Consider the following 144179-nt stretch of genomic DNA (forward strand, 5'->3'; position numbering starts at 1 on the left):
TTTTGTGCAAACTTTTCTGGACGTTGAATGATGGTTATTACATTGCTTTCTATGGGAGATTAAAAACTTCTCGGATTTCATCAAAAATATCTTATCTTGTGTTCCAAAGATGAGCGAAGGTCTTACGGGTGTGGAACGACATGAGGGTGAGTAATAAATGACAGAAAATGAATTTAAAATCAACTTTAGGTTAGTTGTCGCTGCTTTTCATTAGTTACCCCAAATACTGCATCCTGCTGATGTACACCCAATAAGGTGATTCAAAAACTCAAATTATGTTTTTGTATATATATATATATATATTTGTATACAGACAAAGAAATCTAGAACCTGCCAGAAGAGGTGCAGGGGAAAAAAAGCCCTCAAGTGGTTAAATCAACAAAAGCCTTCTGTATAGCGAGGAAAACATGTCCCTGTCATAAAGCACAGGAAAGATTCCAGAAGTGCGTGTTACAAGTCTTGGAAGTAACCCAGTCATTCTGGCTGGAAGACTCCATCTCCTGCTTGGAGATGAGGTCAGTGAAATCAGTCTGCGTGTACAAGTGTGAAGACATTTAGACACTGAAATATGATATTCACACTGCACACTGAAGAATTCTGATTGTTAATCTGTTTATTACCAGGATTGTTCTCTTAATCAGAACTAAAAGCTGTTTGAATAAATGTTTATTCATTTTAGTGCATTTCATCCCCAAAGTCATTAATTACTCACCCTTATGTTGTCCAAAACTGTAAGAACTTTGTTAATCTTCAGAACACAAATTAAGATATTTTTGATGAAATCTGTGAGCTTTCTGGCCTCAGATAGACTGCAACACAAGTACCACTTTCAAGGCCCAGAAAGGTAGTAAAAAAAAGAATAACAACTTTATTCAACAATTTCTCGAACCCAGAAGCGCTGCACTGTGTTTACTATGTTTTTTTGCGCGCAGAAAGTATTCTTGTGGATTATCATAATATTAAGGCTGAACCACTGTAGTCACATGGACTATTTTAACAATGTCTTTACTACTTTCTGGGTCTTGAAAGTTTTAATTGTGTTGGTCTATCGAAGGCCAAACAATATCAAAAATATCTTAATTTGTGTTCCGAAGATGAAAGAAGGTCTTACAAGTTTAGAACGACATGAGGGTGAGTAATAAATGACTAATTTAATTTCATCATACCTCAATAAATGCCTTTTGATTTTAAATAGAAGTTTTTTTGGCACATGAAACCTAAAAGCAAATAAAAAGTATTTAAGATTGAAAGTGCCATTTGACACTAAACTCAAATTCATGTTTTTCTTTTAAACTTTGGACACTTTTATGTCCCAGGGTTGATTTTTTTTTTTCTTTTCTTTTTTTTTTGAAAGATTTCATTTTTTTTTTTTAAGGTCAAATTAAGTTCTAAAGCTTTCATTTCTATTAGGTTTTATCAAATGTAGCTTATGTGTACTTGGTAACCAAGGAGACAGTGTCAGTCAAGAACTTGTTAAAAGAAAATATAAATTTTAATTGTGAAAAGTAATTTTATTTTGTCTGTTTTGGTAGCCCTTAACCCGTTTCCCATGTTTATGTACTGGCATGTGGCAAAACTGAACATACAGCGCCATCTTATGGACGTTCAACACAAACAATCATAGTTCATTGTCTTCACATGAGCAGGAAGTTACCATATTGAACTTGTGCGATGTAAATTAGTTTTGTGGCTAAGTAGGCTAAATTTACTTCAATACCAGAAAGTGAAAGTCTTCGTTTTTACACCACACAAACCCATACAGACTTCCTGCATACGCATAAGTGTACTTAACACACAGTCACAGTAGGCCTATGCAAAAAGAATATCAGATAATTAAGAGTTTTAGTTTTGATATTGACCTATTGCTTCCAGCGATATTCTGCCATGTGACTATGGGAGCTAGAAGGCATCAGAATCGAAAGAAAATAATAATAATAATAATAATAATAATAATAAGAAAAAAAAAAATATCGGTTTATCATGAGGTAGCCTACCAAAAAAGTTGTTGCTCATAGTTTAAGTGTACTTGTTTTTGGTGGTTGTTGTTATAGATCAAAGAATATCCGGATCAATAGACAATGCCAAGATGGTGGATTTAGTATGGAAACAAATGGAAAGTATTCATTCTACACACCTGCAGACATAAAGAACACTTTATTAAGTAAGTTCTTTGTCGAATACTCTGGAATTATGATGCTGTCCATGTCTTACACAACACAAATATATACACAGACTCCTGACAAATACAGATGTGTACCTTCACAAACATTCAGATAAAAGTCTAACAATAAAACAAATTACCGCAAAACCAAACATGCCATGAGACTCAATGCCATTATTTGTCCTCTAGTGCTCTCTAGTGTCCATAAAGAGCACAGCTTTTGAAATTAAATTCATAACTGATGGTGGGTCTGATGGTATGTAATGTAACAGTGCGGACACGTGATTCTGAACGAACAGCTTTAGCAGGCCTAAGTTTCCCCTGACTTGATTACATCGGTAGGTGTGCAGAACATGCAGAACCGGTTGTTTGGTCGGTTGTGTTGAATGGAGAAGTAATAAGCTCTTTTGTTCTTAAGGAGTTTTGAAGCTAAAACAAAATAGGAGAAGGAAATTCAATCTTTTGTGGGACGCCACTGGCACACTTCTGACGAGGAAAACAAGGCAAATATGATTTAAGGGGCTAAATATACATACTGCTGCTATATTCCTTCCACTGTGAATGTATTTTCGTCTTTTGCTCTTTTATATATAAAAAAGTGCTTATTAAAAAAATAAATAAATAAATAAAGCACATTTTGCGTTTAAAAGTTTGGTTTCAGTAAGAAGTATCTTATGCTCACCAAGGCTGCATTATTGATAAAACATAAAAATGACAGTTAAAGGGTTAGTTCACCCAAAAATGAAAATAATGTCATTTATTACTCATCCCCATGTCGCTCTACACCCCTAAGACCTTCGTTCATCTTCGGAACACAAATTAAGATATTGTTGATGAAATCCGATGGCTCAGTGAGGCCTCCATTGAGAGCAAAGCCACCTCGAGATCCATAAAGGTAGTAAAAACATATTTGAAACAGTTCATGTGAGTTCAGTGGTTCTGTCTTAATATTATAAAGCGACGAGAATACTTTTTGTGCAGCAAAAAAAAAAAACGACTTTTCAACAATATCTCGTGATGGCCGATTTCAAAACACTGCTTCAGAGCTTTACGAATCGAATCAATGATTCGGATCTCCTATCAAACAGCTAAACTGCTGAAATCACGTGACTTTGGCGCTCGCATCCGCTGATTCGATTCATAAAGCTCTGAAGCAGTGTTTTGAAATCGTCCATCACAAGATGGACATTATTTAGGGTTTTTTTAGCGCACAAAAAGTATTCTCGTTGCTTTATAATAGAACCACTGAACTCACATGAACTGTTTTAAATATGTTTTTATTATACCTTTATGGATCTTGAGATTTACAATGGCATTGCTCTCAATAGAGACCTCACTGAGCCATCAGATTTCATCAACAATATCTTAATTTGTGTTCTGAAGATGAACAAAGGTCTTACAGGTGTAGAACGACATGAGGGTGAGTAATAAATGACAGAATTTTCATTTTTGGGTGAACTAACCCTTTAAACAGTAAGATTATTAAATATTATTACAATTTAAAATAGCTTTCTTATTTAAATATAGGTTGGTAAAGCTATTTTCATTTATTTTCATTACTCCAGTCTTCAGTGTCACATGATCCTTCAGAAATCATTCTAATATGCTGATTTGTGGCTCAAGAAACATTTCTTATCAATGAAAACAGTTGTGCTGCTTATTTTTGTGGAGACTATTCTTAAGGATTTTTATGATGATGTTCAAAAGAATTGCATTTATTTGAAATAGTATATTTTATATATATATATATATATATATATATATATATATATATATATATATATATATATATATATATATATATAAAATTTTAAGTCTTTACTGTCACTTTTGATCAATTTAATACAGCCTTGCTGAATAAAAGTAGGCCTAATTTCCATTAAAAAAGTCTTACTTACCCTAAACTTTTGAATTTCATATATTCAGCATTGTCATTACCTGACATGTTAAATGTACAACATTCAATTTTAAACCATTTTAAGTAAAAATAAATATTAAAAAAATGAAACGAAGTATGTGAAGACAAATATATTACATCCATGCTGTATTTCTAACAATAGTGTATGATTAATAATGTAACAAATGAGGAAGCTCTGAGTAAATAAGCAGATACTCTATTGTTAGTCAAAACAAAAACATCTTCAAACTGTATAATGAAGGAGGTGCTTTATTAGAGACATCAATCATGTGACACAAAAACATGTCAGACATTTACCTACATATACTGAAATACACAAATAATTCCTTTACCTGATAAACATATGCGCTACCACTGTCACTGTCATTTTTATAATATCCATTCCTGAGATCATACAGTAGTTTTGTGTCAAGATTTGGCAATTTTATATTGGGCATCAAGTGGAGACCCAACACATACCTGCAATAATATAATGATATATCCTTTTAAAAGATAAGATTGTATACTACTATTCTAAATTCTTAATTACTTTATTTGTTATATTGTACTAACATTTTGCCTTTCACTTAGTCCACTATACTGCCTGCCCTTTAATGGACTTATGCAAGAAAGAAGTGATGAAACTGTGACAGCAGCAATCAGAACAAGTTGTCCATGTTGGTCTTTTGTTTCCCACACGGCACAAAAGCCAATCCCACCGGTCACACAAAGAACAATATAAACAACAGTGAGGTAAGTGGCCGTCCCTGAGCATCTGCTGGGCTGGATCACTGTGGTAACAGCAGTGCAGTGTCATCAGCATCTCAGTGCAGAGGTGAGAGAGGAAGCTCTCAGAGGAACTGATGAGGATTTCAGCTCCACCCTCAGGGGAAGAGAAACTGTGACTGGTTCGGCCCCAGAGGAAAAAAAGAGCTCATTGAAGTGATTTTGGCCTGGTTGGATCTAATAAGAAATTTCGCTTGGAGAGACAAAGAAATGAGTGGTATTCATATTCTCAAACTTAAAAACAAATAGATATTGTAACATGACTGACGATTCTGTTATTAATTACTCACCCTCATGCCGTTCCACAACCGTAAGACCTTCATTCATCTTCCGAACACAAATTAAGATATTTTTGATATAATCTGATGGCTCCATTGACAGCAAGATAACACTTTCAATGCCCAGAAAGCTACTAAAGTCATATTTAAAACAGTTCATGTGACTACAGTGGTTCAACCTTAATGTTATGAAGCGATAAGAATACTTTTTGTGCGCCAAAAAAACAAAATAGCGACTTTATACAACAATCAAAACACAGCTTCATGAAGCTTTACGAATCTTTTGTTTCAAATCAGTGTTTCAGAGCGTGAAAGTCACGTGATTTCAGTAAACGAGGCTTCGTTACATCATAAGAGTTTCAAAAATTCAATGGTTCACGTGACTTTGGCAGTTTGATACACGTTCCGAACCACTGATTCGAAACAAAAGATTCATAAAGTTTCATGAAGCAGTGGTTTGAAATCGCCCATCACTAGATATTGTTGAATAAAGTCATTATTTTGTTTTTTTGGCGCACAAAAAGTATTCTCGTCGCTTCATAATAATATGGTTGAAACACTGTAGTTACATGAACTGTTTTAAATACATCTTTAGTAGCTTTCTGGGCATCTGAAAGTGTTAATTATCTTGCTGTCAATGCAGGCCTCACTGAGCCATCGGATTTTATCAAAAATTATCTTATTTTTTGTTTGGAAGATGAACAAAGGTCTTATGGGTGTGAAATGATATGAGAGTGAGTAATTAATGACAGAATTCTATTTTTTGAGTGAACTAACTCTTTAATGAAAATTAATTTTTCATGACTCTTGCTTGAATTTCTCTTGAGGGTGTCTCTGAAATCTGTTGAGTCAGGCAAAAAGTGACAAAATTGTCTTCCACAGGAAATGTGCAAGTCATAACATGGTTGACACAGACACACACACCCTTCAAAAGATAATTAACACTTGGGAGAGCTGCTGATTAACTCAAACAGAAACACGTTTGTTTTTAAGACACTGAGCGGAAACCTGTGACTGTTCCAACACTTTCACACAGAGTTGTTGGGTTTCCTGAGATTAAAGTGTTTTAAGGGAAACATTGAAGAGCATTCAGGTTGTAAACTGAATGTCATTAAAAGGATATAATGTTAATATTCCAGAATTAGTAATATTTCAGAATTAAAATGTTTTGCTACTGTACATAAGAGCACATTGTTATCCACACAAAGACATACGAAAGAGGATTAGGGCCAAGCAATAATAAAAAAATAAAACCATCTCGAGATTAAAGTTGTTAAATTTCGAGAAAAAACTTGTTAAATTTCGAGAAAAAAGTCTAAATAAAATGTTGAATAAACTTGTTAAATTACGAGAAAAAAGTTGAGATAAAATGTTGAGAATAAAGTCATTAAATTATGAGAAAAAAAGTCATTAAATTACTAGAACAAATTCATTAAATTATGAGAAAAATGTCGTTAAATTACGAGAAAAAGGTCAAGATAAAATGTTGAGAATAAACTCGTTAAATTACGAGAAAAACTCGAGATAAAATGTTGAGAATAAAGTCATTAAATTACGAGAAAAAAGTTGTTAAATTACTAGAACATATTCGTTAAATTATGAGGAAAATGTCGTTAAATTACGAGAAAAAGGTCGGGATAAAATGTTGAGAATAAACATTAAATTATGAGAAAAAAGTCGTTAAATTACTAGAACAAATTTGTGAAATTATGAGAAAAATGTCGTTAAATTACGAGAAAAAGGTCAAGATAAAATGTTGAGAATAAACTCGTTAAATTACGAGAAAAACTCGATAAAATGTTGAGAATAAAGTCATTAAATTACGAGAAAAAAGTCGTTAAATTACTAGAACAAATTCGTTAAATTATGAGGAAAATGACGTTAAATTACGAGAAAAAGGTCGAGATAAAATGTTGAGAATAGACTCATTAAATTATGAGAAAAAAGTCGTTAAATTACTAGAACAAATTCGTGAAATTATGAGGAAAATGTCGTTAAATTACGAGAAAAAGGTTGAGATAAAATGTTGAGAATAAATTGATTAAATTATGAGAAAAAAGTCGTTAAATTACGAGAACAAATTCGTTAAATTATGAATTTGTTCTCATAATTTAACAACTTTTTTCTCGTAATTTAACGGCTTTTTTCTCGTAATTTAATGAGTTTATTCTCAACATTTTATTTAGACTTTGCATTGATTATAAGGTGATTCGTATATGAAAAAAACATAGTATACAGTCTATTTATTTTAAACATTCCAAAAAAAAAAAAATGCTATACAAAAAAATAAAAAAAGCACAACTGTTTTCAATGTTGAAAAATGTTTCGTTTACAGCAAATCAGCATATTAGGTTGATTTCTGTCCTTTAAAGCTACTGTGCTCTTTAGAGAAAAGAAAAAAGACCACGACATTAAAGTATAAAAGGACTCAACACGACAGTGTCATTAAAAATGGGAAATATCTTTTTTATTGGTACCTTTAAAGATCCAGGTGTCATGAATAACAGAAATACTCACAGTAATGATCATATTGGAAAACAAACTCGCAAACTCAAGACACCTCAAATTAGCTTGCTCTCTCTCTCTCTCTCTCTCTCTCACACACACACACACACACACACACACACACACACACACACACACACACACACACACACACACACACACACACACACACACACACACACACACACACAATATATATATATACACACTTGTACACTATGCATACACACACTCAAAGCAATGGTCACATTTTCCTCACCAATCTCTTGGTTTCACCAATCAGGATTGTTCTCCATATCCTGATTGATACATACAGACAGAACATAAGATCCATTTCTTCACTCTTTTTCCATTAGCATTTTTACATGGATCTTCAATAGCAGTCTATTTATTTTGAGTTTCAGCTGGAAGGAAGTGCGAAGATGGGAGTTAAGGAGTTTCCGAAGACACAGAGCCAAACGAAAACTATCTGTGAGGGATGTCAAGCCTCAACACGTTCAGTGCAAGTTCAATTAACATGTTTTACATGTGCGTGAACTCAACAATTAACAAGGGCAAGTGATGATGTGAATCCTGATTGGAAAAGGTTCACTTGGTTCATTTAAAGTGTGTGATTCACAATGCAAAATGTGGGCATACTGCACTGGATTATGGGTAAAAGGATCACAGCAAATGTGAAAAAAACACGCATACAGTGCATACTGTATAAATTAGCACATGCTTAAACAAAAAAACAAAACAGTGCATGATGGCGTAATTGTTTTTTTAGGTATCAGAAATGACTGAACTGCAGTTGGATACATCTGACTGTCAGGAATGGCTTTTCAACACAATCTCAAGGGCTTATGGGAATCTGTTCAACACTCAAAATGGGGGAAAAATGATAAAACACTCATGGAAAAAGGGACTCTTCTGTGTTATATATATTAAGATCTATAAAATCATACTCACTCACAACACCTGTTAGTAATTCTCCACCTCTTGACTGGCTCCATCCATTTCACACCAAGTTTAAAAAAAAAAGGCAATCTAAGATTTACACATATTTTATATTTATGTATATAAAAAACAAACAATCTTTTAACAATCAATAGATTTTTAGATATTCATGTGAACCAGGTATTGAAATACCTATGCGTTCATTTCAGTCACTCTTTCTCTGAAACACTGCAGCACTGAGGTCAAGAAAAAATGGTTTGTGGCACAAACAAAAAAAATTGATAATTTAATATTAATGTTATGCCAGAACTTTTGTTTAAAAAAGGCCTTTGAGATGCTGCACTAAGCGAAATGCTCCAAGAAACATTTCTAGAACGTTTTCTGTTCCTGTATTCCTGACCAAAGAATGGAACATTGAACTCTCCAGCCTGGGAACGGGTATTACACTCGGGTCCGTTTATTCCCCCTCTCCTCGTTACTGTGTCTCTTTTTCTGTCTCTCTGGAGAGGGGTGGGCGGTTACCATCCATTAATGATGTGGTTCATGTAGTCCTCGGTTGGCAGACGTGCCACACCCTCTCCCCCGACTCCATCCTCTCGGAACGGGCTGTGGAAAGACGCCTGTCCTCTCAGTAGTCTCTGCTCCCGCCGGTCCAACATGTGCTTATACTGGTAGCGCTGCTGAAACAGGTCTTTGGCGTAGTCATACAGCTTCATATCCAGATCATTGAGCTCCTCGATGCGCTGTATCGTGTCGTTATCCAGGTCCACGCCAGCCGCCCGCGTGCTGTTGTACTGCATGAACGGCCGGATGAACTTAAGGTGGAAGGTGCGCTCGAACAAGTACTGCGTCTTCCGCTGGAACTCCGTCAGGCCATAGAAAGCCATGTCTCGAAGGTTTTTCTTGGCCGATTCGAGTAGGAGCTGTGAGCGCCTCTTCTCGGGGACCGTTGAGAGGTTGTAGCAGCCCACCAGGCTAAGGTCGGCCAGCATGCGCACTTGGCGGTTATTGGCTAGGTTGTAGGGGCAGTCCATGAACTGCTGCAAAGTGCACCCTGACCAGTCTGTGCCCTCGTAGCAGGGCGGCAACTCTTCGGGTGTAGGGGTCCGTCCGTCGCACATGTGCAGGGACGTCTTCCACGTGGCCCCGCGCTGGACGTGCCTCCATTCACTAAGATAGCGGGAAACAGGGTCCCTCAGTAGAGTGATGTAGTAGAACTTCCTGCAGAAAACAGGACGAGAACTCCATTAGTCACAAATCAAACCAATAATATACAAGTTTATGATTATATTTATATTTAAAATGTCCCCCCCCTGTAGTAGTCAATCATTTCATACTCATCTTTGATCAGTAAAATGCCATATTTAAAAAAAAAATCCTGTGAAAAATATTTCTTTATGCCTTAAAATAGCTTGAATGTGACTCTACACCCTTGCTTCATTTAGTATACGTGGATCTATGAATATGCTAATTAGCCCCGCCTCCAGTCACTCACGCCAGCTCAGAGATCCACTCGGTCAACTTACTGAGGAAAACACTGCACAATGGTGTCGCTTTTGACAACGTCGGACACATAACGATAATAATATGATTAGCTTTTTGCTATCAAAAAGCTGCTAATAATGTGTTGCTAATGTTACACAAACCATGTTTCCGTTTTCCATCTGTGTCTGCCTTCTAAATATCAGTAGTAGTTTGTGACGTCACAAACACCAGCAATTTTAAACCGCGTTTTTTTAAATGTCTTTAGATCACTGCAGTTTTAAACAGAAAATACTTAGCAATGGTGTCGACTTATGAATTTGTACATGGTTTGTCTTAAAGCATATTAAAAACACCAAAAACACATATAAACAACATTAAAAACTTGATTTTATATGCATTCCCTTGGAACTGAATGACCTTGACATTGCTAGTGCCATGCTTTACTGTTTAAGCTACAAGAATATGCTAATATCATCAACAAAAACATGCACAGAAGAACAAAAGAAAATGATCACACAATGCAACCTGTATTCTGCCGTATTATATTTATCCTACAATTAATACTTTGTTTTAGAAGACAGGATGTAACAGGTGTAAACCATGACTCAATAAATGCCTTTGCTCAGAGTCTTCCCAGCATGCCCTGGGGCACCAATGTCTAAATCCTTTCCCACCACTTTACATCCTGCCTGCTTAGATTCTCTTGTGATTGATGGACCTTGAATCATCACTGTAGATGAAAAAAAAAAAGGACTAGGAACATTACTGGTCTGAACGTTATCAAGGAAACTTGTGGATGACGATATATGGCATATTTACAATATATGTGGTGTGGCATTATGTATTAAAACAAGTATGTAATTTAAAATTCAATATAATTATATAAATCATCGTAATATTATAATACAAGCTTTACAGATTACTATTTTGTGCCTACTAAATAAATAAATGTAAGTAGCAAAATGGCAGAGCTGGTAAGTTTCAATTCATTTCAGTGAATGTTAATGAATTGATTCAAAACACATATTCATTGATTGTTTTATGTTATCACTGAAACTTTCTCCATACACACTACAAAATCATGTATGCCCATGCACACTCCCTATTCAACAAAAGATTAAAAAATCCTTATACCCATACATCTGCAAACATCTTTAACCATCATTATATGGAGCTGAACTAAGTGCAAAAACAGGCATGGCGTAGAGTCTTTTAGTGAAAGGCCGTTTTGAAGTTAGAACAGTCAGATAACGATGGTGATGAAACCACCTCAAGAAAAGACCGGAGTTCTTACACTGCTTACAAGCACACTATAGGGACCTTTCCTGAAAAACATCCAAAAATATTTTACCAGAGCGTTCTGCCACTCTAAGAATGCTACAGGGACACAGGCCACAGGGAAAAACAAGTTTCGGCGGAACCATGCAAAGGATTTGTGGAGTGGGTGGAAGACCAAGCACTGCCAACAACCTCGCAGGTGGTTTTCAACAGATTAATCTCAACCAAACTGACGACGGAGAGATTTAGCTCTCAGTTACTGATTCAACACCCCCCTGTCACCACCCACTCCAGCTGTGCTTCACCCTACATTACCTCTTCACACCCCTGTGACCAAATGTGCCAAGGTAACGGATTCCACCCAAAGTGCCCGAGAGCTGGTTACACATTCGGAAACAGCATGAAATCTCTGATTAGACAAGAACAGAGGGCAATGCTGAAATTCATTGCTGGTGACCCAAATGGCACTTAAAGGTATCACTGGGTGCTGAGATATACTGAGCAATCATCTTGCCTCTGGCCAAGAGGCAGCAATCCAGCCAACACTGTGCACTCAAATGCTCTTAGACTGTGCATGCAGTGCCCTTACTGAGCACATGGTGGCAGTGTGCATGTATTAACCCGGCCCTAACATAAAGCATAGAATGGTTCTGCACACTTCAATACCTTCCCTGTCAAAGCAAGTAGACACAAACATGCAAGATCCTTGTTAAAAAGGACTGTCTGACTTCTTCAGACTTTTGTTGATCTTTTTCTCTTTTCTCCTAAATCAGTAGAATCATTTGTTTGACTCTATGTATTTTCAGGATCTTCAAATCTCTTTTTTGCTCATTCCCTTTCTTTCTCACTATTTGGTGACAAAGCAGCATGCTTATAATCATTAGCGAGCCTGAGAGACATCCGAGATCCCGCTGCAGTGCCAAGGCTTCCTGTTTTAATAACTCTCATGTTTCCACAGCGATTAAACTCTGGGCCCCATCAACACACACGGCAGATCCAAATCCCAGCCAATAACTGGCTGCCTGCTCTGTGCAAGGCCAGTCAATACTAATAACACACAGTGAAACAGCCACATTATTAATGAGAATGGATCCAGCACTGAGACTTGGGGCACCTCACAAAGTAACCGAGGGTCATACTATGAAGCTTGGACTGTTGCAGTGTGCAGACTCATAAATTAAGCTATTGAACACAAGTCTCTTTTATAAAAGTGTTTCATAATTGAATTAAGACCAAGCTGAGGCCAGCTCGGGTGGATTTCGGCATGTGTGTGCTTGTGTGCAAGGCTGCTCTGGCAAAGTCAACAGGAAGTGTAGTAATCTGGTGGCTGTTGTTTTAAGTATTTGTTTAATCCTCTTGTACTACAAAACCTCAATGTCAGCAAGAGTATGAATGTGTTAAACTGACTGGTGGGTTGCCTAAATGACTAGCTGACTAATCCTAAGATCCTGTAAAATTACAGATCCGACCTTGATTGGATGAGTTTTCTTTCTTTCAAACAATGTTTCTTGCAACTTGACATGGCAGCTCAGAAAAACACTGTTTAGGGATGCAGTGTTATAAAGAAAAACTAAATCAAAAATTCTTTAAATGAAATACAAAACATAACCTTTGAAAAACTAGATAAACTTGAATACATTTTCATGTATACGAAGCAAATTACAATGGGACTATTGTGACCCATACCTAAACTAGAGTCAACTTGTCAACTACAGTAACAAAAACCCGGTACCGAGAATGAAACCACTCCCTAAAGTGTGATAGTTGAAGATCCGTGATTTACTAATCTGATAACAACGTGATTTACTAAAGTCTGAGGTGGTTCATTCCAAAAATCATCTCAATCCACGCTTTCCATCACTGTTCAATCAAACACACTTAACAAAAACATTAAAACAATCCAAGCCTTCATTAAAAATCCCATTATTGAGGTTACAACCCTGCTCTCTCCCACTGAGACATGGGAAAGGAAACGTGGCTCTTGAGAGAGACGGAATGAACAGCCTGCTGGAGAGTCTGGAGTCCAAGGTCAGAGCTGAAGACAGAGCATGCTGGAAGACTCCTCCTCGGGCTGACAGCTCACAGTGGAGCCGTCACAACCCTCCGTCTGACACGACTCCACATGCAAATCAGCCTCTCAAATATATGATGACTGCACAAAGACCAGTCACCCATTCTGACAGACCCGACACAAAACAGCTGTGGGGGCACTTTTTCCTCTTTCAGACACACACACAGCGGAAGTGGCAAAAAATAGAGACTTCTAGTCGTTGGTTTGGATCAGTGTGTTAACCCTGATGATGTTTGTTGGGGCCAAGAGGTTTTTGTTCTTCCACATACACACCCAGAAAGCCATTCATCTCTATGTGTTGGCTTCTTAGGATGTTTCACTCCCAGTGCTCCCTCCCAATGGTGCATTTAAACTAGAGAAGTGAAGCATTGCTGCATTATTGATGCAGTACCTACGCTGACTCTTGCCACAGGGTTCCCTCACCTCGCCAGAGCCTCCAACCTCTACCGATTTAACATGCTAGTACCTCTGAAAACCATCTCAAGATGACACGATGCATTTTAAACTGGTTTAATTTCATCTGTGTGTGTGCGGTCTCTTTGTTCGCTGCTTCTGAGTGCAGACTGGGAAATGGAAGTTTCTTATTTTTTTGTCAGCAAAAAGCACCAGACTGTGCAAAATGACTCTAGTCTGTCATCCTGGAGATGGTCCACTTGAAAATCCATTTCTCTGTAAGAGCTGAGAAAGAATTGGACAAAGAAAAGCAATGACAATTCAGTGTGGACACTTGTGTTCACACAAAACTCTGTCTCACACACAACTGAACATTACCTCTTTTTTTGACCACACAAGGATGATTACACACTGACATATCAATGACACCAGGATGGTTATTTTTAAGATTACAAGCATTTGATCCTTCAAATTTTGATGCAAGGCTCCACAACACAGTTCGTTTTGAACTGGCCCACCATAGGAGTAGTTATATGATTACACCTTTCACAGATGATGCAATTCTACTGACATGTTCTTCAGGGGTTGGTGGGCCTTGTTGTTTCACATTGAGAAACAAAATTGCTTTCCAGAACCATCATCCTCTCTGTTCCTCTGTGGGAAACCTCCACATGATCCGCTGAGACCATCACAACTGTTAAGAAACGGTTTAGGACAACAACTTAAAGGGTTAGTTCACCCAAAAATGAAAATAATGTCATTTATTACTCACCCTCATGTCGTTCTACACCCGTAAGACCTTCGTTCATCTTCAGAACACAAATTAAGATATAGTTGATGACATCCAATGGCTCAGTGAGGCCTCCATTGAGAGCAAAGCCACTGAAACTCTCAAGATCCATAAAGGTACTAAAAACATATTTGAAACAGTTCATGCGAGTTCGGTGGTTCTATCTTAATATTATAAAGCAACAAGAATACTTTTTGTGTGGCAAAAAAACAAAAAAAACGAGTTTTCAACAATAGTGATGAGCCGATTTCACAACACTGCTTCAGAGCTTTACGAATCGGATCCGTGGATCGGAGTGCCAAAATCACGTGATTTCAGCAGTTTAGCCATTTGATAGGAGATCCGAATCACTAATTTGAAACAAAAGATTCATAAAGCTCAGAAGCTTAATGAAGCAGTGTTTTGAAATCGGCCCATATAGATAAGGTTGAAAAGTTTTTTTTTTTGTTTTTTTTTTGGCGCACAAAAAGCATTCTTGTCGCTTTATAATATTAAGAACCACTGAACTCACATGAACTGTTTCAAATATGTTTTTAGTACCTTTATGGATCTTGAGAGTTTCAATGGCTTTGCTCTCAATAGAGGCCTCACTGAGCCATCGGATTTCATCAACAATATATTAATTTCTGTTCCGAATGTTGAACGAAACCTTTAACTATAACCATAAAATTGTACTTTTTTTAAATAGCAAAGTAATTCATATATATATATATAAATCTTGATGCATAAAAAGTGAATTCTGGGTTACTACATTGAGTATTTATTTTACTAATACACATAAATTATATGGGAGTGAGAATTTTCAGCCATTGCTCCATTCTGGCTTCTAAAATTATTCAGTGATCAATGTTCAAAACAGTTATGCTGCTTAATATTTTTGTGGAAACCATGCTACTTTTTTCAGGATTCTTTGATGAATAGAAAGTTCAAAAGGGCATTTAGAATTTTTTTGTAACAATATAAAAAACTTCAGTCACTTTTGATCAATCTATCTAGCTTAAAAAAAAAAAAAAAGTATTAATTTCTTAAAAAAAAAACTTACAAACACAAGACTTCTGAACAGTAGTGCACATAATGCAACGCTCATGCTAACATTAAGCAGGCTAAAATATGCAATGAAGTCGGTAGAATTTCACATTCATTTCACATAACACTACGTTTTACACATTTAAAATATAATCAAATTCCATGAAAAGCCAGACATCTGATAAATGATGCTTTACACAATCCTTCGAAACAAGAAAACAAGCTATTTTCACTCTGATCTGTGAATATATCTTACTTCTGGTTCCCATCTTGTTTGTGTATAACCAGAGAAGGAAAGAAGATCTCCCTAAGTTTTGAAATCTGCCTGGAGCTCAGAGGTGAGCAGTAGGTGGAAATTTCACCCTTAACAGCATCAAAACTGTTAAATTACGGGTAGGGTGGTGGATTTCAGCTAGATTTCTCTGACCATCAAAGGCACAACAACTGCTTTTACCAGGATGAATGTAAATTCCACCTTATTCCTGGCACTCGCTGTCGCACGCTAGCTGTAACAGCTGAGGGAGCGTGACTAACAAGAGAGCGGCGATTCTTTCGTCTTGGGATGTGGGAGGAAGAGACACAGATAAAGATGGCGGTGTGTGCATGAGAGAGGAAGAAAGGAGAAAAAGGATGATGAATGCCACAAATAAATGAGGAACTGCAAGAGGAACGACACATAAAATGGAGAACGTCTTGGAAATGTGGTAAATAAGTCAGTAAGGATGTGTCGACCCCCTGCAGGTTCTACCTGGGGTCTCGTAAAGCAGCTATCTTAAACCCGCACAGGTGTTCCTCTTCAGAGCAGGTGATAAATTACATGTTGAGATGCTAGCAGGCGGAAAGTCTCCTGGCAGTTTTAAGATCTGCCAAATGTGCAAGGACAGATCAAGCACTAAACCAACACACTGAAGGAACCCTGCCTGACCTCTTGGGTGTCATTAAAAAGCTGTCATGATGTGAATTGTGACTGGTATCATGGGGCATTAGTGGTCTGAAGATTATTTGAGCAGTGTGGAAGCAGAGCTATGATTTCATCTGAAATAAGGAGCAGGAACATCTGTTTTCTCACACTCCAAAATGAGCATCACATGCTCAGTTTTGACCAAACATATGCAGAGTAATTTAAAAAGCCATGTATTAAGGAAAACATACTGAACATTGCAGTTGAACTCTAGATAAAAAAAGAGAGTTCTGGGTGGAGAGACAGACAGCAGCGACACAGCTGATAAAGATGGAGCAGAGGCTTTAATAAAGCTAGAGTTTATTGTTGCATGCAGTTCTTCATGTTTATGTATGACTGAAGATTCAGGAGGGACTAAGGCAAGACGGGAGACTAGAGAGGGAATAATGCAGGATTTCATAAATCCTTCTCATAATATGATGCCCTCCTGAGAGAATCTAGGATGACCTGGCCTTTAACCTCCGACCCTGAATATTTACTCCTCACTGATGTGCTATGGGAATGGTAAAGAAATGCTTTTTTTCCAAGTTTTCAATGACAATTTTTGAGTGATAACAAAAACAAAAGTAGAACCAAAAAGCAAAGGAAAACAAAACAATACAATAAAAAAGCCTGCCAGTCTTTAAAGGGGACCTATAATGCCCCTTTTACAAGATGTCTCTGGTGTCCCCAGAATGTGCCTGTGAAGTTTCAGCTCAAAATACCCCACAGCTCATTTATTATAGCTTGTCAAATTTGCCCCTATTTAGGTGTGAGCAAAAACATGCTGTTTTTGTGTGTCCCTTTAAATGCAAATGAGCTGCTGCTCCACGCCCCCTTTCAAGAAGAGGGCGGAGCTTTAACAGTTCACACTTTGGTTGCTCAACAACAACAAAGCTGGAGAATCTCACGCAGCCAAAATGTCGATTGTCAGTAACGGTATTCAGCCTTACATTGTTCAAACTGGTGTCAGACACTGATGGAAAGACTCAGGAAGAAGTTACAACTTTTAAGGCCCCGATATACTTCAAACGAAATCAAAGAACGTATTGATGTGATGTCATTTCGAACAAAATCAGGCCAAATGAAGTTCGTTTTGGAAGTTCAAAATGGCTTGCCAAAGCGAACTTTCAGGAAAAGTTTGCTCCAGCTGCAAAACACCTTCTTACTACCATTGGTCAGTGACGATAACGTAATAGGAGGAGTTCGCCGAGGCTCCGCCTTCTGCCTTCTGTTCGACTCATGTTTGAGTTTGTTGAGGTAAGATCTCCGCAGGTGAAAACATGAACACACTGGATAGCTGCTTTATAGTACAAAATGAAGTTGTGCGTTTGATAAAATGACAGTTTTTCATGTTTGATACTGTAAAACTGCATGATTTTAAGCAATGTATTGAATAAAGTGCTATATAAATAAACGTGACTGGAGTGCTAATTTGCAGAGCTTGTGCTAACATACCCATGTTGTTATGATCAGACGCTTTTCTTATGCTTTCTATAAAAATGCTTGCTGTTTTCTTATTTTTGTTGTGTTTATTTCATTACTGAGAATGTGTACAGCACATATTTACATATTCATCTAACCGTGGCTCTCATCAGTGTGGGCGGCGTCAGATGTTCGTATATCGCAGCTCACGCATTTCGAACTTTGTTTTAGCCCTAAACGAAGAACGAAAAAGAACTTTGTTTGAAGTATATCGGGGCCTTTAGATGTTTCTGAATGGTTAGTGGATAAATGTATGTAGTTGCTGTGGAGTTGATTCAACTCATCGACTAGCATGTGCCGTCATGTTAATCTTTTGTGCAAATCCAGCATTGAATTGACCCTCGTTTGTGAAGCAGTCCGGTGTAAAAATGACAGTATGGCAACAACACTCTACTGCAACGACTCTTCCTCTTCTTCTAAAGCAGCCCAACATGGCCGCACCCAATTTGTTGCGTGTTCTCAGGGGCAGGGTTTATGTAAATGTTGTGGTTAGTGATGTCACCAACCTAGGAAGAAGCTCATTGTAGTCCCTTCCAGCCGTTTATTGTAGTTCTTAAAAAGCAATTTCTGTAAAAGAAAATATCTCCCTTTGCATTAAACTTTGAGCGTCGTAACTTTGCAGATGTTGTTTATGCTCTAACAGCAACATTACACACTAACTAAAATTAAAAAAGTGAAATCATAATCAAGGACCCCTTTAAGAAAGCAGGTGGCCAATAAAAATATATAAATGTTACATTTTTTATATGCAACATACTAATACAACGATGATTACTACTCCTACCACTATTACTACTACTAATGATGATATATAATAATTAATAAATTAATATTATTATTATGTAATAAATGTAATATTTATATTTTTGTGAATAACATTTTATTAGGTTTTTATTTAAAACAACAGAATTACATCAAATAATTTCTGAGACCAAAATCAGATATGCCCTTGAAAAAAAAACAAAATAGTAGCGTGTGAGAAAGACCAGCACCCACGTAAGACTCTAAAAGCACAATAAAAGAGCTCTCCACCAGGAACTTCTATGGTTCTGATCCAATTAGAAGCAGGAATGTGAGCAATGTTTATAGCGAAGAGACCCCCTAACAGCCTGAGGGAGAGATCCCTCCGTTTCACCTTCACTGACTTCTCACGGACACACAATTCCAATTCTGTTGCAATTCCAACATAACCCATTCCAACACAACCCACGATTCCTATAGAACTGCTTGGAATAAGATGGAAACACAATGTCTTTGATCCTGGGTATTTAATATATACAGTCCAGACTAAAATTCAATTATTTTCATGTTATGTTTAACAAACTAATCTTATTTCTTTTTTTTCAGTATTTTTTTTTTTAGAACAAAGGTGTCTGTTTTAGTGTTGGATTCCTGGGTTAACAAGGTTACAGTTTAAACAGTGAGTATCTCTGGAAGATGAGAACGGAATGTGTTTAACCCCAGGCATGTTTAGACCACTAGTCTTACCAGACAGACAAAGAGATCTTACAGAAAGAGAGAGTGAGAGACAGAGAGGCTTGGAAGTGAAAGACACAAGACCTTTGTTCTAGACCATTTCTCTGAAATAATCCCTCTCACTTTCAGCTTGAGCGTGCTTTTATTGCATGATACATCAAGTTCAATTTGTGCAGACAAAATGTCTTTAAAAATGTGACATAAAATATAAATAATAACAAAAATGTATTCCCTGATAATTTACTCACCCCCATGTCATCCAAGATGTTGATGTATTTCATAAAAATTATGTTTTTTTGAGGAAAACATTCTAGGATTTTTTTCCATATAGTGGACTTCAACAGGGTTCAATGGGCTGAAGGTCTAAATTGCAGTTTCAGTGCAGCTTCAAAGGGCTCTAAAGGATCCCAGTCGAGGAATAAGGGTCTTGTCTAGTGAAACGGGTCATTTTTTATAAAAAATAAAAATTGTATACTTTATAACTACAAATGCTCGCCTTGCACTAGCTCTGCGATGCGCCATGCATAAAGTAATCACCTTGGAAAGTAATGTAGGCAGAGGTATCGCAGTAGGGCGAAAAACTCATTTTCTCCTCCAACTTCAAAATCATCCAACATCGTTGTTTTACTTAGTCTTTGCACGTTCGCTTTGTAAATACTTGATTGGTACTTCCGCCTACATCACGCATGACCTTTCCAACATGATTATGTAATGTGTGGCGCATCGCAGAGCTAGTGCAAGACAAGCATTTGTGGTTAAAAAAAAGAGTGTATAATTTTTTAATTTTTTAAAGAAAATGATCAATTGTTTCGCTACATAAGACCCTTATTCCTCGTCTGGGATCATGTAGAGTCATTTGAAGCTGCATTGAAACTGCAATTTGAACCTTCAACCCATTGGTCCCTGCTGAAGTCCACTATATGGAGAAAAATCCTGGAATGTTTTCCTCAAAAACCTTAATTTCTTTTCAACAGAAGAAAGAAAGACAAACATCTTGGATGACATGGGGGGTGAGTAAATTATCAAGAAATTTTAATTCTTAAGTGAACTATTCCTTTAAAGACAAATATTATATTGATAAAACACTTACAAAATGAAAAAAGTAAAATATAAAGACAAATATCATATTAATAAAAGTAAAATAAGTATGGGTTGATAAGTAAAAATTATAAATAAAAGGAAAAAATACAAAAAGAGTTTCAAGAGACAAAAACATTATTTTATAATACTATGAAATAATAAGAAAGCATTTCTAAATATGGTTAAAGGTTCTGATGCTGACAGGTAAAGACAGACCCTCTCTCTCTCTCTTCTCAAATCACCCCAGCTGAAGCGTTCTTTCTGCAGTCTCATTCTAATCTTCCCAGCTGAACTGTTTTTGAGCTCCTGTCTTTGGTGTCTCTAACCAACCCCTGCCTACATCCTATTGGCCTTCTAATTAGGTTGCTATGGCGACACACAGACAGGTGTACTCACAGTCACTGGCATCCAGAATTTTTTCCCTCCGCTTGTTTTTTTAAAACTACTGAGGCGCGAAGCAGATGCTGTTCCTCTCTCTGCTCCCTCCTCATCCTCTCTCTCTCTCTCCGGCTCCTCTTTTTCAGGCTGTTTGGAAGGAGGCCAGGGGCTTTTCCCCTTTTCTCCTGGCTAATGCACATCACTGCTGGTGTTGAACATCCATCCTTTAAGGCTAAACTGTCTATTTATTGTGCTTTACTTTATTGTACCATGTACTACCATTTATTCATTTATACTAGAATGTATGCATTCATTTTACTGCCATGCCCTATAGTTAGGGTTGGTTTATGCTAGTCAGAACATACTGTATGCTGGTATTTTCAGCTGTGAAATAACCAATTAGATTGAGTAGCTTGTTATCCATTTTATATTTCAACTACCAATAGTTCACATAGTAGAAAAGCAAGAGTTAAACATGTGTACACATTATCCTGTGCAAATAAACAAAGAATGTCTTATTTAGTATTCCTAGCTGCCATTGAACAAATACAACAGATACACAAGGAAGACATGATACACACTCACACAGTTTGATGTTAATAAGTGTTTTTGACCTCCCCAGGATGCCTGTCACACATCAGATACTCCTTGATAATTGCAGAATCTATTTTCTCTCTATTCAATGAAGATCCTGCTAATGGAGACATTTGTGAATTCTTTCAACACTTCTGTCATTTTAGCATAGAGAGGATTTTTATCATGGTGATGCTGAGAGAAACCAGCAGAAAGATAATAAAAAAAAAAAAAAAAAAAGAAAAAAACGAAGGCTCAACTGAAACATTGGCCTTGCTATAATGCATCGAGGGTCCTTGGTAGGAGGTCAGACAGAGACCTTCATATGCCTGTAGGTTGATAAAAGCAGACGGGCCTCAGAGACCCTTCAGGGCAGTTGCTGATCTCCCACACACACACACACACACACACACGAAAAAGGATCATAACTCCTGACAAGATTACAAGTTGTGTATAATATTAATTAATGAAGAATATATTAACTCTCAATGTATAATGTTGTCAAAGGAAGAAAGGAGGAAAGAAAGAACAAATTCATCCAAGTTAGCGATTCGGTCTGGTCTGTTCTTTCAGTGATCTGAATTGCAAGGAAAGAAAGACTGAAAAGAAACAAAAATCCACAAATGAAATATAGCTGCAAGCAGCAATTACAGGGCCAAGCACAAAAGCGGCACAACAAGCCGGCCAAAACGGCCGTGAGCATCAGACCAACTGCAACAGTGAGCAATTAAAAGACCTATTAAGATCATTTTAGGCAAAAGAGCTGAAAAATGATCAAAAAAGAGGATTTACTGGTTCATCACTTTCTACCAATAGGTGGCGCTGTGACCAAATTAATGTGGTATGGTCAGAGTGAGGTGACAATGACACTTGCAAAGTTTTGTGTCAATATGTCAAAGCATTGCAGAGTCGTTTTTGCATCCTGCCTCAAATTCTTTGCTCCGGTATACGAAAACAGTTTGACGTAATCCATAACTTTTTGTCAGCATGGTCTGAAGATGATACAGTTCGATTTTGGTGAAAATCGGAGCAACGGTCTAGGAGGAGTTCTAAAAAGTAGGTTTTTAAAGAAAAACAATACGGCGGACAGGAAGTTTGGCCAACTATGGCAAATTTGATATCTATGTTCTCAGCATGACCCAAGGAATCTTTCATTACAATTGGTTAATTTAGTCAAAAGATATTAGCATTTTCGTACATTTTTTTATAACTTTTTGAGTATTGTAAGGGCATGGTGTCAAAGACCCATACAGAGTTTCGTAACGATACGCTAATGCGTTCGTAAAATACAGCATTTTAGAACAAAATTCAAAATGGCCGACGGTCAAAATGTCCGATATGGGAAAACGTCTTGGGTTACGAGTGTAACCCTTGTTCCCTGAGTAAGGGAACGAGACGCTACGTCGTTGACGTGATGGGAATCCTCTGTGTTTTTGTGTTCGTGAAGCACCACTGTATCCAACCAATGAGAGAGAGAACGTGACGTCATAGGCGGGCGACGTCGCGGACTATAAAGCACGCCCAAAAACAGAGAACGCTAGCTTCTGTGATATGTCTGAAGGAAGCGCTCCAGGCATGCAGGAGGTACGGCAACATGACGTAGCGTCTCGTTCCCTTACTCAGGGAACAAGGGTTACACTCGTAACCCAAGACGTTCCCTTTCGTGGGAACTATCGACGCTACGTCGTTGACGTGATGGGAACGCTGTCCCAACTATGCCGTGCCTCCGAGTGCCTGGCTGCCATCTTGTAGCACCAAAGCACCCGGAGTAATACTAACATTTAGGTCATAAAACCTAACAAAAGTATGCTGGGATGACCACCCCGCAGCACCACAAATATCAGCCAGGGAAACACCCGACCTGTGAGCTGTTGATGCCGCCATACCTCTTGTTGAGTGCGCCCTAATGTTCAAAGGACACGGGAGCCCTAAGGCTCTATAAGAAAGTGTGATGGCCTCAACCACCCACTTACTCATTCTTTGTTTGGAGGCTGGGCCCCCCGATTCGGGGACCCATAACATACAAAAAGCTGGTCAGATTTTCTCCACAGGGCAGCTCTGTGGACGTAAGTATCCAGCGCCCTCACTGGGCACAGCAGGTTAAGTCTCCCCTGATCCGGTGTAGTAAACGGAGGGGGATAAAAAGCCTCCAGAACAATGGGACCTGGGACCCTGGTGGGGACTTTGGGTATGTAACCAGGCCTTGTATGCAGGAAGGCCTTAACCATACCTGGTGCAAACTCTAAACATGATGGTAACACCGAAAGAGCTTGAAGGTCACCTATTCTTTTCAATGAAGAAATGGCTAATAAGAACACAGTCTTCAATGTTAGCATTTTGTCCGACACATCTTCCAAAGGTTCAAAGGGCGCCTCAGCCAACCCTTGTAACACAATGGCCAAGTCCCAGGTCGGAGATTTTGGGCGCACTGAGGGCCTCAACCTCAGTGCGCCACGAAGGAAGTGTACAACTAAGGGGTCTCGACTTACCGAGACACCCTCCATAGAAATGTGGTAAGCCGAAATAGCAGCAACATACACTTTTAGTGTGGAGTACGTTAGACCCTCTGACAGTTTTCCTTGAAGGAATTGAAGCACATGGCTAATAGAAGAATGGACCGGGTCCACTCTGAGATGACTACACCATGTAGAAAACACATTCCATTTATACATGTAAAGCTTCCTTGTAGATGGAGCCCTGGACTGAAGGATGGTTTCCACCACCTCCGTTGGGAGACCAGAATCTATGAGTCTTGCCCCCTCAGAGGCCAGGCCCACAGTTTCCACATTTCTGGACGGGGATGAAAGATCGTGCCGCCCGCTTGGGACAGGAGATCCTGTCTGAACGGAAGCTCCAGAGGAGAGCCGTAAAGGAGAGAAACTAGGTCCGCAAACCAAATTCTCGTTGGCCAGCAAGGAGCCACCAATATTAGATGCACCCCTTCCTGGCGTACTTTGTCCAGAACTCCCGGGAGCAGAGAGACTGGGGGAAACGCATACAGGCGTCGCCTCGGCCACGTCTGTATCATGGCATCCAACCCCAGAGGAGCTGGGTGCCTCAGAGAATACCACAGAGGGCAATGGGTTGACTCCTCTGTGGCAAAGAGATCGACTTCCGCTCGACCGAACACTTTCCATATGAGCTCCACTACCTCGGAGTGGAGCTTCCATTCCCCCGGACTCGCGCCTTGCCTCGACAGGGCGTCCGCCCCCATATTCAGATACCCTGGGATATACGCCGCTTTCAACGAGAGTAACTTCCCCTGGGTCCAAAGGAGGATACGGCTGACTAGCTCGCACAGTGGACGAGACCGCAGCCCCCCTTGGTGATTTATATAAGAGACCACCGTAGTGTTGTCTGTCTGGATCAACACATGGTGGCCCCTCAGGTCGGATAGGAAGTGTTTCAGAGCCTGAAACACTGCCAGCATCTCCAGCCGATTTATGTGCCAGGAGGCCTGGTGTATATCCCACCGACCTTGAGCTGAGCGACCACTCATGATCGCTCCCCAGCCCGTGAGGGACGCATCTGTCGTAAGCATTACGCGACGACATGAAGTTCCCAACACGGGTCCCTGGGACAGGAACCAAGGCTTTTTCCACATGACCAGAGCACGAAGGCATCGCCGCGTGACTTTGATCATGCGAAAAGGATTTCCCCTCGGGGAAAACCCCTTGGTCCTGAGCCACCACTGTAAGGGTCTCATGTGCAGAAGGCCAAAAGTAATAACGTTGGACGCAGCTGCCATCAGACCCAACAGTCTCTGAAACTGTTTTACAGTGAGTGACTGGCCTAACTTCACCCCTTTCACGGCCCCGAGGATGGAATCCACACGAGCAGGGGACAATTGCGCCTGCATCGTGGTGGAATCCCAGATTACACCTAGGTAGTTTGCAACCTGCCTCGGGACCAGCACACTCTTTTTGGCATTGAGCCTCAACCCAAGCCTTTTCATGTGCGACAGAACCACATCTCGATGTAGAACTGCCTGACGTTCCGTTTGAGCTAATATCAACCAATCGTCGATATAGTTCAGTACACGGATGCCCCGGAGTCTCAGCGGAGCCAAGGCTGCATCCATGCACTTCGTGAACGTGCGGGGTGACAGTGATAGGCCGAAGGGAAGAACCTTGTATTGGTATGCTTCGCCCCCGAAAGCAAACCTGAGGAACTTCCTGTGAGAAGGATGGATGGATATGTGAAAATACGCGTCCTTCAGATCTATCGCCACAAACCAGTCCTCGGATCTGATCTGTGGAATAATCTGTCTGAGTGTAAGCATCTTGAACTTCAACTTCTTTACAGATCGATTTAGTATGCGTAAATCTAGAATCGGACGCAACCCTCCATCCTTCTTTGGAACAATGAAGTAGCGGCTGTAAAAGCCCGACATTTTGCTGGGAGGAGAAACCCTTTCTATAGCTCCTTTTTGCAAAAGCGTCGCAACTTCTTGTTCCATAACCAGAGACTGCTCTGGAGCAACCACAGTGTGAATCACTCCACTGAACTTGGGGGGAAGAGAACCGAACTGAATTCTGTACCCCCGTTCTACTATGAACAGCACCCATTTCGAAACATTCGGAAGACATTTCCACTCCTCTGAATGATCTACTAAGGGTACCAGCCTCTCGAGACTGGTCTCTGGTGTTTTTTGAGCACTTGGCTCGTTTATCTGACGCGGCGCACCGGCAGATAAACGAATCACGTGCTGGCCGAACCTCCTCGGAGGATCGACAGGGACTGCTGCGCCCTGTCGCACACTGGGTGGCAGGGTTGGCAGAACAGTCCCTTGAGGGCGCCGAAGGGGAACGATAGAAATTAATCGTCGAACCCCTTCGGAGGGGCTGCCCTCAGAAACCCTGGCCCACGAGCGTCAGGATTTCTTTTGGGAAGCCTTCCGGGAAATAATGACGGTCCTCAGATCCGCCCTACCCCCGGAAGGCTTCGGCTGTGCAGCACGCTCCGGTCCCCAAGCTTTCCGCGGGGGAGCACGGGCGGCCACACTGGCCTTTTGTTGGGGTCTGTGCCCCGAGGAGCCGGCTGTCGGCTGAGGCTGCCCCCGCCCGGCAGCCTCAGGGGGATGAGTTTTTCGAGGGAGGAACCTTTGAAACGCCGCCTTCTGCTTCTTTGCCTCCTCGAACCTGTCGACGACAGTATTAACTGCGTCACCGAACAGGCCCTCGGAGGAAAGCGGCGCATCCATGAGGACATATTTATCTTTGTCCTTTATGTCAGCTAGATTGAGCCACAGATGTCTCTCCGTGCCCACCAGTGCTGCCATGGAGCGGCCCACTGACTTGGCCGTCTCCTTGGTGGCACGGAGAGCTAAATCCGTGGCTCTCCTCAGCTCTTGGATTGTCTCAAAGGTTACCTCCCCACTTTCATCAATTTCCCCCAGCAGATCAGCTTGGTATGCCTGCAGTATACTCATCGTGTGCAGACACGCCGCAGCCTGACCCGCTGCCGAGTAAGCCTTGCCCACCAGATTTGATGTTTGCTTTAATGGTCTGGTGGGCAATGTCGGGATTTCAGGGACGATGCAGACTCGGGCGAGAGATAGCTCGCAAGCGTCTCTTCAACCCGAGGCATCGCCCCATAACCGTGTTGTTTCAGCCCGTTAATATTGCTGTACATGGATGTTTGCGGGCTGAAGACACGGTACTGCACGGGTCTGTTCCACGACCTCGACACCTCGGCGTGGAGGTCGGGAAAGAACGGCAGTCCCCGACGCTGAGGCAATGACCTGGCTGGAAGAAAGCGTTCGTCCAGTTTGCTCTTTATTTTGGGAACGCTTTCCTCCACGGGCCAGTTTATATTCAACTTTTTTACTGCCCGGGCCATAACCTCAGCAAGCTCCTCATGGGCTGGAGATGAGGATGACGGTCCCTCATCTCCACCCTCGATACCTTCAATATCAACCTCCTCGGAGGAAGATATATTCAGTATCGGTGTCTCTCTTCGGGGGAAGAAACCGCAGCGCGTGCTTCCACCACCAAAGAAGAGACACTAGATCTAGCAGGTAAGGGGAGCGATAAGGCAAAGCCCGTCTCTCCCCCTCTGCTAGATCCATTTGTGAACCCCACGAGTGCAGCCTTCGCTGTGCCTCGGCAGCAGCGGGACCAGACCCGCGGGGAACACTCGCCGCGGCGCCCTCCTCAAAGAGCGCCCGGCGTGAGCGCAGCGCCCTGAGAGTGAGCCGCTCACAGTGCACACAGACAGCCCCCTCAAGAGCTGCCTGTGCGTGCTCAACTCCCAGGCATTTCACACACATCTCGTGTGTATCTCCCTCCACGATGAATCGCGGACAAGGAGGTGCACACTTAGTGAAACGCTGGCTTTTCTCCGTCATTTTATATATATATATGTCTTTTTTATGTGTCTATTTCACTTGTTAGAAACTCTTGTCCTCAGACAAAGAGATCACTTTCTGGCGAGATGGTAGACAGACAACAGTAAATAAGACAGACAAGATACAGATAGCGCTTACTGAAGACAACAGAAGCTAGCGTTCTCTGTTTTTGGGCGTGCTTTATAGTCCGCGACGTCGCCCGCCTATGACGTCACGTTCTCTCTCTCATTGGTTGGATACAGTGGTGCTTCACGAACACAAAAACACAGAGGATTCCCATCACGTCAACGACGTAGCGTCGATAGTTCCCACGAAAGGGAACTGAATATCATTCGACTCGGCATGATGCCCCGAATCTAACAAAAAAAATTTATGACTTTTTGGACAAACCCATCAGAAGTTATAAGCAAAAACAGCCATTTTTCATATTTCAAGACCCAGTAGGTGGCTGCATGATGCTGCATGATGCCTCAGGTCATGCTTGTGATATGTACGAAGTTTGGTCTGAATACGATAAAGCCTTGCGGAGATACAGCGTTATGTCTATTTTCGCAAGCACTTCGTACAATTCGTTCGCGCGTTTTACGAAAACAGTTTGAGGAATCGACTTGAATTCCATAACTTTTTGTCGGCATAGTCTGAAGATGATCTGGTTCAATTTTCATGAAAATTGGAGTAATGGCCGAGGAGGAGTTCGAAAAAGCATGTTTTTCTGAAAATTCAAAATGGCGGAAACATTTTCATGATGGAAAATTACGTCATAGGGTGCATTCGAATGGGCTTGACCCAAGGAATCAGAGGGAAAAAATTTGTTTCTAGCCCTTACGGTTCAAAAGTTATTAGCATAAACATGGACAGCTGGTGGCGCTAGAGGGATTGAGTTAGAGACTCCAAATTTGCTATGGACAAAGGTCAGACTGTCCTCTAACTGTGTGCCAAATTTCACAACTTTCCCGCAAGCGGTTCTATGGGCTGTCAAAGACTTCAAGAGCGGAAGAAGAAGAAGAAGAAGAAGAAGAAGAAGAAGAAGAAGAAGAAGAAGAAGAAGAAGAAGAAGAAGAAGAAGAAGAAGAAGAAGAAGAAGAAGAAGAAGAAGAAGAATCGAAAATAAAAATAAAAACTCTGCACGAAGGAGGGAAAAGGGAATAATTATTTCATCCTTTTTACTACAATCACAAACCAGGTTATCACACACGGAGAGAGTCGCTGTGGTGTTCAGACTGTTGATCAGTAAATGAACTTGATTTCTGCACAACTCTAGCAGAACAAATGCCTATTAAGGCAGTTTAATCAGCCCAATGATCCACCATGCTGACCTATCCGCGGTTGATCTGCAGAGGGACCGATCTAGACATACGGTCCTCATTGATCAATATGGATCTGTCTGCAGGGATCAGACAGTACGTGATGGGGGCATACATGGAGCTTGGAATGGGAATGGCAACACCTTCACATCTCATTAATATTTAAACACTTTTCTATGCCACACCTGCTCGTCAAAAATGCAATAATGATTTTCTTCAACAACAACAAATAAAAGCGTGCCAGATTTGCTGTTATTTTATCTAACAAATGAGGAACTCACACATTTTGCTAGCTTTTCAGAGTGCTTTATACAGCTTATTATTTGTCACAGAGATTGAGCTAATCCAGAATACATATTTACTCTTATGATGAGGTCACATTGTTCTTGGTACATAAATGGGTTTAGTGTGTTTAAGAGAAAAATGTACATCAGAAATACTTCTGTAAATTAATACTTCAACTTAGAGGTTTTCTCAGAACTTTCTAATAACTTTTCCTATGACAAACTGTAAAAAGCAAAACAACTGCATTGAATGTTATGTGATTCACAAAAGTTCTTTTGAGTCAACTGAATCTATCAGACCACAATTGTTTTATTCACAGATTAATCTGAATAATTCATTTGCTAAAAAGACAATCAAAATCAAGCATTTTTATCTGATTCAACAAACTCTCTCACTCACTGGAACAGCTCTTAAATGAACAACTGTGTTGTATCCTAACAAACTGTAGCGCTCCACCTCCCACCATTCATCTATTTTTTAGGCTCAAGTATGACTACTGGCTATTATATACAACACTTTTTCAGATTTTCTTCAGATAAAGGAATGAGTCCGTTTCTAATGAAGATATCAGAGAAGCTCTCGGTTCTGCTTTTCATCCAAGTTAATCATTTTAAACCTTTCCAAGAAATCAGTCTGTGTAATATGAGCATAATCTAACACCTGAGATACCAGATCCTGGAGTGCGCGAGTAAGATAGAGAGAGAGTGTGTGTGTGTCTGGATCGAAATAAGAGCAGAGTCATCAGCGGCCAGATGACACCGTCACCTCAGTCCCTCAAAATGACAATGTACCTGCTCACAGAAAAAGCACATCACATTCTTTGGATGCTAATATATTTTCAAGACGCATAAAGCAATTCATTCAGCGTCATCAATTTTAGGGCTGTCAAGCAATTAATCCAAAATAAAAGTTTGTGTTTACATAATAAAAATACACACATTTATTATGTGTAAGTACACGCGCATATATATATATATATATATATATATATATATATATATATATATATATATATATATATATATATATATATATATATATATATATATATATATATATATATATATATATATATATATATATATATATATATATATATATATATATTTATATATATATAATAAAAAATATAATAATATATATACAAATATAATACATTGTTGTTAAATATATACATTCACGTGTGTGTACTTATATACATCATAAAAATACACAGTACACGTTTATTATGTAAACAAACTTTTATTTCAGATATGATTAATCACGATTAATCGTTTGACGGCCCTAAATTTTATATATTACTTGCAAATAATTAAAGTTGTCAAAAGTACCAACTTCAGTACTGAAATTTAAAAATGTGATGCTTTGAGCGTTGTTGAGCGGATTCGTAAATGCCTGCAATTGGCCACTGTGATCACACTTGGTGAAGAGCATCACTGATGTCTGTTTACAATGTTTTTGAAGCGTTGATCATTGAAGCCAATCACAGATTTATCTTATGAGCGTGAGAACACAATGGCCAATCAGAGGCGTTTAAGAATCCACTCAACAGCGCTCAAAGCGTCACATTTTTAAACGTGCCCTAGAATCAAAAATTGAATTTACCTCGGCATATTTGAATAACAAGAGTTCAGTACATGGAAATGACATACAGTGAGTCTCAAACACCATTGTTTCCTCCTTCTTATATAAATCTCTTCGTTTAAAAGACCTCCGAAGAACAGGCGAATCTCAACATAACTTATGCAACAGTCGGGATCATTAATATGTACGCCCCCAATATTTGCATATGCCAGCTCATGTTCAAGGCATTACACAAGGGCAGCCACAGTTGAATCCTCAGACTAGGTAAGCAAGCAAGAACAATAGCGAAAAATGGCAGATGGAGTAATAATAACTGACATGATCCATGATTACATGATATTTTTAGTGATATTTGTAAATTGTCTTTCTAAATGTTTCGTTAGCATGTTGCTAATGTACTGTTAAATGTGGTTAAAGTTACCATCGTTTCTTACTGTATTCACGGAGACAAGAGAGCCGTTGCTATTTTCATTTTTAAACACTTGCAGTCTGTTTAATGCATTACACATCAATGTGTAATGTTAGCTTTAGCCACGGAGCACCATCAAACTCATTCACAATCAAAATGTAAACATCCAAATAAATATTATACTGACATGATCCAATGTATGCATGCAGCATGCACGACGAACATCTTGTAAAGATCCATTTGAGGGTTATATTAGCTGTGTGAACTTTGTTTACGCACTGTATTATAGTAGAGAGCTCGGGGGGCAGGGAGCGTGCGATTTAAAGGGGCCGCAGCCTGAATTGGTGCATAGTTAATGATCCCCCAAAATAGGCAGTTAATAAAAATTAATTTAAAAAAAATCTATGGGGTATTTTGAGCTGAAACTTCACAGACCCATTCAGGGCACACCTTAGACTTATATTAAATCTTGTAAAAACTGGTTCTAGGGCACATTTAAAATTTCTGTACCGAAGTCAGTACTTTTGACAACACTAAAAATAAATCTATGAGATTGGAAACTTGGTGAGGTGAGGACATTGAGACACACTCCATATCTATTATGTTAGCAATTCGTGATTGAAGAGCAGCAGGTTTTGGGGCCAAAAGAGGAAGTGGACTCAATTAACAATGTGATCAAGTTTCATCTGCATCACATCACCATACACACTAGTTAAGTTCCTCACTTCCACCTGTGTGAGTACAAGTGCACCATTCAAGCACTCCAGCTTTCACCCCGACAGTTGTTCAGCACCAAGGACAGCGGTCAAACACACGTAAATGTCTTGGAAGTGAAGAACAGAAATTCGGCACTCTTAGCAGCCCGCAGGCGAGACACGACCGCAGCCACTCAGCGGAGATAAGATATATCGTCAAAGCACTCAAGAAACATCACGGACATGCACCGATACACAAACACACAGTATGGGTAGGCACCGTGCACACTGTCTCTGCCTCAGCGGGTTTGATAGCCTGTCGGGTTTTCAGGTGAACTGACAGGTGACACGTGGCCTGCTCAGCGTTTTCTTCAAATCACAACACCTTGGAGAAGCAAATGACATGTGAAGTGTGTTTGGTCCTCCTTGTGATCCATCAAAACAGCCACTGGGTTTTAAAGTGGATCTGAAATCACGACACACAGCTCTTCGTTGGTTACAACGTCGATACAACAAAAAGTGTCAAACAGGAGAAGGTAACCGCCTCTTTAATGCATATATTCAATTTATAGAGCTGAAAAACAGGGTTGAATAATATGGCTATTCTGTTTATACATTCATGGCATGATTTAAAAAAGAAACAATATAGTCATTTCTCACATAGACAGCTTTGCGGTTATGCAACATATAAAACATCATTGCGTGAAAGAAGATTTAGGTCATGCCACCCACCCTGTAATCAAAGGTTTGGTGGAAAATACTAAATAAACCAAATTTACTGCTATACACAAAGAGTAAACCTGCTCTGCTGATTTCATATGAACGATTACAGATAAACAACAAAAGCCAAAACATAATGAAGCCAAAGACACTAGATATATCGCACAGCTAATGACTCATTCCCATGAAATAAAAGAGTAATGATACTATTAAAACTGAGTCATGATTTCAGCAAGAGCTCTTGGCATCACACAATAAAAGGTAATCAAATTATATTCTCATTGGCTCTGCGGTAGAGAAGAGCACACCACAAGAGCACAAATAGCATCCCTTTAAATGATAATAAACAAATGTGTTAGTGTTTATCACCCTTTCTGACAATTAAACAAGCCCTAGTGTCAGAACCATAAGTTTCTAGAATAATAAAAAAGTTTGATAATAGAAAATCAGTAAGACTTTACATAAGGTTTTATTTGTAACAAAAATGGTGTAACGATACCCCTTCATGTCATGATTCGATATACATCACATCGCAATAATGAATATTTAAAAAAAGGACAGCTGAAAATTCGCCATCACAAATTCTAATAATATCTCACAATATTTTTTACAGTATTTTGATCAAATAAATGCAGCCTTGGTGAGCTTAATAGACTTCTTTCTAAAACACTAAAGTAAAAAGTTAAAGCAAATCTACTAAATAGAGATCAGATGGCTAAAATGTTAATCTGTTTTTGAGTTTTATCTATTTCTGCTTTTGACAAAGGTCACAGGAAATCTAGTGCTAGACACTCATACATACAAATTTATACAGTGATGATTCATGGTGATCACAGGTTTGAGTGCGAACATCTGTGAATCCGAGCCTTGCTTGAAATCATAATGCAATTTCCCCCTCACCAACATAAAAAATAATCTTAGCCTAAGACAGCACACCCACAGAGCATCCACAAACCGTTCAATGACTCTTCACACACTGCACACAAAAATGGCAAGTGCTCGCTGAAAAACTGAAGTGCCATTGTCACTGGCACACCTGACACAACTTTCTAGAGTCAACACAGCATTTTTTTCAATTTAGCTTGATGTTAATTTAGAATTATTGTTAAGAAATATTGTTGAAACTATTGTTCATTCATGTTGATTCGTAGTACGTAATACAACTTAATGTTAAAAATGTCAAAAATATTTGAATATTTGTGCTCATAAAAAATGAATATTCAACTATTCGTTTATTTATATGAAGTTTAACGAAAACAATATTTTTTAATCATTAAATTTTTGTCACCATTTCTGAACAAAGTTATGATTAGGCAATATACACAAGCTTATATTATATCTTGAAGTTTTCTTTTAGTTGACAACATTAAACAAAGGGTCTCATTCATGAAACCTGAGCAGAACGAATTTTGGTGTAAATCGCGTGTAAAGTGGTTCTGGCGTAAATTTTCGGATTTGTTAATATATTTGTATTTTCCTAATGTTAGTTGGTACGAAAGAAATTTACACCTGCTCCCAGCCACGCGTAAATAGTGCGTTTAACATCCGAACTTTTTGCTCATTAATAAGGCTGCATTTTAATTCACCTTAATAAGGTACATATTTACACAGCATTTTGAAAAAAATATTATATATAGTAATTACATACGTTTTTTCTTTTTACTTTTATTGTGAGACCCAGTAATAGCATCTGCAAATGGAGTACTTTAATCAAATAATTAATTGATTTCAATAGGGCTGGGCAAACTAATGGCCCCTTAATTGTTATGGAAATTGTTTCCTATAAAATGGCTAAAATCTTTCGTTTGGTGTCATAATATGACGCCCATATATAGTTGTCAGTCGGATTTAATGGGCGGGATTTATGGTAATTGAGAATGAGCGTGCACGCGCGTCCCATTTACAACTGATTGGAATTCATTAACACACATTTCACTATCACTTCTGACGTTTACGAACTATTTGTGAATCAGGAGAAGAGTTTTCGGGAAGGTCTCGGGAATCACTCACATATTTACTCGTATATTTACAAATGTTTCATGAATGAGACCCATTGTGTGTAAACAAAAAATATACTGTAAAAAGCATTTAAGCTCAGAGCAAATGGGAAAAAAACAAACAAACAAACGCTAATAAAGCAGACTGTGCCAATTATCGTACGTAAACACTCTCGAGCATATGGTTATTTAATTATAATTATTGTTTCACATGTTCATGTTGAGAAAAACAAGAATATTCACATGCTCGGGTGAACGGTGGCCTGATAACAATAAGGCCGGGTGCAGAGAAAATGACCTCTGCCGCCACAGATGTTGATGGGAAACAAAGATAACAGAGTGTGTTAAGCGAACACTGCACAAATATTTATGATTTGTTATCACAACATTTTTTCTTTTTTCAAATCAACTTTAATAATATAATGTGGTTCAGATAACATAATATTTTGAGTTTCTGTTGATTAAACCAATCGTGTTCATTGTATTAATTTGAATTTTTAATTTCAATGAACTCAAAATTTTAAGGCAACCAGGTAACTTACTTTTTTTTAAGTTAAACTAACAATTCTTTTTACAGCAAAGTTCCTCTTAAACCAGTTTCCCTTGATGAAGCATATGTCTCAAAATCATTTTGCTATCAGACAAGTTATCTTCTCGGCTCACTCAGGATTTGTTTGGATTTCATGTGATTTCTCATTGTGGTGGTGATATTATGATAAATCAGCTTCATCTGACAATATTTACATGCTGATTCATTTGAGAAAAGTAATTCTATTTTGTGAGATCATTTAGTAAGAGAGGCATTCTGTGATCAAATACAATACAATCTTGTTACACACTCCACAGCGCCACCCATTGCATTTACTTATAAGTTTAGTTTGCACACTTAGGATTTATCATGGATTCACTACATGTATGGCCAGCAACACAACATGAGAAAAAAAAAATTAATAGTATTTTTATTTTTCAAATAATTATTACAGATTGAATATTTGACTATTTGTGCACACCTCTAAGCACTACATGTGAAAACTTTAGAATAATTAAGATTTTTTATTGTTTTTGAAAGAAGTGCATTTATTTTGATTAAAAAAAAATGCAGTAAAAACAATAATACTGTAAAATATTATTACAATTTAAAAGGCCTATTTTCTATTTAAATATATATTAAAAAGTAATCTATTCCTGTGACGGCAAAGCTGAACTTTCAGCAGCTGATTTGGTGCTCAATTCCAATCAATTATTATTGATGCTTAATTATTAAAAATGGTTATTTTTACCATTAAAATAATCAAAAGTCTGGTTTACAAGAGACTACAGAAAGAAAAAAGGAGTCTCCTTTACAAAATATTGCACCATTGTGCATCATATCAAACGATACCATTCGCTTTCTTTCATCTCTCTCTCCCCTTCACCCTCTCTTAATGTGAGAGATATTACAGCTAGGCTTCTGATTTTGAAGAATCATGCAGCAAAACATAGTCTCTGTCAAATCTCAGTAAGCCTGTCGCACTTGCCTCAAAGACACAAACATCTCCTGTCCTTGAACAACTCTCCTCCTCTACTTCCTGCTCCATTGTGCTGGTGTTTCTAATCTCACGCTCGGTGAGGATTAAAAAAGTCCAAACGCTGTAATCTCGCCCACTTCAGAGCAGAGACAAAAACATCTGAGTCTGAAGTGCTTCTATACACCCCGAGTCAACATGAAGAGGAGACTGCTCTAAACTTCAAAGTCTGTCACCGGATCAGCCCTGCCAGTGAGCGAGAGGAAACTGCCCTTCACCTATCATTTTCACGGCAGTAACGCGCTCCACTAGTCTTATTTCCCTGCCATTCATCCATTGTGGAAAAAGACTGGAGCGGGCTGATCAAAGCGACGGAGCAGAGGGAAAAGTGGTTTTATTTCGGCGGCGTTAGAAAGAATATTCAGCAAAGCCAGACTGACACTGCTCCTCAGCTAAACTCCGTTAACAAGAGCACAGAAGCTCTCGCTCACAAACTGATGGGAGCACCTCCTCGTCCTTCCCTGGCTCTCTTTCATTCTCTCATCTTCTTCCCGTCTTCCATCTCTCTCCTTCTTTAGTATGATAATGAGTCTCATTATTCCATTTTACCTCCCTCTAAGGCTCTGACACAATTACCTCCCTTCGCTAATGTTAGACTCGCCTGTGTGTGTGAGAAAGACGGTGCAAGTGGAGGATATTAATAAAGATCGTGGTTTCTGCGTTTTAAAAAACTGTGTCACTTTATGATTTAAAAAATGCATAGTTTTCGAGCTTATTTATTCATAGTGGAAGTAGACACATGACAAGAAACAATGGGGAAAAGAGAGGGGAATGTAAAAAGAAGCTGGTCAAAATAATTATATATATATATATATATATATATATATATATTTTTTTTTTTTTTTTGGCATTTTTGCCTTTTTTACATTGAGAGTGTTTTTTTTTTTTAGGTATTTTATTTGTGGCAAAAGTACAGTGGATATATATTAGGGTTGTCGATTTGACATGTTAATTTAATTAATTAGATATGGACAAATGTAAGGTGTTCAAATTATGAATGCATAAATTATGAACAGGCAAATGCGATATGGATTTTATACAACAGTTAAAGTAACAATAAAGTTAATATTGTGTTAGTTTAGACACAATATTGTCTGTTTTTGCTCAACTTTGCTAAACAAAATTATTACCTATAAGCCAGAGCAGAACTGTTGTGGTTCTCTGAGCAACACACAGCGGTACATCCGCGTTTTGAATGAATCAATCCTCTTGACTCATTCATTCATTCGATTCGTTCAAACATCTGATTCATTCAGGAATTAAGTAAATGGCTCTCTTTTTGAATAGGCCACTGAATTGTTGGTTCACGTTGGTTTTTTGAAAGAATCAATCGGGTGATCCAATGATTCAATGAATCATTCATAAAAAGACCCATTTACTTAATTCCTGAATGAATCAGAGGTTTGAATGAATCAAATGAATGAATGACTCAAGAGGACTTACTCATTAAGACATTTAATGCCACCTACTGGCAGTTTTAGTTTCTTATTTAGAGTATCATTTCAATACAAAAAAAAAAAAAAAAAATCATATTTTCACATTTCACCCAAAAAATGAAAATTCTGTCATCATTTACTCACGATCATGGCCTTATGGTCATTGCAGCCTTAAAGTTCATGTGTAATAAATTCTGTTGAATCAAATAAAACATTTCTTTCTACAGCTACTTTTTGTAATGTTTATTTGATGCTACATTCATTTAACACAATAATGACTTTAAATTATCTTTCAGGGGTAATTTCTCAGCCAAATTTGACATGTGATTAATTAATCGCTACATCGTGTAATTAATTAGATTAAAAATTTTAATCGCTTGACAGCCCTAATATATATACATAGTATGTAAAATGTTGCTTTTTTTACATTTCGACAGCTAAGTAAATGCATCAAAGATCATATGGAAGAAACAAATTCTCCATCTGGCACACGTGAGGGATAGTCCAATTAACCACACAATTTCTATTGATCTGACAGTCGCCTGTGTTCATTTGTAGGACTACTTTCAGAAAATGATTCAATAGAAATCCTCAGAAAGATAACCTTGGCCTTTAACAACCCAATTATTCTCAGACTATCTGTTTTTTGATTTATAGGTATGTGTAGGAAGAGGAAGGAAAATGTGAAAGGGGGGATTACAATAGTGGACCAAGTAAAGCACATCTGGAAAAGTCTCGCACAGTGATCGCACAATAACTCGAATCTCTTGGATTTCTCTCCATGAGATGAGAAAAAAACTAATAGTGGCTGAATCTCACAGGGAACACCTGAAAACATCTGACAAATCTGTTCAAATATAAACAAAAATAGGCAGGAAAAATTCAAACAAAATGTATCATAAATAAATAAAAACAAAAAAATATCGAATAGTGATGGATATTAAATATATATATATATATATATATATATATATATATATATATATATTATATTACATATATATATATATATATATATATATTTTTTTTTTTTTAATTATTAAACATTATCTTGTAATTTTTTACATTTATTTATACTCACTGATATCCCAAGAGCTATGGCTAGATCTGACAAAACCTCTCTTGATAAAGACCTCAAAAGAATAAGTTGTTTCAAAATGTTTTTTTTTTTTTTTAATCTTATAAATCTAATAATAAATAAATAAATAAATAAATGAATTTAGCAAGCAAATTCAATCAAGCTTATTTTTTGAAGTAGCTTTAGTCTGTTGTAATTATCTTAACTAATTAGCTTAACTATTTCCCGACACTGACAGAATTTTCCATCATTTATGACAGTTCCCCGCCATCGACGGAAATTCCAGCAATCCATGTGTTCACTCTTATACAGTAGGGGGTGCTATTACGCATCTTCTGAAAGAGCACATAATCTCCAGATCAAAACACAGAAGGAAAAAGAAGCAGAAACAAGTGATTAAAAGTATTGTTTATGCACATGCAGAAGCGATCATCAAATTGAACAGCATATAAAATCAAAACTGCCCAACGATATCAAATTAAATGTTGACCCAGGATGAGTTATAGGACTGTGCAAGCTTTGAGGGTGTTGATGGATGTCATCAACTCCATCTATGTTTTGATAATCATCCTAAATCTGATCCGTATATAGTCTCTTAAAAAAAAAAAAAAGTGATTTTATCAGCTTTTTACAAAAGACGATTAGGGCCAAGCAATAATAAAAAAATAAAACCATCTCGAGATTAAAGTTGTTAAATTTCGAGAAAAAAAAGCGAACACTGCACAAATATTTATGATTTGTTATCACAACATTTTTTCTTTTTTCAAATCAACTTCAATAATATAATGTGGTTCAGATAACATAATATTTTGAGTTTCTGTTGATTAAACCAATCATGTTCATTGTATTAACTCAAATTTTTAATTTCAATGAACTCAAAATTAAGGCAACCAGGTAACTTACTTTTTTTTTAAAGTTAAACTAACAATTCTTTTTACAGCAAAGTTCCACTTAAACCAGTTTCCCTCGATGAAGCATATGTCTCAAAATCATTTTGCTATCAGACAGAAAAAGGTCGACATAAAATGTTGAAAATAAACTCGTTAAAGTATGAGAAAAATTGTAAATTTCGAGAAAAAAGTCGAGATAAAATGTTGGGAATAAATTCATTAAATGACGAGAAAAAAGTTGTTAAATTACAAGAATAAATTTGTTAAATTACAAATTTGTTCGCATAATTTAACGACTTTTTTCTCAAAATTTATCGACTTTTTTCCTCAGTTTAACGAATTTGTTCTCATAATCTAACGACTTTTTTCTCATAATTTAATGACTTTATTCTCAACATTTTATCTCAACTTTTTTCTAGAAATTTAACAAGTTTTTTCTCGTAATTTAATGACTTTATTCTCAACATTTTATTTCAACTTTTTTCTAGAAATTTAACAACTTTAATCTCGAGATGGTTTTATTTTTTATTATTGCTTAATCCTCTTCCGTAGCTTTTTTGTTTAAAATGTTGCTTTTTTCCACCCATCAATCTTACCCACATTTAAGTGTTGATAAAAAAGAATGCATGAAGCTAGAATAAAATGGATTTTGTTTAATTAAAAGCAGAGGCTTTAAAAATAAATAAATAAATAAAAATGGTGGCAACTTTTTTCAAAAAAGCTGGCAAGGAAATAGTTAATTTAAAAACAATAGAAGTCCCTGTTTAGATACCCATATGAATAAGCACATATGTGTCATTTGGTCTCAATGAGGGTATCAGGAAGCATTCAGTGTTTACATCTGGAGAGTCGTTCTCCTTTATCAGATGATTAAAAGAATGAACAGGTCATTATGCAGCACTCATCCCTAAATCCTCTTGAGCTGTATTCTGGGACTGAACCACACCACCCCGGCAACTCCATTATAGAAAAAAAGGGGTGGTCTTACTCCTTTATTCGGTTTAAAAAGAGTGCAGCGTCTATGAGGCGGCTCACAAGCATACTTTGTGAATTTCTCAGGAGCTTGTGCTCTGTTTCTGTCTCTAAAGACCCAGAAGGGCGGGGGGAACAGGGCTGGAGCACTATGGCATGTCGCGCTCCGGGGCTCTGGGCGGGTTAGATCCCTGCGTGCCAGTCTGTCTGTGAGGAGCGGATGACAGCTGAGAATGAAAAACATTTGCTGGGGCCACAGAGCAGCTCTGGGGTGGAGATCCTGCCACAGTCAGACCCCTCACCTCATGTCAGCCCATCACCTCCACTAAAAGAGCTCACCAATCAGGCCTGGAGCTGATAAACAGGCCCCTGGTGCATTAACACCTTCAATCATGCTCACACACACACACACACACACACACACACACACACACACACACACACACACACACACACACACACACACACACACACACACACACACACACACACACACACACACACACACACACACACACACACACACACACACACATAACTCGACTTTCTTTAAGTCCCATGAGGCACGTCAACAAATTATTGTGCTGGCGGGAACACCCTCCTCATCAAACATACACTTTTGCTAGCGAGATAAAGCGTTGAGGTCTGTTCAAACCAAGCCTGAAACTTCAGCACAGGATTTTAAAATTAAACTGTGCATCCCTGTGAACCACTTTAAAGTTTTAAGGGATTTTAAAAGCTGTAGAGCAAAACAAAACAAGCTAAACTACATGCAAATACTTTCAGAGAGGGCAGAGAATTTACAAAGGACTAGTTTTGGTGAGGAAGATCACTTTATTTTTGTTATATTGTGTAAGTTTATTGGTGTGAACAGGCCTTGAGAGAGAGAGAGAGAGAGAGAGAGAGAGAGAGAGAGAGAGAGAGAGAGAGAGAGAGAGAGAGAGAGAGAGAGAGAGAGAGAGAGAGAGAGAGAATGATAAAACGAAGATGAGTCAGAGAGACAAAAACAGAGATACAATGACAGAGACAGATGTGCAGACGCAGTCATGCTCCTGAGCTAATAGGCTCTGCACTGCTGCGTGCAACACAAGTGATTGTCGCCAAACAGAAGAACTTATTGTTGCCAAAACTAATTAAAGAAATAGTTCACTCACAAATTAAAACTGTCATTATATACTTTCTTCAATTAAACATAACAGGTGGTTTTAAAAGAATGTTTGTGTTCAGTTTTTAATTTTCATTCACATTTACACATATTAGAGTCCTGCACAGGTCCTGTTCGGTAAAGTTTGGACGCTGTGGACACTTATTCCAGTGATAGAAAATCTGGAAAGTTTTCAGGGTCACATAATGAAAATGAAAATTACGCAGATTTGTGATTTATTGTCAATATTGAAAACAGCTGTATTGCCTTAAAGGGTTAGTTAACCCAAAAATGAAAACTCTGTTATCAATTACTCACCCTCATGTCATTCCACACCTGTAAGAATTTTAAAAAATGAAGATCTTTTTGATGAAATCAGAACTTTCTGTGCCTCCATAGACAGCTACGCACTCCATAGACACTTTGACGCTTCAAAAAGTTCATAAAGAGATCGTAAAACTAATCCATACAAACTTAACTGTTTTAATTTTCTGAAGAGACACGATCGCTTTATACACTGAACAGATTGAATTTAGGCTTTTATTCACATAAACATTCATCAGCTCACTCATCAGTTGTGGTAAACAGAAGTTCAAGCATGTTTGCTTGACGTGTGAGAACCAATGAGGTTCATTCTCGTGTGTTACGCAGCAGGTTTGAGCTTCCGCAAGAGGTTTGTTCTCACGTGTCAAGCAGGTTCGGTTGAGCTTCTGTTTATGTTAATTGATCAATGTTTATATGTGAATAAAAGCCTAAATTCAATCTGTTCATCATATAAACTGATCGTGTCTCTTCAGAAAATTTGGACTAAACCACTCAATTCTTATGGATTAGTTTTACAATTTCTTAAAGGTGCCATAGAGCATCTTTTTAAAAGATGTAATATAAGTCTAAGGTGTCCCCTGAATGTGTCTGTGAAGTTTCAGCTCAAAATATCCCACAGATTTTTTTTTTATTCATTTTTTTAACTGCCTATTTTGGGTTTTTCAAAGTTCACACAGCTAATATAACCCTCAAAATGGATCTTTACAAAGTGTTCGTCATGCAACATGTCTAATCGCTTAAGTATAGTATTTATTTGGATGTTTACATTTGATTCTGAATGAGTTTGATGGTGCTCCGTGGCTAAAGCTAACATTACACACTGTTGGAGAGATTTATAAAGAATGAAGTTGTGTTATGCATTATACAGACTGCAAGTGTTTAAAAAATGAAAATAATTGTCTTGTCTCCGTGAAAACAGTAAGAAACGATGGTAACTTTAACCACATTTAATAGTACATTAGCAACATGCTAACGAAACATTTAGAAAGATAATTTACAAATATCACTAAAAATATCATGATATCATGGATCTGCCATTTTTCGCTATTGTTCTTGCTTGCTTACCTAGTCTGATGATTCAGCTGTGCACAGATCCAGACGATAATACTGGCTGCCCTTGTCTAATGCCTTGAACATGTGCTGGCATATTCAAATATTGGGGTCATACATATTAATGATCCCGACTGTTACGTAACAGTCGGTGTTATGTTGGGATTCGCCTGTTCGTCGGAGGTCAAATGAGATTTATATAAGAAGGAAGAAACAATGGTGTTTGAGACTCACTGTATGTCATTTCCATGTACTGAACTCTTGTTATTTAACTATGCCAAGATAAATTCAATTTTTAATTCTAGGGCACCTTTTATGAACTTTTTGAAACGTCAAAGTGTCAGTTGCATAGCTGTCAATGGAGGGACAGAAAGCTCTCAGATTTCATCAAAAATATCTTAATTTGTTTTTTCCGAAGATGAATGAAAGTCTTATGGGTTTGGAACAACATGAGGGTGAGTAATTAATGACAGAATTTTCCTTTTTGGTTGAACGAACCCTTTAATATTTTTGTGGAAATTGTGATAATTTTTGTCAGGACTCTTTGATGAATAGAAAGTTTCATTTTTTAGTTATAAAAATTTATTTATAACAGAATAACCTAACCATTCTCATACATTCACTACTACTTGGCAGGACGACAGCATTGTGTGTGTTTGGCATATGCTGCATGTTAAACATTTATGAGCAGTTAGCACATGAGGGAATTGGAGGTTCCTCTGCTTGAGTTGTGTGGGAGGATCGAAGTGTACGAGCTTCCTCCCATACTGGGGTCACAGAGTCACACAAGGTTCAATTCCGGCAGCACCGCAGGCTTCAAAGATCGGTGCTTCTGTTGTCTCGTTTGAGGAATGAGGTGCCACATTCCCTCGGGTCAAACACACATACACACAGCTGAACGTGACTTTTCACAGGCCGCCGTGACAGACTTATTAGTGCCATGGGCTGCAGGGACGGATAATGGCACACATGAATGGACAGAAGGAAAACTCCCTACACAAAGGCATGGTGCGAATGCAGTCTCGGTGTCAATCATCTTGACTGACAGCTCTCTTCAGGCTACTCAAAAAACTTGACAGTAAAAGGTAAGTCACCAGAGGGAAAAAAGTATCCACACAAAGAGAGGAAAGTCCTCCGAGAAGGACATGGTACTTATGAAAGCCAATGATCTGATCAAAGAGACGCTATTTCACCAGTAGAAAACACTCGGAGTAAACATCTTCCTGGGATTGAGTCAACTGACTGAAATGTCTTTACTGCAGACTGATTCTTCTCTGAGAACACAGGAGACATAATTTCTCTGAATCAGTCGTGTAAAAATAGTAATATAGTAAATAAGTCATACTAACAAATATATCCACTCAAATAGCACAACAAAAAGAGACAAAAGATGGTCAGATAACAAAAATTAAAAGCCTGATTTGTAAGATTCCTTTTTTGATTCCCACAAACCTTAAAATGATAGTTCACCCCAATAAATATCTTAAAAAATAAAAGTTCTCTCATCATTTACTCACCCTTATTTTGCTCCAAATCCGTTAGACTTTCTTATGTAGAACACAAAAGACGTTCTTACAAAAGAAAATATCCTGGTCTTTCTTTTTGATATAATGAAAGTGAATAAGGACCGGGGCTGTCAAGCTCCAAAGTCACTGTGAAAGTGTCATAAAAGTTGTCCATATGACTTGTATTCCAATTTTTCTGAAACAATAAATGTGTTTTGTGTGAGTAAAACTTGAACATTAAACATTGAAAATCTTTACATTTGCTCTAACTCTCCTTAGTGTACATGAGAGAAGAAGAAATGTCAGATTCGTGAATGAATCGCCTTTTTTTTTTTAATCAAATCTCACAAAACCATTTGAATCCTTTTGGAAGCATTAAAGCTTCAGTTCATTGTAATTTCATGGAAAAATAATGAAAACAGTAACTTTAAGTTGTCTTATTTTGTGTTCTTCTGTAGAAAGAAACTAATATGGGTTTGGAACAACATGAGGGTGAGTAAATAATGTCTGAATTTTGTCATTATTTTGTGTTCTTCAGTAGAAAGAAACCAATACAGGTTTGGAACAACATGAGGGTGAGTAAATAATGTCTGAATTTTCATTTTGTGAAAAGTTACAGCTGGTACAGAGCCTCACACTTTGCAATTACCAGATTTCATATCTTCATGCAGAGAAAAAGGCAAAAAACAACCAAAGTGAGAGCATGAGAGACACACGGATGGCGAGTCGGATAAAAGGATGAATAGATGAAAATTGAGCAAAAGTAAAGAGGAACCCCTGAATTCTTTCCTCAAATGCTCGCTTTCGATCTTTCAGTCTCATCTTTAGCCTCTGTGATCCTGAGACAAAAGTGCCGGTGCTTTGATCCCTCAGTGAAAAGACTGTCTCTTGGTAGAGATACGGTGTTGTAACTCTGGTGTAACTTTACTGATTTCAGGAAAAGGAAAGAGAGTGTAAAAGAATAAAGTCCACTTCTAAGAAGAGCACCTCCTCGCTTGCAGAACTTTTACTTGCATAAGAAAGTTTTAAGAAATCAGAAAACAGCAAATAGACCTTATTTCACTTGTCCAAAATGATGGACAACTGCACTGTCCAATGAGGAGAGCAGTAGCCTACAAGCTTCACTGGATGCAACTCAAACATTCAATCCACTGTTTTTTGGTTTATTTATGGCTTGTTTTGCATGAACCAAATATGCATTTGCATAGCAACAGAAACCTTTGCTGTAAGTCAAACCCTTCCACAATCCTCCACCATTTGTGGACTGTAAAGGGAAGGGCGAGCTGGAATGCAACAGAAGAGTTTAGAGCGCTGGGTGGAGATATCCATCCAAATGACAGATGTACCCTTGGATCAACCGTGATATGCAATGAAATCATCTGCTCTAATAATAGTAAACTGTAAATAATTGTAAATATTCTGAACTAAGCAGTCTTTCAATAGCTTAAATTCACTACCAGTGCTGCCATGACTAACATATAAAAAGTTTCTAGCCCCCCCAAAAAATGTTTTAGTTTAAAAATCACAGGCAGTCAGAGCATTATTTGATATACAGTTATGCAGTCGTACAATTATATTTCACTGTGCGAATGGGGCTATGCAGAAACACCACAGCGACACTGTAAACCCTAATACTCAATTAATTGGTTTGAGTAGGGCAAACTCAAATTAAACAAATTAGTTCAATCAAATCAACGTTTATAAATATTTAGAACTTTCTTTTTCTTTTGAGTTTACGAAACTGACACATTTTACGTAATCTGACTTGAATCTTGACCTGAAACTGAGCTGTGATTTCCATTTCCCACATTGACTTGGCACTTGAAAGAGAGAATAAATGCTAAAACTAAGTGTTATATAATGTTTTTTGTGCATGATTAATGTTAAGTGGGAGATTTAATATTATTTAATGCTTTGCTATGCTAAATTAGCATTTGCTGGATTAGCTGGTTATAACTAGCTAAATTCTGAAGAGTTTCAATTATGTGGTTTTTTTGGGGGGGGTGGGGTAACCATAATGGTGATAAGTGGAAAAATATTTGTTGAGATGATAATTTTAAGATAAATGTATGAATTAATTTACTAAAAAACTTAAGCAATTAAAATGTATGAATACAAAATTGAAATCTGTCAGTTCTGCTTACTTAAATCTTGAATTTCTTAACTTAAAAATTTTGATTTAACTGGTTACCTCTTTTTTTTTTTGCGTTTTGACAACTTATTAAAGTTTACAGTGAAGTTTACAATGTAATTTTTTTGTGAAAAGATTACTTAAAAGGTTTTTATAGATTTCAAAATATATTTTGAACGGTACAGTAAATAAAAATGATTTGGAAAAAAAAAATCAAAAGAAAAAACAAAGGAAATGGCTAAAAAAAAGAGCTTGTATAACCCTGTGCATGTTCATCCGCAGTCGTCCATATCAAAGAGAGCTGGATAATCTTAGTCTTTGATGACAGACAAATGCACAGGCAGTAAACGAGAGACCCAGATGGTCTCAAGGCAGGACCACTGACACAGAAGGACCCTGGATCCCATGAGGCTGCATTATTGGCAACACGATCAGAGATACCTGAAATACCTCGCACTGAGACACCACACTATGAAAGAGAATGAAGCTAAGAAAAACAAAATGTCCTTACCTTGAATAGAGATGCAGAGATGGTCAGCATGGGAAACAAAAAGAGAGAGAAACAGAGAGAAGTTAGTCTTAAACAGGCACTTTTACTATTGCTCAATCTTAAGGTAAAAGATTTGAATAAAACCTAGCACTAAACCAAGCACTAAACCAGCACGTAAATGGAATGAAAGATGGTCTTTTCTACAGAGATAAAAAGAGACAAAAGTAGAGCAAGATCCGTACACTTTCTAATTTGTGAAATCTGCTAGTCTGTGCCTTTTACAAGCAAACGCTGCAAAACAGTGACAGGTTCATTTCAGATCTTTTCTTCTCAAATCTGGGAGATAAACAGCGAGACGCAGACAAAAGGAGAAAACACGAAAGATTAACGCGCGCTGCAGAAAAATAATAACATCTGATGAGGTCAAATGAAATCTTTTTTTCCTCCTCTCTATCGCAGCTGTGATCTCATGAGCAGGTGGCCGTGTGGATTTGAATATGAGATGTGTGCTGCATGTTTCTGGCTCAGATTAGCAGTGTGAACATCACACTAACAGGATCCACAGGGATAATCTGAGAACTGAGGGACATCAAACGCACAGACCTATGAACTTCGGATTACCAGCAGTATGGAGTTAAATGTCATCGTCCCCAGTTCATCAAAGTCCTATTAGTCTCGCATTGACAGACTTCACCTACATGGTTCACAATGCAGGTTATTCTGTCCAAGAAACAACCACTTAGACAGGAAGATCTGATCAGAGGTTTACCTTCCCCTTTACTTGCCATAAAATGACAACAATAATATTCAGAATTTTAAATAGCACTTTATGAAAGCTACCTTTAAAGGTGCTAAAAATAAAGATTATTATTTTAAATTTTTATTAATATTCATATATTATTACTACTGATGTATGTATTAATAAATAATAATAATAATAATAATATTTTATTGAAAATTGCATTTTCTGTAGTAATGCTTTGGCATATTGTGAAAAAGAGGTTTACCTGCTGCTTTACTTGTCATAAAATTATAATATAATAAATAATATAACAATAATAATAAAAATAGTGCCTTATTAATGCTACTGTTAAAGGTGCTAAAATAAAATTAAATAATTATTATTTTTAATATTATTATCAGTTATTAAATAATAATAAAATTTATTTTTGATTAAAATTTGCATTTTCTCTAATATTTCTTAAATATTTAATATTTTAATGCTGTCCTGATTTACATCTGTTAAAGTCCATTCCATTTCAAATCTTGCTCTTTTTGATATAATTAGTGTGCCTTACATAAATTGAATAATAAAAATAATAACTATAAAGAACAAAGAAAAAACACAAGATATAAAGGAAAAAAATAAAGGAAAATCATAAAATACACTAGTTAGATTTTAGTTGTTCATTTATTTAGATAAAATAATAATTTTAATACCTGCCATTCATCAGTTATCAGCCATAACATAGAAATAATTACTGTTTTGTGACTATGATATGAACCATAATTTTAATATCAGTGCAATATGAATATAACCCATCAAATGGTTTGCTAACAGTCAGTAAGGATGCCATCTGAAGCTGAGACTTCTTCCTATATGTAACATGTCAACATAGACGGGGTTCACCGTTATTAACAGGAAAAAAGCGACAGACACATTTTGGGGTTAGTCAAACACACCTAGAATTCCTTGTGAACCGCATGACATTCAGCCAGACAGAGAAAGGAATTCTCAGTATCTGTTGTTTTTCACAAGACCGTGTCTGCCCTTTTCCTCTCTGCCCACTCAAGCACTTTCAACCAGTGTTGTTTTTTTATATTAAGAAAAAGAAAAAGAAAAACAGGTGATGAACCAGTGGCTTTTGGGTAATTCAACCATATGGTGCCCCCAGCCACGATGAACCTCAGCCAGCAGCCACGATGAAAAATGAACAGATGCGTGAACCTTTCTGCTAGATTAAAAACTGAGTTTATGAAAAGGGGCACCAACCCAACACTGCCATTTACCATAACACAGACACTATCAATCAACCTAATGGGCTTTAAATGGCAAAGCTCATCTCAGAAAAGCTGAATACAAGAAAAAAAAAAAAAAAAAAAAAAAGTGTGTAAGGCGGCATCTCTACAAATATCTCCAGCAAACTAACTCAACATTTCTGCTTTGTAGAAACCAAAATCTGTTTTTTTTTTTCTTTAGTAGTCGATCCATTTTTTAACCCACCAGTGATTTACAAAGTTGATTTTTTTTTCTGAATCCAAAAGCTTTTAAATTATATTTTGCTACATATAAAGGTATTTTAAAGATTTTGAAGTATCAAAAGGTCATTCAGTTTAACCGTCCAAAGGTCAATATAGCCATTTTGTTTGTACATTTTAAGATATATTATTCTGGCATGATTTTATAACATCATATATCAACAATATATGCAAAATAGTGTTAAAATTATGTGAAGTCGTTGTTTTGTTATAAAAAAAGAATATCCGGAAAAATGAATTTCATTTATGATTTTAAAACTGAAATTCTGGTTAAACCAAATTACCTTTTTGGTAACAAATTTGTAAAAAAGCAGCGTTAATTGATTATAAAAACCACATAATCTTATTGTTAACACTTAATGAAACTTCAAAATAATTTTTTACACTTTTAAAAACCTTATTCGTCAATGACCCAAATATATATTATATTATATAACATGTAAATATTATAATGTCGTTTTTGAATTAATGACTTGTCTTAATTCGACAAAGATTTAAATACAGTGTTGCTGAAAAATTGAGATGCATCAGGAATCACTTTGGAATTGTGTCACTGAACCAAAATCAAATAAATTATTTTGTACCTAAAGATTCCCACCCCTACCCATGGTGACCTAGATACTTCTGCTTCCGGCCAATCAGGCTTGATGTCCAGTCTGGAAAAAAAGCAATGGGATCATTCTGACAAGAGGGTGGCATACCATAAAATAAGATCTTTGCTTTTATCCCCCTATATGGACTAACCCCATGTCTGACCTTTGACCTCTATGCCTAATGTTAATGGCGGTAACCACTCTAGCTCACATGCAGGTTCAGATTCCTGCTGACCACTGACCTTTAAACGGAAGAAAAAGAGATAGAAGACAAGAGTGAGTGGATCCAGATGGCCCTAAAACAACTAATGTAGGAACTCACAGAGAGAACCAGTGGAATAACGTAATAATGGACAAAAGAGTCTCTCTGGGCCATGGTGCCACCTGCCACTGTCAGCCCTGCCTGACTTTAAAAAACACCATGTCTATACATCATGTCATCATAACCACCGTTATCATAATGTTCAGCTACAGATCATGACACAGTGATTTGTTAAATCCAGAGTCTCGGCTGTCATGCTTCGTACCCAACCCACACCACAGACCACAAACAGCTGCTCGTTGAAACGCTTTCTAGTTAATTACATCCTTACAGTTAGGGGCGTATGACGAGCATGTAATTAAGAGAAACCAAGAATAAGACACAGCTAAACCAAGCCAGGCCCTGCTACAAAAACAAAGAAGAAAGAGAAACGCTTTCCAGGACAACAAGACAACAAACTTATATTGACTTTCTAAATAAATGTTCCTGGTCTTGTTGCGTATGATTCATGAATGCACATTATTCTAAAGAACAAAGTTTTTTTTTTTTTTAATCTTTCATCTAAATGTCATTTTCTCCACCACTGAAAAAGAAATATAACATCAAACAAACATATTATAGCTAAATGAGCCAATCAAATCCAGTATTACAATATTTCAAGTTGAATAGACTACAAAAACAGTTCTGAACCTAAAATAAATTTATATTGCTTTAAAGGATGTTTCAATATTTTTCCTGGAAAACAATAGCATTAGCCAAGATCATGGGTCATACAGGAAAGCACAAAAATACACACCATGAACGGATTTCATTTTAAGTTACTTTGGATGAAAAGCATCTGCCAAAATGTAAATGTATCACTTACACTTGTTTCACAAGTTAAATGCATTGTAAATGCTGTTTCTTGCCTTTAATCCTATAAAACTTAAAAGGGGCAAATGTAAACAAACCATTAAAAGGTTACTAGCATTCCTTGACCAATGGAAAAATCACTCAGCATGTGTCTACTAATTGACCACATGACGGTAAAGTGCTTTCCATTGACTTTCTGTCTTTCACAGGCCCATTTCCAAACAGTGTTTGATTATTGGCAGAGCTATGAGGGGAAGACCCTGCAGCCATCATTGCATTTTAATTGTTTAAAAAATAACCCCGTCCCTTGATGTTTCTTAACATGACAGCTATAATCGATATCCTATCCATTGGTTTGTTCTGACCTCTTCTCACAGAGCCAAACGGTCTGGATAGAGGACAATCAAATTTCACGAAACAACAACATTGCTGCAATAACATTATATTAATATGATATTATACAATTGTTTCATAGCAAGTTTGCCAAAAAAACAGGCAAATAGAAATGTCTTCTGTTCTTCCTGAGAAGGACCCTCTGTAAATCCTATTTGACCCAAAACCTTTAGGAAGAATCCCAGATGAGCTGTTTTCCCTCTCTCAATGCTTTGAAAGGCTATTTCTTCCCTAAAAGATGCTTAAATATGATTCTGGCTCTATTCAGTCCATTCTCAGCTGCTTTTAAAAGCTCTGGTCAGAGGGTTTAATGAAACTGAAGGTAAAAGGAAAAGAGGCTTTGGCTCATTCTTCCATTAAACACCTGCTAAAGGAGGCTAAAGCCATCATTCAAAGACTCACAGGGTTTGCTGACCTTAGTAAATGATGACAGGATGCAGCTGCCAGCATTAGGATCAGCACACACATATGTGCAAACTCTTCTGTGCGCATGTACACAACAAAACTCACTAAGAGGACCAATATAAGCAAAATGCCTGGTGACATGGCACAAAATGCCAAATAAAAGCTTTGCAACCATCTCCAAATATTATTTGTCAGAGTTTTATGAACATTTCATTCTTGATGTGTGCAATAGCATGACGAACATCTCATTTTAAAAGGCATGTATGCGCATATAGATTTCTGAAATGACTCCCTTTAAATGTGTAATTTACACCTCTTAACGACAAGACCATCTGGGCAACAGCTACTTGGGATACAGAAGGTGATAACTGACACAATAAATCACAGATCACCTCGTGTTTCACTAGCACAGAGGGACCCAGACCACTGCATCCTGTACTGAACTCCACATACACACACACACACACGTCATTTTTAGTGGATCCGTGAAGTCAGTTCTGAAAGTTTGCACAGGTGTTCTTACTGTCCTAGCAGAATAACCACACTAAAATTTCCTGGGTTATTTTTTTACCCAGACTGCTGGGTTTTGCCTGTTGGGTCATGTTGGGTAGTTTTGTGTCTAACCCACAGATGGGTTAAGTGTCACTGACAGTAGAAATTGTTGAAATGAAATGAAACCAACGGCTGGTTTGTCAAACCGGTTTAAACAGGATTCTCTCCTGGTCTAAGGGGAAACTGCCTGAGGTGATCTTCCTGAATAACTTTAAGGTTTGTATGCACTTGTATCAAATAATTACTGTACAGAAAAAAATGCTTTGTACACTGTAAAAAACATTTGTTGGTTTAACTCTAAAAATTAAGTTACCTATTTGCCTTCACATTTTTAATTCATTGAAATCATAAAATTGAGTTATTACAATGAAGGCGATTGGTTTAATCAACAGAAACTCAAAATATTATGTTATCTGAACCACATTCATTATCTAAGTTGATTTGACAAAACAAAAACAAAAAAATGTTGTGATAAATCATGAAAATAATTTACAGTGTAGTGGTGTTGTCAAAAGTACCGACTTCGGTAACAAGTCGGTACTGAAATTTTAAAAATGTGATAATACCAGCATTTCCCCCTAGCATTTTGAGCGGATCAGTGTTGCCAGATTGGAAATGTCCAAGTATCGTACCAGAAACTTAAAAAAAAGGTGACTTGATGAGCCAAATGTACAGAATACAGATATTTATCTTCTAGACCAACAACTTTTTGACATAACCTGCAAATTACCACAATATATAAATAACTAGTACCTTAGTGGGAAACAACAACTGGCCTAAGCGCCGTGGCAGGAATGTTAACTTGTGCACGTGAAAGAGAGAGAGAGTCATTCTCCATCATGATTGGCTGAGAAGACTTAAAGGTGCCCTAGAACTTTTTTTAAAAAGATGTAATATAAGTCTAGGGTGTCCCCTGAATGTGTCTGTGAAGTTTCAGCTCAAAATACCCCATAGATTTTTTTTAATTAATTTTTTTAACTGCCCATTTTGGGGCATCATTATAAATGAGCCGATTCACAGGTGTGTGTCCCTTTAATTGCTCGTGCTCCCCGCCCACCGAGCTCGCGCTTGCCTTAAACAACATTAAAAAGGTTCAAACAGCTAATATAACCCTCAAAATGGATCTTTACAAAGTGTTCGTCATGCAGCATGTCTAATCGCGTAAGTACATTGTTTATTTGAAAGTTTACATTTGATTCTGAATGAGTTTGATAGTGCTCCGTGGCTAATGGCTAATGCTACACTGTTGGAGAGATTTATAAAGAATGAAGATTATACAGACTGCAAGTGTTTAATAATGAAAATAGCGACGACTCTGGTCTCCGTGAATACAGTAAGAAACAATGGTAACTTTAACCACATTTAACAGTACATTAGCAACATGCTAACGAAACATTTAGAAAGACAATTTACAAATATCACTAAAAATATCATGATATCATGAATCATGTCAGTTATTATTGCTCCATCTTCCATTTTTCGCTGTTGTTCTTGCTTGCTTACCTAGTCTGATGATTCGGCTTTGCTGCACCAGACGTTAATGCCCTTGTCTAATGCCTTTCATAATGTTGGGAACATGGGCTGGAATATGCAAATATTGGGGGCGTACACCCCGACTGTTACGTAACAGTCGGTGTTCCGACTGTTACGTAACAGTCGGTGTTGAGATTCGCCTGTTCTTCAGGAAACAATGAAGTTTGAGACTCACTGTATGTCATTTCCATGTACTGAACTCTTGTTATTTAACTATGCCGAGGTAAATTCAATTTTTGAATCAAGGGCACCTTTAAGGTGAGATTATATTGAAGGCATGCCACAACGTTCATGTTCTACTTATAATCATGGCATAGAGGATCCACAGCTAGATCAATAAGTATAGAAGTCCTATGATTACAACGACCATCATTTGAAGTGTCACAAAATTCTGAAATTATCGTACATTATGGGATTTTTCATTATTGATCGTGCATCTTACAGAGGTCAAAATTATCATACAAATACGATAATTATCGTACATCTGGCAACACTGGAGCTGATTCTAAAAAACGCTTCTGATAGGCAAATGTGTTCATGCACTCAATAGATATGCATGCGACTGGTACAATGATCAATGCTTCAAAAACATGTTGTAAATAGACATCTTTGATGCTCTACATGGAGCGCTTACACAGATACACACGAGAGCGTTTGAAAGCAGGCGTCTATCAGCGAATCCCTAATATATCCTGATAGACGCCTGCTTTCAAATGCTCCCATGTGTCCCGTTAAGTGTGTCATAATATCCAAAATTAGCCCAGCGTTTAGTCAATATGAGCAGAAGTTAGGTTCAAGTGTGCAACCCAAATTTTACCCAGTGCTGGGTTGCCAATTGGGTTGTTTTAAACCCAGCTATTTTTAGAGTGCACTTTTGAATCACCACAAATATATTTGAATGAGCATCATTTCATTCAGTCGACCTTCCTCAGGCTAAAATCAATCCTTTTAAATGAATTTAGCAATCACAAAATTATAATGTATAATATGAAAAATATACATTATTTTTGAGATTTGCTAAAGATTACATTTAACAGTGTTTTTAAATTAATGTTTTAAAGTTTGATAACTGTTATGGTGCCAATATATTGTGCATCCCTAGGTTTAATATTTTGTTACTGAAGGCAATTACATTTTTAAGCAGTTGAGTAAACACTTTGAGACAAGCATATAACTAAAAAGCAAAGTACTGTGCCATGTTGGGGATGTATGAATGCTTAAATGCACTTGAAAAAGAAACAAAACCAGACCAAGCTTCACATATCACACAGTAGTACCATAAAAAAAAAAAGAAGTCAACCCAGCTACTCAAGAAAGACATGATTCTTTTACAGTTCTCACTGTCGCAATCCTGTTTCACTGGCAGAGATCAGCACTTTTTATTAGTGGTGAGCTGCGTCATCAATTATAATTCTTTGGAAAAATCCGAACACTCTATGACAAAAAAATCCCCTGGTCACAGTCACCACGCTTCAACTGGGCTGCCAAACTCTATGCAACACTGGCGAAAAAAAAAAAAAAAGTGATGATGGAGCAGAGTTCCTTCGAAATGACGTAAGAGGCAGCAGAGTAAATCAAGTTCTTTCACTCACATCCTATAAATCACATCCAGTTTCCTCCACCGGTGGCCATTAAAACAGTCTGAAATAGTGTGTGAGATATAAACCAATGTCTTTGAAGTGTGAGGCCTACAACATGTACTTCACCTACTAACATATTCAAACCCCAGTGCTGAGCCAAGGAAAACACTGTGCACTGGGGGGATAAGCAACTTGTATCATTTGATCTTCTATAAAGCCTGCATGTTTACAGCTTTCAATCATGTCATCATACAGCAAAGGCCTGTACATAGCCACGTTTGCTGCGCTTCAAAAGGAAAATCACCTTCAGCACTTTTTTCAATGAACAAACTTTCCAAAGCACCTACTCAGGAGTTTTAGGGGGAACGGGTGGCTTGGTGAGGTGAAGACATGCTCGGCTGATGAGAATGATGGATGGTTGAATTTACTCGTGTTCGCCCAACTAGAACCTCGCTCGAACAAATACAAACAAGTCTTATAAGTGAAACATTCAAAGAGCTAACTTAAAGGGATAGTGAGATTTATCCACTTTAAAGCTACATTGTAAAAAAAAGAATTGTTGGTCTAACTTAAAAAAATTAAGTTACCTGGTTGCCTTAACATTTTAAGTTCATTGAAATTAAAAATTTGAGTTAATACAATGAAGGCGTTTGATTTAATCAACAGAAACTCAAAATATTATGTTATCTATACCACATTAATTATCCAAGATAATTATATAAATATATATATTTATAAATAATTATAAATCATAAAGATAATTATAAATCATGAAAATATTTTTTTACAGTGTAATATTTAAACACTATTAAAATGCAATCTCTTGCAAATCTAAAAATGAATATCCATTTTCATACTGTATGAAAGATTTATAAAGAATGAAGTTGTGTTTATGAATTATACAGACTGCAAGCGTTTAAAAATGAAAATAGCGACCGCTGTTGTCTCCGTGAATACAGTAATAAACGATGGTAACTTTAACCACATTTAACAGTACATTAGCAGCATGCCAACGAAACATTTAGAAAGACAATTTACAAATATCACTAAAAATATCATGTTATCATGAATCATGTCAGTTATTATTGTTCCATCTGCCATTTTTTGCTATTGTCCTTGCTATGCAAATATTGGGGGCGTACACCCCAACTGTTACGTAACAGTCGTTGTTATGTTGAGATTCGCCTGTTCTTCGAAGGTCTTTTAAACAAATGAGATTTATATAAGAAGGAGGAAACAATGGAGTTTGAGACTCACTGTATGTCATTTCCATGTACTGAAGTCTTGTTATTTAACTATGCCGAGGTAAATGCAATTTTTGAATCTAGGGCACCTTTAAGGGTTCTCAGTCATAACATGAAAACACCAAGTCGACTTTTCAATTTCAATATCAATGTATTCCTAGTAAAAAAAAAAAAACTATTGAAAAAGAAAGAGTGAATGAGAGAAAGGAGAGAAAAGATTGACAGACATGATAGGTCTTAACTTCTTTTAGTTCAGAGAGAAAAGACTGAAAAGTTTGCAAAGATTCAAAGCGTCTTTGTCTACTTGAATATAGCAATGATTACCCACAATTCCCCACACATGCTCACAGCTTCCACAGGTGGGTCTTCTTTTTCTTGCAGTGGTTATTGTCTGCAGAATACCATTGAAATGGATTTGCATTTCCAACAATTCAATTATCATGCTCGTCGAACAGGCCAGCGTACTTCACAAGCCTCCATACTGCAAGATTCCTGCACAGCCTAAATCTATTAAGTTCCCAAGTTTAAACTCATTATAGCAACGCAGGACAACAGCTCAGAACATTTAATAAAAGAAAACTGGATATTATTGTATTGGGAATGTTTGTTCCCTCAGTTTCTTTTCATTTTGTTCCGAGGAACAACTTCAATAGCGGTTTGATCATGAAGAGAAATGCGTCAGTTCATGGGAACTCTCTTCCTCTGAGGAACAGCTGTGAGGTGACGAATCTGTGACAGTTTTTTCTCAAGTGAAGCAGTACCGGGATATGTGGGTGGGCGCCCTGACCCATCGGCAGCACAAAGGAAAAAATTAATATTGCAATGGCATTTCATCATCTATTCCACAAATTTAATCTACTTGTCAATTTAGACTGTAGTTCACAAAAGCTCCAGCCTTCCCAATGGCAATAAAAATCCAGACATATTAAAAACCCACACTCAGGGCCACACCAAGAAATTTCAACAAACACACACCACTAAACAACAACTCTCAAGCTTAAAGGGATAGTTCATCAAAAATGAACCTTACATCATCATTTACTCAACTTCATGTCATTCCAAACGTGTATGACATCCTTTTTATACAAAAATCCTGGCCACACTTTAAGGTAACAGGACTGACAAGCCCAAAAATGACAAAAAACACCATAAAGTTATTTACAATACATAAAAAACTCAAGTAAAATACAATACAACTTTAGCACTATATTACAAGTCTTTTGGAGTCATAGCTTTGAAATTTAAGTCGTTATTTACAGGAAAATCCTTGACATTGTGAGCATTCTTTTAAGACATCAACAACAAAACAATTGATCCAGAGCACAAAAAACAAGAATGTGAAAGATTCGTAAACAAATCAGACTGATCTGATTCTTGAGATCCAATCACATGGGTTATTATTGACAATAAGAAGTCAATCATTTATATTTCAGTCTGTTTCTCACACAAAGCTATCTTGGAATATAGTGCATAAGACATATGAGCTACTCTTGTGCATTTTTTGGTCATTTTGGAACTTTGACGGTCCTGATTCACTTTCATTACACAGAAAAGAGAGCCCAAAATATTCTCCAGAAAATGCGTTCTACAGAGAAAAGTCAGTCATACAGCTTTGGAATGACGTGAGGGTGAGTAAATAATGACAGATTGTGTTCCCACTATATATTAGGTGGCCTTAACTACTATGTACTTACATCAAAAAAATAAGTACAATGTACTTATTGTGTTCATATTGTATTGCAAAACACATTTGCAGCTATTGAGGTGGAATACAGGTAAGGTTAGGGACAAGTTTGGTGGTATGGGTAGGTTTAGGGGTGGGGTAAGGTTAGGTTTGTTGCGATAGTCAGTGTCACCGGTGATACACGGTGTTTAACCCACCTACCGGGCACTTGAACACCGGCACCGTCCCCATTGTGTTGAAGTTTTAGCCTATAGCAATAAAGCACTTAATTCAGTTAGTGACTACGTGCTTTCGTAATTTAGCATAAGCGGAACGAGTGCCACAGTAAAGCAGCAGCCGGTGTCCGATTTCATTTATCATTTGAGGAGAGTGAGGCGAGCTAACTGGCAAAGGATGGCGTAAGATCTGGTTTCAAAGCGAAATGCAAAAGCACCTATTTGGAAATATTTTGGATTCAAACCAAATGTCAACAGGGAAAGAAGTTTTTGATGTTCGTTCGTTTCATATTCGATGGTTGTGCGGTGTTTTTGTTTTGTTTGTTTTTTTGCTGAAAAAGGCAGGCACTTATTTAACGAATAGTGAATTTTTTTATATAATTTCTTGTTTGATACTTGCACGATGTGTGCGGTGGTTCGTTTTGTTAATAAATGCACTTTAAAGGTGTTTCATAAGTGCTTTTGTTTAGTTTTTGCATGGTGTGTTAAGTTATTATTCATTTTGCAATAAAGATGTGTGTAATACAAGCGAGTGTCTTATTGTTTTGTGTATTTTTATTAAGAATAAAATAAATTAACCCATGATTAATTCAAACAAATGCTACTGAATTGCCGCTAATTAAAGTGAAAGTAAATTGAGACGTGTGCATGTCTGCACGACCGCATTTTCGGCCACGCAACCCCGGTGACACCGGGATTACCGTTTTTTTTACACGTCGATTAACCAGTGGAAAAAATCCGTCACCGCAACATCCCTAGTTAAGGTGTAAGGGATGGGACAACAGTGTAATTATAAATGTAATTACAGAAATTAATTACAGATGTAATTACATGCAGGTATTTAAAAAAAAAAAAAATGTACACTTTATTTTAAAGGAACACTCCACTTTTTTTGAAAATAGGCTCATTTTCCAACTCCATTTTCAATCCATTCAGCCGATCTCCGGGTCTGGCGGTACCACTTTTAGCATAGCTTAGCATAGTTCATTGAATCTGATTAGACCGTTAGCATCTCGCTCAAAAATGACCAAAGAGTTTTGATATTTTTTCTTTTTTTAAAACTTGACTCTTCTGTAGTATCATGTATTAAGACCAATGGAAAATGAAAAGTTGCGCTTTTCTAGGCCAATATGGCTAACAAAGTTCGTTGATTATTACGCCGGAATGAGAGTATAGTTCCTAGCCATATCGCCCTAGAAAATCGCAAAATCAGTTTGGCTGATGGTTAGTTGCATGTAATTATGCATAATTTACTGTTATTACTATGGTAAGTAAATGTAATATATGTAACAATGACACTAAAATAAAGTGTTGCCAAAAAAAATAAAGTACAATGTATCATGATGACATGATCATCACACAAAACATCATGTATGTACACAATAACTGCATTGTATCAAATGATTCATTTAAAAGTACATAGTAGTTAAGGCCACCTAATATAAAGTGGGACCCAGATTTATATTTCTTGGTCCCAATCCCTTTAACATCTAGGTAAAACTTGCTCATAATCTCTTCTATGATCATTTGGAGATTGTTATTCTAAAAAGAACAGATAATAAAGCAAAATCTGAATCCTTTAGCAGCTTTGGAGACCAGCGGCCCAATGCTATGTTTAGTTACTAATTGAAAACGGCTGAATAATGCAGAACAGAGGAGAAGATGAAGTAGAAGACATGGTATTCCATCATCCCTCGAGTATGATGTACAGTGCGCAGTCTTGTAAATTACCGGTCTTTCAGATGTTCTTTTAAATTTATTTATGTTTGTGACACGAAGCAAAACTCCATAGAATGACTCTCCAATGAATGACTTGATACTTTTTTCAATCCCTGCCAAGTTTATATTTGAAACATGAAATATATATAGCACGACCACATATAGCATATAAGATTTCCCGTTGACGTTTCTGCCATGACAGATAGACAGATAGACAGACAGACAGACAGAGACAGATAGACAGACAGATAGACAGACAGATAGACAGATAGACAGACAGATAGACAGATAGACAGACAGATAGACAGATAGACAGACAGATAGACAGATAGACTTGCACCCAATCCCTTTTTGTGATTTTGAAGGGAGGCAGCAGACCATTAATCTTTTCCCACAATTACTCTTCACAGACAGTTTTGGAGGTCAATGTAAATCTTTTCATCAACATGGCTAGATTTATCTCTTTCTCCCTCCTCTCGCTCTTTTCCCCCTTCAATTTCAACACCAACAACAACCCCTGGGCACGCTCTCACAGCTCAAATCTAACCCCTGGTCCAAACCACTGAAAGCCTGTATGGCCTGTTGCCTTTCTGATCCATGTCCAGGTAAGCACATAAACCAAAACCCACCCACATCCCTCAACTCCGGTGCTCTCACTGCCTCCTCCACCATGCTGGATATGCGCAGAAAATCGGCTGTTACTGACCTCCATCATAGTATTAATAAATAAAACATGTTCAGGAGAATGTAAACCAGCCTCCAGCAATCTCAACATATATGACCTCACTTCCCCTCAGTGCTCTGCAGACCCAGCGGAGGTATAAATAGTACCACAAATGGGTAATAATATCTCCAGTGATGTGTGCGTTGGTTTTTCCTCCCTTCCAATCCCGCTAGGTGGGAACCTTCAAAATACGAGTTTAAGCTTTTGTTTTCCCAGCATATGCTCCATCTCCATCAATCTCTCAAGTTCCTTCTAGCGTTTAGTTGTTTCTGCTTTCTCAACGGTGGGAGCAAGAGGCGAAATATTTGCTGGTTTAAAGCCCTCAACTGCTGCACAGCCAAATATCAGGCAACAGCATCCAGATGTCTAATAATACAATGCCAGCCCAAATTTCACAGAATCCAATTCTCACTGGCTGAAGACATCTGCTCAGCAACAACAAAGGGGGAAAAAAACCCAAACCCTTTAAATTCAAGCCAAAAGATTGCTTTTCCACAAGCTTAGCCTTTCTTTTTCTTTATTTAAGGTCTTTGGGGATAACAGATGCGGTTTGTGCTGAGAATCGGTTGTGTCACAGGTTGGTTAGGATGCCCCGCTGTTGGGGTAATGAAGAGGCATCTCTCCCAGCTCAGTTCTCAGGGCATTATCAGAGGTGTGGGAAGATTTACGGCATGCAAAAGGAATCAATCTGGTGCAGTGTTGCGGGATCTGTGTCCAGGACTTGCAGTAAAGCCAGAAAGCAGCCGGAGGGAGCCTGATATTACTATGCGTGTTGTTGACGGGCTGAGCGTATTAGAGGCAGTGGGAGGTGAATGTCTGCAAAAGAGTGAATCCAATGAATCAGAGCCAACCGTGCTGCTCTATAACAACTATACGGGAACTCTGCGACAACCTTGTTCTTCTCCTACATAGCACATTATCCTGGCTCTTCCCCACTGCAGACGGCACACCTTGAACATAAGGGGTCCCTTGCTTCTTCTCGCCACCTTTACAACACTCTCTTCCTTCAGTTGGTCGGCCTGCATGAACTAGTGAATCAGAAGTAGTGACACATATACTGGTCAATTATTTTAGTACTATTATAATATTTATTAAACTTTTTGAATTATTTTTCAGTTCTCATTTTAAGTTTTAGTCATTTTGTTATGTGCTTTTGTTGTTTTTTTTTTTTTTTTTTTTTTAATTATTTATATTTAACTTTAGTTCATTTTTATTTCAGATTTAGTTTTTGTAATTTTAGTATTTAAACATTTTATTTCAGACAGTTAAACAACCCTTAAAAGAAAACGTTGCTAAGTTTTTCCATCTTATATTTATATTTTTATCTTATTTCAGTTTTACTTCAACTGACAAAAAAAATGTATAGTTTTAGTTAAGATAAAAACAGTCAACTGACTTTTTTTTCCCCTCACAATTGCAAGTTTATCTCTCATAATTATTACTTTTTTCTCAGAATTGCGAGATATAAACTCACAGTTGCAAGTTATAAAGTCAGAATTGCATGATATGAAGTGAGAATTGTGAGTTATAAAGTAAGAACTGCGAGATATAATTGTGAATTATAAATTCAGAATTGCGTGATATGAAGTCAGAATTGCGAGTTATAAAGTCAGAATTGTGTGATCAGTCAGAATTGTGAGTTATATAGTCAGAATTGTGAGATATAATTGTGAATTATAAATTCAGAATTGCGAGTTACAAAGTCAGAATTGCGAGTTATAAAGTCAGAATTGTGTGATCAGTCAGAATTGTGAGTTATATAGTCAGAATTGCAAGATAAAAACTCACAACTGTGTGTTATAATGTCCAATTGTGAGGAGGGGGGGAATATTTCTCAGAATTGACAGTTTATATCTAACAATTCTGACTTTATAACTCATAATTGCATGTTATAAACTCACAAGTCTGAGAAAAAAATTCTGAGACTTTATAAGACACAATTGCGAGTTTATGTCATGCAATTCTGAGAAAAAGAGTAAGAATTCCGACTTTATGTCACGCAATTCTGACTGTATATCTCACAATTCCGACTTTATAACTCACAATTGCAAGGGAAAAAAAGGTCAGAATTGTGAGATAAAAAGGTGCAATTACCTTTTATTTTTTATTATTTAGTGGCGGAAACAAGCTTCCATATTAGGGCTGGGCGATACATCGAATGCTTTTGTCACGCGCATTTCGTCAGTAATGCTGGTTCCCTGATTACCGCTAAATCGCCATCACCTGCTTTCAAATGGAGCGGCATTTAATAGACAGAGCTGTAGTTCACTAACAAGCCACGCAATATCACGTTCAATATCGATATGATGTCAGTGAACTACGGCTCTGTCTATTAAATGGTGCTCCATTTGAAAGCAGGTGATGGTGATTTAGCGGTAATCAGGGAACCGGCTTTACTGACGAAATGCGCGTGACAAAAGCATTCGATATATAGCCCAGCCCTATTCCATATATTATACCCAAATATATAACTCAAATATACCCAAATGATAGCAATATAATGTGAATCAGAATCAAATTGAATCAGGAAATATAGTGGTGCTCATAAATGATGCTTGTTTGACTATGGTACACATCCTTTGCACAACCCAGTTTCCTCTCAATATTACGTCTTCTCACTGAAGCAGCAAAATGTGGGGGAAAAGTGTGCAGATTCTGTGCAAGCACAATTATGAGTAACACAGCTTGTGCTGCCCAGTGTCACCAATGACGTCTAAATGTAGCCAAAAAAAAAAAAAACTCCTACACAAACCACTACGTGTGCATGTGCAAATATGTTGACATGTGCTTGACAATTCGATAATGAAATCCCACTGGGAACCACCATTTGGTCACAGCTTTGATTCTGTCATCGTTCCCGCACAAACTGCTCTCCTTCATCACCCGTTTTCACATGTTTTATTAAGAGCATGTTTTAATGAGGGTATCTCAGCTAGCATGAGCTGAATCTCTGCAGTCTGCTTGCGCCCTGCCGTCCGTTCAGTAGAAATAGACAGATTGCACGTCATTGTCATAATAGGCCTCTGGGCTATTATTAGTCTGCCTTGAAATGGGCCTCCAGATTTGGAATCGACTAAAAATACAGGAGAAAGTGCGAGACGGTGACCAGTCGCTACTTGAGACATCCAGACACACACAAACAGGCACACAATAATCCATAGTTGTCCTTCAGACTCTCGCGCGACCATCAGGCTATAATTAAAGAGTGACTCCAGCAAACCGCTCATTACCTTGTAATTTGCCCTTGTAGAGCATCAATCTAGTGCAAGACGACAGGACGGCCCATTTCCTGAGCGCACCGGTATAGATCTGAAGACGTGCTAAGTGAGATGTCATTCAACTGCAGACATCTCACACAACGAGACAAAGGAGGCCTAGGAAATCAAAGTTCATGGCAATATGATTGAATCAAAAATGAAAAAGCACAACTGTTATTAATCTCCAACACAACAATTCCTCATCCCCCTCATGTCCTTGATGCTAAATGAGGACGACAGGCACAACGATCATGAGAAACTCTTCTAATCACTTTTATTTGAAAGATCGATCGGTGAGTTTTCATATACTTCCTGTGTGGTTAAGTCCGTATACGTTTCCTTCGGTTTAAGCCTGCTTTTCCCGAAGGGAGTAACTGATAACATTTCTCTCCCTAGAAGAACACAATGATCAGCTACTAAATCCCCATCTTGCGGTCTTCGCTTTCCCTGAATTCAATTTCATACAGCACTGAGTCCCGGCATATGATGTGAACATCAGTCATCTAGTCACTGAGGCAGCACAGGGCGTATTCGAGCAGGACGTTTTGCCATTAAAAGTGTGACGCATTTGTAAGCATCAATTTCAACTTTCATGCTGAATAAGAAATAAAACTATTGCTTGGTTTGGTACAGACAAGAGTTTCACATTAAAGAAAAGACTTTCAAGTTTCAAGTCAAACCGAGGCCCGATTAAGCTTTTTCAGCAACACTGCAGGCATCGAAATTGTAAAGAATTTAATGGCTCTGGTTCCAATTTGATTCTGTTTTTTAACACTTCCAGGAATGATTCTTGGAATTCTTGGTTTCGTAGTGATTGTCGGAAATAAACATTGGGGAAAAAATGCCAAATGATCATTTAAAAACAAAAAACAAAACAGAACATAACCAAAAAGAACTTGTTCCGGGGGAGCAAGTGCTGACCAACACCAACAGTTCTGTTCAATGTGAATTAGCCTTACGACGTAGCATGATCCAAAAACATGCTACATCATTATGGATGTTCTCTTTTGTTTGAAACTACCCCATGTCAAACACACAAACCAACTTGTCTGTCTCCATCTCATGAGAGACGCTCTGGCCCCAGTACACATCGCTAAAGAGATTAGCATAACTCCATGGTCTTCTTTAGAGACAACGGCCTCTAATCCCCCGCTGATCTGATTGGATTAACACACTAAGGCTGTCCCAGCTCATGGCTGTATGCTATGCTATCATACAATGTGCAGCCACTGACACAGCTAACGTCCCAAAGTTCAGGTGCATCCCCTGACCAAATGACCATGCTGAGCAACCCACAAGCATTTCTTTGAACTTTGCAAGCACCACAGCCAATTCAATGTGCAATTGATGGAGAGCCATCGATTATGTTTTTCAAAACTAAAACAGGCTCGGCAGCATTTTCAAAAGTCTCAGCTTTCGGGGGTCAACTGTTTGGTTGTTGGAATGAATAAGCTCCAATGTGGACTTCAAAATTCAACATGAAACTTCAAGACCATAAGTCCCAAAAGTGGGTCTGAAAATGTGATATCTGTGTAACATCAGACAAATATCAGCTCTACACCTGTACAGTATATCTTAAGATAAAAATCAACGAAAGAACAAGTGAGGTTGAACAGAAAAGTCCTCCAATTACCTCAAAAGTGTGTCTGAGTGGCTCTCACTGAACCGTGAGCCATCACAGCCTGACAACATCTGATTCAATTTAGAGATGAACCTCCTGCTTCTCATCGCACTACAGACCACTGCACATCCAGTTTCATGCCTACTACAGGAAATCCATCTCTTAAAGTGCTCCAGACTTCTGCATTAAAATCACATGCCAGGTAACCACAATTTATATACTTTTCCCTAGAGTGCAGGCGTCATTTTACTACGCAAGCAACACAAAAAGAAGATGGTCGTAATTGTGCAGTGTTACATTAAAGAAGACATTTCAGTCATGTTCGCAGAGAAGAATGGGGAGAGAAAGCTATGCAGTGGAAAGAAAGAGGAGTAGATACAGCAAGGGAGGCAATGAGCACAACACAAAAACAAGAGTAGGGGAAAGTCTGAGAGAATTTGGCCCTCATTTGTCTCTGCGGACAGGTAGTTAGTGGCTTACCACTGGCCTGTTCCCTCACAGGCTGCTGTCCTGTCTCTCTGGCTCACAGTAAATCACATCCTGCAGCCAGCACCACTATTATTACCAGTCCGCACACTTTCTTCAAGATTACACCAGTGCGGCAAAGAGGATTCACCCATTGTGAGTCTATTTATAACCTTTGATCCTATGGTTTCTTGACCCCCTCGGTCTAATTGCTCATTGTTTTAAATCTTGGCTGGTTATGTTCAGCAGTGGTAGCATCATTACAACATTTTTTGCATATAAACTGCAAAACAATTCATGATTTTTTGGAATAATATTTTATATTATATCATAAATATCTCTTTGTATTAAGGTTGTCAAAAGTACCTATTTTGGTACCAAGTTGTGTGTATCTGTGTAAGTGCTCAGGGAGGAGCATCAAAGATGTCTATTCACAACATGTTTTTGAAGCATTGATCCTTGAAACTAATGAATGAAGACTTGTTTCGTCCAGACTTGTTTTGAACGAATCTCTATCAAGTACATTTTTTAAAAAGTCACTGGTCGCCACCTACTGGCATAATGTAATAAAAACTAAATTTGAAGCATAACATTAGTTTCAAAGGTCATTAACTCATTTTAATTGCTGCTGCAAAATCAGTATTTATATCTGACTTAGGTCTGCTAAAATATGGCAGATCATTGTAGCGAGGTGTTGTGTTTTTTGGGTCTGTGCTATTCCCTTCAAAGCAAACAAACCAGCACGTCTTTATTTGTTGCGTAGTGATGGTAGTGTTTAAGTAAGCCAGAAATGCGCAGGTGCTGCTCAATTCGATTATATTTAATATTCATACTTACTTATGAGTTGAGTGTGTGCGCTAAATCTGTGCAGATTACATAAACTTAGCCAGCAAATTGAGTGAACATAAATTGTGAAATATAACCTGATTTTTACCTGGTATTCATTTCAAACACTATTATTATAAAATTGCACAGAACGTCTTGTGAGTGTAAAAGCAATCTGTGGAATTACGTTATGACAATATAGTATAGTAGAGCTCAACTAAAGTTGTATACGTTAGTAATGTTAGGAGCTTTATACAAGTTGTATTTGGAATAAAAAGTATGTTCGATTCAGTGGAAGAAACACTAGCAACGTTAAAATCAAAACAAGTCAGCCATGTCAAGCTTATTAACAGTCCCAAGTTTTACATATTGATACTTATGCCAATTAAATGAAGGTTATCATAACGCTACTTTATGAGATTCTTACGGTTAAGGCATGCGGGCAGACATAACGGAGATGACTCATCTGTCGTGCACTCTTCCCAGGAGCACTGCACGTGGTGGTCGGGGGTTGTTTTTTGTTTTTGGACTACTGAGAAGGCTTGATTCTCATGATTTCGTTCACCGTGACCCTGTCCTAAGACTGTCCTCAAAAAAAAAAAAAAAAAAAAAAAAAAAACACTTTCTCACCGGAGTTTGCATCTAAAAGAGCCACACTGTTCTATTCATGCATAGTTATTCACTCCTTAATGCTTCTTTGATATGGATAATGAGACCATATATGAATTTAGTTTTCCTTTGTTTTAAGTTTGCTTAACGCCCTATATCGTACTATACAAGTTACCGCGAGCTCAATAAACTTTGACTTTTGATTGAACAGCACATCCTGTGTTCGTGTCATTCTTTTGCCCCTGGTACCAGAATTCTACACTGTTCTACAAGACAACAACTGACTTTATTGCTGAGTAGGGCCCTATAATGAATCCATTCATAAAAACGGAATTTACTATATAATGCGGAATGTCATGGAATTTGTCAAATTTTTGATGAATGAATTAAAAGCAGGTCAGTACACTTAAATTAAATCGCGATATAGACTAGTGTCTGTGAATATTAAACCGCAAAAAGACTATTTAAACATGAATCCTGCATGCCTGTGTGACTCTGAAATGAATGAGGCGGAAGCGCAGTTTCATTTACCTCACACCGCCTCACACACACACACACACTCGCGCGGGGGCGCACGCACGCTGAAGCACGTGCGACGCTCGCGGTGTTTTCGTCCTCTGTCGCCTCACTATATGAACGAACAAATTCATCTCCAGAGCTGCTCTGAAAGTCACTTCATTAGCATTTAACCGCTTCGTTTGAGAAAACTACCATCATAAACACAGAGAAACTCAAAGTTCTCGGCAAACTGTCAAAATAAAAGTTCGATTTGACTTGACAGAAACATATTACTGTTGTACAGTAGAATTTAGATAAATTAATTTAACAATAAATTATTAAAATATATTTTTAAACAATAATCTCAGTGTTTCTTCCATGTTTTAATTTTAACAGTAAAGCTCTGTTGTGCAGCACATTGTTAGAAAAAAAAAATTTAATTTCATGATTAAAAGATAAATTAAAAGGGGTATGCGTTCATTTGATTGCCAGAAAAATTTAAATACACAACAGAAATAAAAAAATAAAAAAATGTAATCAATAAATATTGTTGTTTTTAAGAATTCAATTAATTAGACATGCTTTTTGATTATTAAAATGGAATTAAACCATTAAAATGGAATCCAGAAAACAGAATATGGTAAAAAATAAAATTTGAGGGGAAAGAATAAAACGTTTATCATAGGGCCCTAAAATTTTTTATTTTTTTATTAAACTTTTATAAAATTGTTGGTAAATTAGACATGCTTTTTGATTACAAAAATTTATTTAACCATTAAAATGGAGTCAAAAAATAAATAAAATGAAAAAAAAAACAAAACGGAATCCAGAAAAATTAAAACGGAAAAAATGGAATTTGGGAAAAAATAAAACGGATTTCATAGGGACCTAGCTGAGGTCCATAATTCAATCTAACAGTTATTTTAATTTGTAATTTTTTACTGTATCTTAGATCAAATATATGAAGCCTTGGTGAGCATAAAATACTTTCAAAAACAGTATAAAAAAAAAAAATCCAAACTTACTCCAATAAATAAATAACCCCCCAAAAAGCTAATAAATAAATATAAACTATTCGTTTTAGGTTCATAGAATTAGTAACTATTCATAGAATAGTTATTAATATTGAATAGTTACTAAACTATAACAGTTTAGTAACTATATAACATCCTTGACTGAAAGCTATTAGTCAGTGAAAGTCTTGCAGAAATAGCCATTTGACTCTACTGGGCTAAATATTTATCCCAAAACATCACCATGCACCATGAATACTCAAAAGCAGTTCATAATCAACCCATGCTGCGCATTAGTTTCATAATAGCTGTGGTGGAAAATCAGGCTGAAGATCTGCTGTACTGATTATCAGCATTTATGTCCAGAACAAATCCTCTTATAATCATTCAAGCTACAAAGAGACCTTACCTAGACATAATATCCCTGAACAGTTCCCAGTGGAGCCCGAGACCCAAATTTAGCACAAAAGCAGCTCTGTCTAAATCTATGTCACCATCCCGCCTGATCCAGATCTATGACAGCCAGCGTTTCATCACATCTCCACTTTGAACTGCACATCAGCCCAGAGAGTAGAGAGGTGGTGCTACTGAAGTAACGTATAGATTAATAAATAACATTACTGCAACAATCTAATTATCTGATAATGGTAAAGTTTATGGATGCTGTCCCTGCATTTTAACAGCAGTTTCCTACAATTATAGTTAAGATAAGCAACTCTCATGACATTCAGACGATGTAAACAGTCTGTTGCCAAGGGCCACAGACAGATTGAACTTAAAGCTGTCAATAATTGTTTGCTAAGGTGAAAACTAACACGGTGTGTGGGTGACGGGTTAAGCATAGGGCAGAATACAGAGTCTTCTTCAACACGCTTAGTAGCAATGACCACAGTTTGTGCTATTGACATGATTAATACCCCAAAAATCTGACTATTCGTCTTTGATCAGATTTACAAATTTCCTTCAGACCAATCAAGGGGGGAAAAAAAGCAAATTCAAGCACAAACCAGAATGTTATAGAGACCAGCAGACGGCTCTTTTGACTTGGACTAATAAGAAACCATCCAAAACACCTTAGCAAACAACCTGTCACCAACCTTGCATTGTGGTGGCTACTCATTCACCTTACATTTTCCTCAGAAAATGAACAATTTTGTTCTTTACAGACACATTGTGAAATCTGCTGAGTTTGCAGGAGCTGTAATGCTTAAACTAACTTGTACGTGCATATCCTGTATTACTAACACAAGATATACAAAGAATGCATCGATGCTAACAAAGGCAATTCAAATGAGTCAGTATGAAACTAAACCTCTTGATCTGTCATTAGACAACACCTCTCCGTGCAACTGCATACAGTGTCAATTCAGTAGTGCACAGACCCCATCCTAACTATCAGTTACATTTTCCTCAAGTGCAACTAACCTTATTCTATTTCTGGTTGAGAATCAAATTGCTCTCCTTCTCTCATTGGCGCACAAACACACTCACACACACACACACACACATACAAGTGTGTGTCACTGAGACATTACCCAGGGGAAGAGCAGATAATGAGCCTTTACTGTGGAGTTTATGATAATCTTAACGAGCTCCTGCCCCCACCATAAAACCCATTAAAAGGAGGTTCAACTACTAGTAGAATCAATAGTCAGCCAGATAGATAGGCTATTAGAGCAGCGAGATTGATATTCATTTTGAGATTTTCTAAAGTTTACACTTAACAGTGTTTTTATAAAAATAAAGTTCATTAAAGATTAACTTCAATTGAGCGTTAGATGGCAAATATAATGAAACAAAATCCAATTACAGTTTCAGTAAAACTTTTTAACTTAAGATTTTAACTTTAAGACTTTGAGATTTTAACTTAAAGGTGCTAAAGAGGATGTTTTCGTCGACTGAGAAACCAAAGACTGTTACTGAGTTTTTGAAACGAGCGCATGCGTAAGAACAACCCCACCTCCTTTCGAGGGAACGCCTCCCAAAACTCGTGCACGAGTATTGGAACACGAGTGTTTACCACCAGCATTTGCTGTGTCGTGTTAGTGGATTCATTATGTCGGACTCACTGCAGGTAACTCATAATCTGCAGTTGTTACTCCTGTTACTCCGGACAAAAACATTACATGCGGCGCCTGTGGAGTGTGAAAGTTACTGGAGCGCGCAGCCGTGCACGTCTCTCACAAGAAACGTCACGGCAGTGATTGACAAGCCAGAGGGTCAATCGTTTATGCGATGATCGCGTAAACGATTGGCTGATGTTTTTAAGGCTCTACCTCGAGCACAGATGATGTATATTAATATTATTCCTTTCAGTGCACCTAATAAATAGTCTTTACTAACTGATAAAAGAAAGTTTCAACTAATATTGCAAAGATGTATAAAACAAAACATCCTCTTTAGCACCTTTAAAGGGTTAGTTCACCCCAAAATTCTTCAGGTTGCTCCAAACCTGTAAGACTTTCAAGATCTTTTTGATGAAATCTGAAATTTCTGTCCCTCCATTGACAGCTACGCAACTATTACTTTGATGCTTCAAAAAGTTCATAAAGAGATTGTAAACCTAATTCATATGAATTGAGTGCTTTTAGTCCAAATTTTCTGAAGAGACACCATCGCTTTATATGATGAACAAATTTAATTTAGGCTTTTATACACAAGAGAATGAACCTCATTGGTTCTTGCACATCAAGCGAACATGCTTGACCTTCAGTTTACCACAACTGATGTGTGAGTTGATGAATTATATATGTGAACGAAAGCCTAAATTCAATATGTTCTTCATATAAAGCGATCAAGTCTCTTCAGAAAAGTTAGACTAAAACGCTTAATACATATGACTTAGTTTTATGATCTCTTTATGAACTTTTTGAAGCAAAGTGTCAGTTGTGTAGCAGTCTATGGAGGAAAAGAAAGCTCTCATATTTTATCAAAAAGATCTTTATTTGTGTTCCAAAGATCGACGTACGGGTGAGTAATTAATGACAGAATTTTCATTTTTGTGAACTATCTCTTTAACCTTCCTACAGGGTCACATTATCTCTATATTAAAACCCAGTGAATTGTCTACTATAAAGCACTTTGTAGTCACTGAACACACGGCGATTCCATCTTGAAAACACGTCAACAGCAGGGGAGTGTGAACGGCGCTCTACTTGTTTAAGTGTAGATGCGGCTGATGGTGTGTGGCTGTTGAGATCAGCCAGTAACAACCGATGGCTCTCTTGGTAGTGTGAGTCACTTAGGCCTGTGCATCAAGGCATGCGTGAGGCATGCACTCAGCCAGCGGGATACCCATTAGGCTAGTTGGGCCAGCTTTTAAACACTGTCTTTCAGTTATTGGACATAACCATCCATGAAATTCCCAATTTTCATCAGCCTAGCCTACAGCTGATAGAATGTGGCCGTTCAACGGTTGCAATACCTGTGGATCTAGAAGGTCTTTACTGAAAGGTGCAAGTTTCTAACATCATGTGAATTAGATGTTTAAGAGGTTAAAGGGTTAGTTCACCCAAAAATGTAATTTATTACTCACCCTCATGCTGTTCCACACCCGTAAGACCTTCATTCAACTTCGGAAAAAGAAATTTAGTTGAAATGCGATGGTTCAGTGAGGCCTGCATAGCCAGCAATGACATTTCCTCTCTCAAGATCCATTAATGCACTAAAAATATATTTAAATCAGTTCATGCGAGTACAGTGGTTCAATATTAATATTATAAAGTGACGAGAATATTTTTGGAGTGCCAAAAACAAATCAAAATAATGACTCATTTAGTGATGGCCGATTTCAAAACACTGCTTCATGAAGCTTCGGAGCGTTATGGTTCATCACTATATAAATCGTTATTTTGTTTTGTTTTTTTGGTGCACCAAAAATATTCTCGTCGCTTTATAATATTAATATTGAGCCACTGTACTCACATGAACCGATTTAAATATGTTTTTAGTTCATTAATGGATCTTGAGAGAGGAAGTGTTCCCTATGCAGGCCTCACGGAGCTATCGGATTTCAACAAAAAATATCTTAATGTGTTCCGAAGTTCTTACGGGTGTGGAACGGCATGAGGGTGAGTAATAAATGACAGAATTTTCATTTTTGGGTGAACTAACCCTTTAACTGGCCATTTGCTAAAAGTACATTGGAATGCTTCCACAAAGTTCCCCTGCAGAGTCAAAAAAAATCCTTACAAAACCACCTGGGAAAGTGAAAGGCAAGGCAAGTTCTAGGATGACTTTTCCTTGCTCTTAGTAACTCTGAAACATGAGTCACTGTATCCATTATCACATTTAGCGCCAGAAATTTTGAAACGCACAGAGAAGTCATGAAAGACGTCTTTAAGTTGTCCCAAATAGCAAGATATCAGCATGTTATTTCAGCTCTCTCTGCAGGCCTGCTAAAACAAACCCCATTGTGCATCTGACTAGTTAACTGGTTACACAGCTGGAGAGCTTCCTTCTGTATAAACTGAAACTGTAATAAACACAACACTTCATTTTGTGGTCAGCTTAAAGAAATTGAAATAGATGTGACATGGCTTAGTGGTAAAAACTCCAAGCTATAAACTGAAAGGCTGTAGGTTCAAGCCCTGCATGAGTTGGAACCATAGTTTTCACCAAGATACCATTATTTGTAGTAATTTGTGATACCACTTTCATCAAAAGAGAAACTAAATGGAGAGAAAGTCAGGCTGAGTTATACAATTGACTTGAGGTCAAATTCAGGAGACTAAATAAAAGTGTCAACTAAATGATGTACTATTCCATTATTAATAATAATAATAATTTTAAAAAGAAAGACATAATGACATCATCTCTTTAGGATGTGAACACTTTAAGGACAAGTGTCAAATGAGTCATATTAACATGATGCATACAGTAAAAATGGACACAAACATCAACATTAAATCTCTCTAACAAACGACTTGTAGTGCCACTACCTTGAAGATATGACAAATAATGGCTAAATTAACTACAAAGCTGTCAACTATTTTCAATCAACCTTTTCAAAGACACAGCAATTCATCCCAATATGGCAATATATTAAAATAAATAGGCTATAAAGGTCCCAGGGACTACTACAGATGGAAGTTAGCAATCTAAATCATATTGTTTTTCTGCTAAAATTACTTACAAATCACTTTTTCAAAAGGGAAAAGCCGTGGAATGTCCCTTTCAACTCTTACAGCATAACTTCAGTAAAACAAAAAGGGGATCCCCATCCCGCCCCGAAGCAGTAAATGAAACAAATTAAGCGATATTGCACAATACTTCGGTAACAACGTGACGGATTCACGTATATTTTATTTCGCTACTGTAAGCTTGACTGGGTAAACAGCGACTTGAACTGTTATGAGCGAGAACTAATACAGAAAGTCTGTTGTTTACGCACGACTGGAGGCGCTTTTACTCAGACAAATAGTTTAAAACCTTAATGTTATCTGTACAGGGAACGATAACCCCCGCAGTGACTTTCACCATTATGACTTCCTCCAGAAACTCCTCGCGACACTAAATGTTTTGAAAACCTTGAGATTTTCAGCACTTGCAGGGTCAAACAAACAAACTCACCTCATTTTTTTCGACTTGCTCTCTTTTTTGTTGAGAACTCCCGGGACGCAGTTGGTGAGCTCGGTCCAGTCCGCATGTAAGCCGCAACTCCAGCCGGTGGAGAACCGAGAGAACAGCCAGGTCTCCTTTCGGTTCGGACGGTAGCAAGTACACTTCTTCTGGCCCGGTCTACAATCACACGGAAGCTCCAGTCGAACATTTTGGACCAGGTGTCTCCCGAAGGTGGTCCCACCGGTCTTTTGGATGTGGAGAAACACAATCACGTCTTCCCCTTTGATTTCAAAATCTATGTTGCGCTCGAGATCTTTAATAGGGAAGTAGTACTTTTTCACGTAGTGCGGATCCGGAGTGGGGAAAATGGTCATGTCCTCTTCACCGAGAAGGTACCCGTGCGGGGAGCCGAAGTTTATCACCCCGGGCGCCACGTACTGGTACAAAATCAGCATGAAGAAGACCGATCCGACGACGATCAACAGAAATTTACTGGTCCTTTCAACCATGTTCCTTTCCGTGTCGTTCATTTGTTATCATTTCTCAGACAACAACAGTCCGCGGGGCTTCTGTGGTGGCTTGCACCCTTCGCGTCTCTTCGTAGACAGAACATCATAGGTCCACTCAAGAGTTCAGGATCTCGAGACAATGTAGCCTATGTTTGGATACATTATATCCACATTTCGACCGGTCCTACCTGTCGAAAATCCAGAACAAATCCGTTCACGGGACCCTTATTGCAGGTGAAATCACAGCAGTCCTCAGACCTTGAGTTGTTCAGTCCTCTGTGAAGACACCAGTCAGAAAATGCCTCCCTTGTCTCGTATAATTATTCTACACAGCGACACCCACTCCCCCCCCTCACACACACACATACACATCAAGCTCGCACTAGTAACTATGAGGAAACGGACTTAAATGCTTCGTTTGGAGATCCCGCTTGCAGTTTTTTTTTTTTTTTGGCGAAGTGTTTCGTTGTGGAGTATACTGTTTGTTCTCAGTTTCATTTTTGATGCCAAGGATCCCCAAATATAATGATACCTTTTAGGGGGACCCTCTTCTCAAAATGTAAAGATTCCACATATATAAAGACCACTTTACACTGTGTAAAGAAAATATAGCTAGGCTACTGTAATTAAATTCAAAAATAATAAAGGCAAAAATAATCTTTACGTTTATTTTTAAACATACTATTAATGGAAGTGAGACGATTCAGTATATATCTTTAAAACTTTTAAAACGTTTTCTTTGTAAAATTCCACAGGCCCCCTAAGCACAAAGAAAGTTCGTACGAGAACCAAAACATCAATCCTGTAGTAATTGAGGAGATTTAGTTAGTGCCGCGAATCCACACAGAACTGATAGGGGGCGACACAGGGGAGTATGAGGGCTGATAATGGCATATTTTGAAATCCCTCCATACATATGGATACTGTCCAAAATATACCTTTGTGGAGTAAAAGTTATAGTTTTTATTTTGAAGTAAAAAGACAAAATTAGACCCTTGGGGGTCTAATTCATTAGCATGTAGATAATAAAAATACAGTCGTTCATGTTCACGGTGCATTTACTAATGTTAACAAATGCAACTTTTAATTTTAACAATGTATTAGAAAATGTTGAACTTTACATGAACTAAGATTAATAAATGTGGTATAATTATTAGTTCTTAGTTCATGTTAACTAAAGTAGTATAATGTTAACCAATGAAACCTTTTTGTCATGTAAAGTGTTACCGTTAGTTGAGTGAAATCATCACATTTGCATTCATAGTGTTGCTATTTCATATCTTCAATTAAAATATGGGAAATTAAACATGTAAATATTCATATGCCTGTATACATAAGTCTGAATAATGTTACTTTTCAGATTAATCTCTTTTACTGGGATTCTGCTTTGTCGGTTATTCAATTATTATCAACTAAATTGTCAAAATAAAATTTTAAATAGAACAGTTTATTTAGTATTTTGCATTAATGTCACTTTAAAAAATATATAAATATTAATAAGAAATATATCAAAAGTCATTTATACATTATGTTAAAGTTTATCCAGGGGGTGCTTCTTACCCCAGTAGGGGACATCCTACCCCTCTTTTAATATTTGACATTTTGAGCTATAATAACTAAATTAGCAAATGTTTCTATTTATTTCCTATAATAACACATTGGCTGAGGCATCATCATGCACATGCTAAACTTATATCTAAATATAAAAGTAAATCCAATCCTCCAATCCAAAAGCATCTGCCCCCCATCCTACACTCATATATAATGTACTGACTCAAACTCACAACCTTCAGGTTACAAGTCCAACTCTCTAAGTATTAGGCCACAACCAATATTCCATATGTATTAACCTCTGATGTGTTCTTGTATCGTATAGTTCTGGCATTTAAGCTTTATTGTAAAAGTACATCTAAAAGCAGAGACGGTGATTGATAGACAAGGTTGATTTGTGACACAGGAAGGCATTTGAACCTCTGAGGCTTTAAGCATTTTTCGAATTTAAGCCTATAAGTGCAAGTAAAGCAATATATTTAGGTCTTAAATGTTCCATTTCAGAACACACTATCAGAGACAATAAGGCTTAGAAGTAAGCCTATATTATGTTAAATGTGGCTGTCGTGACTGAGAACAAACCCACATAGACCCTGTACAGTTTTTGAGTGATGTTCCATTAAAATCTGCTTTGCCTTCAATTTTCCCCATAGTCATTTACTCCATTTGTCATTCTAAAATTTCAGTAGGAAGCCTGACCTTAACCCCTTTTAGCTCAAACACTAATGATTATATGAGCTTTAAGCGCACCTTTAGTGTCAGCCTCACATACAGTTCACCTGACTACCTATCCATGGAAATTTCTGCATTTATGTCAGCTCAGCTGAAATGGATCGCTTGATCCCGGGCATATTTGTTGATAATACAAAGGTGAACTCTCTCTATCGTCACTTCAATGAAGCAATCAGCAATGTTTTTCTATGCGAGAGAGTCCATTAGCAAATAAATGAAATTATATCATACAGCGGTGCCACCACAGCGTTTCATGTTGCTAAATCATGCATAAGAATATGAAGAATATGAAAAATAAAACATTTTACCAGCAGGCATATACTGTAAGCTCATTAATGTTTAAACTATAGCATTTTTTACCACCAAATAGAACTGCAAAAATAAGATAAACATATCTTACAACAACAATTGCGATTGAATACACTATTCATCAGCCAGTGATAAGGAAAGCAATGATATTTTAGTATCATTGAGATTCTATATATACATACATTTTGAATTAGCTTTAAATTTGGTTATTTTTATATAGCATATTTTTATATTTCAGTTTCAGTTATTTTAGTTAAAGGTACACTCAAAGCATCATTAATCCTTCTTCCAAAACGTGTCTTCTTCGTCTTACCCTGATTCACAATTTTAAGCCTATTATAAGTGCCTGTTATATTTTAGACCTGTCGGGATGGTTTTCACAGGGAATTTGTGAACATATAGCTCACTTTACTAAACAGAACTAAATCCTTTAGTGTGGGCGAGTCTTGAAATGATGTTGACCACTGGTTGATGACAATGGCAATCTATAAATAAGTTGCTACCATGGTCAAATTGGCCAGAATATCAGTTCTAAAAAACGGTTGAACATATCAGACTGGCAATAGTCATGATAACAACTTTTGTAACGTCAATCATTTAAAAATATCATTGTTTCCAATTCGTCAAAACAACAGCATCAAATTTTGCACTAACATTCTCAGATTACATCATTTTTGGACTGCCATGTGTTCACAGGTGCCGCGAACCATATTCATCCGCAGTCACACAGAGCCGAAGCACAACCAAAACAATGTTCTTCCACAAAATGCATGCAGCTTTGTTTTTTAACCACTAGAGGGCCAAAAGTTGCACAGTGTAGCTTTAGGGGCCTTTACACGACACCATTTTCAACTAAAAACGGAAAACTTTTTAAGCATTTTGGCCAATCATTTACACAATAGTGGTGTTTTTGGAGCCTGAAAACGTGAACGTTTGAAAACGGGATTCAAAGTTCAAGTTTTTTTAATTCGATACCATTAACATCTCTGTGTAAACTACAAAAACGCAAATTTGTGAAAACTGTGATGTACTGGGCATACTTGTTTCACGTTCAGTCTATAGGCACATAGTTAGTGTTTTTTTAATGTCCTGACAGCGTAATACAAAGTTTTTGTCATTTTTGTGGATCCGTGTGAAAGGGGATCGTTTTGACAATCTTGTCTTCTCTATGCGAAAATCTCAAAGGAAAAACTAAAACTCAGTTTTTAGTACATTATTGTGTAAACATACCCTTAAACTAAATGAAAATGAGAAATGTTGCTTTAGCAACATAGAAAGTTTACATTTTTTGCATTGATTTTTTTTCATTTAATGTTTATTATTTAAACTATAATATCCCTGATGAAAAGAACAGATTGCCACACCCCCAACTCACTCCATTGGTTGATTTTGTTTTATCCATCTTTTTCCTAACTAGCCTGCGTTTTAGATTATAGGAGGCACTTCCGGTTTGGGAAAGTTCCACTCAAAATGGCTGAAACAATAAGGCTGAAATCATAAGGTTGCGCTACAAATAATCCTTATCTGTCAGTTTTACTGTATGAGCTGTAAAATTTCCTTCATGTTCTAATTTCAGACATCAGGAGAGTAACGTACCACTTGGTATTTTAATGTGACATGGTATAACAAGAATATCTACGGCAAGATCCCTTTTCAGTCACTACTTATTATTTTCCTCCTGATCATTTTTTCTTTTTTCCTTTGTATTCCACCCAATGTATACTGTGCATTTTTGGTTTGCTCTCCCGATTTAATTTATGATATATCCCATGAATAATTCACTGGAATGCATAATCACGTTTCTTTCCTTTTCTCTTTTCCTCGTCTCTCTTACCAGGTTTGTTTTCACATGGTAATTGTCTCCCCTTTTCACATCTAATCCCTATTAGCAGTGTTTATGGAATGTTTCTAAAGAAGGAAAAAATGACAGAAATCACTTTGAAATATTTTCATTCAATGTTTCAGTTAATGAACATTTTTGATTAAAGCAATGTATAGACATATTACTACAATGATATTTAACATATCTGTAATAATCTTTTGGGGTTATTCGTGATCTTTTGTAGTGCACATTCGCATAATCCCTAAAATCAGAGGGAAATGACAGGTTAATAACACTCACGTAGAAGCACCTAACCCTGGTTGTAAGCCTAAACTTGACATATACTGTAAACCTCAAATCTGATTGGATGTTGAAATCTGATTGGAACAAAGATGTTGATCCAGGAACTTGTTGCATTTGGTAAAATCTGGTTCTGCCTGTTGTAATTTGATAATGCTTTTACACTTTTAAATTTCCTTTTAATGTTTGATGGTTGAAGGGTGATTACAATAATGTCTTCTCATTATACCCTGTTTTTGAAAATGCTATTGTATTTCAAAGATTGAAACTTTCGCTGATTGTTTACTGTTTAACAGAAGTTACTCTCATAATTCACGCAAAGTGCCATGAGGCGTATAAAAAAGGTGGATAGGACTTGCAGGTTGCTCAAAATAGGAATTTTCATAGTGTCACTGAGACAAAAGTTTATAGATTTCAACAATATTAACCTATAAATGGCTCATGTATAGTTGACTCTGCATATTAAGCTGGAACAAATGAAAGTATTTTCACATTTTTGCATACCTTTAATCATTTGTGACAGGGATAAAGCATAATTTTTATATACATTTTCCGTCATACCCACAAAGACAAGCGCATTAGAGGATGGATGGATGGATAGAAAAGCACTAACTCTGACCGATAGGAAGTCATTGCACACAGTAACCTGATTTGTGAATACAGCCTGTATCCTGAAAGATAATGACTATCAAACTATACACATCTTCAATCTCCAGCCAGAATATAGCCGTTAATTGAGTTTCCATTGTAGACGACTGATGTCTAGTGAGTTGAGCTCATATGGACTCCTGCAAATTGAGATATTTCCTTTTTTCCTACCATTTTCAATGCAGAAATTCCATACCTGAAAAAGTTATTACTGTAGGTGTAGTTCAGGGATGTCTATTCTACAGGTATTTTTTTTAATTCATTGAAACCCAGTGAGCATCTGCAATTTGTAAGCATTTTACGTTCTGCTGAATTCGTGGCTAATTCGTACAATCTTATTCATACATTTTTGAACGTTCTGCTTAAAATCCAGTGATGGGTAAGTTTAGAGGCGTATAAGAACTCATTTAATTCAATGTTTTTGTAAGAAGACTGACAATTGCCGTTGTTGGTGTAATTCATCACGTCTGAGTTGGCCTTGCTCAGAACATTGTCTGAGTGTCCCTGGCTTTAACTGCAGTTATTTGCCTTTAGGGGTTGAAAGCATTGAAGCAAGAAAGTGGTTCAAGTTCCTATAATGAGCAAGGACACTGTAACCCAACTCCAAGTTAAACTGCCTTTAATTATTCTCCTAATTGACCAGTTATCTTAGAGTCCAACCTAAACCAAAGATGATCATTATGGAAAATCTAGGAAAAAAAGCATATTAAAAAAGGAAAAAGACTGTCGTGCTTGACTTGGTGTCACTTTTGTACTGTTTTGTAATCAATATTCCCCTTTGTAATGCAGATGGTTTGCATTGTTTAGATCAAATTAATTTTAAACTAATGCTATTGCTGTTACATTGTTTAATGTTCATGTGAATTATGACTTTTAATAATGCCAAGATGCTAATAAATGCTAAGTATCAGCTTTTATGGGAGAAACATGAACTAAATTCAATACGGAAGAATAAGAGTTTTGTTTCATTAAACAGTATTGTTTATTAAAACAGTAGAAAATCATATTCATATAATCATATTAGGACACATCAGATAGCTCATTTTAAACATAAGCAGATCTCAGTGCATGTCGCTCTTGAATTCAGATGAAGTCAACATCTACTGATTCACAGAACAGGAAACACTTCCTTTACCGTTACATTCAGCGCCCTTTACTGATTTTGTGATGTTGTGCATGTCTTCAGAAATGTGTTTAACTTTAGAGAGGTCACAGAAAGATCATGTAAAGTGTTGCCCACCTTTTTAAGAGCTGTTATACATTTAGTTGTTCCAAAAAAGGGAGTAAATGATTACAAAATGGTTCCGGTACACTGTAAAAAAAAAAATCCCAGTAAAATTTACGGTAAAAAAACGGCAGCTGTGGTTGCCAGAACTTTACCGTAAAAAATACAGTAGCAACGTAAAAAAAAAATCTGTTAAATTTACGGTAAAATAACATATTTCATTAACTGATATAATGTTAATTTACCAACCTAATGAAGTACTAATATCTGTTTTGTACCTTTATAATACACTGACAGTCACCAAACACAGTGGTGATAAGAGTCACATGATGAATCAAAGTTCATCACAAGCAGATTTTCCACAAGCTGAGAAAGACAACACTAACATATAGAAGGTGCACACAGTGTCATTCACACACACACTAAACACCATCATGGTAACATGCATGAAATTTTAAAAATGCAATAAACATTAATTTAACAACATTAGATTTAACATAAAACCCTAATGTACATAACTGATTAGTAAAAAATGAGAAAAACTAAGAAGAAACAGAGTTATTTCAACGAAAATATATCAAATGTGAAGTGTCACGCAGGGAATTGTGGGAATGTCAATTTACGGTTTTTCACTGTAAATTTTACAATGAATTGTTATTTTTCACTTCCAAAAACTGTGAATTTAACGGTATTGTACCGTAAAATTACATTAAATGTACCGTTAGATCTATTACAGTTATTAACCGTATATAGTACGGAAACTTTCTGTAAACCAATTGACAGTTTTTCACCGCAGCATTTTTACAGTCTTTTACTGTTAAAATCACAGTCATTTTTTACAGTGTAATTAATCATGATTTCTATTTATTAGTTCGAAAAACAACAAAAACTAGGTTTCACCTTTTTTAATGTATTGACAAAGTGACCAGTACTGCAAGTTAATCACGCTATTTATATATATATATATATATATATATATATATATATATATATATATATATATATATATATATATATATATATATATATATATATATATAAATAGCGTGATTAACTTGCAGTACTGGTCACTTTGTCAATAAATTTCAAATAAAAGTGTGATGTAATTTCATGGGCTCATGTCATGATATCGATCACCCAGACTACCTATGCACCTGAATGCACCTGCACCTGAAAGACTATTGAAGTTGAGACTACTGAAGTTAAACTTCATTCAGTAAAGTTGAATAAAGGCCCGATATACTTCAAGCAAAATCGAAGAACGAACTGGTGTGACGTCATTTTCAACAAAATCAGGCAAAAACGAAGTTTGTTTGGAGTTCGTTTCGGAAGTTTGAAACGGTTTGCCAAACGCGAACTTTCCAGAAAAATTCACTCTGGTACCTTCGAACTACCATTGGTCCATGTCGATTATATATTCTTTGACGTGGAAATCTTCTTTGGTTCATTTCTTCTGTTCAATCCAACGATGTTGAATGTCCACGAGTAAAAACATGAACACACTGGAAAGCTTGTTTATAGTAGAAAATGTTAGAATTCTAATTGAAAGAGAGACTGACACTGTTTTTTTCATGTTTAATACTGTAAAGCTGCTTGCTTTAAAGCATACACATATAAAGTATATACATTATATACAGTGGTACATGCATAAACATGACTGGAGTGCCAAATTGCATATATCCACATCGCTATAATTAGATGCTTCCTTAAAGGTGCAATATGTAAAATTTTTGCAGTAAAATATCAAAAAAACGCTAGGCCAGTGTTATATATTTTGTTCACTTGAGTACTTACAATATCCCAAATGTTTCCAACTATTTGTAAATCATGAGAAAATCGCAATTTTAACCAAGGCTCCAGGACGTGTGAGGAATCGCCTGTCAATTGCGTCATACCCGCGTTACCTTCGGTTTCTGGATTTATTTTGTTGAAACCATGGAAACACCAAAGACGCTTTAATATTTACATGTTTTAATAGACAAGGGAACAACTGTTTTGATATATTTATAGACAGAAAACTAAATATTGTTATATAGTTCAACACGTTTAGTCTTATTGTTTAAATCTAACTTTCTTGATTTTTTGCGAGTACCATGCTTTACCATGCCTGAGAGAAAAACACTATTTTGTGAAGTAGCTAACATAGCATAATCAGATGCAGCTTTATTTTTATTAACATTAATACAGCATTTTCTCCATCATACAATACATTTTAAAATTAATTGCATGCCATTTATCAACACAAGCCATCCAGCATTTAATATGATATTCTAAAATCTTACTGCAGTGTAAGTGGAATGTTATAATGTTACATGAATGCGTAAGGTTATAACACACAGAGTAACGTTATAACATTTTCAACACTCTCAAATGTATTTAATATGATAAACAGAGCTGCGTTACCTCATACTCATGACCGGAAAAGCGGAAGCAGCGCCGACGACTGTGTCATAATAAAAGTCCCGCTGCTCGTGAGGCGTGTGTTGCGCAATCGCTCCAGCGGCCTCGTTCAGCTCCTGCTCTGCCTCATACTACAGTAGCGTTAATAATCCCATCCATGAACATGATTTCTTCCTGAGTCTTATCCCTATTCTTTTGCACTGTCCGTTGAGGTGAAGACCACATGTCCCAAGATTCAGTGCTTGCCGTCATCAAGCTACACCTTTGTTTTGAATAGGCCTCTAGCGACATCTAGCGGACAGAATTCTTACATACTGCACCTTTAACTGCTGTTTTCTCATTGCTGCTATTTTAGTTTATTTTTTTATTGAGAGAAAAGCATATTCATCTAAACGTGTGGGCGGCGTTTGGATGTCCGCTAACAGTATATCGCTGGTCACATATGTCGAACTTCTTTTTACCCCTATATGAAAAAGAACTTTGCCGTGAGTATATCGGGGCCTTACCAATATGAGAGACTCTCTGTTTTATATACTTTTATTGTCCATTGCAGGGTTACAAATGTTCCATGATGTTCCCCAGCATGATTAGTTTGGTCATTTAATGTGACAAATGAGAAAGAATGTCTCCTCTGACTCTGCGCTGGAACATTTCAAAAAGCTATAAAAAACACTAAGTGCAAAGACACTGGCTCCAGCGTATCAGTGTGAAAATTATGAATTTGCTTGGGGCCACAGATTCTTTGTAGCAGAATAACTCTTTCCATATTTCCCTGTCACACAGTTTCTGTGGGTTCGCCTTTGAAGCACAAAGGGTTGACGTCAGAGACCAAGGCAGCTGCAAAGCAAAATTAGATTAGACAAAATCACACCTTCCAGAGACAAGGTGGCTTGTTAAATTCATACTTTCCATCACGACTTCAAACAGCACACATTCAGAGATAATGAAATAACATGCACCTAAAAATACTGACACAAAAGGAGAAATGTCAGAAAAGCTTCCTGTAACCTTGTCGGACAGCAGAGCACTAAAGTGCTCAATTTTTTCTTCTGGGTTCTTATTAAAATCAGGTTTTTTGTGTGTAATTTTGGTACTAAAATACTTTCTCTTATTCCAGTTTAATGTGCATAAACAACTATAACTAAGCCCTTTGTGGGCTGACTTCTCTAAAAGCTCAAGTACTTGTGCAGTGATGCTTTCAAACATTGCTGGCCCAATGAGTTTATGGCTCAATCAATGGGGTGATCTTGGGACAGGATTATCGGTTTGTACAAACAATGAAACACAAGGGCGGATGGATATAAGCGAACTGCACACCAGGGTTGTGCACTCTTCAGAATTGAATTAGAAAGCCTTTCATATTCCAAACTGAGATACAGTAGCAAACAGGATGTAGAATGGCATTATGGTTTTGAATGTAACATGTAACAAAGTAGAATTAAAATGAACTGAAATTCAATGATATTCATATAATTGTCATTTTTAACTTGTTAGAAAGATGTGAACAAAAAAAGACAGACAGACAGACAGACAGACAGACAGACAGACAGACAGACAGACAGACAGACAGACAGACAGACAGACAGACAGACAGACAGACAGACAGACAGACAGACAGACAGACAGACAGACAGATAGATAGATAGATAGATAGATAGATAGATAGATAGATAGATAGATAGATAGATAGATAGATAGATAGATAGATAGATAGATAGATAGATACTTTTTTTTTTTTTTTGCTCCTAGCCAGATGTTATTGGTGTAACATGCGGAAAGATGGTGAAGTGTGCCTCATGACCAACTGTAGTTCGTCTCTGACCCCCTGAGGGTTGTGAGATTGGTAGAAACACACCTGTGCAGGTTTTCTCATCAGCTCAGCTCATGGCCAATCAGACCTCTCTCCATATGTGAGATCTCACATATGTTCACCAGGCTCCAAAGGTGCCCTCTCTCAGAAATAATTGCATTCTTCACCCCTCACTCTCTCTCTCCCTCTCTTTTTGTCTCAAGGACAAGGCAATCTTGTGATAAAACTGCTCATCAAGGTACGCCTTTGACTCCAATGGCTGTCCATTCTCCATTGGTTAACAAAAGACTTGATCACAGTAGCCCAGCACCTGGTACCCCACTTCACTCCTACAAGTCTCTCCATATGCTCTGCTACCCACAAACACAAAGTATTGTGTGCCAAAGTGCTTATTGTCTTTCTATGGGCAGAATTCATCATGCCTGCAAAATCACAATTAAAGCCATCTGTGCTAAGTCATGGATCCAAAGAACAACATTGGAGGTCAAAGACAAACATGCTGTTACTCGAAAGAATAGATCATTTGAAATTCAGTGTCCTGTTGCAACAAAGAAATACACAGAATTACTGAGTTAAAGTTAAAACTGCTAAATTACCATTTAAAAGTTTGGGGTCGGTACGATTTTTGTGATATATTGAATGAATTCTGTTATATGGAAGCTTGTTTCAGCAATTAAAAAAAATTAAAAAGGCAATTGCAAGTGTTTTTTCTCAGAATTGAAAGATTTAAACTCGCAATTGCGACTTATAAAGTCAGAATTGCATGATAAAAAGTCAGAATTCCATGTTATAAAGTCAGAATTTCAAGTTTTGAATCATGCAATTCTGACATTATAACTTACAATTCTGACTTTTTTCCTTAGAATTGCGAGGTATAAACACAATTGTGAGTTATAAAGTCAGAATTGCATGATACAAACTTGCAATTCTGAGAAAAAATGTCTTTTCCCCCTCACAATTGGACATTGTAACACGCAACTGCGAGTTTATGTCTCACAACTATAACTTTATAACTCGCAATTCGGACTTTATTTCACACACTCTAAAAAATAAAACATTGTTTCAACAAAAAAAATACGTTTTCCTCTAGAATTTTTAACTTAAGCCAACTGGGAGAATTACATGAATTCAAAGCAATATTTTGAGTTGATCCAACATCATGTTTTAAGTAAGGTGAAGACGTTTTTTTGCCACAATAAAAACACATTTCTAAGTAATATGAACCTAATAATTGTCAACATGAATGCAATTATTTAAGTTGATCCAACATAATGTTTTAAGTAAGGTGAAGATGGTTTTTGGACACAATAAATCGCATATAAGTAACATGAACTTACCAAGCACCGCTTGTCACCATGATGGTAAATCTCCAAAAACACACATTAACAGAAACTCTTCTAAATTAGCATAACAAAACACTAATTACTGCTAAATCTCCCTTACCATTAATCTTGTGCAAAAAACATTATATAACACTTAATTTTAGCATTTACTCTCCCTTTCAAGTGCCATGGGCAAAGCATGACGGGAAATATAAATCCCAGCCCAGTTAAAAGAAGTGTTTATACAACTCAAAACAATGAAACACGTTTACACGTCATCAGATTGTATTTTACATTAACAGAACTTAAAATTAAATAAATTTTTGATTAACTGAAAATGTTAAACTATGACAAGTCATGATAGTATATCGAATCAATAGGCATAATTTGTGTGTCATCCAAGCTCAATAAAATAACAATTACAAGTAAAAAGTCTAACAGCATTTCAGAACTTGATTTTTTTTATTTCACAACAATATATATATTTAAGTAATGACTAAAGGTCCCCTGAATTAGTTTTTAGAGTGCATAATTGACTTTATAGCTCGCAATTCTGACTTTATAACACACAATTCTGACTTAAAGGTGCCCTCGAATAAAAAAAAAAAAAAATTGAATTTATCTTGGCATAGTTAAATAACAAGAGTTCAGTACATGAAAATGACATACAGTGAGTCTCAAACTTCATTGTTTCCTCCTTCTTATATAAATCTCATTTGTTTAAAAGACCTCCGAAGAACAGGCGATTCTCAACATAACACCAACTGTTACGTAACAGTCGGGGTGTACGCCCCAATATTTGCATATGCCAGCCCATGTTCCCAACATTATGAAAGGCATTAGACAAGGGCAGCCAGTATTAACGTCTGGATCAGTGCACAGCTGAATCATCAGACTAGGTAAGCAAGCATGAACAATAGCGAAAAATGGCAGATGGAGCAATAATAACTGACATGATCCCAGATATCATATTTTTAGTGATATTTGTAAATTGTCTTTCTAAATGTTTCGTTAGCATGTTGCTAATGTACTGTTAAATGTGGTTAAAGTTACCATTGTTTCTTACTGTATTCACGGAGACAAGAGCCGTCGCTATTTTCATTATTAAACACTTGCAGTCTGTATAATTATAAACACAACTTCATTCTTGTGGCCCCAAAATACCCTCAGACCCCAGAGGGTTAAACAAAGCAAGTTAGGTTGTACTTCATTTAATGCAGATATTTCACTAAAATAATAAACATCTGTCGTTAGATTCAAATTCAATCACATTTGGGATAATTGGTGCATGTTTTTTCTACTTTGTGATCTATTTTGTGCTCCATCAACATGCAGTAACACCTTGATTTGGTAAATTATATACAAACAATCCCCCAACCCGAAGTATGAGAAATAGTAGAAGTGATGCTTGCCTTACAACATCACAAATACATAAGTGAAATCACAACATGCAGCATAATAACAGAGCAGCTCCCTCTCAGATGTCAAACCTGTGTTTGGAGAGCTGGCCTTCTTTACATGCGATACAGTATGGAAGTCTCTGAAATGACAAGCACCTGACAGCTCAGATCAAACAGATCACAGAGTCTGCGTGACAGGTTAAAGACAGAAATGTCCCTCCCACAGAGTCACAATGAGCCGAGAACCATCTCGCAGAGCCGATCAGCCTCAACGTAATCGACAAACAAACAAAAAAATATTCATATATTCACCCTACACAGCAAACCTGCAGAAAGATTTGCATCACCTCCACCAACTCCATCAACCACAGCATCTCTGCATGCTGCTGACGTGAACCTCAAACTAATGAGCTGAGAAAATGTGCTAAAACACATTTACATTTTACAAAACGAGCACAGGGGAAAATGAACGGGCTGCTTTAAACACAATGAGTCATACTGAAGCAAGCTGTGCATTGAAAAGGTAATCAATGCCTCCCGAGAGCCCCAGTTTCTTTTTGCGTCCCAGCGGTTGCTCATTTGATATGTTAATAAGCTCCAGATGCAATAATTGCAGGGTTAATTAAATGTTACATTCAAGGGGCCGCAGTGAAGTGTTTCCTGATTACGATGTAAGAATAGTACAGACCAGAGCTGCTGAGAAATAAAAGGAGAGAGAGAGAAAGGTAATAGAAGGGACAAAGAGGGGGATGGAGTGAAATAAAAGACGAAAGAGGAAGAGGCATTAAGTGGGACAGAGATGCTCATCTGGCGGTGCACATCTGTACGTCTGGCCCCGCTGCAGCCCACCCATGAGTCAGGGGTGAGGGTATGTGCAAGAGTGTGTGTGTTCTCTGGGCCTATACTTGGAAACACGGCAGACGGAAGCCAACCACATGTGAGTCCTTGGAGAGCGTTCACGCAGGATTGATGGGTAAGATTCTACAGTTCGCTCTCATCACTCCTTCCCATCTGTTCTCTTAGTCCGCCATTCCTCTCCAGTAATCGTCACTGCGAGCATTCTAGTGGAGAAATAGATCTCATAAAAGGATGAATTAGAATCTTTAGCAACTTGCCATGAGTTTTTATGTCTTATACATTATTTCTTAAAGGTAAAGTGTTTCATTTCTTTTCCATTAGAATCACACCAAATGGACTCCACCGCAAAAATGATCTTTGCTTAAGTTTATGTCATAATACCATTTTTGCTTTGTATTACCTAAATAACACAAATGAGAATCACAAATGAGATCTAATAAATGTCTCATTTGTTTCTACTAGACAGCAATCAGATAAAACTCATAGTGCAAAAATATATTAAGATACATTTTTAAACATATTTCGATATATAAAAAGGGCCAAAAAGATGTAATATAAGTCTTAAGTGTCCCCTGAATGTGTCTGTGAAGTTTCAGTTCAAAATACCCCATAGGTTTTTTTTATTTATTTTTTTTAACTGCCTATCATTATAAATGCGCCGATTCAGGGTACGCGGCCCCTTTAAATCTGGTGCTCCACGCCCCAAGAGCTCGCGCTTGCCTTAAACACCATAAACAAATTTCACACAGCTAATATAACCCTCAGAATGTATCTTTACAAAGTGTTCGTCATGCAACATGTCTAATCGCGTAAGTATGGTATTTATTTGGATGTTTACATTTGATTCTGAATGAGTTTGAGGCTATGCTCCGTGGCTAAAGCTGACATTACACACTGTTGGAGAGATTTATAAAGAATGAAGTTGTGTTTATGCATTATACAAACTGCAAGTGTTTAAAAAATGAAAATAATGACAGTCTTGTCTCCGTGAATACAGTAAGAAACAATGGTAACTTTAACCACATTTAACAGTATATTAGCAACATGTTAATGAAACATTTAGAAAGTTTACAAATATCACTAAAAATATCATGTTATCATGAATCATGTCAGTTATTATTGCTCCATCTGCCATTTTTGCTGTTGTCCTTGCTTGCTTACCTAATCTGTTGATTCAGCTGTGCACATCCAGATGTTAATACTGGCTGCCCTTGTGTAATGCATTGAACATGGGCTGGCATATGCAAATATTGGGGCGTGCATATTAATGATTTACCAAGAGACCAAATACTCAAAAGTATAATGAGATTTCATGATGAATGCAAATTTCTTATCAAATTATTCTAGGACAAAATTATCTGGTCAATGTAGTCTTTATTAACCCTAATTGGGTGTTTGGGGTCAATATGACCCAAGGGACTTTTCCTTATAAAACTTTTTTTTTTTTTTTGTATAGAACACAAATGCAATGTAGAATGAACATGATAACACACACACACACACACACACACACACAGAGAGAGAGAGACAGGTGTGTGTTCACTATTTACACCTGTTCATATCTGATTATTGCTGTTGTTTGTTGGTTTTATTTACTTTTTTTTATTAATTTCTTATTCTAAAGTTTTTTTTATTATTTGGATTATTGAAATATATAATATGTTCTTACAGTCAAGTCTTGTTTTTTAGTGGCAACTTGTATGGCATTATTGTAAATTTATGTGGCATTATTGCAAAAACAAAACACTTCAAAAGACCTCTAACAACAACAACAACAACAGCAAAAAGAGTCAGCCACATCCAGAAAAATGAATGGATCTCTATGAACCTCTGCTGGATGTATATGGTAATTACACTTTTTTTTTTTTTTGCTGTATTTACTACAGATTTTTCTTTAACCAACAGATGGCAGAATTCTGCCTCTAACACCTAGACCAATAGAGTGCCCCAGGGATGACGCGTTTTTGTAGGCCAACCAAGGCCTATTCATTTTTTCCCATAGACTTTTGGAAAATCGCAGAAAATAAGCTCTGTGTTTCACAAAGGGTTATGACACTTACACGTTTTGTCTATCAAGATAATCTTTACAAGTTAACACAACATTTATAGATTTTGAAGCCTAAATAAAGTCGTCAGATATAAAAGGCTAACAGTAGGCTATAAACGAACTACAGCACACCATGGTCGCGGATCAACGTCATCACCACCAAGCTTCCTCAAACTGTATTTAAAAAACAACTCTATTTAAAAACATGCTCACTGATTATGATCTGCGCTGTGTATGAATACTTATCCACTTTTTAATGAGAAATGCAGTCCAAATGTCCTGTTTGTCATGATGACGTCTAAAGGAAGTAGTCCATTTTAGCAATTTGTTAGCAACCGCCGATTTTAAGACACAGTAAAAGTTAAAAAAATCACAAGTGGGTTATAACTGGTGTGTTTTATGTCATAGATCAAAACGTAAAAGTATTTAGAGGCTTTGTTAACCACAGACCTTATTTCAGACGATTTAGCAAAAACCCATTCAAAAAACCCATAGACTTTACGGCGTTGGAACCGGAAGTCCTAAAATGCTAACTCGCTTACGGGTTTTGCCTACAAAACGCGTCATCCCTGGGGCACTCTATATCCAAAAACAACTCATATTTAATTTTGATCATCATTAAAGTTTTTGTCTCATAAAAATATAATATTTCATATGCACGCTAATGGTGTATTTGAGGAATTTTACAGTAAATATGTAAAAAAAAAAGTACTTCATATTCCCCAAAACACAGCATAAACATAAAGATGAGAAGTAAACAAAAAATGATATATCATTTGTATTATTAAAAATGTTTGGGGTCATATTGACTTAAACTGGAAATGAACAACATATGAGGGATAATATTCTAACTCTGTACTCTTGCTGTACTGTATGTCAGCAAATGTCTAATTTGTTTCTATATTAGTTCAGCAAAGGAATTTTTAGGAGAAATATCTGAGACAACGGAACTGCAGAAATAGTGTTAGTGATTTCAGAACATTCTCCCAGTCTGCCATTGGTCAGTCAAACAGAAAGCTTTTCCACCCCAAACTTAATTGGTTGAGCCAATATTGCTGCACCAGGCTGGTTGGGATGTTCAAATAAACTAGTGCTATTTAAGCACTGTAGACAGCATATTGAGAACATACATTAAACCCACATAAATCCAATAAATAAGAATAGAGAGGAGTGGATCGAAGCAACAATAAGGGAATTTGTTATATGGGGGAGAATGATATACTGTACTGTAGGATGCTGTTATGCAACATTACTGGAGATCAGTTCATCATACTGTGCTGCAGTGCCATGGCTTTCACAGAAATCAGTGCTATTCTCTCTCCATCTGGGCTGAAAACTCCATTTCATCATCTTTAACAAGGCAGATTTTATTGTGCTGATTATGTCAAAACCTCCTGCACCAGTAGTTTACCTCCAGGGCTAAAGCTACATTTCTGTGGTATTGTAGAAAGAAACTGTGTGAGAGAGTAATGAGAATATAAGGAGAATGAGAGTGTGTAAAGGAACAAAAGAAATGTAAAAGCTGTGCTGGATAATATGCAATTATTCTGATTAAGAAATGAAGGGAATTATATGAGTGGAAAGCAATTATAATAGCTTCAGGGGCTTCAGAAAATATAGTGGGGCTTATTTATAACATCAGAAGCCATAGAGCAAAATATATTCAGAGAAAAAGAGGTGAAAAATAACTGCAAAAATAGATAGTCGTGAAAAGCATTTTTTTTTAGTCATCAGATTTTGCTCTGATTCATTTGAAATGTTTTTCATTTTAGTTAACAATAATGATCTGTTTTTGCACAAGATTGTGTAAATTAATTTAAAAAAATAATTTGAAGAATTAATTAAAAATTTATTAAGTAGGCCTGCCAGAATAGGTGACCATAAGACCTTCATTCATCTTCGGAAAACAAATTAGGGAGGTTTTTCAATGCCCAGAAAGCTACTAAAAACATATTTAAAACAGTTCATGTGACTACACTGAATACTTTTTGTGCACCAAAAATAACAACTTTATTCAACAATATCTAGTGATGGGCGATTTTAAAACACTGCTTCATAAAGCTTCAAAGCTTTATGAATCATTTGCTTTGAATCAGTGGTTCAGAGCGCGTATCAAACTGCCAAAGTCATGTGAACTACTGAAGTTTCAAAACACTGACATAAAGAAGCCTTGTTTACTGAAATCATGTGATATTGGCACTGATTCGAAACAAATGATTAGTAAAGCTTCGAAGCTTCATGAAGCAGTGTTTTGAAATCGCCCATCACTAGATATTTTGGAATAAAGTCGCTTTTTTGTTATTTTTGGCACATAGTATTCTCGTCACTTTATAATATTAAGGTTGAACCACTGTAGTCACATGAACTGTTTTAAATATGTTTAGTAGCTTTCTGGGCATTGAGGGAGTGTTATTGCTGGTGATGCAGGCTTCACTGAGCCATCAGATTTTATCAAAAATATCTTAATTTGTGTTCCAAAGATGAACGAAGGTCTTACATGTATGTGGAATGACATGAGGGTGAGTAATAAATGACAGAAATTTCATTTTTGGGTGAACTAACCCTTTAATGGCTTCAAACAGTTAAATAAGTAGTTTAAAAAAGAGACCAAGTATACTATACACTATAGGGTTCAAATGGACTCTGACCAGGCCAAAACATGAGCTTGATGGACTTGTTCTCAAGCCAATTCTTAGCTGTCTTTACAATTTATGCATTGTCTTGTTGAAAAATGACATTTGATCTGCAATATTCTCCTGTACTCCAAAGCATTAAATGACTTTTCACAGTGAAGTAGCTCACCAATAACAGCAGCTAAAAAGGCTCCCCACACAATGACACCTCTTCTTCCATGCTTCACTGTGCTAGAGATGCATTTATTATTATATTTCTCACCATATTTTTGAAGACTCCGCTTTGGAGCATCACCATGCAACTTGTGTTTCATTGTGATTCATCACTCCACAAACAACTTCCCATATTCTGCCAAAAACGTCATTCTGTCTTTGATGTTTTTAGCTTTCTAAGTAGTACATTTGCTTAAATTTAGCTAATTTCTTGACCAGTAATTTATGGTTAAGAAAATTAAATCTTTGTGTTTAGCCATTTTTTTCAATAAACAGACATTTTTCAGTGAATGGCAGCAAATGCCTCTTGACTCTATTCACACTAAAATGCTATAATGTGCTATTGGACATAAATACTTGATTGTGTCAACAAACGGCAGTATTGAACGTGCACATTACAGGCTAACAGATTGTGCTTTTCTTGTCATACGACGCGCCACATAAATTTGATCCATTGTGATGCCAGCATCATATAAAATGGCAAATCAAAAGTGCTGACTTTATCTCAGATGTTTCTTCTAAAAGAATAAAATAGAATCAAATTAGACATTTGCTGACATACAGAGAGAGTACAGTGCTATAATGAAGTGCTCTATTTAATCTCATTGCCGTCTAATAGAAACAGAGACATTCAAAAGATCTATTTTTTTTTTGTTTCTGTCATGACAACTCTCTGAGAGACTGGCACGGTAATAGATATGGCAATGTTATTATATTTGGTCTTGGCGGAATAGATCCGCTATGCTGCTGCAGAGCAAGTAGAGACTTGTTACTGCCAGTACATTCACAGATATGCTGCTGCTGCACATATAACACACATGAAATAACCCCCATAGCAGATCTATACAGGTGGAGCTGGGGAAGGTGGAGGGTTTCTGAAAGTGCGCTGCAGACTGCTAACAGCAAACATTACCAGTATTTGAATGTTGAGCCGCAGCTCATTGGCCACTGATGCAACAGCAAACAATCAGCTGCGCTATATGTAGATAACGATGTGATTGTTCCCAAATTGAGTTAAGGACATAACTCAATGCCATCTAGAGTTTCATGTCAGAACTTAGTATTTATCTTTTCTTACAGGCAATATTATGGAAAATAAACATTATGACACAAAACATACAAACCCGATTCCAAAAAAGTTGGGACACTGTACAAATTGTGAATAAAAACAGAATGCAATGATGTGGAAATTTCAAATTTCAATATTTTATTCAGAATACATAATAATTGAATCATTTTAAGGGAAAAATAAGTTGATTTTAAATTTCATGGCATCAACACATCTCAAAAAAGTTGGGACAAGGCCATGTTTACCTCTGTGTGGCAAACAGTCTTTTTATAACAGTCTGCAAACGTTTGGGGACTGAGGAGACAAGTTGCTGAAGTTCAGGAATAGGAATGTTGTCCCATTCTTGTCTAATACAGGCTTCTAGTTGCTCAACTGTCTTAGGTCTTCTTTGTCACATCTTCCTCTTTATGATGCGCCAAATGTTTTCTATGGGTGAAAGATCTGGACTGCAGGCTGGCCATTTCAGTACCCGGATCCTTCTTCTACACAGCATGATGTTGTAATTGATGCAGTATGTGGTCTGGCATTGTCATGTTGGAAAATGCAAGGTCTTCCCTGAAAGAGATGATGTCTGGATGGGAGCATATGTTGTTCTAGAACTTGGATATACCTTTCAGCATTGATGGTGCCTTTCCAGATGTGTAAGCTGCCCATGCCACACGCACTCATGCAACCCCATACCATCAGAGATGCAGGCTTCTGAACTGAGCGCTGATAACAACTTGGGTTGTCATTGCCCTCTTTAGTCTTTAGGATGACATGGCGTCCCCGTTTTCTAAAAAGAACTTCAAATTTTGATTCGTCTGACCACAGAACAGTTTTCTACTTTGCCACAGTCCATTTTAAATGAGCATTGGCCCAGAGAAAACGCCTGCGCTTCTGGATCATGTTTAGATATGGCTTAATTTTTGACCTATAGAGTTTTAGCCGGCAGCGTCAAATTGCACGGTGGATTGTGTTCACCGACAATGTTTTCTGGAAGTATTCCTGAGCCCATGTTGTGATTTCCATTACAGTAGCATTCCTGTATGTGATGCAGTGCCGTCTAAGGGCCCGAAGATCACGGGCATCCAGTATGGTTTTCTGGCCTTGACCCTTACGCACAGAGATTGTTCCAGATTCTCTGAATCTTTGGATGATATTATGCACTGTAGATGATGATAACTTCAAAATCTTTGCAATTTTTCTCTGTGAAACTCCTTTCTGATATTGCTCCACTATTTTTTGCCACAGCACTGGGGGAATTGGTGATCCTCTGCCCATCTTGACTTCTGTGAGACACTGCCACTCTGAGAGGCTCATTTTATACCCAATAATGTTGCCAATTGACCTAATAAGTTGCAAATTGGTCCTTCAGCTGTTCCTTATATGTACATTTAACTTTTCCGGCCTCTTATTGCTACCTGTCCCAACTTTTTTGGAATGTGTAGCTCTCATGAGCTCTCAATGAGCCAATATTTGGCATGACATTTCAAAATGTCTCACTTTCAACATTTGATATGTTTTCTATATTCTATTGTGAATAAAATATAAGTTTATGAGATTTGTAAATTATTGCATTCCTTATTTATTCACAATTTATACAGTGTTTTTTGGAATCGGGTTTGTACATCTTTCCCTGAGGTCAGAAAAATTTAGCTGAAAACTTAAATGTCTGGAAGAAAAAATAGCAAAATTTTAGAGGCCATTCAAGAGCAACTAAATCTATTCAGTGACATGCAAGACAGGGGAATTATACAGAGCCGATAAACCTGTACCAATCACACTAAATCTCCCATCCTATCGAGAGGTGTGTTTGAGGTTTATTTATAATATACAGCAGAAACAAAAGTTGTTGGAAGAGAGGAACCTCTGTAGCCCTGAAAGCTGATTCAGAACGTGGGCTGAGAATAGAGCGATAAAGAAAGCGTCTACAGACTCCTCAGCGAGGTGACCCACGCCCACTGTATTAATGCAGGGAATAAGTGAGAGCATGTGATATCCCCTCTACACTCCTCCACGCACTGCAGTGGAAATGGAGATTAATCAGCCCGGGTGCATGGGCAGGAGTCAGAGAGTGGGTGGAGAGAGTCATACACAGTCTTCTGAAGTCCTACTGTACACCCCAGCCCAGCCAGAAATGCCCAGAGGCAAGCTGACCAAACTGGGACAAACTGGGTGTTCACCTTTCCACACTCATACATGTTCTTGAGGTCCTATATTTAACTTCAACTTTCTCTTTATATAAAGTTTAATGTTTGAAACTCTCTTGTATTATTCGCATACAGTAGAGACTAAAGCCTCTGAATTAAGGCGTTGCTGTAATTTTTTTGTAAAAATACTTTCCTATCCCATCTTAAAGTCACCTTGAAATCAAAACTGACACATCATTATTTAATTTTTTTTAAATTCATGTGCCCTTGTAATCTTTAATTAAAATAACTTTGCCTCCCTCTTGCAGCAACATCTCTTCTCTGATGACGTTTTTCACTGGTGCAAGGGCAGAACAACCTGTCAATCACATGAGATCATAGCAATAGTAATGCACAACAATCCAACTCATCTCAGATATACGTCACAACAGCGAAGAAAAGACTAACACAACTTCTGTTTCATGCTTTAACATGTAGAGACATTTGTAGGTTCATTTCCACAAAAAGTGAAAATACCATCAGAATACATTTGCTGAACATCGAAGATATATAACCTATGTGATATATGGGTCAATGATGCGCCAGGTCTTTTTTTTTTTGTCTTTAATAATAGTAAAAAACTAAGAAATAACATCCAAAGTATTTAAGGTAGTACAATTAGATAGATAGATCACTTTTACTGAATCCAAAAGATTTTAATTATATTTTGCTACATATAAATTTAAATTTTGTATTTTAAAGATTTTGAAGTGTCAAAAGGTCATTCGGTTTAACCGTCCAAAGGCCAGTACAGCCATTTCATTTGTGATTAAAATATCTTAAAATGTAATAAATGTATATATTTTTTAATTCTGGCATGATTTTATATCATCATATATCAACATACTGCAAAACGGTATTAAAATTATGTGTAGAAGTCGTTGCTTTGTTATGAGAGAGAATGTCCAGAAAAATGAATTTCACTGATGTCATTTGGAGGAACCAATATAAATTGATCATTTTGGATCAAGTCAGTATCATGTGACAGGATGTGACATCATTCAGACACCTGCAAAGGACCACATGGTCATAAAGCGAAGTAACTCTCTCTTAACTACTTGAAAATGTTTTCACTTACTTATACGCATGTCCCGAAACATCAGGTTATTTAGTACAACCGCTATAAAACATGGAAAATGTTGTAATATTTTAAAAACTTGTACTGAATATAAAATGTTTGATTGTCCTTTTGCTAACTAGCTAGCAATCTAACTAGCTAGATATCAGCCTGTTAGCATTGTTTGAAAATATTGTCATTCGGTAAAACCAAAAGTGTCATTCGGTAAAACCGAAATGTTGGTTAAACTGATTGACTTTTTGGATGACAAATTTTGTCTATCTCATAAAAAATGACAAAAGCAGTGTTATTTGATTATAAAAAAAAACACAATCTCATTGTTAACACTTAATAAAACTTAAAACTAATAAAAATAAAAATAAACTTTTAAAATACCTTATTCGCCAATGACCCATATGTGATGTACATGGGGTATCAAACTCTTTTAACTTTTAAAAATGGGATTTTCCATGATATGAACTTTTTAAACCCATCAGACACTATGCGGATCTGAAGAACCATTGAAACATCAAGAACTTTTTAAATCTCCAAAGCTACTTTTTTGATAAGGTGCTACAAAGAACTTTTTTTTAACCGTTTAATCTAAGACTCTGTTTGGGGTATACATATGATTTCAGAATACAGAAGGAGAATATGAAATGGATGAACATGCCAGTTTTCGAGAAACAAAATATCAAGTCACTATCACTGAAGCATGATGTTTCTGAACATATCCCAGATAGCCATCCACTATACATTTTAATTATGTCTATCATGATATTCAGTGTTTTTGATCAACAAATTAGCAGCATAGTCACGTTTGAGTTGTGCCATACTGATATATTTGCAAAGGCCAGAGAAATGCCATTCACGGCATTAAAATGCCTGGTTTCACAGCAGTAGTTTGGCCACTGCTATGCCACATGCACTGCAACTTGATTCCTCCAGTGCAGACACAAGGGAGGTTGCCCTAATTAGTGCCTCTACAAAACTTAGGTGGGGTCACGGCCCTGTCAATGGGGTAGTTGGAGGTGGTGTCCTTGAGAAAGACATATTGTTGCAATATAAAGGGCTTCAGGGTTGACGTTGTGAAGCATAAACCGCCTTAATTAACAGCTGTGGAATGTCATTTGACAGCCACAAGGACCTTGAAGGAGGCAGAGGGAGAGGGATTAAGGTTCATTTAAATTGTGAATCCTATGACAGTCCTTCGTTTAAATATCACACAGGTGAAAATACTGTAAGGAACAAGGTTAAACAAATCATTTACATGCTTGAAAAAGACATTATGGTGAAAACAATGCACTGGAAACACTGTTGATCATCTGACTATCTACAGACAACATGATACAAAAAAAGACTTAAATTTTCTGTTTTCTTTGTCTTAGTCTCTACGCTCACAGCTAAACGGCTCATGTACAGATATGCACCGTTTCACCTTTGAAACTGACCCCGATGCCGAGCATAAGACAGGAAAAATAAATTATTCAGCATGGAGAAATATGACCTCTGAATGGCGTGACTCACAAGAACTCTCGGCCAATAGGGACACTGATTTTATGAAAGATGAGGAGTTCACGAGAAGAGCGAGGCCTTCTTTCATCCTCAGAGAATAGCACTGATATAATCACAGAGGGGAAGATGCGGAGCGTCAAAGTGGGATTCCTTCGATTGATTACAATTGCGCGGTCAGTCCAGAAAGGCCAACTTATGGTTTGAAGAATCAGTGCAAAATCAAAATGTCCTTGGGCTGAACTAGGACAAATTTCTACCAAAAATAGTGTGTGTGTGTGTGTATATATATTATATATATATATATGAAGTGTGCAAACTAAATATTGCAGATAAATAATATGAAAAAAAACAAAAAAAAAATGCTGGGAAAGGATTTTTGATCCCTTTTTGGAGAATGGATGGATAAAATAAAAATAAAAAAAATATGAAGCAACACAAAATAAAAATATGAAACAACATAAAATAATGTAGTATGGAAGCTAGTTTCCACCATGGAATAAAACAATTTAAAAGATAATTGCAACTTTTTGTCTCACACTTGCGAGTTTACATTCATGAAATTCTGCAATTACGTAATTCTGACTTTTTTCTCAGAATTGTGAGATTTAAACTAGCAATCACGAGAAATAAAGTCAGAATTGTGAGATATAAACTCTGACTTTTTTTCTCAGAATTGCGAGTTTATATCTCATAATTCTGACTTTTTTTCTTGCAATTTATATTGCAGATAAATAATATGAAAAATAATAAAACAAATAAAATAAAATAATAAAATAAAGTAAAATAAACAAAACAAAACAAAAAACAAAACAAAACAAAATAAAATGCTGGGAAAGGATTTGTGATCCCTGCGACCTTACAGAGGATACAAGGTTTGGAGAAATAATGGATAAAATAAAAAATAAAAAAAAATATGAAGCAACACAAAATAAAAATATGAAACAACATAAAATACTGTAGTATGGAAGCTAGTTTCCGCCACGGAATAAAACAATTTAAAAGATAATTGAAACTTTTTGTCTCACACTTGCAAGTTTACATCCATGAAATTCCGCAATTTGACTTTTTTCTCAGAATTGCGAGATATAAACTTGCAATCGCAAGAAATAAAGTCAGAATTGTGAGATATAAACTGACTTTTTTCTTGCAATTACGAGTTTATATCACACAATTCTAACTTCTGTTCTCAGAATTGTGAGATAAAAACTTGTCCAATTTTTTTTATCAGAATTGCGTGTTATAAAGTCAGAAATGCAAGATATAAACTCACAATTCTGAGAAAAATTAAGAATTGCGAGTTTATATCTCACAATTCTGACTTAACACTCAATTGCAACGTTATATCACCCAATTTTGAGAAAAAAGTCAGAATTGCGAGATAAAAAGTCGCAATTACCCTTTTTTTATATTTTATTTGCAAACAAGCTTTCATACAGTAGTATTGAAGATGGAAGCATGTACAGTAGTAGTACTTACAGACCGAAAAAATGTCTGTTAAAATAAAATAAATAAATAAAATAATAAAGATGTAATCTAAAAACAGAATGGAAGCGTTTTTGTATCACGGATCAGACTTGACTTAACAAGTATGCATCTAATCAAATTTGGCACTGCTTTTCAACCTTCACAGAAACACCTTATTATCCTATTTCATTATCGTGAACTATTTATTTATTCCACCCACATAACTGCAAGTTTGGACTGATAAAATGGCTTTGGAATTACCCACTGAACTACTACTAGAGAAATGTGACATTAACATCTAAACCCCGACCACACATATTTTCTAGCAGGACTGGCAAAGAAATACATACCACACAACATTGGACATCAGTTAAATCAATTCAAAGCAGATGCTTTTAACCAAAGTGACAGTTCACTTATATAAAAGAGCAGTCCTCCTCAAACAAACCCAGGGTTAAGTGTGGGGTTCAAAGCCAAAACTATTAGGTCATAAACCCAAAACTTTAACCAATATTAACCAAAACCACACCACCACTATTTCTAGGTTAACAGACGGTCAGAATTCCCTGAACACTGACTGTAGGACAGTCAAATATAATTTATGCACAAATAAACTGCTTCAGTCTGGAGGTGCCTGTGTGCTGTCTGATGTCTGACATCATGTTAAGAAACGACAGTGGCGTTACTGACTGACACTCTCTCTTGGTGAGAAGAGACACGAGAAACTTCAGAGACGTGTGACAGAAGCTGTGTGTGACGGCTCGTCAGACTTCTGCCTACGACAGCAACTCACAACAACCCTAATGAGACAAGTAATACTGCTAATGCATTGCTCCTGTAACTCATCTCAAATAATGCCTTGTAGTTGGTACAACAACGGTTTCAGTGATAAAGACATCTTTGGAGCTGGCCACTGTTGAAGGCCTGATTCACAAGCTGTACTGTCCATGTAAGCAGTGAAATTAAGTCTTTTTTATACATTTGCACACGAAAATCAGCAGAATACACATTGATATTGCACTATAAACCTATTTATCAACACCATCGTTTGAAACACGGAACTGACTTCTGACTTCAGCTGAACAATGACACTTTTTTCATTTTAGAGCTGCTTTACAGCCGAATTGATCTGTTTGCATCACTGAATCATTATTTTCCTACTGATACTGATAATAAAGCACTATAAAAATGAAGGTGAAATATTTATGCTCAAAATTTGCTTTGCAAGAGAGTTGCTCAGAATTATGCTCACAGTTAGCCAAGTTGTTAAAGATCCAGTACTCTGCAAAAAACAAAAACACATACAGCACACATATATTGGGTAAAATTATTCATTTATTGCTAAATAAAACTATTTCCTATCTTGGAATTTTCTTCTGAGTGTGTTGTGATCAATTGTGTGATTGTTGTATGAAAGATAAGCCATGTTGCCTCAAATTTAGGGTGTGTTCACACTTGGCAGGATTGGTTAGATTAAAACGAGCGCGGTTCATTTGAAAAAGTGTGAACACTACCATCTGAACCCTGGTGCGCAACAAACAAGTGGACGGAGATCCACCTTTTCAGGGGGTCTCGAATCACTTCCAAACGAACTCTAGTGCGATTTGTCTGAAATATGAACTCAATACAACAAAAACGTCTAAACAAACTAACAACAGGAAGTGATGTCACAAGATGCAACCCTAAAAAGGACAGAATGCTCAAGTATACCTGACGTTTCTCGTCATAGCTATGTTGCCCATTACAGTTCAGTACAGACGCAAATATTTGTTTCTGTGCAACAGAGGAATTTCTGACACCGTTTTGACTCCTTTTTTAATGTGAACACTAAGTGAACCAAGACTAATTTAATCATTTTAATTTTGGTCCAGACTAAAAGAACCAAAATAACCAAACTACTATACAAGTGTGAACACACACTTAAACAATAAGGTATGTCAAAAGATTTATGAGGCAACAATTTCAGACAGCAATGCATTGCAGGATTGTAAGTCAAATAGTCAAATAGCTGCTCTCATGTCAGATTCAACATTACTCTACTATAATAAACAAACCTGCATCTGCCCGGCCATGAATTCAAAACACACCCATGACTGTCAATCATCTGTCAGGTAACATGACATTCTGAATAGACAGTATTCAGGAGGACTGACAGCCGGTTGAGGGTTTCTGATGTAAGAAATCATATATCGGTTAGGCCAAACTTATTTACAGTACATCATTTCTAACAGAGGATTATGTGTAATTAAGAGACATGGGATAAAACACTAAATATTTTTTAAAAATTAATTACTTCAGGCATGCCATCAAGCCAAATACTCCGTAATTTTTTAAACAAAGATGTTAATAATACCAGCAGAATTTCCTAGTGTGTGACTAAAAACAAAAAGGTCAAATTCTTTACTTGCAAATTAACAAATCACATGAGCAAATTAGTCTTTTTGATCATGAGCTGATTTTGGAAATGGATTTGAACCTGAAAAACATCACACAGGCCTACTTTGAATTGCATACTGAGGAAAATCACATTAAGAAGGTTTGGGACACATTTGTAAAGATCTCAAATGGAAAGGAAATGATTTTTTGTCTTTATGACAGCATAACTTTCAGTGTTCTTCTTTAAAACTGAAAGAAAAAGCCAAACAACAAACATTAGAATCATCTTTTGAAATGTCATTCAGTGATAAATTATGTGGTTACTCTGTACCATGTGGTTCTCCCTTAAAACGAAGAGATAAAAGGTACTTGAAGACATAATTGTGATCCAGCAACAATCTAAAGTTCAACTAGATTGTTTTTCAAAGCATATGTTTTGAGTTGGAATGCAAAGACGGCATTTTCTCCTTCTGCGCTCAGTGGTCATAGACTCCTTCAGTTATTATTTTCAAATTCTGTTTTGTTCTTTGGTTACGACCACAGGTTCATCTTGGAACTTAATGAGGAAATGCAAGCCAAGTTTGAGAGAGTGTTTTCAAACTAAATCCGAACTACACACTGGGGAGCAGCCAACAGTCTTCAACAGATAAACATGCCTAAGTATATGCAATCATTCTCTCATTTAAGAGTGGATTGATGGATATTCACGAGTGAAATGCAAAGCATTGATTTTTTATCTCTCTGCAGAGAACAATGCATGCATAAAATATTATGTTGGTTCATTTTGTGTGATACTTCAAAAACAATGAGATTTTAATATCTCATTTTGTGATCAAATTCTCACCAGCCTCAGGTGAAGAATTAGGAGGTTTAAGCAAAGACTTGTGATTAATTGTTCTGTAAGGTTTGAGTAATTTGCTTAAAAGTGGTAAAATGTAAATTATAGTTAAAAATACAGCTAGTAGGATGGGAAATAAATTCAATTGGAGATTGGGCACAAGCTACACAGTCTTAAGGCAGGAACACACCAAGCCGACACCATTGAACTAGTGGCGACGAAAGCAAACTGCAGGGTTGGCTCACGTTGTCAGCATCCGTGTCCAAAGTTTCCCTGACACACCAAGCCAACGCTCGACAGCCGACGGCCAAGTTGCACGTCCGTTCTGCGCCTGCGTAAGACCGGAATGCCTTTCTGAACCAGCAGGTGGCAGTAGCTGAACAGCCAATCAGAATGATCAGATGGCTCGATGGATCGACGAACTCCGACAACATGTTGAATCGGCCGAAAAAAAACAGACGAAGACCAACTTCAGACGACAGTGCGGAACAAACTGAGAAAACACAAAAACTGCACGACGGCCGACCGTCGGCTTGGTGTGTTCCTGCCTTTACTATGCTGCATAAATCAATCTCCATATTTATAGAAATCACTTCTGACACATTAGAACTTTTTGAGCATACACAATTTTTCCTTTACAGATTTGCCTTGGAGTGGGATAGGGGTTTTAATACTTTTCATCTTAGAAAGATTTCTGTATGCTTACATAATTATGCCTTTAAACTGGTGGATATGCATAAAGGAGAGGTAATTTATTACACACTAAGCAATGGGAATGAAATAACTATGTTCCCTGGCCCATTTCTCATGTAAACGTCTGACCTTGAACAAACAACAGTGCAATTTATGCTCATTAAGGGCATCCAATTGTTTACTCCTGGAAAGAGTGAGCTCCTCAAGATAAATCACGCTTCATTTTGGCACAGTGAGCCCCTGTAAAGGAGTAAAATAAAGGACAGCATTTATGCTTTCCTTTAAATATCAGCAATTTAGCTCCCTTTGTCTTCATGCAGATCTGCTTAGTGGAAACAAAACAAAAGTCATATGCACAGACAAAACAAGTGTTGTTTTTCTTCATTAATAATTGAGAAGCAGTACAAGACAAATTCAGCTGAGAAGATTGAAAGTTACTAGAGCCTACACCTTACATTTTGGTCAATAGATATGGCTTGGGATTTTCCTTCAGTGTCAATTGTATTTTATCACCAACCAGGCCAAAATCATATGTCAATTCAATCAGTTTAATAGCACCAAGATTCATCCAAGATTTAAGGTTTCATTCATGTCCGAAACACAATGCAGATAAGTGACAAGGTTTAATAAGTTCATTTAAGTTCATGTGTGGATAATTTGCAAGTGTGATACTGATTTTAAAAGAGTTCAATAATAGAGTGCTGCAGGGATGACGTATTTTTGTGAGACAAAACTTGGAGATGAGTTTTAGCACTTTCGGTTCAATCGTCCAGAAGTCATTGGGTTTTTTGAATGGGATTTTGGTTGAAAGCCTGAAATAAGTTCTGTGGTGAACACAAGCTCAAGATATTTTAATGTTTTATTCTATGACATAAAACCCACCAGTAATACCCCACTCATGATTTTTTTAAAGCTTTTACGCATCTTGAAAAGGTTTGCTAACAAATAAGCCAAATCAGAATCAACCATTTTCGAGCAACATGCAGTATTGTTGTTTTGTTTGTAAATGAATCAGTGTTTCTGAACAAATCAGTTGATTGAAGGACTGAATGGCTCACTCATAAAGACGGACACTTGTTTTGTTTCTGAATGAGTGATTTAATGACTCACTCCCAAAGATGCCCACTTGTTTCATTACTGAATATACTGTATCATCAAATTAGTTGATGAATGAATGAACCATTCACTCATAAAGACTAATTCAGTGTTCCGAATGAATCAACAGAGTGAATGATTCAGTAATACACTCATGAACACGGCCATTTGTTTCATTGCTGAATGAATCAGTGTTTTGAATGAATTGGTTGAGTGAATGATTCAGTAATATACTCATAAACACGATCACTTGTTTCAAGACTTGTTGCAGAATGAATGTTTTTGAACCGACTGGCTTTAAAGGTACAATATGTAAAATTTTTGCAGTAAAATATCCAAAAACCACTAGGCTAGTGTTATATATTTTGTCCAGCTGATTACTAACAATATCTCTAATGTTTTCAACTACTTGTAAATCATGAGAAAATTCCCATTCTAAACGGTGACACGGGGCAGTGCAGTCGCCTCTCAATGATGTCAGTTACCTTTGTTACCGCCTTTACTGACGTAGAAACCACATGACAACAGTGCCGTGGACAAATGCGGAAGTAGTGTCTAGTGTCCAGCAAACCACTAGCTTGCTTCAAGCAGTTCCTTATTTACTTCTTGCACGTTTTATGGTGGATTGTGTTGCTTATTTATGGAACATAATTACTGTTTACCATCTGCCGCTGGTTCTGTCGACAAGGACAGCTCCCGTAAACTCATGACCGGAAAAGCGGAAGCGGGGCCGGCGGCTGTGTCATAATAAAAGTCCCGCTGCTCGTGAGGCGTGTGTTGATCAATCGCTCCAGCTCCTCGTTCAGCTCCCACAACACTCGGTCCTGCTCTGCTTCATAACTAATAATAATCGCATCCACGAACATGAGTTCTTCCAGACTCCAATCCCTATTCTTTTGCACCGTCCATTGAGATGGAGACCACATGTCCCAAGTTTCCGCTCTAAAACTTGGCGTCATCAAACTACGCCTTTGTTTTGAATAGGCTTCTAGCGACCTCTAGCGGAAAAAAAATATCACAAATTGTACCTTTAATATTGAATAAAAAACAAATTGCCCATCTACTGGTGAACAATGTAATCTGCAGAAAGAGTAGTGTTTTCTATCCAGATTAATGTTAAAGGTTCAAAAGGGTTTTGAATATGGAAACAACATTAATATTGTAGTGCATTTATATTTTGTGTTCACTAATAGTTACATAGTTAATAAAATGATGTACAGCATCAAACAGACTTGTCATCCCTTTACATGCATGTACTGCACCACTGTGTATGCAAATGCTGGGTCACCTTGACTGGAATGACTGCAGCTCTCACTACAAATAAAGGGAGTCTGTGCAGCCGGGCGAGAAAATGAGGCACTGCCTCATAGGCCGATGTGAGAAAACACAGTACACCGGTGATCTGGGAGCCACAGAACTCACAGGGGAATGAGAACGCTTTGTCAACACAGCAGTCCTCACACCCTTCTCCTCTGTTAATTGGCTGTGCCGTTAGAGGCATGAGTACCGGCGGAGAGAAAGGCAGAGACGACGTGTGCATTTCACACAGTTCTGCCTCCTCCTGTGTGTGACCTTCTGCCTCACAGCGGACGGCGTGTTTCAGCTTACTTTTTTGGGTATACAAGAAATGCCATAAACATCTAAAATCCTGCACAACTGCTGCAGGCACCCTATCTGTTTCCATATAAAAGTGAGTCATGTCTCGGACAACAGTGCCAAAATGGCTCCCACTGAGAGAAATGGACCATTTCCATAAGTGGTTTTAGTTCGTCACACTGTTAAACTTAGAAAAGGGCATTTGGCTCTTCCTTGAAATAAAATGATATCCTTCTATTCTATGTGCTCTCACAAATACAAGCTCTCACCACAATTATTCTAAAACATGAAAGAGGAAAAGGGGAACTACAGAGCTCAGGAAATCACCTTTAGGAGACTTCTCTAGGAGAATTGTGGTTTTGCAATTCGTCCCCTCATTTTATAAACAGTGCTCACATATTCTTAAAAGAGCCAGTCAAGCAATGAGGTTTCTTCTTACTTCTAACAAAGAACTCGCATTCAACGTAGTGATGATGAAAACACCAACGAAGAACAACAACAACATAGTGACGAAACGCGCTCTCTAGAGCAATTTGTCCATTTAGGGCTGCTGTAGAAACATGCCGCCACAAAATGGCAACTTAACGTAAGGAGACCCGCGGTGTATGTGATAGAAATGGCTCATTCTAAGGTAATAAAAACATAACGATTCATTATGTAAGGTTTTTATACACCACTGAAAACAGTTTATATTGCATTTCTGTCAGTAGATCCTCCTAAATATTACACACTGGACCTTTAATTCATGTGCTCATAATCTTTAATCAAAATAACTTCCCCTCCCTCTTGCAGTGACATCTCTTCTCTTTTCTGATGACGTGTCTATTGGTATGAGGGCGGGACAACCTGTCACTCACATGAGATCGACCAATAGCGAACCACAACCATCCAATCAATTCCCAATGAACAAAATCAATACATCATAATAGGGAAGAAAAGTCTTCCGTTTATTGACGACTTTAAATTGTTTAAATTGTTAAATCGTACCCACTTCATACTCTCAGATTTGCTAATATGTACACAAAAATCCATTTGCAAACTGTACTCACATGTTTGTGGCCCCTACCTAATTAAAAAAAATTCAGACACAAGAAATTACTGACACAAGAAGCTGAACAGTCTTACGTACCAAGATGAACCTTAATCAAATGACATTGAGAAATATATTGCATGCTGTATATTTCCTCACTGGAACAGTGGCAACCTAACTGTGCTTTATGCTGGAACATTTTAATTAATGGGTTTTATTCAAGTCAAAAACATTACTTTACATGTTTTAAATAAGCTCTCTACATTACGTCATATATAAAATATCAAGGAAATTGTCTGTTTTTTTTGTTGTTGTTTTTTTTTAAATAAAGTTTAAAATCACAATGTAATGTAACAATACTGCATAAGCAATCGATGTGAGGCCTGTTCGAATCAGTCGGCACAGGTTTCTAAAATGAGAAAGTAGCCAAATCTGTGGGAATGGACTGCAAAAGCGTGGCCAAGGGTTTTGAATATGTGGGTGCGGATTGCAAATTTGTTAAATTTAGGGAATAATTTAAGAATCTGTGAGAGTGGTTTATAAAATTGAGGGGACGAATTGCAAAACCGTGGCCACGGGTCTTGTTTCTTTTTTTCTCCTACAGGTGACTTCCCAGGCTCTGTAGGAAACAGTTACTGGTGAGAAAGAAAAAAACTACTATAGCAATTGTAGCAAAACAACACCAGAACAAAAAGATCTGGAGCTGCAAATAGAGATGAAATTACAGCACCTTTTTCTCCCTCTCTCTTGATTTATCTTGTTTGCTTCCTGTTTTATCAGCATGTCTCGATGTTTCTAATTTATTACTGTGCAGAGATTGTCCCATTCAACTTCTGAGCACAAATTGCAGCAAATTCAATTTAAGGCCTCCAAGTCTGAAAAGACCAGTTAGACCAGCATGAAGATGAAGGCTCTCTTTGGCCTGAGTCTGGATAGACGTCATGCTTAATTTTTCATGAAATAAAAAAGAATCGATGCAGGATAGAGTTGCAGTTCATTCTGTTGGTTGTATACTGTTGTGTATGTTTCTCACAATTGTAACTTCATATTTCATAATTAGGATATCACAACATATCTATTAATTGTTACTGTCTTGTATTTGTCACTTTCTAATTAATTTTGATTAAATTCTTTTTTTTTTTTTTTTTTTTTTTTCATACACATTTGATATTCTAAATGTTATTTAAAATGTTTAGTGGGGGGGTTACATGTTTTTTTTTCTAGGCTTGATTGTGTTTTGGGGGCACAGTTTAACATGTCTTAATGCTTCGTTTTTTTTTTTAAATGCTGTATTTTTCATATATTTTATCTTAATTCTACACCTCTGTTTCCACTGTCATATGAACGGCTCGTTTGACTTCCTGCTTCTATGAAGCCACTCCCTCCGACATACGCAATGTGCTCAGATTGGACAGCAGGTTGGTTACTGGCCCAGTCTGTCGCGATTCGCTGAAGCGTCCGGAAACGCCACGCCCCTTACCATTCGTAGTTACGCGCTTAGGTGGAAAGTAAATAATAGCGCCTACATTGCTGTATCAAATTGAGCCGAATCAGACCCAGATGAAGAGGAAAAAGTAGAACCTCTGCAATCGCGGCTTTTGAAGGATGTTTATGAATGGTATTTCATTTAGTATTTGTGTCAAAGTGTTTAGATAAGCTGTCACTGCTGTTAGTTAGCTTTCAATATACAGTTTTATCCTGATTAAAGCTTTCCTGTAGTAAATACATGCCTGAGTAGTCGCATTTTTGTAAAGGTAGCGTTTAATTTATAGCATGAACAACTGTTTGTCTATGAACATAGAAGTTTGTTGGTGTTTGTTGCACTAGAATTTAGCTAACTGGCTAGCAAAAGCGAGTTGCTCTTTGTATACGTCCTAGATGCATTAAAAATAGCAACAGAACTATAACATTACGTTTAAAAGACAAACAATAAAACGTACTTACAGTTTGGGGCTGATAAACAGCAGCTTCTGCTTTTAAAGTGGGAACTGCTTCATCTTTCAGTAAAAGCCTTTGTGTAAATCCAGCATTAAACTCGTGTAGATTCAGGAAGCTGTCTTCAGCACCGCATCCAGTGTAGAAAATATCACAGAATATAATGGGTTCTATATCTTTTGACGCGTCGCGTCACACAGCTCGCGTTCGGTGTAAACAGCTCTTCCGCTTTCATTATGCTGCGTCACATGGCCTCGCCCACTTTGTTGCGTGTTCCCGGGGGCAGTGTTTATGTTAATAGCAAGAGTTTATGATGTCACCAACCCGGGAAGAAGCTCGTTGTAGTCCAAACCACCCGTTTTTGTAGGCAATAAAATGCCATAACTTTAAAAGACATTATCTCCGTGTGCATTGAACTTTCAGCGCTGTAACTTTGCAGATACTGTTTATGCTCAAGCAGCAACATTACACACTAACTAAGGTTAAAAAAGTGAAATTGCATGCAACCCCCCCCCCCCCTTTAATAGTAAATGTAATTAGAAACTTAGGGGTGTGAAATTAATTACACAAGTACAGATAGATGAAACTGATCTATATAACATGTCAGATCCCCCCTCAGTTCATCTTAGATTTTACATGTCTCATAACACATCATCAGTGGACAAACCTTGCGTTCCCTTTTTCAGATCACAGATTTTGAGTTCAAGGAAAGGAGAGGAAGAGTTTGAGATACAGAACAGTACTTATAAACATTCTTCTCAGGTCATGGGAACGGAACAAATCTCTAAGAAAGGTCTGATCCCATAATACATGTTTTAAAGTGCTGATTTCCTGAATGATGCATTAAACATTAGGGAAAATAACACCATTAGACCTCCAAACAAACAAAGACTCCACTAAGAAACAATTGTAAGAGTAACAATAAATGTTACATGTTTACTGCCTGTTCTCAGGTCAGAGAGAGATGTGTGCGCGTCTAATGAGTAGTTATGAGCTTCATCACAATTCACATTGGCTGTTATCCATTCTAAACAGGATTATCTCAGATTAGAATTAGTGTGTCCCAAATCATAATCCATTAAAATAGTAAGCCATTGCTATCATATACTTTTTCCGGTGGATTTTTGAAACGTGGACTACATATCAGTAAGCCATGTACTTGCCATTTATTTATTTATTTATTGCAAGGCTGCATTAAATTGACCATATGTATGTATGTATGTGTATATATATATATATATATATATATATATATATATATATATATATATATACCAATAATATATACCAATAATATATACCAATATATACCAATTTTACTAAACTATGTTTTCTATAAATGGTAATGATATTTTTCGTCTGCACTCTTGCCAATTTATATTTATTTTTCAGTTGTTTTTCTGTTGTCTGACAGTTTCAGCCATCCTTGGCTCTCTAGTGGGCACCACAACCCATTTTAGAATCAGGTTTGCGTAGATGTTTAATTTTTAGACACTTTTATTCTGTGCATTTGGCAGTGTTTGCATTGAAAAAATTTAATATAGTAAAAATGTGCAGCTTCAATATGTAGAAATTTTAAATTCCTAAAAACCACTTGAGGCTCTTAAGCTCTAATGAAAAAACATAAAATGCCAACTTATCTCTGAAACACTCAGAAACAAATGTCTAACATCTTTCATGTGCAAATGCAAACCATGTTGTTTACGCGGCACATGGCCAAAACAATTAGACTGACGCCAGCATTCAAATAGCGCTTCAACCAGTATTAATTAGTACACCAAACGCCATCAAAACAAAACAGGAATTAATTGGATATTTTTTCTTTAGAAACTACCAAGTGCCCCAGATGAGTGGAACAAAAAAAAAAAAGAAAGGGAACAGTAGTTCCCTTTGCGCCAGAGCACTGACATCCACTGCCCTTTAAACCATGGCTGCTCATGCAGAAACAACGAAAGAAAACAACAGCTGGGCTCACTCCACGTTTCTCCCCGGTTTGTAGTTTTTCCAAAACTGTATAACTATTAATAATGTTAAATGAACATTCATTCTGCTGTGGATTAGCATGTTAGCCAGTGATCATGTTAACTAGTGGGAGCATGAATAATGACATTTGTATGGCTTGAGTAAGAATGGATAGATTCACTTGGTTCCCTTAGATCAGCCAGGACAGGGAGACAAGACCCCCATTAAGGGGATGGCATTGTTGCAGGGGTGACATTGTCACCAAAAGGCGTGGGAGATTCATTACACAAAGGTACATTATGTCATTTCCATTAGAGAAACAAAGTGAAGGTTAAAAGTCATTCCTTCAACCAGACATTGGTTAAATTGGTTATATATTTTGTTGTCATTGGATAATAGTGATCTGTTAATATTATTACAGATTTTGTGGTAATTATGGTAATTAAATTTTGGTTTTAAAAAATATACATATTTTAAATACTCATCGAAAATCATAGCAGCTATGCAATAAATTTAACAATGGAGGATTTGTGTCCCATGTTGACTTTTCATGATTTCTCATTTTTACTAGACTAAACACCAATGCATAAATGTTTCTACAGCCAAGTGTTTACATTTATTTAATTCAATTCACATTTATTTGTATAGCGCCTTTCACAATACATATCGTTTCAAATGCAGTTAGCAAATAATGTAATAATTTAGGCAATTAATTTACAATCACTGTTAGCAGTTTAACTGAAGCAATGAGCCCCTGGAAAAATTATTTACATATTAACAATAATTAGGATATATAGAAATTTGGGAATGTGCATGTTGATCCAGATGATTGCGTTTTCTGAAGTCCTTGTGTCTTTAATCTAGATTTAAACTGAGAGAGTTAGCCTGAGCCCCGAACATTATCAGGAAGGCTATTCCAGAGTTTCGAAGCCAAATGTGAAAATGCTCTCCCTCCTTTAGTGGGCTTAGTTATCCTAAGTACAACCAGAAGTCCAGAGTTTTGTGATCTTAAAGAGGATCGTAGGGCAATAGAAGATCGTTTAAGTACACAGGAGCTAAACCATTTAGAGCCTTATAGGTCATTAGCAATAATTTATAATCGATACGGAACTTAATTCGAAACCAGAGTAGAGATGATAAATTTGGTGATATATGATCATATTTTCTTGACCCGGTAAGAACTCTAGCAGCTGCATTTTGTACTAATTGTAGCTTGTTTATTGAGGAAGCAGGACAACCGGCTAGTAATGCATTACATTTATCTCAGTATTGTAGTTATATCTGAGAAGATTTGGGTCAAATTACTCAAAGAAACTGTGCCGTTACGTGAAACAAGTTTGCAAGTGTGTTCTTTGTTAGTTTAATGTCTAGAATTGTGTATAACATTGCATGTTTTTTATATGCGTTACAACTGTGTAAACGCAAAATACCATTTTTCCTGTATTGTTTAGCATTGTTCTTTCTCTTTCTTACACTTTGTGTTTTATTTGTAACATTAGTCACAAGCAACTTCTTGCACGCTAAAAGGGTTGGTGTCTGATTTAGAGAATAATAACCACATTTCTTCCCTATATATTTGACATGAAGCCCATTGACTAAACTTGTTACAGAAAACTCCCACTCCCATACTGAAAATTGTTAACCCCTGGAAAGTGCACTTGGGTTTTCACTTCAGATGCTGTTTTTGTGACCTTTGATATATTGCTACTGATATATTGCTCTAGACCGGTGGTGCAAAACTCATTTCCTGGAGGGCCACAGCCCTGCAGATTTGAGGGGCCGTTTGTATGTCACTGTTTTCAACTAAAAACTTTTTATGCGTTTTGGCCGTCCATTTACACGACAACTGTCGTTTTGGGGACCTGAAAATGCAAACTTTTGAAAATAGGATTCAAAGTGCAAGTTTTTGAAAATGATACCATTATCATCTCTGTGTAAACTGCAAAAACGCAAATTTGTGAAAACAGTGACGTCAAGGCATGCATAGTGTTCCATTCCAAAGTGACATCGCCAACTAATGGCCTGGCATTCATAATACAGCATTTTTAGTGGATCCATGTAAATAGGGATTGTTTTGACAACGTTGTCATCTGTACGCGGAAAACGCAAAGGAAATATTTTTGTTGTGTAAACGTACCCTTAGATTCAACCCTAACTGCACCTGAGCCACACTGTAAAACCGAACAGTCAAATTAATTAAATTAAATGAGTTTGTTTCACTTAAATAATAATGAAAGTTCATTGTACTTAATTGGAAAAAGTTGCATGAACTCAAAATTTCATTGTAGTAAGCTGAACTTAATATGATTGAATTGAGCTGCATCAGATTTCTAATTCCCAGCATGCTTTGCGTCAGACCATATAAATAACTGTTGAAATTAAGTGTTATTTTGTGTGTTTTTGCACAAGATTTCCATATGGAGATATAAGTTAATGTTAAATGTTGTGTTATGTTGGGGTTCTGTTACGTTAGTTTTGTAGGGTTACCACTGTGGTGAAGAGTAGAGCCTGTGGTTAGGCTGAGGATGAGCTGCAAAACATTTAAGACCACATATGTTGTTTGATTACATATATGCAAGTATGTAATGACAGTCTCTCTGATAGTTATAATAGCATGTGTTATTTGCTATGTAATATTTAACTAAGATCTGAATGTGATGTTTATGTAAATTAACTGTATGTAATTAACATTATGATGAGTTGGGAAAGGGATGCTGGTGACGGGACTGGCCTTGATCCGCTTCCATGGCTCTCAGCCCCGCCCCACTTGTCACAAAAATGTTAAGTTTGTACCAACTTTAAAAAAATGAGTTAGTTTACTTAAATGTTTTGAGGTAATAAGTTTACTCAAATGTTTTAGTTCACCTAATCAAGTACTTCAGGCTTATTTGAAAACTCCAGGTATGTATGTTGAAGCTCCAAGAACTTTTGCACCCCTGCTCGAGACCCAGAATGTCAGTTCAGTTATTTGTTTCTATTGTTATGGGTAAAGAAAGAACCATCAGAAAAAGGCAGAGCAACAACACAGGCAATGCTGTTGCTTACCTGATGAGTTCAAAATATTGAAAGGTCCGTCTTGAGTTTTCTAGCTACTCCCATCAACCCCAGTCAGCATGTGTGGTCTCTGCACCTCAGAAAAACAAAGCATAACATGTTTGGGAAATAAAGTCACATCATATCTTTATTCTAAAAAGAGTTGACTATAATTGTTCATGCTAAAATCCTGCATTTTTACTACCATTCAAAAGTTTGGGGTCAATAATACACACACACATATATATATATATATATATATACGTATATAGCCATGCGATATTTCAGTGATAACAGCACTCCTACTGCCTTTTCACCGTTTGTATCACTCCATCACTCCGCTTGAAGTGACCGTCATGGCGGCCGATCAAATCAACCGTAATTTTTACAAATACTACTTCTTGTACCACAAACTGTAGTTTTAATAGTTTTTTAGGCGAGAATGTAGTTGTTTAGACCTGAAATATGTGACTCATATTTAATAACAGAGCCCATTTTACAATTTGTTTTGACGTTTTCGGAGATGCGAGCTTGAGTGCGTCAGCGGTTGTTCAGTGCTTCTGTAACCGCCGAGAACAGCTTCATCTCGGCCAGTGCCTCGGGGATTTGCCGCTGGCTCTTATAGTGGTTAAACACGAGACATAATTTGATTTGAGTACATAGAACGGGCAATCTTTGGTCTAATTAATCTATTATTTTATATCTATTAGAGCAAGTCGAATTGTGCTATATTAAATTTGATAATAATAAACGTTACGTTACATCCTTATATAGCACATTGGCTACAACTAGACGGGACATATCAGACTCTTCTCCGCTTCAAAAACGTAAAACATTAAACTTTATAAACATGTTTTTTTGAGTAAAGAAAACGCTTTACAATTTTTTTTCAAACATCAGATCTTTATTTACCTTTGCATTGCACAGAGATGTCCAAACTGCGTGCGCACTTCATTCAGAGGTGAGGCGGATTAATGAAGCTTGATTGACAGTTTGAGGATCCAATGGAGTTAGGAGGTTTTGTCACAAGCTCTTTAAAATCCGTTTTATTCGTTAAATATTTGTAAAACCCACATACCAGCGTAAATGGTGACCTATTTTTTTTTAATAACTAGTGCTTTATGTTTGACTGAACTGTACAATTGTGCTTATATTTTGTTCAATAAATATTATTTTATATAAATATGTCCATTAAGTAACATGGATTGAGTGAACATTACATTAATACGCCATTAGATGGCGGCAACACTTTACAGGAGAATGAGTCACAAGAGACTTTTAAATTGAAAGTAACTTTTGCAAAGGAAGTTGTTTTAGCGCTGTGGTGTTATGGGTGGAAAATTCCCAAAGCTGAAAAAAACAAACACAAAGATCACTTACCTCAGCGGACATTCAAACTGACTTGTATAAAGGATGTAATATTATGGACATCGACTTGAAGAATGAATGTAATGCAATATACCAGACACAGGTAATAGCTTACTCTCTCTCTCTCTCTCTCTCTCTCTCTCTCTCTAATACTGTAGAAAATTCAATGTGTTTCAATGAAGCGACTCAACGTTCCTTCGTTACTAGTTCTAAAGTGACGTTTTAGAAGTAACGGAGGCTTGGTTCAACTGACAACTTGAGTTTTGAAACGTTCCTTCGTTACTAGTTCTGAAGTGACGTTTTAGAATTAGTAACGGAGGCTTGGTCCAACTGTCAAATTGAGATTTGAATCCGTGGCGGAAGGAAGTAGTGCTGCACAAAAGAGGGTTTTAAAGACACTCCGTTGTTGTTCTTATTTATTTACACACTCGTGCCGTCGAACTGTTGTATAAACGCAATATCACACTCGTAGCCGTGCGATATGGTTGTATATCAGCACGCTGATATCACAGTGTGCTGATATACAGCCATATCGCACGGCTACGAGTGTGATATTGCTCATTTATACAACAGTTCGACGGCACGAGTGTGTAAATAAATAAGAACAACAACGGAGTGTCTTTAAAACCCTCTTTTGTGCAGCAAAATATCAACAGAAAATCAACAGAAACACTGATTTCTGAAGGATCATGTGACACTGAAGACTGGTGTAATGCTGAAAATTCAGCTTTGCATCACAGGAATAAATTGCATTGTAAAATGTATTCAAATAGAAAACAGGTATTCACAATATTTTACAATATTACTGTTTTTACTGTATTTTTGATCAAATAAATGCAGCCTTGGTGAGCGTAAAAGGCTTCTTCTAAATCTTACTGACCCCAAACTTTTGAACGGTATATAGTATGTGTTCACAGAACCAAAACATGCACTTATGCTCATGCACTTTTATGCTTTTATGCTTTTATGCTAATAATGTTTAAACCAAACCTTTGAACCTGAAGCAAATCTTCAGCGCAGCTTCACCATATTGATGGCTCTTATTGCCGTTTAAATATATTATGGAATATGCGTTATTTAATATTGTTCTGCAGTTCTCTGTATTTTCCCTGATGATTGTGGCCTGTTCACGTACATCTATCCAATCATCCATCTGTTCTTCTTCCCTTGGATGGCTTGATGTTTATTTGCTAAATAACTGGTAAATCCATCCAAATCCTGACTGGATTATGCCTCTCCTTGGAAGCTGCAGGGATCTGTGAAAGGGAAATGATAAAGCTGAGGTTATTACAGGGTGTGATAATCATCATTTTGGACTCTGGACCCCCGAGGCCCCTCCGAATCATTAAAGTGGTCTTAGCTCGCTGCTCTGACATGCTACAACACACAGTTTGTTTATTGCTCACACCAGCACTTTATTTATAGTCAAACACAGGAAGCGCACTCAGAACCTGTCAGTGTTCCTCTGGGCATTGTCTTGCACTGCTGCTGGACCGGGGTCTGTTATGGGTCCTTCAACAGACACGTTAGTCGCTATGTTTTAAATCAGTCACCCTTATTGAATTAGCACAGAAAGATGATGTGTCTCTGGTTTCATTCGCTTCTCTATCACCAGCAAATTAGTGGCGCTTCAACCAATATTCTTTCAGTGATGGGAATTGCACAGAAATCAATCTTCCTTTAAACAAAAAAACTGCCTCTATTGCAGATATTTGTCAGTTCGTTTTATCAACAGTTTTGATATCAGTCATTTTGCAGCTGACAACAAGGACTTCAGAGAAGCAAACAACATAATAGAAGCAGGTACAAAAATAATAAATGTGGTCAGCTCAATAAAAGCAATAGAACACAAAATGAAATACAACCAATTATGAATATCCGGTCCCACTTTATATTAAGTGGCCTTAACTACTATGTACTTACATCAAAAACTATGTACAATGTACTTATTGGGTTCATATTGAATTGCAAAACACTTTTGCTGCTATTGAGGTGGGATACGGGTAAGGTTAGGGGAAGCTTTGGTGGTATGGGTAGGTTTAAGGGTAGGGGTAAGGTGTAAGGGATGGATCAACAGTGTAATTATAAATGTAATTACAGAAATTAATTACATATGTAATTACATGCAGGTGTTTTTAAAGGGATAGTTCACCCAAAAAAGAAAATTTTATGTTTATCTGCATACCCCCAGTGCATCCAAGATTTAGGTGACTTTTTTTCTTCAGTCGAACACAAATTATGATTTTTAACTGCAACAAATAATAGCAGTAGATGGGAACTTCAACTATAACAGTAAATAAAACTTGCTTAGACAAATCAAAATTAAAACCTGCGACTCGTGGCGACACATTGATGTCCTAAGACACGAAACGATCGGTTTGTGCAAGAAGCCGAACATTATTTATATCATTTTTACCTCTAATACACCACTATGTCAAACTTCGTTCAGCTTCCTGTTAGTGAGGTCAAAAAACGCGTTCTGGTGACGGAAGCGATGTCTCGCCCATATACTTCAATGAGCGCGAGACATTACTTCCGTTGTCAGAGCGCGATCAGACCTCACTAACCGGAAGTTGAACGAAGTTGGACATAGTGGTGTATTAGAGGTAAAAAATTATATAAATACTGTTGGGTTTCTCGCACAAACCGATCGTTTCGTGTCTTAGGACATCAATGAGCCGTCACGAGCCGCAGGGTTTAATTTGGATTTGTCTATGGAAGTTTTTTTAACTCTTATTGTTCAAGTTCCCAATCACTGCTATTATTTGACTGACAGACGGCAGCGGTTGCAGTTAAAAATCATAATTTGCGTTCGACTGAAGAAAAAAAGTCCTCTACATCTTGGATGCACTGGGGGTAAGCAGATAAACATCAAATTTTCATTTTTGGGTGAACTATCCCTTTAAAATATAAGTACAATGTAAAAACATGTATGTACACAATAAGTGCATTGTATCAAATTATTAATTTAAATGTAAGTACATAGTAGTTAAGGCCACTTAATATAAAGTGGGTCCGAATATCCTCCTAAACCCTTTTTACACACTTTTACAATCCTTGTATACTCTTAAAAATAAAGGTTTCAAAAAAGTTATTTTGCAGCAATGCAATATAAGAAACATTTTAGCTTCCCCAAAGAACCTTCCAAAGCAAAATTTCTCTTTTTTTCTTGGTGTGAAAAACATTTTAATAATCTAAAGAACCTTTTGTGCAAAGGTAAGGTTCGAAGGTTTCTTGTGTTTTTATACAATCTTCTTTATTGAAACAGACAAGTTTCAAAGCAATCTGATCTGATGTAGCTTTGCGGCTTGTTGGGGGTGGCTATCAAGGAATGGGATTTGAAAGTACTTTATGTTCATGTTTTATCAGCGAGAGTTTGGCAAAGCTATGAGACCTGAAGAGGAGATGCCCAACTCTGAAACACCTCCACTGAGTCATGAACATCTCTCGTTCATCAATCGTACCCTAAAGACCACATTTGTTTTCGTTTTTGTGCTTTTGTTTTCTGCACCACGATTAGGAAAACACATTTCGAATATCGCTCCAGGGAATAGCACAAATCTAATTCAAGAAGATAAAGCAACTCTCTTTTCCTCCTCTTCTATAATAGACTAGTCTAGAAAGTCACTTTGCAGCGTTAATAACAAATCACCCAGTGACAGTGAATACATAATGCTTACTTGGAGACTCCATTCTTTATCATAAACGTGTCTGTATAGCACAAGTGTACACACATAAATGTGCACAAACGTACGTACACGAAGGTAGATGCCAATGTCCTTAAGTTTTTAACTTCCAGAGCAGCTTTAATTTCGGTAACACTTTATTTCGATAGTCTACCAATGAGTCTGCACCTCATCTACTGACCACGATATTGATTATTTCACAGCCATTTCTTTATTCAAGTTGTGTGCGACAGTCGTTTAAAGGTGCAATATGTAAGGTGCACTAGGCCAGTGTTATATATTTTGTTCACTTGAGTACTTACAATATCCGAAATGTTTCCAATTTATTTAGTATTTGAAAATCGTTTCAAATCAAGGCTCCGGGACGTGTGAGGAGTTGCCTGTCAATTGCTGCATACCCGCGTTACCCTCGGTTTCTGGTTTTGTTTTGTAGAAACCATGGAAACACCAAAAACGCTTTAATATATTACATGTTTTAATAGGCAATGGAACAACTGTTTGGTTACGTTTATAGACAGAAAACTAATGATTGTTATATAGCTCAACACGTTTAGTCTCATTGTTTAAATCTAATTTTCTAAATTTTTTTGTGAGTACCATGCTTTACCATGCCTCAGAGAAAAAGTAGCTAACATAGCATTATCAGATGCAGCTTTATTTTTAGTAACAGTAATACAGTATTTTCTCTATCATACAATACGTTTTAAAATTAATTGCATGCCATTTATTAGCACAAGCCATCCAACATTTAATATGACATTCTAATATCAATCCAGCTTACTGCAGAGTGTCTCATATCAGCCACCAAGCGAACGCACAGAGTAATGTTATAACATCATTTCGTTCAGCTCCCACAACACTCGGTCTTGCTCTGCTTCATACTACAGTAGCATTAATAATCGCATCCATGAGCATTATTTCTTCCTGAGTCCTATCCCGATTGTTTCCAATCATTGTGATGTGAAGACCACATGTCCCAAGATTTCGAGCTCAAACTTGGCGTCATCAAGCAACGCCTTTGTTTTGAACAAGCCTCTAGCGACCTCTAGTGGACAGATATCTTACATACTGCACCTGCGGTGGCTGTTACTATTTAAATCTAGCACGTTTGGTGTCTCATGTTTCAAATCCAATGTAGCTGGTAGTGACAATTCTCTCTGACCAATCAGTGATCTGCAGTGATTACATGTCACATTTAGTATCAGCACTTTTCACTTGGAACCTCAACCGAGGTGGTACTATTTAAGAGAGCCATACCGCTCTGTACCGAGCCATCCCATGCAGTGGAAAAGCACCAAAAAGTGAGTCATATCGAGCCGTATTGAATTGTACCTTAAGGTACAAAAGTGAAAAGTTACTGATATGTAACTGTAAAGTACCAATAATTTGTACCTTACTAATATGCACTTTTTAAAGTACTAATATGTACCATTTAAGGGTATGTAAGATACCTTTTCACTTTTGTATCTGAAAACATGTTGAATATTTACAGTTTTAGATCAATGTGGCCATGACGTTCTTCTGAACAGATTCAATCACTCTTAAAGGTGCCCAATAATGCTTTTTCACAAGATGTAATATAAGTCTAAGGTGTCTCCTGAATGTGTCTGTGAAGTTTCAGCTCAAAATACCCCATAGATTTTTTTTTATTAATTTTTTTAACTGCCTATTTTGGGGCATCATTAACTATGCACTGATTTTGGCAGCGCCACCCCTTTAAATGGCGTGCTCCCTGCCACACGAGCTCTCGACTATATTGCAGTGCATTTACAAAGTTCACACAGCTAATATAACCCTCAAATGGATATTTGTATGAGTTTGAGGCTATGTATGAGTTTGAGGCTTTGTATTCTGTATGAGTTTGAGGCTATGCTCTGTGGCTAACGGCTAATGCTACACTGTTGGAGAGATTTATAAAGAATGAAGTTGTGTTTATGCATTATACAGACTGCAAGTGTTTAAAAATGAAAATAGTGACGGCTCTCTTTTCTCCGTAAATACAGTAAGAAACGATGGTAACTTTAACCACATTTAACAGTACATTAGCAACATGCTAATGAAACATTTAGAAAGACAATTTACAAATATCACTAAAAATATCATGTTATCATGGATCATGTCAGTTATTGCTCCATCTGCCATTTTTCGCTGTTGTTCTTGCTGGCTTACCTTGCCTGTGCACAGATCCAGACGTTAATACAGCCTTTCCTTGTCTAATGCCTTGAACATGGGTTGGCATATGCAAATATTGGGGGCGTACATATTAATGATCCCGACTGTAACATAACAGTCGGTGTTATGTTGAGATCTTTTAAACAAATGAGATTTATATAAGAAGGAGGAAGCAATGGGGGTTGAAACTCAATGTATGTCTTTTCCATGTACTGAACTCTTGTTATTCAACTATGCCGATATAAATTCAATTTTTGATTCTAGGGCACCTTTAACACACCTCACACCACAGGAAAATTTGATAAGATAATCTGTAGAACCATCAAGATAATCATGACTTTACCTAGGATTGTTAAAAGGGGAGAATTGGGCCCAAAATTATCCCGATTATCTTGTAGTGTGTGACATATCCCGATTATCATTAGTTAACATATAGTTTCAAAGTTACTTAGTAGAACGTTTGAAGTGAAATAAAGTGTAACCTTAATTTCTTATGAAAATCTAATCACCTAACTAACCTTCATCACCCAGAATTCAAGGCAAAAAGAACTCAGGGACCTTCGCCATCTCTTTTTGGATAGTGCAGATGACTGTAATCTGACAATGTAAAGATGCAGCCATGGTAGCTAAATTATTTTACATGCAGCACCAAGAGTTCATGGGTGTGTGTTTGTGTGAATGTGTGTGTAAAACCTCATCACTGTTGAGCAGATCTGCAGAATGGTCTGCACAGATGGCTGCATGTCCTGTTTTGTGTATTCCTACAGCTCATGACAGTCAGACTTTGATCCTCAGCAAAGAGACTAAACAGACCATGTTCTATATGGGTCATTCTGTAATACTGATGCCTTTTCTAATCTTATAAAAATACATTTTTACATTTAAATTATATCATTATATATATTATCTTATATAATAGTTTTAAAATTATAAATTATTTACTGTTCAAAATCATGGTAGCATGGTTAACTAATTAATATTGTCCCCTAACTAGTTAGTACAGAAGGGGATTAAGGCCAAGCAATAATAAAAAAATAAAACCATCTCGAGATTAAAGTAGTTGAATTCAAGAAAAAAAATCGTTAAATTTCGAGAAAAAAGTTGAGATAAAATGTTGAGAATAAACTTGTTAAATTACGAGAAAAAACTTGTTAAATTTCGAGAAAAAAGTCGAGATAAAATGTTGAGAATAAAATCATTAGATTGCGAGAAAAAGTCGTTAAATTACAAGAAAAAATTCGTTAAATTACGAATTTGTTCTCATAATTTAATAACTTTTTTCTCGTAATTTAATGATTTTATTCTCATAATTTAATGAGTTTATTCTCAACATTTTATCAACTTTTTTCTTGAAATTTAACAATTTTTTTCTCGTAATTTAACGAGTTTATTCTCAACATTTTATCTCGACTTTTTTCTCGAAATTGAACGAGTTTTTTCTCGAAATTTAACAACTTTAATCTCGAGATGGTTTTATTTTTTTATTATTGCTTGGCCCTAATCCTCTTCCATAATGTTTGATGCGGAAATAATCAAGTCTTAAATTTAATAAATATATATATATATTTTTTTAATGTTTATATATAAAAATGGATTTCTTGTATGGCTGTATGAGAACATAGCAAAAGTCAGATACAGGAGGAACACAAATGGCCGTTCTGTAGAATGACCCCGTACTGATTTTTATGCTTCTTTCCCAACCTGCATAGACATCCAAAGTCAAGAAGCAGGCAAATCTCCCCTCAGGCTTGTACCAAACTAAAACGAAGGGCCACTCAGAGCCATTTCAGTCAAGTGTGACTGGAGCACAGGAAATCAGAAAGCACCGGTTACGCAGCAACGAAACGATTTAAGTTAATTCATTTTGAAAAGCTTGCAGAATAATGGATCGGGCTCTAATTGAATCTGATATGCACATGGCCTCAGAGATTTTCTGTCCATGGTCTTCCTGGCAATAAGGAGAAAAGCAGTAAAAAGACAACTGCTGTGCATTCTGCTGTTGACACAGACAATAAGCTTCTCTTAGCCAATTACAGAGCTGCACAAGCTGAAATAATCAGAGCAGGGAAATGTGTTGATAGCCTGATGCCATCCAAGCCCACAGCATTTCGCGGAAATTTAGGATCATTCGGACCACATATATCACGATGGGTTGCAAGAAGGGAGTGTAGAAGCAGGATCTATTTGCAGCAGTCAGCTTTAAATAACAATAAATAAAAAATAACTAACACTCCGGAACACTGGACAGGAACAGAAGCAAGCAGGAGAAAGCAAACCAAACTATATAGCAACAATACTGGACCAAAACCAGCTTAAAATGAGGGCTGTATACAGTATACACAGGTTAACTGAGAAAAACAAGGCACAGGTGGGGACTAAAATGAGCAGATAAATGAAAACTAGACTAGAAATATTTGAAAATAAATGTAATTCATATTTTTATTATAATTAAAAGTGTTCAAATGTAACCTTCTTTAGTGGTTCTTGCTCCATTTGTTCTGACAAGGACAAACCACTAACAGAGAGGGAGGTAAATAAACAGGCAATGATGACTGACAGGCCGATATCCAAATTGAGTTTTGTTGGCCAACCCACACTTTGACTACATCAGCACAATGTCTTGATTTAATTGCAGGGAGAATGCATACTGTCACACTCAAGGGATAACATAATACAAAGCAAGAATAGTTTCATGCCTCAGGGACTTAGAATACATTAGCATTGCCATTAGACCCAAAGCATTGAAGCCATGAAGACATGCAAGCAAATACAATAAGGGACAAAAATAAACCAAAATTAATGGGCTATAATCCTTCTCTTTCCTGAGAGGCTGCCTCCATCAGCCACTGCACACTTTATGAAGGCTCACTTTGCCTTACGGAATGGAACAGATTTTTAAGTGATACATAAATTAAAGCATGGAGGAAAATGCACTGCAACACCTGTGAAATGTGACTTAAATAGTATGCGATTTGCTGAGAAATCAATTAGTCAGATGTATTCATTTATTAGTAACAAAGTATTGTATATTAATGAAAATTCTGTCATTAAGTACTCACCCTCATGCTGTTCCACACCCCTAAGACCTTCGTTCATCTTCGGAACACATATTAAGATATTTTTGATAAAATCCACTCAGTGAGGCCTGCATTTAAAGCAGTTCATGTGACTATGTGAACTGTTTTGTTTCGAATCAGTGGTTCGGAGCGTGTATCAAACTGCCAAAGTAACGTGATTTCAGTAAAGGAGGCTTTGTTACATTATATGTGTTTCGAAATTTCATTGGTTCACGTGACTTTGGCAGTTTGATACGTGCTCCGAACCACTGATTTGAAACAAAAGATTCGTAAAGCTTCGAAGCTTCATGAAGCAGTGTTTTGAAATCACTAGATATTGTTGAATAAAGTCGTTATTTTGTTTCCGTCGCTTCATAACATTAAAGGTGCCATAGAATTGAAAATTGAATTTATCTTGGCATAGTTGAATAACAAGAGTTCAGTACATGGAAAAGACATACAGTGAGTCTCAAACACCATTGTTTCCTCCTTCTTATATAAATCTCATTTGTTCAAAAGACCTCAGAAGAACAGGCGAATCTCAACATAACACCGACTGTGACACAACAGTCGGGATCATTAATATGTACGCCTCCAACTTTTGCATATGCCAGCCCATGTTCAAGGCATTAGACAAGCCAGTATTAACATCTGGATCTGTGCACAGCTGAATCATCAGACTAGGTAAGCAAGCAAGGTCAATATCGAAAAATGGCAGATGAAGCAATAATAACTGACATGATCCATGATATGATATTTTTAGTGATATTTGTAAATTGTCTTTCTAAATGTTTCGTTAGCATGTGGCTAATGTACTGTTAAATGTGGTTAAAGTTACCATCGTTTCTTACTGTATTCACGGAGACCAAAGTCATGTCGTTATTTTCATTTTTAAACACTTGCAGTCTGTATAATTCATAAACACAACTTCATTCTTTATAAATCTCTCCAACAGTGTGTAATGTTAGCTTTAGCCATGGAGCACCATCAAACTCATTCAGAATCAAATGTAAACATCCAAAAAAAAAAAAAAAAATACTATACTTACATGATCAGATATGCTACATGATGAACACTTTGTAAAGATCCATTTTGAGGGTTATATTAGCTGTATGAACTTTGTTTATGCAATGTATTATAGAGTTGCGAGCTTGGGGGCGGGGAGCGCAAGCATTTAAAGGGGAAGCACGCTGAATCTGTACATATTTAATGATGCCCCAAAATTGGCAGTTAAAAAAAATGTATTAAAAAAATCTATGGGGTATTTTGAGCTGAAACTTCACAGACACATTCAGGGGACACCTTAGATTTATATTACATCTTGTGAAAAAGCATTCTAGGGCACCTTTAAGGTTGAACCACTGTAGTCACATGAACTGTTTTAAATATGTCTTTAGTAGCTTTCTGGGCATTGAACGTGTTAATTGTCTTGCTGGCAACGGAAGCCTCACTGAGTAGGGTTGTGCAATATTGACAAAATAATCATATTGCAATTTTTTAAATGAATATTGCAATTTCACAATTAAATAACATAGGTATTAACAGCTTGATAAATAGAGATGGCATCTTTTGTTGAGTGTTTGTATTAGTCTTCGGAAGCTGTCTTTTCTGACTCAGGCATTTCTTTGTGCCATTTTGATCCTTTCTCATAAGGTGTGATGCTTGCAAATGCTTGAACAGCTACTTGTTCGATACTTGTTCAGTTGGTTCAGGCTGGCTTTGAGGTGTGCTTTTGTTAGTTTTGAAAGACTTTGTCGACAGGCATTGATCATACAGTTTTATGGCACTGTTTTATTTCCTGAATCCAAAATACTCCAAAATATTGTGAATTAAAATATAAATAAATAAATTAATAAATAAAATTGCAGTCTTATGCGATTTGGAAATTGCATATACTCAAATTGCGATTGTTTTGCGATTGCGATTAATTGCACAGCCCTATCACTGAGCCATTGGATTTTATCAAAAAAATATCTTAATTTGTGTTCTGAAGATGAACAAAGGTCTTACAGGTGTGGAACGACATGAGGGTGGGTAATTAATGACAGAATTTTCATTTTTGGCTGAACTAACCCTTTAAAAGAAAAGTACGGATGTTATAAGCAACTGCAACCTAGTGATTATAATATAATCAAATAAAATAAATGAAATGAATGAAATACATTTTTTTTATAATACAGCAAATCAAATCAAATCAAACTGGAATTGCTTTTGGGAAATATCTTTTCAAAAGAAAAAGTACAGACTAATAAATTTTCTATCCTATTCAACGTACAACCTATTCAACAGCTTCAGTGCTATTCTATATGTAGATGATGCATCATGTGGTATCATATATTTCCAAGGTATTTGAGTTAAATGTTGAATTTTAAATGTCCTTTTTCGGTTTCAGGCTTAGTAACAAGGAGGTTTTCCAGGCGCACCTGTGATGATGAATCACCTGCAGTCCATTTTTAATTTTCCCTTTTCCGGCATGCATTGAGAGGATGGGGAAGAAAAATGATCACCATCCCAAAAATCTCAGGATTACAGAATTCCTCTCGGCATATGGCAAGCAAGATTTATAGCGACGCGCAGTTTCCCTGGTTCATGTAGAGTAGTATCTCTGCACTGCATCATAGGGAGCGCATCTTTGAGCCCATTTGTCTTTTCTGTGGAAATCACATTCTCAAAATGGCCTTTCTAGTACGATGTAAAATGCCTCAAACACTGGCCCAGAAACACAACCAATCCGTTCCTGTTCTTATGTCTGGGATGCAAGAGACGGCAGAATGAGAACATGGCGAAATAATGCACTAGGTCAACCTGCTTCCACATCATGTTCAATTTCCCAGGATCATGTTGCTTGAATGATGGGTATTTTTCTCCCTGACTTTCAGGGCTATGAACAGTGGCGTGGAACGCATTTGTCTCTTCTTGGATCCATTGAGACCTTTAATGACCTTCTATCCTCTCAACATAAATAAACTCCCAGGTGAGAGAGCAGACGCACGCAAACACAGGGCAGATGGTGACCTACTCAAAGATACTTGGAGATGCTTCTTGGCGTAGGTCACCACTGTATTTATTGAATCTAAAGAGATGGTGGTGGAGTGGCTGAAGCTCTGGTTTGGACAGAAGGGCTGATTTGAGCCGTGTAAGGAGCCAGCTTTGTTGCTCCAAAACGCATATGGATTTCTTTCTTCTGTGTTTCAAAAACGAGACATTTTGTGAGAATACTGTGTTTAATATAATGAAAGTGAACGAGGGCTGTCAAACTTCAAAATTACAAAAAATGACATTAAAAGTATCATTAAAGGGGTGGTTGATTATGATTTCACTTTTTTAACTTTAGTTAGTGTGTTGCTGTTTGAGCATAAACAACATCTGCAAAGTTACGATGCTCAAAGTTCAATGCAAAGGGAGATATTTTCTTTTATAGAATTCTCTGTTTAAGGACTACAACAAATGGCTGGTAGGGACTACAATGAGCTTCTTCCTGGGTTAGTGACATCACTAACCCTAAAATTTACATAAACCCTGCCCCTGCCCATGTTGGGCTGCTTTAGAGAAGAGGAAGTGTTGTTGTTGTCATGCCGTCATTTTAACACTGGATTTGCACAAAAGATTAACATGAGTTGATGAGTTGAATCAACTCCACAGAAACTACATACATTTATCCACTAATCTTTCAGAAATGTACAAATGCTTTTTATAAGCCCTGAGTCTCTCCATCAGTGTCCGACTCCGATTTGAACAATGTAAGGCTGAACACGGTTACTGACAATCCTCATTTTGGCTGCATGAGATTCTCCAGCTTTGTTGTTGTTGAGCAACTGAAGCGTGAACTGTTAAAACTCCGCCCTCTTCTGGAAAGGGGGTCGGGAGCAGCAGCTCATTTGCATTTAAAGTGACACACACAAAAATGGCACATTATTGGAAAATTATTAATACATGGAACATTATTAATACATGCTTTAGAAGAATTTTTCATTGCTGGTTCATATAATTTCATAGTTCATTTGTTGTTTTCATTGTTCATTCACATTTACAGTAATGTTAACAAATGGAACCTTATTGTGAAGTTTTATTATTAAAATAATTATTTTGAATCCATACAACAGCTTTGTGTAAGGAACAGACCAATGTTTTTATCCTCTGAGAATCTTGACATACAACTAAACTTTTTTTCATGACGAGAACGATAAACAAATTCTTTTGAGTTACAAACCCGATTCCAAAAAGTTGGGACACTGTACAAATTGTGAATAAAAAAGCAATGCAATAATTTACAAATCTCATAAACTTTTTTTCTCATTTTATTCACAATAGAATATAAATAACATATCAAATGTTGAAAGTGAGACATTTTGAAATGTCATGCCAAATATTGGCTCATTTTGGATTTCATGGGAGCTACACATTCCAAAAAAGTTGGGACAGGTAGCAATAAGAGGCCGGAAAAGTTAAATGTACATATAAGGAACAGCTGGAGGACCAAATTGCAGCTTATTAGGTCAGTTGGCAACATTATTGGGTATAAAAAGAGCCGCTCAGAGTGACAGTGTCTCAAGATGGGCAGAAGATCATCAATTCCCCCAATGCTGCGGCGAAAAATAGTGGAGCAATATCAGAAAGGAGTTTCTCAGAGAAAGATTGTAAGGAGTTTGAAGTTATCATCATAATATGCATAATATCATCCAAAGATTCAGAAAATCTGGAACAATCTCTGTGCGTAAGGGTCAAGGCCGGAAAACCATACTGGATGCCCGTGATCTTCGGGCCCTTAGACGGCACTGCATCACATACAGGAATGCTACTGTAATGGAAATCACAACATTGGGCTCAGGAATACTTCCAGAAAACATTGTCGGTGAACACAATCCACCGTGCCATTCACCGTAGCCGGCTAAAACTCTATAGGTCAAAAAAGAAGTCATATCTAAACATGATCCAGAAGCGCAGGCGTTTTCTCTGGGCCAGGGCTAATTTAAAATGGCCTGTGACAAAGTGGAAAACTGTTCTGTGGTCAGACGAATCAAAATTTGTTCTTTTTCAAAAAGTTCTTTGGACAACCTAAGTTGTTATCAGCGCTCAGTTCAGAAGCCTGCATCTCTGATGGTATGGGGTTGCATGAGTGCGTGTGGCATGGGCAGCTTACACATCTGGAAAGGCACCATCAATGCTGAAAGGTATATCCAAGTTCTAGAACAACATATGCTCCCATCCAGACATCATCTCTTTCAGGGAAGACCTTGCATTTTCCAACAACAATGCCAGACCACATACTGCATCAATTACAACATCATGGCTGCGTAGAAGAAGGATCCGGGTACTGAAATGGCCAGCCTGCAGTCCAGATCTTTCACCCATAGAAAACATTTGGAGCATCATAAAGAGGAAGATGCGACAAAGAAGACCTAAGACAGTTGAGCAACTAGAAGCCTGTATTAGACAAGAATGGGACAACATTCCTATTCCTGAACTTGAGCAACTTGTCTCCTCAGTCCCCAGACATTTGCAGACTGTTATAAAAAGAAGAGGGGATGCCACACAGTGGTAAACATGGCCTTGTCCCAATTTTTTTGAGATGTGTTGATGCCATGAAATTTAAAATCAGCTTATTTTTCCCTTAAAATGATACATTTTCTCAGTTTAAACATTTGATTTGTCATCTATGTTGTATTCTGAATAAAATATTGAAATTTGAAACTTCCACATCATTGCATTCTGTTTTTATTCACAATTTGTACAGTGTCCCAACTTTCTTGGAATCGGGTTTATAGATACTTTTAATCAATCAGTTGATCCAGTTCACAAAACCAGTCTGAATGATTCATTCTCGAGTTCCTTTCACTGATTCAATGATCCAATTACAGCAGTTAACAGCCTAATGGAGAGGAAAATATTAGTGAATGATGACTTCAATTTCAGTCCGTTCATCAACCAAAGCAATCAAACATCATCAGTTGATTTGGAATATTGAGTAAAAGTCATATTTTTATATTCTTTAAAAATTCGCCTTTTGCATTTCACAGAAGAAAGAAAGTCATATGTGGGTCATTGATGAATAAGGTTTTTAAAAGTGTAAAAAAAAAAAAATGAAAACATAATGAAGATTAATTTTGAAGTTTTATTAATGGTTAAAATGAGATTATGTGGTTTTTATAGTCAATTAACATTGCTTTTGTCATTTTTTACAAGTTTTTTTTTTTTTACCAATTTCAGTTTAAATAAATTTTCAGTTTTAACGAATTACACTTTTGGTTATACTGAATGACGATGTTTTCAACAGGCGGATATCTAGCTAGCTAGCTAGTTAGCTTGCTAGCTAGCTACTTAGCTAACAAAATGTCAATCCAAGATTTTCATCAGAAGTTTTTAAAATATTACAACATTTTACATGTTTTATAGCGGTTGTACCGAATGACCTGATGTTTCGGGACATGCGTATGAGCAAGTGAAGACATGAATTTTTCAAATAGTTAAGAGAGAGTTAGTTACTTTGCTTTATGACCATGTGGTCCTTTTCAGGCATCTGAATGATGTCACATCCTGTCACATGATACTGACTCAAAATAGACCCTTTATATTGGTTACTCCGAATGACATCAATGAAATAAATTTTTCTGTACATTTTTTCTCATAACAAAACAATGACTTCTACACATAATTTTAATACCATTTTGCACTCTGTTGATATATGATGTTATAAAATCATGCCAGAATAAAAAATATATACATTTATTACATTTTAAGATATTTTAATCACAAATAAAATGGCTGTATTGGCCTTTGGATGGTTAAACGGAATGATTTTATACGTAGCAAAATATAATTAAAACATTTTGGATTCAATAAAAGAGATCTAGTTGTACTAACTTACATACTTTGTGTACTTTTATGTATATTTTTATTATTATTAAGGCCTTTGAAAAAAAAAAACCCATGAAACGACATGAGAGTGAGAAAATGACAGATTTTTATTTTTAGGTGAAAAAAAAGTATTGGGTGAAAACATACAGTATGTACTGCAAGCTGCTTTGAATAACAAAATGCTGACAGTGTGAATAATTCACCATATACGTTTATTTGATGTTTGCATGAACTGACAGTTTGTGACAAGCCGTCCAAAACATAAGATTGCAGTCATGACATGTGTAAATATAAACAGCAAAACTGTGAAAACCCCTCACCCATGTGCTACACTTTAATATGTAGCAAACTATTTTTACAGCTGCTAATATGTGTTTGATAAATGAATGTGTTTGCATCTTCAGTCTTTCAGTGTGAAACTCAACTTAAATTCACAGATTGTGATGTGAACGCTGATACCGCCTTAGGCTCTCACCCTGGACCTGTCAAAATATCAGCATGCACTAAAGATGTGCAGTCTTATCAGCACGCAAAGTGGAATTCTCAGCCAGGCATGACCTCACAATGCACAACGGTATTCTGACAGGACAGCAACATGTTGTACCATCTCTTCCATTTGAAAATTGCAAGTGAAACGTCCCATGAAAGAAACACACACATTCTCAATGAGTTTAAATAGAGAGCACTTGGTGACTTTGCCTAAATTTTTTGCTCTCGGATTTTTACAGTTTCAGAAGATGGCAAGTAAATTATTAAATCACCTCCATTACAGGGTGAATTATCCCTTTAATAAAGTATTTTGAGAGTCAAATGGATGGATGCATCTCCATTGGGGTTTTTTTGCAGAAAGGTCCTCCTAATGCCCCCCGGCACCTGCTCTTCAAAGGTGCAGCCCTGTTCCCCTTAAGAGCCCTCCCACATGCACAAGAGCCACTTCAGGTGTGCATTAGAGCCACTCTCCATCAGTAACTGCATTGCGTAACCCACTCCACTCCACCATAAACACATCAGGAGCCTCCCAGGATTCCTCAGCCTCTGAGCAGGCAGGCAACAGGGACTCATGGAGAGACTAAGTTCTGCCGGAGAGACTAAGTTTGAGTTCAGCCCACAGTTGAAGTAGTGGCCTTGCTGCCTCCACAGCGGGGGAGAAATATTGTTGCGTACAGAGGACCGGAGCGGGTCAGAACAGCCCACAATGTGCAGCACTTGAAAGCCAGTAAAACCCCCTTTCTGACTCAGGACTATTCGCAAAAACTCGCTCTGATGTCTGGATCAAAATAAGTGGGAGGAAGTATGGCAGGCTTCAAACGGGACGTGGCTGTTTGAATCAACATATTTATGTAATTTGTTTCTTGGAGTTGATATTCTATATTTAGGAAACATCATGCTGTAATTTGTGAAAGGACTCGCAAATCCACACGGCAGCTTTGTGTGAGGAACAGAATCGTTTTTCTTTATTTTTTTACCTTTCTTTAACATTCCTTTCTTCTTCCATCCATCCATCTTAATCCATTCACTTCTTCCCTCCATCCACTATCCTTCCTTCCTTCCTTTCTCTATGCACTTCTTTCCATCCATCATCCTTTCTTTCTTTTTTCTTTCTTTCTTCACTTCTTCCATCCATCAATCCATCCATCATCCTTTCTTTCTTTTTTCTTTCTTTCTTCACTTCTTCCATCCATCATCCTTTCTTTCTTTTTTCTTTCTTTCTTCACTTCTTCCATCCATCAATCCATCATCCATCCATCAATCCTTCCTTCCTACATCAATTCTTTCCTTTCATCCTTTCTTTATCCATTCACTTCTTTCCATCCATCATTCTTTCTTTCTTTCTTCCTTCCATCCATCCATTCATCCATCCTTCCTTCCTTCTTCCATTCTTTTCTTTCCATTGATCCATCCTTTCGTTCTTCCTTTTCCCTTCTTTCATTCACTCACTTCTTTCCATCCATCCATTATTCCTTCATTTACTTCTTTCCATCAATCAATCAATCAATCCACCCATCCATCCATCCATCCATCGTTTCTTTCTTCCTTCTTCTGCTTCTTCCATCCATCATCCATCCATCCATTCACCAATCCCTACTTCCTTAGTCCATTCTTTTCTTTCCATCATTCCATTATTTCTTCCTTCCTTCATTTCCTTCTTTCTTTCCATCAATCCATCTATCCATCCTTTCTGTCTTTTTTCTTCCTTCCTCCACTTCTTTCATCCATCATCCATCCATCATCCACCAATCCTTCCTTCTTCCATTCTTTCTTTCCATCAATCCATCCTTCCTTTCTTCCTTCATTAATTCACTTCTTTCCATCCATCCTTTCTTTATCCACTTCTTCCATCCATCCATCCATCCATCCACAAATCCTTCCTTTTTTCATTCTTTTCTTTCCATAGATCCATCCATTATTCCTTCCTTCATTTAATTCTTTCTTTCCATCAATCCATCCGTCCATCCATCCATCCATCCTTCTTTTCTTCCTTCCTCCATACACTTCTTTCCATCCATCCATCCATCAATCCATCCATCCATCCCTTCTTCCTTCCTTCATTTACTTCTTTATTTCAATCCATCATCCTTCCTTCTTCCATTCTCTTCTTTCCATCCATCCATTCTTCCTTCATTTAATTTTTTCTATCAATCCATCCATCCCTCCATCCATCCATCCATCCACACTTTCTTCCTTCCTCCATTCACTTCTTTCATCCATCCATCCATCCTTCATTCATCCATCCATCCTTCCTTCATTCATTCACTTCTTTCCATCAGTCCATTCACTCACTCATCCATCCATCCTTCCTTCCATGTGTGCTTCCTTCCATCATTCTATCCTTCCATCTGTCCATCCTTTATTTATTTTTTTCTTGTCCGATAGCTTTCTCCTAAGTGGTTTTCTGCTTTCATTCCAAACACTGACACCTTTATAATTTGTTCTACTAATTGCTCAAGTCAATTTCAGTCTTTTTCTCACTTATCACCTTTTTTTCAATGCAAAAGAGATTAGCAGGAAAAGAATCCAATACTCTTCTATAATTGAGCATGTAATGGCTGTGGCTGTTTTGATAACTTAATGAAAGAGGCTTTGACTATATGCGGATGACTTCAGTCACTGCAACAGAACAATATCAATTACTGCACTGCAACTAATTACTTCAGCTCACGCTTGCTGCCTTTTCTTTGTCTCATTTCACATATAATTAAGATGAGGGAATTAACTGTGATAAATGTCCTTTCCTGGGAAATAGGGGGAGTATTTAGAGAACTGTCCACCAGGGACTTTCTTCTGTAATGGTTCCCACCTACGTGCACGCCTGTGTTTGGAAATAGTTTTGGAAAGGAATTAATACAAAATCTGTACTAACGCTCAAAAAATTTGTAAAAGCTGAATTTATTTGATCGAAATACAGTAAAAACTGTAATATTGTGAAATATTTTTCTGTTCTCTATTTTAATATAATTTAAAATGTAATTTATTCCTGTGATGACCAAGCTGAATTTTCAGCATCATTATTCCAGTCTTCAGTCACATGATCCTTCAGAAATCATTCTAATATGCATTCTATTTGGTGTTCAAGAAACATTTCTTATTATTATCAATGTTGAAAATATTGAAAACCATGCTAATTGTTTTTCAGGATTCTGTAATGAATGGAAAGTACAAAAGAACAGTAACAAATATGTTTCTTGAATACCGTAATAATTATATGAGATTTTTTCCCTTAAACAGCTTAGCTTTTAGTTTTGTTCAGTGGTTGTGTTCAGTGTTTGGTCTGGAATGTTCTAAGACAGAGAGTCATTCGTAGAAGGCTGCGGCCAAACAAACCCAGTTGGGCTTCAGTCTGGGCGGTGTCTGGCACAACTGGGACGGCACCAAAGCACATTATCTACCATGCACAGAGCTCAGCGGACAACTTCAGATTAATGGTGCTTTAGACGCTACAGCATCATATTAAAAGTGATGAAACAAGGGCTGCGATGCAATTTCCTCCTGTGCTGCTGTGACGAAAGAGATCATAAACACTCGAATAAACCAGTCCTGTTCAGCTAACACTATTATTTTTGTTTGTTAATTTAAAAAGTGCTCAAATAAAATAAAATGTAAATATTACATAAAAAACTTAAAAATGAAAATAAAAAATTGAAATGTTGAAGTACAAATAAATTGAAGACCAAATTAAACTTTACAAATACTAAAATAAATAATACTAAAATAACACATACTGTTTTACATCTAATCCCCACCACTGTGTCCTTAAATAAAGCTCTTAAACTCAGCATGCTCTGCATTTTCAGTGTTGTTGCTTTTGTTAGTTTTTTTGTGTAAAATCATCCATTATCTAACCATTATCTCTGATCAATCAAGTATTGGCAACATTTAATGACATTATGCAGTTTTGCTCACTCCAAGTATCCTAACTATCAAGGAAAATAATTTACTTCAGTGCACATGTACGTGTCTGCCTCAGATCCCCATTTGCAAGTTGCCTACAGTCTGCTTCCGAGGAAATCTTTTTCGTAATGATTTATTTTTTTTCTCTCAGAGCTCACTGTCGTTAGCGTATCTTAAACTCTGCTACACAGGGCTTACTAACATATTTGCATATCTGCTCCATTACTTAATTTTCCTTCCTGTCAGTCTGCCGTTTGTGGTGGAAGAAGCTAAATTAATCAGAAGAACAATGACAGATTCCACGTTCATGTTGTCAAGTGTGAAATTGCTTTTTCGTGACTTTATAAACACATTCCTGTATTGTTGTTTCATGTCAATATTGAGGGATCAAATTCCTTCATGCTGATTCTTTTTTTCTTTACCCACGACTTGAAACATGAAGCTGCTCTATGTCATATTTAAGGTCAGTGTTTTGTCATTGATTGGCCCAATGATTTGTAAAGCCACACCCCCATACACAAACACACAGGCTTTTTGACTTATACCATCATATTTTTATTTGCAGTATATTTATATAAATTGTACAGCAAAGTTTCTGTACGTATACACTATTGTGCTAGAATATCCCACAATGCACCAGACCTTTCTCCACTAGGGAATTAATTTCATTGATAATATTTAAGAAGATCACTTTCCTGGCTCATTATTTGATCATATTGCCAGATGTTAAGACATTTTTACACAAAACTGAATTAATATGTAAAAATAAATAAATAAAAATAAATAAGCAAAATTAATTAATTTTAATAATTTTAATAATAAAAAATAATAATTAACTGGATTTAAAATCGATTAAAAATGCAAAACAAACATTTGTTTGGAGATGATAACTAGACAAATTTTATTTTAAATAAATTATATTTTAAATAAAAATGATTTACTTTAAATAAATAAATACAAATAAATAAAATAAAAAAAAGTAAATATTAATTAAATAAATAAATAATAATAATAATAAAAAGTTCTAAGTTCTAAAAATAATAATAATAATAAAAGTTCTATTTTTTATCTTAATGTCAGCCAGACACTGCATATATACTTATATATCCACTTATGTGTTCACAAAAATTACACATACAAATGCAGAAAGTGAATGAATTAATTAATGAATTAAATTATAATAATTTTAATAATAAAAAATACTAATTAATTAACTGGATTTAAAATATATAAAAAAAATGCAAAACAAATATTTTCGAGATGATAACTAGACACATTTTATTTTAAATAAATTATATTGTAAATAAAAATGTTTTTTTAAATATATAAATACAAATAATCAAAATAAAAAAATAAATTAAAAATTAAAAAATAAAATAAAATAAAATAAAATAATAAAGATTCTTTCAAACAGGGCTATTTTTATTTATTTTTATCTTATATATGAGCAAAATCACACAAGTAGCCGTGCGATATGGCTGTATATCAGCACGGCTGTGATTCGTCCATAGGTAATCACAGCATGCTAATATACAGCCATATCGCACGGCTACTCGTGTGATATTGCGTTTATACAACAGTTCAATGGCACGAGTGTGTAAATAAACAAGAACAACAACGGAGTTTCTTTAAAACCCTGTTTTGTGCAGCAGCAGCACTACTTCCTTCCGGACGGATTCAAGTTGTCAGTTGAACCAAGCCTCCGTTACTAACTCTAAAACGTCACTTTAGAACTAGTAATGAAGGAACGTTGAGTCGCTTCATTGAAACTCATTGAATTTTGTACAGTATTAGAGAGAGAGAGAGAGAGAGAGAGAGAGAGAGAGAGAGAGAGAGAGAGAGAGAGAGAGTGAGAGAGAGTAAGCTATTACCTGTGTCTGATATTGCATAACATTCATTCTTCAAGTCGATGTCCATAATATTATATCCATTATAAAAGTCCGTTTGAATGTCTGCTGAGGAAAGAGATCATATTTGTCCTTTTTACAGATATGGGAATTTTCCATATCATACAGCGCAAAAACAACTTCCTCTGCAAAGTTCCTTTCAATTTAAAAGTCTCTTGTGCTCCACTGACTCGTTCACCTGTAAAGTGTTGCCGCCATCTAATGGCGTATTAATGTAACTTTCACTCAATCCATATTACACACTAATGGACATATTTATATAAAATAATATTTATTGAACAACAAATAAACACAATTGTACAGTTCAGTTAAACGTAAAGCACTGTGTGACCGTGACGGTTGTCAAGTGTGCCGTGGATAATTACCAAATGCCAAAAAATAAATAAAATAAATGCTACACCTCGCATCTCTATATTTCCTAATTTTGGTTTTATTTTATTAAAAAAAAATCCTTTAGGCTTGTATGTGGGTTTTACAAATATTTAACGAATGAAAAGGATTTTAAAGAGCTTGTGCCCAAACCTCGTAACTCCATTGGATCCTCAAACTGTCAGTCAAACCTCATAAATCCACCTCACCTCCTGAATGAAGTGCGCACTCAGTTTGGACATCTCCTCTGTGCAATGCAAAGGTAAATAAAGATCTGATGTTTGGAAAAACAAAATGTACGCGTTTTCTTTACTCAAAAAACACTATGTCTATAAAGGGTAATGTTTTATGCATTTGAAGAGCGGAGAAGATTCTTCGTCTGATATGTCCCGTCTAGCCAATATAAAAGTTAATTATTATCAAATTTAACATAGCACAATTCGACTTGCTCTGGAACAAATAATAGATTAATAAAAACAAAGATTGCCCGTTTAATGTACTCAAAATGAATTATGTCTCATGTTTAACCACTAAAAGAACCAGCGGTAAATCCCCGAAGCACTGGCCGAGATGAAGCAGGTCTCGGCGGTTACAGAAGACGCCCTGGAGCTCGCATCTCCGAAAACGTCCAAACAATTTGTAAAATAGGCGCTATGATTAAATACCAGTCACATATTTCTGGTGTAAACAACTTCATTCTCGCCTTAAAACTACAGTTCGTGGTACAGCAAATGTAGTATTCGAAAAAATTACAGTGGATCGGCCGCCATGACGGTCACTTCTAGCGGAGTGATACAAACGGTGAAAAGGAATGAGTGCTGTTATCACTGAAATATCGCACGGCTATCAGCCAATCAGATTCGAGAACCAGACAGAACTGTTGTATAAACTTATATATCCACTTATGTGTACACAAAAATTACATACATAAAAATGCAGAAGGTTGAATATATATTTTGTTTGTGCACAAGTGTATGTGCATGGAGTGTGAATTCTTGTCTACATATTTATAGAGATAATTGCTTCAGCAAATATTCTGTAATGATTCTGGGATTGAGAATTTCTGCTTGAACAAATATGTGGGAAATAAAAATGAGTTATTCAGTTCTGTGTGTGTGAATACAGTGTGTCTCTCCTGTGAATCAGCTATTCAGCTAAAGCTTGTTTAGGATTTTTTTTTTTTTTTTTTTTCTTGATATTCTCAGAAAATCAGAACAGAGAGAGAGCGAAATATGAACAAATAAACCACGTTAACTGTGCCAAACCATGTCCCTGTATGCCTCTCGCAATCAGACCTGAACAAACACAGTGATTATTCAATGCTATTGAAATATGACAGCCTTTCAAATTGGCTGTAACACCAACCAAAGCAGTGTGTGTGTGTGTGATTGTGGCGGAGGCAGCAGCCCAAAACAACTCGTCCTGATGATCCTCTCCCTCAACTAATTCAATAGTGATGCCTCTCTAGATTTCAGGTGCTGGCAAACAATGATTATATGTTGTTAAGCCACAAATGGGGACAGGTTTCATTATTTGTTATATGCTCTGTTTTCTGTGGAAATGCCAATAAATATGATGAACTGAAGTCAAAGTAACAATTTCATCCTGATACACAGTTGAAAATTATATTGTTTGGGTAGTTGTTTTCTCAAAATAGAGAAATATGTGGTGAAAACTAGAGATGGACAATAGTAATGTCGGAAAAGAATTTTTGTTTGAAATTGCAATGATTATCCAGACAGTTTCTTTTCCTGTGGACCTCACCAACAATTTACAGTTTCCTTTAGAAATTTTGTTTCATCTCCTCATATAGAAAAAGATTTTGGTGCACCAAAAAGCACTAACACCAGTACTTAGGATTCATCTCTAAACCTTCTTTTCACTTATACACCCCTGCGCACGATTAGTTTAGGATAAATGGAACGGTTAAACTTCTTTTCAATTTATTGTGTTTGGTGAATAAATCTACAAAAGGGCTTTAAGGTACAACAAATAAACCCTATAGCTCTGATTTCAAGAAAAAACTTATGCAGACCATACAAAAAGCCTCTTATCTGACCATTTTGATTCCTACCACCACTTCTAATCTTCCTGCATTCTTTCTGTAAGAAGCAACCGCATTAAACATGTGCTTAATGGGTTTATTCTACGATAAAAACTAAACATTAAAGTAATCTGCTCTGTCATTACAACACAAGATCATTTGTAAGAGCTCTTTTCAAATGTTATAGGAACAGAAAAACACCATTACAAAAGGCATTTAGGTAAAATGTAATATTTCTGCAGTATTCCCCTAAATGGTACATTTATTTTTTTTAAATTGTATTTTTATGTAGCTTTGCATGACAAACATTGTGGATGTTACAACAAATTGAAAGCAATTAATGCTGAGTTTATTGCATATTTTGAGGTTTATTTTACAACCCTGAACATCGTATTTAAAAAAAGATTTGATGTATACGCTGTAAATCCAAATAAGTTGGGCTAACTCAAAAAAATTGAAGTAATCAGCTACATCAGATTTTTTGAGTTATGATGTTCCCAATTTTGAGTAAGCAGAACTATCAAGTTTTGAGTTTGTTGTACTCATGCATGTTAATTGCTCCTAACTTGAAGTACTGAGTTAACCAACTCATTTTGATAGCAATTAACATAAATATTTAGTTAATTAACTTTTTTATTTTGAGTTCTTGCAAATCAAATGAGTTATTTCACTCTAAGAAAAAACAAAAAAATAACAACTTGCTAATTTGCTAACATGTTAACAATAGTACAGTATTAGTCATGTAACTTACCTGCTCTCAAACCAAAGGCAAATGAGCTACTTGTCACCATGATGGTAACTCTCCAAAAACCCACATTAACAGAAACTCTTCTAAATTAGCATACAAAACATCAATCACTACTAAACCCCCCTTTACCATTAATCTGGCACAAAAAAACATTATTGACATAAATGCCTCATTCATTATATCACACTTAATTTTAGCATTTACTCTCCCTTTTGAGTGCCATGGGCAAAGCATGCTGGGAAATAGTTTCAGTCAAACTTAAGTTAGTCTAATTTTTTGAAAAAATGAGTTCATACAACTCAAAACACTGAAACAGTTCAGTTTACTTGAAATATGTCAGTGCTGTGAACTCAAAAGAAAAAGAAAGTTCTAAATACTCATAGCAGTTAATTTAACTGAACTAATTTGTTCAATTTAAGCTTGTCCTACTCAAACCAATTAAGTATTTTGAGCAGTAGGGTTTACAGTGTATATCTGGTCGACAGATATAAATACAGATCTGTAGATCAACAAACATTTTGTATTCATCAACTCATGGCTCCCCAGTGTTCAATGTTCTTTCTACAGCTCTACTGCAACATATTCGATTCAGAAGAAAACCCCATCTATTTTATATTAAATAAGCATGTTCTTGGTGG

General features: G+C 36.8%; 1 protein-coding gene across 1 annotated transcript; it reads right to left on the reverse strand.

Annotated features, from left to right (window-relative positions):
• Positions 1-7574: 7574 nt before the first annotated feature.
• Positions 7575-76146, reverse strand: hs6st1b (heparan sulfate 6-O-sulfotransferase 1b). The gene is made up of 2 exons (XM_067377840.1): positions 75344-76146; positions 7575-9787 (listed from the first exon to the last, which is right to left on the reverse strand). The coding sequence occupies exons 1-2, from the start codon at positions 75862-75864 to the stop codon at positions 9085-9087; spliced, it is 1224 nt and encodes a 407-aa protein (XP_067233941.1). The 5' UTR covers positions 75865-76146; the 3' UTR covers positions 7575-9084.
• Positions 76147-144179: the final 68033 nt, after the last annotated feature.

The sequence above is a fragment of the Chanodichthys erythropterus genome, chromosome 23 (assembly GCF_024489055.1).
Source record: "Chanodichthys erythropterus isolate Z2021 chromosome 23, ASM2448905v1, whole genome shotgun sequence".
Lineage (NCBI taxonomy): Eukaryota > Metazoa > Chordata > Actinopteri > Cypriniformes > Xenocyprididae > Chanodichthys > Chanodichthys erythropterus.

Coding starts and splice junctions, on each gene's coding strand:
- hs6st1b (XM_067377840.1), bottom strand. CDS start 75,864: ATGAACGACACGGAAAGGAACATGGTTGAAAGGACCAGTAAATTTCTG. Junction 9,788..75,343: donor AGCAAGTCGAAAAAAATGAG/GTGAGTTTGTTT, acceptor TGTTTTCTGCAG/GAAGTTCTACTACATCACTC.